The following is a 142,952-nucleotide window of genomic DNA, read 5'->3' on the forward strand; positions in this document are numbered from 1 at the left end:
AATCCAGCCCAGACTGCTGACCCACGGACTTAGGAGCTAAATAAACGGCGTTTTTAAACTACTGCACATTGGGTATTGTTACACAGCGGTGCTGGGATAACTGCTAGCAGCTACGTAAAGTGTGAGGAATGACCAGGTGCCTTCCTTTCCAGGGGAAAGCCAGGCAGCTATCATGAGATTCTGATCCCTTGTGGGAAGAGAGCAAACATAATAATAAAAAAAAGATTCCCCCAAGAAACCCCCAAATAACACAGATTCACATGTCTCTCTGCTCATATATATATATTTTTTTCTTTATATAGACACAATTCTTGAATAAACATTTACAAGATATTTAGGCAACACTGAAAAAAAAAAAAAAAAAGAGGGCACTTCACAGCCAGAACGACTCCCACACATTCAACTCCAGGACACACAGACACACGACCGGTAGAAGTCTCAATCCAAGCACAAGAAACCGAATAAATACGAGTCACCCCAAATCACAGCCACAGACACACTCAGGCACACTACGGGGGAAGGAGAAGAGGACTTGTGCTGTACTTTGAGACTAGTCTGTTAAAAAAATAAATAAGAGTCGGCAGGTCCGGGACCTGAGTCCTGCTAAAATAATGTCCTCTGTAGGGAACAGCTGAGCAGCAGAATATACTTTTATCTAACTGGCCTTTCTTGGTTTTCTCCCGTCTGGGGAGGCTGGGGAAGGAGCAGGGAGGTGTAACTCTCGCAATGGACACAGAGGCGGTCCTCCCCTTCCCTGTTGGCGGCTGGGCGGGAGGGCGACTGCAGCTTGAGTCTCCCAGGAGGCTCTGGGAAGCTCCCGCGGGCCCTGGTCCATTCTGCCCCTCTGTGGTGGGCTCAGAGGCGGGCAAGCAAGGATTCTCCCTGCCCCTCAGCTTGCGAAGGCGGGGAGGGGACCGTTCCTAGACCTGGCCCTGGTCCCAGATGCTCCCCAAGGAAAGCACACGCTAGCTCTGTCCTGGCCACATCGTCTAGTTTGCCTTCCTCTGTCCTGCGTGAGCGGGGTTGTACGTAGGAGAAAGGCTGCCTCCCGGCAGAGGGCTCCATCGATGCACAAAGCCTCTGCACACCAGACCCACTGTGTGCATGGGAAGGGAGTCTTCCCTTGGCTGTGGGGCTGGGTGTGGACTTTGCTCTGTTTTGGGGCCTCTGGGCAGGACCCTGAAGAGCCCTGGACGATCTCATGCCTAGCCATCACACTTGTGGGAAGGTGCTTTCCTTAAAAGAGGAAAATAAGTCTGTCCTGGTGTTGGACAGACGAGGGAAAATGAGGAAAAAAAAATAGAGAAACCTCAGCCTCCAAGAGAGAAGCGTGAAGGAGGCTCGTGTGCCTTTTCTAAGTGGGTGAGGCTTAGCAGAGCGTGGGGACACCCAGGTGCGCCCCTCCTCTAGGCCAGGCGCTCTCCAGAGGGGGCAGTCTCGCCTGCAGGGGGCGTCTGGCAATGTCTGAGGTGTCTTGGGTTTTCCTGACGGGGCGAGTGGGAGACGGTGGTATCTCGTGGGTGAGCGGCAAGGGCTCTGCCTGGAACCCTGCAAAGTACAGGGCAGTAAAGGACTTGCTGAGCCGTGCATGGGGGTGCACGCTTGTAATTCCAGTTCTTGTGAGGCTGAGACAGGAGGATCGCAGGGTCGAGGACAGCCTCAGCAAGTAGTGAGACTCTCATCAACCTAGCAAGACCCTCTTTCAAAATAAAACTGGGCTGGGGGTGTAGCTTGGAGGTAGAATACCCCTGGGTTCAATCCCCAATGCCACAAGGAAGAAAGAAGAAAGAAAGAAAGGAAGAGGGAAGGAGGGAGGGAGGGACGGACTTGCTGGTTTCAAAGTCAGTAATGCTGCGTGTGGGAGACACTGTTCTAAGCCAGTCTTCCAGTATGTTCTGGAACATCCCCAAAGGCCCTATTCAGGGGACACAGGGAGCCCCAGAAACCTCTCCAAGCCTCATCTGCAAAGATACAGAGGTAAAAGAGAGAAAGGAGGAAGAGAAGATGCTGGCTCCGTCCACGCACAGCCAGCTCCCCCACTGCATGGGATCCCAGACGCGGGCGATCTTTGGTCAATCAGGAAAACTAAGGCTGGACCGGAGGGGCGGCCCTCGCCCCGCAGCCTGGGCGCTCTCTGCGGGAGCCCACGCCCCGCGCTCTGGAGGCGGGAGGGTGGGCAGAAGGCGGCACAGGGCGCTGCGGGCGAGGCATTCACTTGTTTTCAATCAGAGTCTGCACTTTGTACACGAGGTCCCGGGCCAGCCTCAAGACTTGCTTGGTGTTGTGCCGTTCCGCCATTTCTGAAAGAGCAGAAGGCAGATCTCAGAAGACCCGGGAGACAGGGTGCAGCCATGCCAGCGAGGCCCTGTGAGCAGAGCCTGAGGAGGACCCGTCTCCTCCTCTCTACCGTGGGGACCACAACAGTGGCCACGGCACGAGGCTACCATGGAGATTAAACGAGGGGAATATTGATTCATGGCTTGTGTTGGAAAAATATTAGGTCTTTCCACCCCTCTCCTACAGAAAGGGCTGGGAACCTTTCAAAAAGCAATGTAAAGACGGGGTGGGGTGGTTAATGCCTGTCCTCCCAGTACTTGGGAGGCCGAGACAGGAGAATTGCAAGTTTGAGGCCAGCCTCAGCAACTCAGCGACTTAGGCCCCGTTTCAAAATAAATAATAAAACAGGGCTGGGGGGTGTGGCTCAGAGGTAGAATGCCCCTGGGTTCAATCCCCAATAATACACATGCAAATAAATTTAGAAAAATAAAAAAGCAACATCGGGCACATGATACATGCTTAAATATTCTATGGAAATGACTAGAGCAGCAGAGGGAGGGAGGAGGAGAAGAGAGAGAAGGGGAAAAGCGAAAAGGAAAGCAAAAGTAATTATTTTATCAAGAGCTACACAAATGGCCAGATCTTCAGGCCTCTTGATAAAGCAGGATAATCCTACATTTAGACACCGGTCATAAAGAAGCCATTTAGTGGAAAAAGCAAGGGCATTAACAGCATGGTTCCCAAACTTGGTGCCAAGGTACCCCAAGGGTTCCATGAGGAGCTCACGGGAGCACCATGGGGTCTTCACTAATTTGGAGGGAACCACAGAAGTACTCCACACAGGTTGAGCATGACATAAAAAAGTGCCATCTCGGGTGAGTTTGCAAACTGTATTAATTTCTATCAGCGCCTTTGTATCTTTGCAAAGCTAGGCTTTCAGTAGTTGCTGGGACACAAGGCAAGTGCTATGTGAGCATCATGGTGAACCCGGGCACGAAGGCGTGGTGTGCAGGGTCAGCGCAGTTGGAGACGCTGAGCACTGCCCAACCAGTGCAGAGATCCCGCAATAAGCACTGCATCTATTTAAGAATAAAATGAGGGCCGGGCGTGGTGGCGCACGCTTGTCATCCCCGCGCTCGGGAGGCGGAGACAGGAGGATCGCGCAGGTTCGAAGCCAGTCGCGCTGGCGTAAGAGACCCTGTTTCCAAAATATAAAATAGGTCTGGGAGTGTAGCCCGGAGGTAGAAGGGCTTCCAGAAACCCCAGTACCACACACACACACACAAAGAATAAAATAAAAACAACACTTCCTTTCAACTTATGTATATCTTTCTTTTTCAAATGGCTGTTAAATTGATAGTACACAAAAACTTCTTACGTGGTTTGGACCTAACTTACTAAGTGAAACTTGTGGCTTGGGATGCTGTGAAAATTTTAGACATTAGGAGTGTCATGAATGGAGTGTCTCAGAACCTCTGTACTAAGGTAGGAAAGGCTTCTGCTTTTCAGTGATATCTTATAACTGAAAACAACCTTGATGCCCAATGATAAGGGATAGTGTGGTGCATTACAGGACATTTGCTTGAGGTATAGTCTGCATTATTAAGACAGGATTATGTGGGAGACAATTTTTTAAGTATTAAGTAACAAAAAAAATCTAGATACAACTAGATTCTGTGATGGTAAGACTGGATGAATCTTTTTTTTTTTAAGGATACTAAATGCAGTATCACTTCTTACTTGGACCCTGGAGCAGAATAACATTGATGGTAAACCAGGTGAAATTCAAATAAAGTCTGTAGTTTGCTATATAGCAAGGTACCAATGTTAATTCGCAGTTTTGTCAGATGGACCAGAATCATATAAAATACCAAAAGCTCTGCCCAGTTATACCGTACCAAGAACTCTCCTATTATGGTTATTATTATTTGAATTAAAAATGTCCCTAAAACCTCATGTGTGGGCACTGCAACCAGGAGGCGGGACATGGCTGGAGGGGGTGGATCCTTGGTGATGTAGACAGGGACTGCATCTATATCTGGCTGCTTCCCGCCCCCCTCTCTAGTCTCTATGTCTCTCTCTCTGTCCATCATGAGTTGGCTTCAAACCTGTGATCCTACTGTTTCAACCTCGTGCCACCATGCCTGGATGCTTCCTGCTTGATGGATGAGGAGCAGCTGTTTAGAGACAGAGAAGTGCTTAGCCCATGGTTACTGAAGGTCAGTGACAGAGCCAAGCTTTGCCTGTGAGTCTGATTTCAACACTAACACTCCTGCTGCCAGAATCCTGAGAAATATGCACCTGTAGAATTACAGGATCTCAATTCTTCCTTTTTCTAGGTAATGGGGATTGAACCAAGGGGTATTATGCATCCAAAATACACCCCCAGTTCTATTTTATTTTTATTTTGAAACAGGTTCTTGCTATGTTGATGTGAGTCTCACTACTTGCTGAGACTGGCCTTAAACCTGCGATTTTCCTATATCAGCATGTGCCACCATGCCCGGCATGACCCAACCTTTTGAAAATAACCATAAGAAGTGAACAGAACTCCTTCCAACCCCTTCCCTGTGCACACAACTCAGTGCATCTCCATCCTCAGGAGGGACAGAAGCCCCAGCCCCAGGGGTACCATTGAAGAACTTGATGATGTCCGTGAAGTCCATGTTATTTTCCAGGATGATGTCACGGTAGACCTCCACCAGAGCCAGCGCAATGAACAGGACGTAGTGTGCAGAGGACACATGTTTGGCAGCCCAGATGGTCTCCCAGACAGAGAAGACATCATCGTAAACCAGTTCTAAGGAGACACAGACATGCACATTTTGGGGAAGAGAGGGTCAGCGCCAGCTCATGGTGCTATTCTCCCCTGTGAGGACCCCTGTGCCAGCTCATGGTTCTGTACTCCCCTGTGAGGAGCCCCGTGCCAGCTCATGGTGCTGTACTCCCCTGTGAGGAGCCCTGCGCCAGCTCATGGTGCTGTTCTCCCCTGTGAGGAGCCCTGCGCCAGCTCATGGTGCTGTACTCCTCTGTGAGGAGCCCTGCGCCAGCTCATGGTGCTGTACTCCCCTGTGAGGACCCCTGCGCCAGCTCATGGTGCTGTACTCCCCTGTGAGGAGCCCTGCGCCAGCTCATGGTGCTGTACTCCCCTGTGAGGAGCCCTGCGCCAGCTCATGGTGCTGTACTCCCCTGTGAGGAGCCCTGCGCCAGCTCATGGTGCTGTACTCCCCTGTGAGGAGCCCTGCATCAACTCATGGTGCTGTACTCCCCTGTGAGGAGCCCTGCATCAACTCATGGTGCTGTACTCCCCTGTGAGGGCCCCTGCGCCAGCTCATAGTGTTGTATTCTCCTATGAGGACACATCTGGGAAAATTCTAGGCAGCTGGGCTTCCTGCAGTGGACAATACCCTGCCCTTTGACTCCTGGAAGCCTCAGTTCTCCCCATCGGTGGAATGGGCCGGGTAAACAGTTCTAAGTTGTTCCCAACTCTAACATTCTGTCAGTGGAAGAAGTGAGGGTGTGAGACATGGATAAAACAACCCTTACTCCATGGGCTTTAGAATTCTTGGTCTCTGCTAAGCAGCCTAACAGAATGGAAAGGAACATGGCTCTGGAGGTAGAGAGATGAGCTCCTGGCTCCAGTAATCCTCACTCTGAATTGAATGTTTCTTGGCCTAAGTTTTTTCATCTGCAAAACAGAGATCTTTATAGCCCTGGCTGTGTCACTGTCATTATAAGATAAGACAGATGCACCCATAGCCAGGGCTCGATATCTGTGTGACTCTCCTCTGCTACCTTGCCACAGTACCTCACCTTCATGGTGTCTTCCCCCCTGAAGTCCTGCTACCAAGAGTGAGGGACGAGACCCCGATGTGAAGTCTATACCTCGCTTGAAATCCAGCAGGAACCAGCGGTAGCAAAAGTAGAAGTGAGTGTAGTCGCCATTCTGATGCATTAGCTCAAAGAGCTCTGAGTCCAGGATCTGCAAGAGGAAGCAAAGGGTGGCATCAGCCTCTGGGGAGAGGGCTGGGCCGGAGGGACGGCTGAGTCAATGCGGGCAGAAGCCCACACTGTGCGCCAGAGAGCCCTAAACAACCAGGTGGGTCAAAGGGCAGAGGCTACGCAAAGAAGGTCTGCAAACGGTGCTCAGCATCGTTAATCCGCAGGGAGATGCAAACCATGGTGAGGTACATTTCACACCTATGGAGATGGTGAAAACCAAAATGATATAATAACTAGTGTTGGTGAAGATGTGGAGACACCGGAACCCTTACACCCTGCTCCTCGGAGTGTAAGATGGTATAGCTACTATGGAAGTCACAGTTTCTCAAAAGGTTGAATTTCTTAAGAGCTGCCGTAAGATTCAGCAAGGCCACTCCCAGGTATATCCCCAAGAGAAACAAAAACTTATGTCTGTAAAATAAATCTATAGGTGAAATAGCACAGCACAGCTATTCAAAATAGCCAACAATTAGAAGCAGCCCGCATGTCCAACACCCAATGAGTGGATAAATAAAAAGTAGTGTGTCCATATGATGGGATATTACTTGGTTGCAGATACCAGCAGAAGCCACGCCCTCTCGGCATCTGCATTATTGCAGTCCATAGGCAGAATCTCAAAGTGAGAAATAAGCCCCGAGAGAAGGTGTGGTCGCTGGCCAAAAGCATTTTCCACTTTTAGATATTCTTGCATAACTATTATTCTTCTAGTATTCTTTTAACTCTCTATACGAATTGCTCCGGTGATGTGAGATCAGGACTATAAAAGAAATTGAGTCCGTGGAAATAAATTCCCTAAAAAATTTGTCTAAACGTCCTTGGCTCTGCTCAATAATAATGAAAAACTGGCCAGAACTCAGATGCTGTGATAAGCATTCCAGCTGCAGCAATCACAAATGGTCTCCGACCCTCATTCCTATCACTAACTTAGGTTAAGCCATTAACTCCGGTAAGGTAGCTCAGTTTAAGGTAACTCTGTTTACCCTTGAGATCCTGCCTAGAGACAGAGAAGATAAAACTTTGTGTGTGAGTTCGAAGCAATTTAGTTGATGAACAACTTAGTTGCCCAAATACAATAGAGCCAAGGAAAAAGATTGTTGACTTTTACGCCCAGAATGAGCATTCCCGGAGACAGAGAGACTGGCCGCATGGTTAGGAATGAATATGACAAAATAAAGGACAGACATTCTAAATATATATGTATGAAGGAAAGGAAATACCATAAGAGTAAGAAAAGCATTTTTGCATGGAGAAGAGCTTATCATAAGAACGTCCCAATTGGGAAAGAAAGGAATTAGAAGGCTAGAAGCAGGTTGCAGAGGGTTTGTGACAGGGAAATGGATTATTAAAGATGAATAGGCTTTTAATAGGCTTGTTGTCTAAAGAAGAGTGTTTAGCAGTTAAGGAAATACATCTGACAATTAAAACCAAGAACTTTGTAGTGTTGCTTGTGGTATTTTGTCTGCCAAACTGTGTTGTGAGTTTGCTTAAGCTTTCAGATTTAGAAGGTAAGATGCCAACACCTGAAGAAATCCTATCACATTCACCTGAATCACCACGTCTCCCCACACTTGCTATATGAACTGAGCCCAAAAGATGGAAAGTTCCAAGAAAGTTAAAGAAGATTCCCCGAGAAGCCTCCAAGCCTTGGGCGTGCCTGTCTCTTCTTGGAGGTCGCCCTTTGGAACTGCTTATCTGCAAGACCTGGGAAAGAATCCGGAGTTAATCTCTCGAAGGTCAACAGCCAGCTGAAGGACTAGTTTTATTACCTTTGTTTACATGTCATTCATTATTATTTCACAGTGATTGCATTTACTCCCTTTTCTCTTATTATTAACTTTACTGGTGAAGGGTATAAATTTTGGGGGGTTTTTGTAATAAAGTGTCATTGGCTCAAGAAGCCTTTGTCCATGTCAGATTCTTTCTAGAGAGCGCCGTCACTAGGAACTCTTAGCTCCTAGAAGGGAAAGAATCGCTGCAGATAAGAGGCTGCAGTACTTCACTCTAATCCTTCCCCATCTTTGCTGAGGTTTTCGACCGTGAGTGGACTCGCGCCCCAATTAGACTGAGCTGGTTTGCGACACTTGGTAATAAAAATTAAATAGGATTTGACATAGACACACTGTAATGTGGATGAAAACTTATAAACATTGGGTTGAGTGAAAGACATTAGTTACAAAAGGCCACATGTGATAAGTAATTAACTAGTTAATTTTTTTTTTCTGGTATTGTGGACGGAACCAGGGGCATTCTACCTTTGAGCTACACCCCAGCCCAATTTTTTTTTTATTCTTTATTTTGAAACAGAGTCTCATTAAGTTGCAAAAAGCCTCACTAAGTAGCTGAGGCTGGCTGCGAATCTGTGATCCTTCTGTTTCTGACTCTGAAGTACTGGGATTACAGATATGCCCATGATTCTGTTTATATAAAATGCTTATACAAGGCATATCTTAGAGAAACTAAAAGACAGAGGTTTCCAATTGCTGGGGAGTGGGAGGGACTGGGGAGTGGCTGCTAAATGGTACAGAGTTTCTCGATAGGGTGACGAAATTGTCCTGAGATCAGTAGTGGTTGCCTAAAGGTAAATATACTAAAAGCCACTAAACTGTACACTTTAAAAGGGTGGAGTTAACCAGGTGCAGTAGTGCAGGCCTGTAATCCAGTGCTTGGGAGGCTGAGATAGGAGGATTGCAGGTTCAAGGCCGGCTCTGGCAATTTAGCAAGACTTGTTGACAAATAAAAAAATAAAGTAGGGCTGGGATGTAGCTCAGTCATTGAATGTTCTTGGGTTCAATCCACAGCACCATAGATAGAGAGATAGATAGATAGATAGATAGATAGATGGAATTTATGATATTTAATTATATCTCAACAGAACAGTTAGAAAATTACAGGTAGTGGAAGAATACCTACAGCTATCAGATATGCTGTCAAGAGAGGAAAAAGCTGGTTTGAAACAGTATGCACAAAATGACAGGGAAATAGGTACAGTCTGATTCTAACTATGCATAAAATATGCATAATTTGCCTATAAGGAATGAAATGAGCAAACCGTAAGGAAGAGGTCACTCACAGACAGCAATCCGAATGTATCACAGACTCAAAAGAAAAGAGACTTAATTTCATTGTTAAAAAAATGCAATTAGAGCCAGGTGTGGTGGCGCACGCTTGTCATCCCAGCCTTCAGGAGGCTGAGACGGGAGGATCGCGGTTCGCGGACAGCCTCGGCTACTTAGCGAGGCCCTCTGCAGCTCAGTGAGACCCTGTTTCAAAATAAAGAATAAAAAGTAGGGCTGTGGGTGCAGCTCGGAGGTCGAATGCCCCTGGGTTCCATCCCCAGTACTGCAAAAAAAATGCAATTAATGCTGGGTGCTGTGGTGCACGCCCGATGTTCTAGTTCTTAGGAGGCAGAGGCAGGAGGATGGCAGATTTGAGGTCAGCCTCAACAACTAAGCAAGACCGTCAGTGATATAGCAAGATCTTGTTTCAAAAAAAGGGGAGAGCCGGGCGTGGTGGCGCACACTTGTCATCCCCGCGCTTGGGAGGCGGAGACAGGAGGATCGCGCAGCTTTGAAGCCAACCTTGCTGGCTTAAGAGACCCTGTTTCCAAATAAAAATATAAAATAGATCTGGGAGTGTAGCCCGGAAGTAGAAGGGTTTCCAGGAACCCCAGGACCACCAAAAAAGGGGAGAGGATTCTAGGGGTACAATTCAGAGGTGGATCCTGCGATCCTCCGCCTCAGCCTCCCAAGTCCTGGGATGGCAAGGGTGTGCACCGCGCCCGGTAGACTGTATTTCTGAAAGCTCCCAGGGGGTGCTGTTATTGACCTTGGACTGTGCCCGGCAGCGCCGTGCTTGGTGTTATAAACGCACTAGTGCGTTTCATTTCTATAACTGTAGTAATTCATTGGGAATCAGACACATGGGTGGAAATAACCCATTTTCCAGATGCGGAAACAGAAGCTCAGGAAATCAAAGCGTATCTTAGCCAGTTAGACAGGAGCGGAAACAGGGTCCAAGCCCGGGGCGGCCCCGCCCGCTCCATCCCCACTCCCTGTCCCCGCGGGTCGGGGCCGGAGGGTTCGCGGGGGCCATACCTGGATCAGCGACCGCATGTTGGCGAAGTGGGTGTCCATGGCGCCTCCGTGGGGGAAGTTCTGGCTCATCCTCTTCATGAGCTCCGTGAAGCAGCTGAAGGCCAGGGCCTCTGCGGAGGCAGCGGGGACCAAAGGTCAGCGAGCCAGTGTCCAGGGGCCCGGGGCCGCCGGGGTGGCCTGAGGCCAGAGCGGGCTCCAGTCCATGGCCAAGCGAAAAGAACGTGTACTGGGAACAGATTCTGGCCCACGGATGCCCTCCAGTCTGAAGGGCACTTTATTATTATTATTATTATTATTATTATTATTATTAATGATGCCCTCCAGTCTGAAGGGCACTTATTATTATTATTATTAATGATGCCCTCCAGTCTGAAGTGCACTTATTATTATTATTATTATTATTATTAATGCCCTCCAGTCTGAAGGGCACTTATTATTATTATTATTATTATTATTATTAATGCCCTCCAGTCTGAAGGGCACTTTATTATTATTATTATTATTATTATTATTATTATTAATGCCCTCCAGTCTGAAGGGCACTTTATTATTATTATTATTATTATTATTATTATTATTATTAATGCCCTCCAGTCTGAAGGGCACTTTTTTTTTTTTTTTGTGGGTCTGGGCATGGAACCCAGGGGCATTCAACCTCCAAGCTACACCCCCTGCCCTATTTTTTATTCTTTATTTTGAAACCAGGTCTCACTGAGTTGCAGAGGGCCTCACTAAGTAGCTGAGGCTGTCCGCGAACCGTGATCCTCCAGTCTCAGCCTCCCAAATGCTGGGATTACAAGCATGCGCCACCACGCCTGGCAGAAGGGCACTTTATTATTATTAATTATTATTATTATTATTATTATTATTATTATTATTAATGCCCTCCAGTCTGAAGGGCACTTATTATTATTATTATTATTATTAATGATGTCCTCCAGTCTGAAGGGCACTTTATTATTATTACTATTACTATTATTATTAATGATGCCCTCCAGTCTGAAGGGCACTTTATTATTATTATTATTATTATTATTATTATTATTAATGATGCCCTCCAGTCTGAAGGGCACTTATAATAATAATAATAATTATTATTATTAATGATGCCCTCCAGTCTAAAGGGCACTTATTATTATTATTATTATTATTACTATTATTATTAATGATGCCTTCCAGTCTGAAGGGCAATTATTATTATTATTATTATTATTATTATTAATGATGCCCTCCAGTCTGAAGGGCACGTATTATTATTATTATTATTATTATTATTATTATTATTAATGATGCCCTCCAGTCTGAAGGGCACGTATTATTATTATTATTACTATTACTATTATTACTGATGACGCCCTCCAGTGCTCACTTTAGAGGCCCATGCGCACCCCTTAGGCAGTGACGGCGAGGAGTCTCCCCCACCCATATGATTCCCAGTGACTTACTTCAGTTATAGAAATGAAACACACTAGTGGCTTTATAGCACCAAGGGCAGTGCCTGTCAGTGGCACAGAGCTTTTTCTTAAAGGCTGTGTGTGTGTGTGTGTGTGTACTAGGGAGGCTGAGACAGGAGGATTGAAGGCTCACGGCCAGCCCTCAGCCCCTTAGTAAGGCCCTACAAAACTCAGTGAGACCTTGTTTCAAAGTAAGGGATAAAAATTAGGGCTGGGGGTGTAGCTCGGAGGTAGAATGCCCCTGATCTTAATCCCTAGTGCATACCACAAAAACAAAAACAAAAACAAAAACAAAAAAAAAAAAAAAGAAAGAAATTCTCCGGTTCGTGAGAATCGCAAGTCTGGGAACCATGGTCCTTGAGTAGCGGTTGTTGACGGTAGAAAGGGTCTGCACAGGACATGCAGAGGTCAACTGCTTTGGTAAACGCTCCTTAGAATATCCCTGCATACATATACTAAGAGAGTAAAGGCTCTGAAAAGTCCGGAAACACAGAAGCCCATTTCCTGTTACCCGGTGTTCAGAACTTGTTTGAAAATGGTGTCATCGGTGGGCTTTCAGCAGATGCCATTGGTCAGGCTGCCTTCTCTTCTATTCCTAGTCTTTTGGGCGTCTTTATCATGAGAGGATTGTGTTGGATTTTGTCATATTTTTTCTGTGTCAGCTGAGATGGCCATACAGTTTTTGCCTGTTATTTCACTCATGTTGTGAATTACAGGGATTGATGGCTTTTGTATATCAAACCATCTTTTTTACCCACTTGGCCATCGAAAGCGATACTTTTTATATCTTGTTAGGATCAGTTTGTTGGTATTTTATTGTGTATTTCTGAATTTATATTCAGGGATAATGCTGATTGGTCTCTAGTGTTCTTGTGATGTCTTTATCAGGGTAACAGTAAATCTGTGTGTGTGTGTGTGTGTGTGTGTGTGTGTGTGTGTGTGTGTGTGTGTGTGTTGCACCGGGGATTGAATGCAAGAACATTCTAGGTAGCCCTTTTCATTTGTTTGTTTTGAAAGAGGGTCTTACTAGGTTGCTGACGGTCTCACTACATTGCTGAAGCTATCCTCAAGCCGGCAATCCTCTTGTCTCAACCTTCCGAGTACTGAGATTATAAGCAGGCACCACCGTGCTTGGCCTCAGCAATAAATTTTTATTTGAAGGTTGGCCTCTTAGACCAAGTTCAGAAACATCCCCCCACCTGTTTTTCATTTATTTATTTCGTGGGGCTGGGAATTGAACTCAGGGCCCCTTTCCTTTTCTTTTCTTCCTTTTTTAGGAAAAGTTTGTGAGGAACTGGTATTAAATCTTCCCGAAAAGTCTAGGCCCCCTAGCCTGGGTTTTTCCTTGTTACCCTTCTTTTTTTCTGCAGGACTAGGGTTGGAACCCAGGGGTATTATACCCCCGAGCTACACCCCCAGCCCTATGTTTTAGTATTTTTAGTTTTTGAAATAGGGTCTCACTGAGTTGCGAAGGGCCTCGCCAAGTAGCTGAGGCTGTCCGCGAACCGTGATCCTCTGGTCTTCACCTCCTGAATGCTGGGATGACAAGCGTGCGCCACCACGCCTGGCTTGTTACCTTCTTGATGGCACAATCAGTGGGGACCAGGGACTGGCCAGGTCTCAGCATTGGCCACTACGGCCCATGAGGACGTCTCATTCCACCAGGATCTCGCTGTGACCACCAACGATGTGTTCTGAGCACCTGTCCTGACTCACTGTAAGCGAGGCCGGCCCCCTCCTCTGCAGTGCACAGGGGACGGTCCCCGGCCTGGGGGCACGGCGACACACTCACCATCGTCCAGAATGACCAACAAGGGAGCCAGCAGGTCACACATGCCCTGGACGTAGCCGACCTCGATGTGCTGCCAGATGTAGCTACGAGAGAGAGAGGGAGAGAGAGAGACAGGCCGCTGAAGGCACCATCGGCCTCTTCCTCCCCCCCGCTTGGCTCCCTCCCTCGGCTCCACGCCTGTGGCCCTGGCCCCACTCCTGCCGTCTTCAGGAGTCCCAGGAGCAGCGACCAGGGACCAGGGCGGTGGAGCCGGCATGTTCTCCAAGGCCATCACACACCTAGGAGCTAACCCCAGCCCTCTTTATTTTTTTATTTGTAAACAAGGTCTCCTTGAATCAAGACATGCTGGCCTCAAATTTGCGATTCTTCTGTCTCTGCCTCCCAAGTACTGGGATGAGAGGTGGGTACCACCACATCCAGCGTTTGTTTGTTTGTTTGTTTATTTATTTATTTATTTACTTATTGGTGGTACTGGGGTTCCTGGAAGCCCTTCTACCTCCGGGCTACACTCCCAGACCTATTTTTACATTTTTATTTGGAGACAGGGTCTCCTAAGCCAGCGCGCGCGGCTGGCTTCGAACCTGCGTGATCCTCCTGTCTCTGTCTTCCAAGCGCGGGGATGACAAGCGTGAGGCCACCACGCCTGGCCACATCCAGCGTTTAACTTGGTTTCTTTAGTCTTTCATTTTGTCCAAGACTTTCTGGAAACTCGCCACCTCTGGGAGGCTTCCTATGATTTCTCCTTCTGCCCCTAACCAGGCACAAGTCAATGGGCTCATCTTTCTCTCCCACATTGTAATTTAAAATGTATCAGACCGTGTAATCCTTTAAAACACTACACACATAAATTGTATTATACGATTCCCATTCATATTGTCCAGTATACAGTAAACGACCAATTGGACATTACGTTAATCATGATATCCAGGGCTGTGGAGGGTGCTTGCTAAAATGTTAACAGCCAGAGGTCTAGGGAGTGGCACTGACAGACACAGAGGGAAGAGGCTCCTCTTTAACCTTAGAGACTTGGTTTCCTTAATTCATTTAGATTTTTAATATAAATCGGGCGTGGTGGCGCACGCTTGTAATCCCTGTGTTTGGGAGGCAGAGACAGGAGGATCGTGCAGGTTCAAAGCCAGCCTTGCTGGCTTAAGAGGCCCTGTTTCCAAATAAAAATATAAAATAGGTCTGGGAGGGTAGCCCGGAGGTAGAAGGGTTTCCAGGAACCCCAGTACCACCACCAAAAAAAAAATAAACAAAAAAAAAATAGATTTTTCCGGGCGTGGTGGCGCACGCTTGTAATCCCCGCGCTCGGGAGGCGGAGACAGGAGGATCGCGCAGGTTCGAAGCCAGCCGCGCGCGCTGGCTTAGGAGACCCTGTTTCCAAATAAAAATGTAAAAGTAGGTCTAGGAGTGTAGCCCAGAGGTAGAAGGGCTTCCAGGAACCCCAGTACCACCAAAAAAAAAAAAAATAGATTTTTAATATATATGGGTCCCTTTCAAATGTTATGAAATGCCAACAATAATTTTTTTGTGGTACTAGGGACTGAACGCAGGGGCATTCTACACCCTGGAAGTATGGCACTATTATCTTTTATTTTGAAATAGAGTTCCATTAAGTTTCAAGGGGAGGGGGAGGCTCCCTAAGTTGCTGAGGCTGCCCTCAAGGCTGTGGTCCTACTGTCTCAGCCTCCCAAGTCCTGGGATTACCAGGTCCAATAACAAACAAACAAACAATATATGTGTGTGTGGGGAGTGAATACAGGGGCATTCTACATCTGGGCTATACCCCAGTACTATTTTATTTTTTATTTTGAAACACGGTCTCACTAAGTTGCGGAGAGCCTCCCTAAGTAGCCGAGGCTGGCCGCGAGCGCCTGCGATCCTCCTGTCTCTGCCTCCCAAGTACTGGATTACAAGCGTGCGCCACCACGCCCAGCACCAATAATACTTTTTTAATTAACAGGAATAAGGAGTCGCAGATCTTGGCTTGAGGGGGTAAAATAGAAAGAAGGAAGGAAGGAAGGGAAGAAAGAAAAAAGGGAAGAGAAGAGGAGACAGAATTTAGAGTGGGAAACACTGATTTACTCAGAGCCTGCCCAGCTGGGACACCTGAGCCCGGTGCCCCCAGGTCCCCCTCTCTCCCCTTCACGGCCTTGCTTCAGAAGGAAACGAGCTGAATGTGGTGAGGAGCTCAGCGCAGGACGCTGGTAAACATCAAGCGCTCCATAAATGCTCGGCAACATTGTTATTATTGTTCTTGCTACTTAATTGGCAGAATGGGCTAAAGCCAGGCTCCTGGGCACAGTACGGCTTCAGAGGCTGCAGCGGGGCTGGCCCCCCGCGGCCCCCCGGCCAGCCCCGGCCCCGCTACCTGCACATGACGTTGCGCAGCTTCTCCAGGTTGGCGGGGGTGAAGTACCAGTAGTTGCGGTCGCACCTCTGCACGTCCTTCTCGATGCGGTGCAGGTTCACCGTGTACAGGTCCAGCAGCTCCGGCTGCGGGCGCGGGAGAGGGGAGAAAAGCGATCGCCAAGGTCCTCGGCGGAGGGGTGGAGGGATGGAGGGACGGAGGGACCAGCTCCTCTCCTCCTCCCGCCCCCCTCCGTGGACGGCCCAGACCAGCCAGGTATTTGATTTTGTGTGTTCGTTTATTCGTTTGGTACTGGGGATTGAAGCCAGGGGCGTTCTATCTCTAAACTACACCCCTATGGCTTTTTATTTTTTTTTAATTTTGAAACAGGGTGTTCTCCTGTACTCCTGACACTTGGGAGGCTGAGACAGGAGGATTGCAGGTTTGAGACCAGCCTCAGGAGTTTAGCAAGACTTTCAGCCACTTAATGAGACCCTGTTTCAAAAAAAAAAAAAAAAAAAAAGAAAGTTAAAAAAAGAGCTCTGGGTATAGCTGGGAGGTAGAATACCCTGGGTTCAATCCCCAGTACCAAAATAATAAATAAATAAATAAATACATACATACATACATACATAAACAAAATAAAATAAAAGAGGTTGTTCCTAAGCTACGCCACGCTGGCCTCTGACCCGCTACCCTCGTGTCCAGCATGCTGAGGACGGGGATTAGCAGGTGGCATCTTTTGACCCTGGTGTGTTTATTTATTTGTGTGTGTGTTTTTGAGAAAGCCTCTTTTAGGTTGTACGATGAACATACCTTTTATTCCCTTTTAAAATAAAGTGTCCTCATGATGTGCACGTGAACAGTACTTCCGTTTTATAGGCTTGGCGCTACTGTTCTATACAGAACTGAGGACTGTACCCAGGGAACGTTCTACTACGGAGCTGCCCAGCTACCCGTCTATCCGTCCGTCCGTCCATCCATCCACTTATTTTATTTTAAACAGGGTTGCATTAAGTTACCAGGCACTGGCCTCAAACCTTCCCAAGTCCTGGGATGACAAGCGTGCGCCATCATGCCTGGCTCCCATTTTGTACAAGAAACAGACTCTGCGTTCTCTACTAGAGGGGGCAGTGCTCCCCCATCCCGTGCTTAAAGTCAGACAGGAAGATAAATGAACAGAAACGAAATCCAGTTCTGGCTCTGTACCAGACCCGGCTCTTCACCAGTGAATCTGATAAAACCTGGCTCTGCCCGGGAAGCCCAGGCGCAGCGTTCCCGTCTGTCCTTGCCAGGGCCAGGCGTGTCCCAAGGGCCCCTCCCCAGTTAAGGGAGGGGCCCGAGAGCCACAGCTCCAGGGAGAGAAAACCAGGGAGACCCCACCAACAGTCCAGGGTCAGAACAGAACTGCTTGATAGCACCTTGAACAGAGGTGGCAAGTTAGGTATAAAAGATCTCTCTCTGGGTAATAAAAACCCATAAATGTATAGGTTTATAACCCAAATTCCCACTGCCCGGGTGGTCTGAAAGGTCAGAGAATTTAAAGTCATCTCAGAGCCGGGTGTGGTGGTCCAGGTCTGTAATCTCAGTACTCGGGAGGCTGAGACAGAAGTATCACAGGTTCGCAACCAGCCTCAATTACCTAGAGAGGCTCTCTGAAATTTAGAGAAGCCCTGTTTCAAAATAAAGAAAACAGCCAGGCATAGTGGCGCACGCCTGTAATCCCCGCACTTGGGAGGCGGAGACAGGAGGATCACGCAGGTTCGAAGCCAGCTGTGCTAGCTTAAGAGACCCTGTTTCCAAATAAAAATATAAAATAGGTCTGGGAGTGTAGCTCGGAGGTAGAAAGGTTTCCAGGAACCCCAGTACCACAAAAAGAAAGAAAGAAAGAAAGAAAGAAAGAAAGAAAGAAAGAAGGAAAGGAAGAAAGAAAGAAGGAAAATAAGCCTGGGGATGTAGCTTGGAGGTAGAATGCCCCTAGGTTCAATCCCCAGTATTGCAAAAGAAAAAAAAAAAAAAAAGAAGAAGAAGAAAAAGAAATCCCAGCCAGGCATGGTGGTACAAGCCTATAATCCCAGTGCTTGGGAGACTAAAACAGGAGGATTGCAGGTTTGAGGCCAGCCTCAGCAAGTAGTGAGACTCTCATCAACCTAGTGAGACCCTGTTTCAAAATTAAGAATAAAAAATAGGGCTGGGGGCATAGCTCAGAGGTAGAATGCCTTGGGTTCAATCCTCATTGTTGGAAAGAAAAAAAAAGAAAGAAATCCCTCTGTTGAAGGACTCAACCTTCCACAGACGCCTTAAACAGTGCATCAGATAAAATTCCATAAAATAGCTGGCTATGAGCCGGGCATGGTGGCGCACACTTGTCATCCCAGCATTTGGGAGGCTGAGACAGGAGGATCTGGGTTCGCGGACAGCCTCAGCTACAGCCTTTGCAACTCAGTGAGACCCTGTTTCAAAATAAAGAATAAAAAATAGGGCTGGGGGTGTAGCTCAGAGGTAGAATGCCCCTGGGTTCCACCCCCAGTACCACAAAAAAAAAAAAAAAAAGAAAAAGAAAAAGAAAAAGAAAGCTGGGTGTGGTGGTGCACGCTTGCAATCCCAGTACTTAAGAGGCTAAGACAGAAGGATCGCAGGTTCAGAGACAGCCTCAGCAACACAGTGAGACCCTGTTTCAAAACAAACAAACAAACAAATAAAACCAAATAGAAACAAAAGGTGGGGATATAGCTCAGAGGTAGAATACTCCTGGGTTCCATCTCTTGTAACTCACACCCGCTCGCTCTGTCTGTCTGTCACACACACACACACACACTCATAAAATCGTAACCTGGGGTCAAAAAAATATCAAAGAACGCTCAGAGGAAGGAGGATTCTGCATGACGGTATCTGCCTCGCAGGGGCCTCCGGTCAAGGGCCTTCATCCTCAGGGTCAGAATGGGGAGACCCTGCCTCAAAATCAGAACGGCCAAGGGCGTGAGCTCAGCTCAGGCTCGACCCCCAGGACGCAGAGACAGGGGAAGACAGGGCCGGGGGCGTCCGGCGACTCACGGAGTAGGTGACCCCGCTGGACGAGACCGGGGACGCCTCGCTGTTGGCGGCGGCGGTCACCACGAGGGACGCCAGGCCGGGGAAGAGGCTGTCCATCTCGGGCTCCTCCGACAGGTTGTCCTCGCTGCCCGCCTGGCTGCGCCTCTCGGCCGGGCCGCCCCGCCAGCCGTCCAGGGCCGCGTCCATGCTGCCCGGGACCGACATGAACTCGTCCAGGCTGTCGGTGGCCAGCAGGTCGCTCTCCAGGCTGTCCTGCACGGCCAGCGCCTGGCGCGGGGCCTCGCCGCCCTGCCCGCCGTCCCCCTGCCGCGGCGCGCCGCGCTGGGCGTCCAGCACGCTGTCTTCTGCGCTCAGGCTGGGCTCCGAGTGCTCGGACAGGCCGGACGAGAAGTTGTGGGAGGAGGGGTGCCCCGAGTCCGGGGAACAGGCGCCGTTGGCCATCTTGAGCGGCTTCTCTTCCGACTTGTCGTCCGTCTCCGCCTGCTCCGCCTCGTCCACCGACTCGAATACCTGGGGAGAAGGTGCGCAAAGACAGACGGCTGCGCTGCCGACCTGGGTACGGCCGCAACCTCAACGTCCGGCAAGGGGGCATCAGCTTCGGCGTGGAGCATGCACGCGGTGGAATACTATACACTCCGTTAAAAGAGGGACACGAGTCAGGCGTGGGGGCGCACGCTCGTCATCCCAGCACTCGAGAGGCTGAGACAGAGGATCCCGATTCGCAGCCAGCCCCGGCTACTTAGTGAGGCCCTCTGCAACCTGGAATCGGTTTCAAAGATAAAGAATAAAAATTTGGGCTGGGGGTGAAGCTCAGAGGTAGAATGTATGAGCAGATGAGGGCTATCCCAGACTGGCTAACCCAGGGGCGGGGCGTGGCAGGGGCGGGGCATGAAGGGAGGGCGGGGCTTGAGAGAGAGGAAAGACAAAGCGGGGGGCAAGGGAAGCTGGAGGCGGGGTGTGGGCGGGGCACAAAGAGGGCGGGCACGGGATGTTGGCGAGGCAAGAGGGCGGAGTATGAAGAGGTTGGGGCATTGACTTTGGGGGTGTAGGTGGGGCATGAGGGAGGGGCATGTGATGTCGGAGGCGGGGCATGGATGAGGAGAGCAGGGCATGTGGTGTTGGAGGCGGGGCATATGATGTAGGAGGCGGGGCATGTGACGTCAGAGGCAGGGCATGTGACGTCAGAGGCAGGGCATATGATGTAGGAGGCGGGGCATATGATGTAGGAGGCGGGGCATGTGACGTCAGAGGCGGGGCATTTGATGTAGGAGGCAGGGCATGGGTGGGGCCCAGGATGCTGTAGGTGGCGCATGGGCGGGGGCATGCGGTGGAGGCGGGGCGCGGGCGGGGCCTCGGGGGTCACCTGCGTGCTGCTGCTGGAGTCGCTCTGCAGGCGGAGATTCTGGCGGCCGGAGCTGCAGCTCTGGGAGGACTGAGCGAGAGAGGAGGCGCGGGTGAGGCTCTGCTCGGGACTGCGGCCTGAGCCAGGATGCCCCGTCCATCTCCTCCTGGCTGGGAGCTGCCTGGCGGTGCATGGACGGCGCGGCCCCTCCGGCTCCCCTGCCCACTCAGAGATGACTCGGGCCCCTGCCCAGGAGCCGGGCCCCCACGTCCCGTCCTCCGCACGCAGCGCAGCCCGCCTTTAACTGCTCTGCTAAACTGGAAACTTCTGGCTGGTATTTTAGTTCAAACCCAAATAATTGGCTGTACTAATGGCCCAGTTCCCCGTACACGTGCCTTCTACCCGGAAACCTCACGCTCCCTGTGCACTCCAACGCTAAGGCCCGGCCACCGGGATGGCTTCGGTCAGTCGACCTCGGCCACCTGCACAGGGCGGAGACCCACACACATGGGCGTGCGTCTCTGGTGGTGGTACCCAGGTGAGCTGGCGGATGAGCCACGTGGGCACAGCCCAGTCATCCAGAGGGCCCAGCTCAGACCACCAAACTTTAGGTGACGCGGGTGTCATTGTCCCCGCTGACTCACAGCAAAACCACTGAGCCGCTGTTGGAAGTCCAAGTCAGTGGCCTGGAGTGGCTGCTAGTTAGGCAGGGCTCCGTGGGGAGCCCTGATGACCGACACATCACTGGGGACCCGAGGGGCTTTTTCTCTGAGTTCCTGAGACATTCTGGACATTTCTGATAGCACCTGACATAGAGCAGGTTTTCAGTAAACTTTTATTTTGGGGGGTACTGGAGATTGAACCCAGGGGCATCCTATCTCTGAGCTATGCCCCTTCCCCTATTTGACTTTTTATTTGGAAGCAAGGCTTGCTAAGTTGCTGAGGCTGGCTTTAAACCTGAGATCCCTCTGCCTCAGCCTCACAAATCCTGGATTTACAAATATCTGATCCCAAAGTTACCCTCCCTCCAAAAGAAGCTGAGGGGGGCCCGTCCCCGTCCAGGGACTCAGCCTTCTCTGCCCGCTTCCCTGCGGAGGTCCCGGTGGCCCGGCCCGGCCCCGGCCCCGGCTCTTACCTCGTTGCTGATGGTGGAGTCCCTGTGCACGGCGCGGTGCAGCTGGCTGTCCAGGCTGGCCCCCGACGAGCACTTGGCCAGCGCGGCCGCATGCGACTCCCGCTCCCTCTGCCGCACGATCGCCTCGCAGCCCAGCCACTCGGACATGGTCTGCGCGTAGCAGGCGTGGGTCTGCTCGTCCACCTGCGAGGGCGGAGGCCAGGTGAGCCCAGGCGCGGCCCGGCCCGGGAGGGAGGCTGACCCACGCGTGCAGCTCAGCTCAGCCGGTACTGACCGAGCACCTGGTAGGCCGCCCGCAGCACCAGGCAGGCCCGGGGGCGCGCAGGGAGCGAGGCCCCTTCCCATGTTCGTCTCTTCCTTCCTGCTGTTTTTCCGTTCACTCACATATCAAGTCAATGAGCCATTGAGCACCTGCTATGTGCCAGTGAGCCTGCTAAGCTTTAAGGGTATCAAGGTAAGCAGACGGTTCCCTTCCTGTTTTACTGCCTTCTCTAATCCCGATTCATTAATTCATGCATTCGTTCACACACTGACTCCTTCATTTATTTTATCTTTTATTTTTGGAGGTACTGGGGATGGAACCCAGAGGCTTTCTACCTCCGGGCTATACTCCCAGACCTATTTTACACTTTATTTGGAAACAGGGTCTCACTAAGTTGCTGAGAGCCTCGCTAAGTAGCTGAGGCTGGCTTCAAACCCGTGCGATCCTCCTGTCTCAGCCTCCCGAGCGCGGGGATTACAAGCGTGCGCCACCATGCCTGGGTCCAGTGGATTAATTTTTATAGTTCTGTTAGTCAGCAGCGATGGTGACGTAGGTGCACACGGCAGTTAGCTCTGTCTAGGTGCACAGGCCCCCATGGAGGGAGGCCGGCCTTGCGACTCACGGTGCTGCAGCAATGGATACGTTAGAGCCCAGCATGAGCCCCGACCGGAGCGGCCCCTGTACACAAAAACGAACTCAAAGCCGGTCACTTAAAATATAATGTAAAACAATAAACCTTAAAAAATAGATCTTCAGGAAGTAGGGTTAGTTGAAAAGTTCTCAATCTTAACCCCAAAAACACAATGTATAAAAGGGAAAATGAACAAACAAAAAACAGAATCAAAATACAGAAAGGAAGCCAGGCGTGGTGGGCACATGCTTGTAATTACATGCTTGTAATCTTGGGACGTGGGAGGCTGAGACAGGAGGATCGCGGTTCACAGCCAGCCTCAGCTACTTAGTGAAGCCCTTTGCAACTTAGTAAGACCCTGTTTCAAAATAAAGAATAAAAAATAGGGCTGGGGTGAAGCTTGGAGGTAGAATGCCCCTGGGCTCTATCTGCAAGAAAAAAAATACAGAAAGGGCCTTGGGGTGCAGCTCTGTGGTAGAACCCTTGGCTGTCAAGAATGAGACCCTGGCACCACACATAAAAATAAAGACAAAGAATAAGTTTTAAAAATTAAAACTCTGGTTTTGCAAAAATGCTTTACGAAGAAGAAGAAAAGGCGATGGGCGAGGTGGCACACGCCTTTACTCCCAGCACTTGGGAGACTGAGACGGGAGGATGGCAGGTTCAAGGCCAGCCTTGGCAACTTAGGACAGCTCTCAACAACCTCGTGAGACTGTGTTTCTAAATAAAAAATAAAATCAAGCTGGGGGTTGTAGCTCCGAGGTACAATGCCTCTGGCTTCAATCCCAGGAATGAACACACACACACACACACACACACACACACACACACACACACACATACACACACGCTTTGTGAGAGAAGACCCGTGACAGCCAGGGGGGTGTGAAGAGGTGTTGAGCCCCCACAGCCATTTGGGGAGCGCACACTAGGACCACAAGGAAACGTCATTCCCGCACCACTGAGAGCAGCTGAAATAAAACGGCGACGCCCCCAAATGCTCCCGGAGACGCCGGCAGCCTGGCTGGCTCATTTGTTTCCAGTGGGAGAAGAAAACGGCAGGGCCGCTGTGCAAGGCTGGCGGCTTCTTGTACAAGTCAGCACGCACCACCCTCTTGCCCGTGTATCGCAGGAAATGGACGGCCCACGCTCACACGAAAGCTGAGCGGGAGCGTCGGTTTCCAGCTTTGCTCATGACAGCCCCAAACCCAGAAATAACACAGCTGCCCGCCAACGGGCAAAGGGTGGAGTGGTGGTAGACCCATACCGTGGAGAGAGGAGGGATCCATTATTATTTATTTATTTGCGGTGCCGGGGATGGAACCCAGGGGCATTCTACCTCCGAGATACACCGCCAGCCCTATTTTTTATTCTTTATTTGTAAACAGGATCTCGCTGAGTTGCAAAAGGCCTCACTAAGTAGTTGAGGCCGTCCTTGAACCGCTATCCTCCTGTCTCAGCCTCCTGAACGCTGCGATAACAAGCATGCCCACCACGCCCGGCTTAGGAATCAATTATTGAAATGACAACTTGGGTGAATCTGCAAAAGAGTTATGCTGCATAAAAACAAGCAATCTTGTTAGAAAAAAGGTTAGAGCCTACAAGGTTTCATTTATGTGACATTCGGGAAATGAGAAAAATAGAGACCAGATGAGCGGTTGTCAGAGATTAGGGATGGTAAGGGGGAAGAGGTGAATCTAAAAGGACAACAGAAATCGGGGCCTGGTGGTGCACGCCTCTAATCTCAGGATTTGGGAGGCTGAGACAGGAGGGTCGCAGGTTCAAGGACAGCCTCGGCAACTTAGTGAGACCCTGTTTCAAAATTAAAAATAAAATAGGGCTGGGGGTGTAGCTTGGAGGTAGAATAAAATAAAAAATAAATAAAGTAAAATAGGGCTGGGAGTGTAACTTGGAGGCCCTTGGATTCAATCTCCAGTATATCTATATATAAGTGTATAACGTGTGCATGTGTGAGTGCATGCATACACACACACACACACACACACACACACACACGCGCGCGCGCGTGTGCGCAACAACATGAGGGTCCTTAGTGCATTGGAAATGTTCTGTGTGTTGAGTGGGGTGGTGAACACAAATCTCCAAACATAACAGAATTGAAGAAAACTAAACATACACACACGTACACACATACACATACACACACACACAAATATATGTGAAATTGGAATCAAGACAGATATATTGTACCAATGTCAAAGTCTTGGCTGTGACACTGTGCTGTCAGTTTTGCGAGCCATGAGCTCTGTGGGAAACTGGGTACAGAATCCACAAGATCTCTGCTTTATCTCTCACAACTACCGGCCCACGTCCAATGATCTCAAAATAAACGTACTTAAAAACTCACGTGCGTGGCCGACGCTGTGGTCTGCTGGCGAGCGCCGCCTGAGAGCTGTCTCCCCAGGTCCCCCTGCCTACCGTGGTCCAGGGTGGACCCGCAGCTCCCCCAGCCCCGCAGCATCCTGCCGCGGGTCACCAACCTCCTTCCTGTCCATCTCGGTCATGCCGAACTGGTAGTGGCCGAGGAGGAAGGGCCACACGGCCTTGCGGATGTCGGGCTGGACGCCTCCATAGTAGACGAGGCGCAGAAGTTCCTGCTCCTCGTAACTCTGTGGAGGGCAGGGGGGGAAGCAGAGGTCAGTCAACAGAGAAGCAGGGTGGCCTGGTGGGTCGCGCTACTCCTCCTCGGCCCCAGAGATGCTGGTGTGAATGAGCTAAGCCCTAGGTACCTGGACAGTCAAGATGTCATCCTACGGGAGAGCCAAACCCGGGCAGCCTCTGGCTGACCACCAGTGGGGAGCGAGAATCTCTATGTGACATTTTAAAGGGTATGGCATTTATTTATTTAATTTTAGGTACTGGGAGTTGAGCCCAAGGGTGTTGGAAAGTTATAGGGTATGCCCTCAACCCTATCTCCCTCTCTATCTCCGTATCCCTCTATCCATCCCTCTTTCCATCCATCCATCCATCCATCCATCCATCCATCCATCCATCCCTCTATCCATCCATCCCTCTATCCATCCATCCATCCATCCATCCATCCATCCATCCATCCATCCACCCACCCATCCGCCCATCCATCCATCCATCCATCCATCCATCCATCCATGGTACCGGAGATTGAAACCAGGGGCATTCTACCTCTGAGCTACACCCCTAGCCCTATTTGTTCTTTCTTTCTTTCTTTCTTTCTTTCTTTCTTTCTTTCTTTCTTTCTTTTCTTTCTTTCTTTCTTTCTTTTCTTTCTTTCTTTCTTTCTTTCTTTCTTTCTTTCTTTCTTTCTATCTATCTATCTATCCTAAGGGTTGAACCCAGGGGCATTTTACCTCTGAGCTACATCCCAGTACTATTTCATTTTATCTGAATTAATTTATGATACTGGGGACGGAATCTGGGCTTTCTACCTCTGGGGCATGCCCCTAGACCTATTTTATTTTTTTTAATTTGAAAACAGGGGCTCTCAATCAGTTGCTGAGGATCCCACTAAGTTGCTGAGGCTGGCTTTGAACCCGTGATCCTCCTGTCTCAGCCTCCCAGGTACTGGGATTACAAGTGTGCACCACCACGCCCAGCTTATCTTTTATTTTGATAAAGGGTCTCACTGAGTTGCAGAGGGCCTTAGTAAGTAGCTGAGGATAGCTTTGAACCTGTGATCCTCCTGTCTCAGCTTCCCAAGTACTGAGATTACAAACGCATGCCATCACGCCCGGCTTACTTTTTATTTTGAAATAGGGTCTGAGTTGCAGAGGGCCTTAATAAGTTGCTGGGGCTGGCTGCTCACCTGCATTCCTCCTGTCTCAGCCTCCCAAATACTGGGATTACAAGTGTGCGCCACCACGCCTGGCTTAGTTTTTATTTTGAAACAGGATCTCACTAAGTTGCTGAGGGCCTCACTAAGCTGCTGATGTTGGCCTTGCGTATGTGATCCTCCTTTCTCAGCCTCCCAAGTTCGGGGATTACAGGCATGGGCCACCAGGGAAGGGTGTGACGTTTACGTGGCCTGCTGCCCTCGAGGCTTATTTCTTGCTCACTTGCCCATCCTGGGTGGGCATTTCTGGTGAGTGGGCACCTCTCCTCCCTGAGAGGTTTAGGCTTCTTCTGTCTTGTGCCCCCACAATGCTCTGGGGCATCATGGCCATCTGCCTCCATCCAGCAGAAGAAACAGACGTGGGGAGCTCCACACGGACTGTGTTCAATGTGTATTACGTGGTGGAAAAGCAAGGTTCAGAATATCTCTAGGGCGAACCCATTAGTGTAAAAGGAAAACATATAAAGGAGGCCTGTGGATAATGAGTTAATATTTCTTTTTTCTTTCTTTCTTTCTTTTTTTTTTTTTGGTGGTGCTGGGGGTGGAACCCAGAGGCTTTCTACTTCCGGGCTACACTCCCAGACCCATTTTATATTTTATTTGAAACAGGGTCTCACTAAGTTGCTGAGAGCCTCACTAAGTAGCTGAGGCTGGCTTCGAACCCGTGCGATCCTCCTGTCTCAGCCTCCCAAGCGCGGGGATTACAAGCGTGTGCCACCATGCCCAGCTATGAGTTAATATTTCTATTTATTTTTTAGTCAATGGTTCACATTGTGCTTATTTGGAAAAATATTATCTACGCATCTGCACACAGCTCTAAGAAAACTATCCTAAAGCCAATTAATGTTGGCTGTCTAGCTGGTTGCAGCGAGGCAGCCTATAATCCCTTGGGAGGCTGAGGTGGGAGGACTGTGGGTTCGAGGCCAGTGCCTGGTAACTTAATGAGAACCTGTTTTAAAAGTAATAAGAAAGCCGGGAGTGGTGTCGCACGCTTGTGATCCCAGCACTTGGGAGGCTGAGACAGGAGGACCACACAGGTTCGAAGCCAGCCTCAGCTACTTAGTGAGGCCCTTTGCAACTCAGTGAGACCCTGTTTCAAAAATAAAGAATAAAAAATAGGGCTGGGGGTGTAGCTCGGAGATAGAATGCCCCTGGGTTCCATCCCCAGTACTGAAAAAAAAAAAAAAGTAAATTAGGCTGCAGGTGTAGCTCAGTGGTAGAGTACCCCTGGGTTCCATCCCTAGTATCCCTTCCCCCCTAAAAGAAGCCTCAACCAGCTAGTCAAACAAAGGACGCACTTTCTCTTTTAGGGCTATCGCCAGATTTCATTTCCTAGCCTCCTTTGCAGTAAGGTGCGGCCACCTGACCAGATTCTGGCCAATGGGATGCCAGAGGAAGTGACGCAAGCCATTCTCAGGGCAAGGTCTGAAAGCAGCAGGTGGGCCCCTCGACTGCTTCCCCTTCTGCTGGCTGGAGGAGCCTGAACCCCGGTGGGTTGGAGATACCCTCTCGCCCGCACTGGCCATCCAGGACGGCCAGGTGGGCGAGCAGTAAAACCCCGTGCTGTCAGGCAGCGCCATTCGCGGGGCTAGTTGTCACTGGCGCTCAATCTACCCTGATACGGTGGTGCAACCCGAGGGTGAAAACGTGGCCGCAGGGATGGGAAGGCGTAGGAGGGCAAAGGTGCAGTGTTGCCCCATTTCGTGTTTCAACCACTGTGTCTCCAGATTGGTGCCTCCCAAACTGGGAGGATCCCCGGAGCGCACGGGCAGCCTTTCAACAGACAGACACGTGGGCTCCAAGTCCCGGAGATGCTAAATCAGCACGGCTGGCGTCCAGCCCAGAAGGCCATAAATCTTTTAAATTCCTCTGGAAGTATAAACACTCAGAGACGCCTGGGACCATGACCACTACGGCCTCTCGAGGAAGCGAGCCGGCTCGTCCTTTTAAATTTTAAACATCCATCAATCCGTTTTACTTCTAGGAATCTCTTGAGTTGAAAGCAGGAGTGCAAGCTGGGTGTGGTGGCGCATGCCTGCAATCCCAAGTGCTTGGGAGGCTGAGGCAGGATTGTAGGTTCGTGACCAGCCTCAGCAACTTAGTGGGGCCCTCTGCAACTTAGTGAGAGCCTGTTTCCAAAAAAAAAAAAAAAAAAAAAAAAAAAACTCGTTTGGCGGTATAGCTCGGAATTAGTATGACCCTGGGTTCCATCCCCAGTACCACGCACACTCACTCACACAACACCCCTCAATCTCCACCCTAAAGGCCACAAGGGAGCTGTGGGGGTCTCAGGCTTCTCAAGAAGCCGGGACCTTCCGTGTGTCTGCACAGAACCCACATGTGGCAACCCGAGGTCCCACAAGCAGGTGTGGCTACTTCTCAGGGGACATGAGAGGTTCTGCTACGGTCTTCCCACCCAGCCCGAGCCCCGCCAGTGCTTACCGTGCTGTCCTGAAGGTACTGCTCCCAGATCCTGGCCGTCAGCCCCTGCCCGGCATCACAGGGCGAGTCCGGAGACACGATCATGTGATTGACCAAGGCTGACAGGTGCGTCCTCACGGTGGACAGGTGTCTGCAGTAGGCAAGCCCTGTCGGGGAGGGAGGGGAAGGCTCACCGTCTGCCATCAATGCTCCCCAGCTGACAGGGCCTCAAATCCTCATCACCCCCTTTACCAGATGGAAGAGTGAGGCCACTTGCTGGCCTGAGTACGTAACCCTAGGGAGGTCCTGACGTCTTTCTCAGCCTTAGGGCCGCCATGCTGGGACCCCGTGCAGTTAACGACAGGGACTCTGGGCTCCGTGTGCCACTGCACCCCGGGCACCTGGTATAGATTGGCACCGAGCCTGGTGCACAGGAGATGTTTGGAAAGTGCCAGCCTGAGCCATGGTGCCCCGTCCTCCCGGCTCCAGCCATCGCATGCCTGATTCTGAGAGAACGTGGCACCTCCCAGAACCTGAAGGCTGGTCCCTGCGAGGGGAGAAGCATAAGGAAGCTGGCAGCAGCCAAAGAAGTAACACTTCCATCAGACACGCTCCTTGCTTGTGCAATCATATCTCAGCCCGGCCCTACAAAGCAGGTACTATTATTACCTTCATTCTACAGATGGGGAAACTGAGGCTCGGGCATCCTTCGCCCCTGCCACATTGCTAGGAAGGGTGGGGTCAGGATTTGGACCCAGGTCTCCTGGCTCCGGGGATCTGGGATCACCCACCACCGAGGATGTGACACGTTATCACCTGAAGGGATCGGTCCAGACCCATCCCCGCCCCACTCCTGCCCCCAGGAAGGCCTTCCACTCGGGTCTGATCAGTACCTGCCCAGGGCTGCGTGAGGCTCGGGAAGGACAGGGACAGAAGAGACAAGAGCCGCGTCCACCTGCCCCTCCAGGCTCGGGGGAGACGGCCGGAACTGCTACAGCCCCGTCCCGTGCAGGGCAGAGTAAGAATTCTCTAGAATCCCCGAAAAGGTGTGCTTTGTCTCTCTGACCTAGCCTATGAGGCTGTGGAAATAAAATCTCCTGATATAAGCAAAGGAAAACAAACACAACAAAAAGACAGCCTTTGGAGCCAGGCCGGCCAGGATCCACGCCCCAGCTCTGGGGCCCGTCCCCTGTGCGACCCTGGAAATCACTTAGCTTCTCTGTGGCTCGGCCTCCCAGGCGGGTACGTGGCAACTCTCAGAAGACCTGTCTTAGGAATTTCACGCTGAGGTCTGGGGCAGGCAGCTGACCTTTAGCACACCATGCTGGGGGCCAGCGACTGACCACGGCTCTCCTTCAGCCCTTAAGCACCCTCCGTGGCGGGGCCCGGGGAAGCTGTTGTGATCCTACCAAACTCCCAGGCCCAAGGCCCCAGGGGTAGGAAACGGAGGTGTACAAAGGTTAATGCCACGTCTCCGAAGCCAGATATCTAGGAGACAGTTTCCATTCCAGAGCCAGGCTTCATCCCCTGAGACTGCGGACAAACAGCAGGCGCTTAATAAGTGCTCCCCAGAGGTCACGCCGGCAAGGAAGAGCTGTACGTACACCCATAGAAGGCTCTGGAGAGGATCTGGTACTTCATATTGTCACAGAGCAGCTTCAGAGGAGCCCTGCAGGGGGAGAGAGGAGGCTGCGTGGGGGGGCATCCACAAGGGCGATCTTATGCGCAGACACGAACCGTGACTCTTAGGAATCCCAATGATTTGTGTAAGCAGAATTAATCAGAGACAAAAACCAAAAACCTCTAAAGGAAAAAGATGCACAAAGCCCAAGTTCTCTTTTCCTATATTTTTTTGGGGGGGAGGAAATTTCTCAGGGTTGAACCCAGGGGAGTTCTACCTCTGAGCTACACCCCAGCCCTTTTTTATGTTTAATTTTTAATTTTTTTGTGTGTGGGTCTGGGGATGGAGCCCAGGGGCATTCAACCTCTGAGCTACACCCCCTGCCCTATTTTTTTTTTTATTCTTTATTTTGAAACAGGGCCTCACGGAGTTACAGGGGGCCTCACTAAGTAGCTGAGGCAGTCCGTGAACCGCGATCCTCTGGTCTCAGCCTCCCGAATGCTGGGATTACAAGCGTGCGCCACCATGCCCGCCTTTTGATGTTTTATTTTGAAACAAGATCTCACTAAGTTGCTGAGGCTGGACTTGAACCCGTGATCCTCCTGTTTCAGCCTCCCAAGAACTTGGATTGTAGACGTGTTCCACCACAGCAAGCTCTAGCCGTGGTTTTCTGAGGAGAATCACAACTCCTTCTCTCTGGAGGGCAGATTTAAGTCAGCCAATCATGAAAGCTGCAGGGAGGGCTGCTATGAATGCAGAATCATCGCCCCTCCTCTGCTAGCATACCCCCACCATTTTCTTTTGAGAAATCACCCCTTCTCTAAATCCTCTCTGGAGTCAGAGTGATTGGCTCAGAGATGGTCATGTGATCTACCCCGGGCCAATGAGAATCTGCCCTGGAATTTTTGTTGCAGCTACCAGGAAATAAACACTCCCCCCGCCCCCGCCTGAATTTCTATATGGCTGCGGCCTGTAAGATCCGTCTTGTCATAGAGGGAAGGACTGCCTAAGAACAGAGATAGCATCATAGAGGCAAACAGAATCAATTTTCAAGAAGCGGATGGGGAGTCCTATTTTGAGCATCTGGATCCGGCCAGGCCTGAAGCCACCATGCCTCCGAACTTCTCAGTTACTCCAACACATTTTCTCTTCTTGAGTCAGTTTGAAGTGGGCATGTGACACTTGTAGAAATTGTTCTTAAAATGACCCAGTGGAACCAGAGTAAGCCACCCTTGGGGCCGGAGTCTGGCTGACTGCCAAGCAGGTGAGGCTCAGAGCTCCTCTTTGCAGGGAAACTTCTGGGCACTGTTTTGGCTGAAAGAGAATGGAGTAAGGCCCTCATACCGCTGGAAAAAGCAAGGACTGCCAAGGGAGCACTGTTGGTAAGGTCCAGACTCGCCCGGCATCACAGTGAAAACCACCCCACATAGTCCTGGTGCTCTGTGAGGTGGTGAGGTCCCCGCCAGTACAGGTATGTAAGGAGAGACCGTGAGAGTGGGCACTAGTAGGGGCAGCATTGCTCAATGACCCCGGGGGACGCTGGTCCAGCCCGGGTCGCCTGGGTCTTCTCTAGCATGGGCCCTGCTGTGCTTCCAATCAGGACCTCTAGGAGGCGGACCTGGAGCTGGGACGCTCCGCTGCCTCCCCTGAGTGACCGTATTGCTGATTAAAGCTTGAGAATCTCCACTTGATTCAGTGCTTCTCACACTTAAAAGTATGAACGTGGCCGTCAGGTGACTTTAAACACAGATTCTGATTCAGGAAACTTGGGACAAAAGATGGAGAACCTGCCCAGGTGATGCTTCGGGGCCACACACTGAAAAGCCAGAGGTTAGGTGACTAAATATCTGATGCCAGAGCCAGGAACGGTGGCATGTGCCTGGAATCCTAGTACTTGGGAGACTGAGACAGGGGCATCACAGGTTGGAGGCCAGCCTCAGCAACTTAGCGAGGCTCTGTAAAAAGCCACTGAGATTTCGGGACTCTTTGTTACTGCGGCATAACCCTGTTATCCTGACTGATACATGTATGTAAGCTCCAACATCCAGGACTGCATGAGATTTAATCTAGCTCTGGTTAATTCCAGAGCCCATGTTCACTCTGCCAAATTCAGTGCAGGGCAAAGAAGGGGCATCCACAAAGCTCCGGCCAGTACCTTCAGCCCCTTTCATCTGAAGCCACAAGCCCCTCCTACCTCTCGTGGTTGCAGCCATTGGTCGAGCTGCCGCTGGCTGAGCCACTCTGCGAACAGGATGAGCAGGAGGACTTCCGGGGGCTGGGTTGCCATAGAGATGGGAGGTTGTTCACGGAGACATCCATCAGATCCTGGGGGACTGTGGTGTGTGGAAGAAGGGACAGAAGGAGAGGGCTGATTACATCTACGTGGGTCACAGAGACCTCACCCGAAAGCAAGCAGCTCCCAGCCCAGGCTGGTGCAGGGACAGGAAAAGACCCTGATTTGACCACAGCGACCCCGATTATGGACTGACTGCGGTCCTTGAGCCCAGCTGATCCAACGAGGGCCGACACCGAGATCTGGAGGCTCCAGCAGATGGGCAGATGTGAAGGTGACCAAAAGGAGAGGAAGAGGAGAGGGCAAGAGGGGAAGAGAGGGAGAAACAGAGACTGAGACCGAGACCAAGACCAGAGCCAAGGAAACAGGCCCAGCCCCAGAGCAGGCGGTAAGCCATGTTGTCACTGAGTTTGTTCACAGGGTCATGGCAGGGAGGAGGGGAGCTGAGGGCCTTAGTGCCCAGGGATGGAGCTCCTGGTGCTGAGATGGGGGAAGCTGGTCTCTACAGACTACACAAAGCGCCTCCAGGGGGGAGACAATGAGGGAGGAGGTGGGGTGCTGTCCATGGTCCTGAACCACAAGGCTATTCCACCAAAGATTGGTGAGCCTCAGAATCATGTATGGGGCTCATGAAAAAGCCGTATGTCTGCCCTGTGTTCCTCGACTACTGAATTCAAACCTCCTGGTGACAAGGGCCTAAAATCTGTGGGTTGTATTTTTTTTGGGGGGGGTGTTTCTAGGAATTGAACCCCGGGGACAGTCTACCTCTGAGCTACATCTCAGCCCTATTTTATTTTAATTAATTAATTAATTTATTTATTTATTTTTGGTGGTACTGGGGTTCCTGGAAGCCCTTCTACCTCCGGGCTACACTCCCAGACATATTTTATATTTTTGAAACAGGGTCTCTTAAGCCAGCGCTGCTGGCTACGAACCTGCGTGATCCTCCTGTCTCCGCCTCCCAAGTGCGGGGATTACAAGTGTACGCCACCACGCCTGACCCTATTTTATTTTTTATTTTTGAAATAGGTTCTCGCTAAGTTACTGAAACTGGTCATGAACCTGAAATCTTCCCGTCTCAGTCCCCTAAGTACAGGCAGGCACCATCACGCCTGGTTCAAATCTGTAGTTTTTTAAAATAGTTTTGATACAGCAGCAACATTCGAGAGATTCTGGTCTCCTAACCCTTAGATCCTGGTGATTGTTGGTCAGATGCTACCAGGATGCAACTCTCAGTTTCCCTGGTTTTTTACTTTTATTTTCTAGCTTCAGGAAAAACAAACAAACAAACAAACAAACCTTAGTATCTGCAAAGCTGCAAAGGGGACACAATGGCCGCTTATGCGCTGTGAACGCTGGTCCATATGCGGGTCCATTGGCAGCTCCAGATGGGGCAAAAGTTTTATTTCCTCTATAATAAGGGTTGGTAAACTTTTTCTTTGAAAGGCCAGGCAGTAACTATTTCAGGTTTGTAGGCCATCAGGGCTCCTCAACAACACTCGACTCTGTTGCCGTGGCGTAAAAGTAGCCATACGTAAAACATAAAGGACGCTGGGTGTGGCGGCGCACGCTTGGAACCCTGGTACTTGGGAGGCTGTGACAGGAGGTTCTGGGTTCGTGGCCAGCCTCAGATACTTACTGAGGCCCTCTGTAACTTGGTGAGACCCTGTTTAAAAATAAAGAATAAGTTTTTTTAAAAAAAGGGCTGGGGGTATGCCCCTGGGTGGTTCCATCCCCAGTACCACAAAAATAGATAAATACATAAATAGATAAATAAATACATAAATACATAAATACATAAATAAGTAAATACATCAAGGACCAAGAGTGCGTCCCAATGTGGCACCGAGGGACAGCGGCGTGCGGACTCCCTCTTTTCACACGTTTCTAAATGTTATTCTTTGGATTTTTTTTCAATCACTTAAGAACATAAAAGCCATTCTCAGCTCCTGGTTGTAGGGAAGGATTCTAGGCCTGGCAGACGGGCCACAGTTTTCTTTTTCTTTTCTTTTCTTTTCTTTCTTTCTTTTTTTTTTTTTTTTGGTGGTACTTATACCTCCGGGCTACGCTCCCAGACCTATTTTATATTTTTTTGTTTGGAAACAGGGTCTCTCAAGCCAGCGCGGCTGGCTCTGAACCTGTGCGATCCTCCTGTCTCCGCCTCCCGAGCGCGGGAATGACAAGCGTGCGCCACCACGCCCGGCTACAGTTTTCTGATCTTTGCTCCAGGAAGCCTGACAGGTGGACTTGTTCCCCAGTGCCACGGCCCCTCAAGGGTGGCTGGCACCCCAACACCCCCTTGAGCTTCGAGGGGACGGGGAGTTGTGGACCTGGCCCCACTGGCCACTGGAGCTCGGAATTTGAGAGGAGGCCGCCCATGGGATGTGGTTCTTGTGGCCACTGAAAGTAGCTTGTTACACTCTCCCTCCCCATGTAGACTTGCCAAAAGCCAGTCAGGAAAGACCTGGGAGCCCCTAGAAAATATTCTAGAAGGACACCCCCGCCCTGTTCTTGGCCAGCCAGGAAGCACTGACCCACCTAGACCCGGTGAGGTACCTACACGCCTCCACCTCAGTCTCTCGTCCCTCTGGAGACATCACCAGTGGGTCCCCTCGGCTCTCCTCACGGTCCCCTGCAGGGTCAGGACGGCACAAGGACATCCGTCTGTCTCCTCCTCCCATCTCTCCTGAGACCAAGACTCCCATGACAACATGGCAGGGTTGGCTGGCACCCAGCCCCTGGGGCAGGGGGACCCAGACATTACGGGGGGGCTGCTCTGCCAGGCCGGGTGCGGGGAGGGCGGGAGCCCCTCTGGCGCGTGCCCACCGACTCCCCCTGGCCACCACCAGCATGGACCGGCCAGCAGGAAGCATCATCCAGGCCGGGCCCACAGGGATGGCGCAGGTGCTGCCCAGGTCGGGGGAAACTTGAGACACAGAAAACAAAGAACTGGTAAGACAGGGAGACCCAGAGATGGCTGGAAGGACCAGGCCCCGGCGGCCCAACTCCTCCGCTGCCTGTCCACACGGCCCGCACAGTAGGGTTCAAAAAGGAAGACAGAACGTGGTCATTTATAAAGCGCGCAGGTGCTGGACTTAGGGTCAGGGTTGGTCATATTCTCAGCACTGCTCTAAGAGATACTTTTCTTTCTTTTTTTGGTACCAGGGGTTGAACCCAGGAGCATTCTGAGTGACAACCCCCAGCCCTTTTTATTTATTTATTTTTATTTCGAAGCAGGGTCTTACTAAGTTGCTGAGGGCCTCGCTAAGTTGCTGAGGCTGGTCTTGAAGCTGCAATCCTCCCGTCTCAGCCTCCCAAGTGCTGGGATGATAGGTGTGCGCCATCGCACCCGGCTAGGGTGCATATATTTGTGTATTTTTCAGAAGAAACCGAGGTTCATAATGATTTACCAAACCTCTTTCCTCCACGGAGAGCCATCACCCACTGAGTGCGTTCGATCGTTACCCCCTTCCAGACTGTGAACACCAACCAGACATTAAGCAGTGGGGCTGAAATTCCAATCCAGGCGTCTTGACTCTGAGCTCATCCTCAGACTCCCTGATGTCTTCCCGGGGCTCCTCTCCCAGACCACTGGCTCTCGACTGGGGCGATTTTGGAGATGTTTGGAGACACTTTTTGATTGTCACACTTGGAATTAGCTTGATGGTGCTGGCAGCCCAGAGTTGGAGGCCAGGAACCCTGCAGAATATCCCGCTACATGCAAGACAGCCTCATGTAAAAACAATGACTCAGCCCAGCATGTCAGAAGCGCCGAGGCTGAGGAGTCCCGCTCTAGGCCAGCCCTGTCCAAGAGGGATGGGATGGAGCCACCGGCATAACTGAAATCGTCTAGCGCCGAACATGGTGGTGCATGCTTGACATCCCAGTTCTTGGGAGGCCGAGACAGGAGGATTGTGGTTCTGGGACAGCCTCAGCACACTTAGTGAGGCCCTCCACATCTTGGTCAGACTCTGTTTCAAAATAAAGAATAAAAATAGGGCTGGGGGTGTAGCTCGAAGGTGGAATGTCCTTGGGTTCAATCCCCAGTACGAGAGAGAGAGAGAGAGAGAGAGAGAGAGAGAGAGAGAGAGAGAGAGAAAGAGAGGAGGGGAGGGGAGGGGAGGGGGGGAGGGAGAGAGAGAGAGGGAGAGAGAGAGAGAGGGAGGGAGGGAGGGAGGGAGGGAGGGAGAGAGAGAGAGAGAGAGAGAGAGAGAGAGAGAGAGAGAGAGAGAGAGAAGAGAGAAGAGAATTGTCTAGTAGACACAGTAAAAAGAGCCCAGTACAGTGGTTCATGCCTGAAACTCCAGCTACTTTGAGGGCTGAGGCAGGAGGATTGCAAGTTTAAGGCTAGCCTGGGCAACTTAGACCCTGTCTCAAAATACATTTTAAAAACATCTTAAAATTGGGGGATGTGGTGGCGCACGCTTATAATCCCCATGCTTGGGAGGTGGAGACAGGAGGATCGTGCAGGTTCGAAGCCAGCTGCGTGTGCTGGCTTAGGAGACCCTGTTTCTAAATAAAAATGTAAAAATAGGTCTGGGAGTGTAGCCCGGAGGTAGAAGGGCTTCCAGGAACCCCAGTACCACCCCCAAAAAAATGGGGGGATGTAGCTTAGAGAATGCTTGCCTAGTATGTGTGAGGCCCTAGGTTCCATCTCAGTGTTGCCAAAAATAATATATATATATATATATATATATATACACACACAAAAACATACAAAAAAGGTAAACAAAACAAAACAGGTGAGCTAGGTATGGTAGTATAATCCCAGTAGTTGGGAAGGTGAGACAGGAAGACCACAGGTTCCAGGCCAGCCTTAGCAACGTACTGAGACCCTCAGCAACTTAGTGAGACCTTATTTAAAAATTAAAGAAAAGGGCTAGGGATATAGGTCAGGGGTCAGCCTTTGGGTTCAACTTCCAATACCAAAGCGGGGGGGAGAAAAAGAAAAAAGGGGGGAAATCAGTTCCAAAAAACACACTTTGTTTAACCCAATACATCCAAATGTTATCATTTTAACATATGATCAATATAAAATTATGAATGCTATAATGGGTCTCTTTTTTTCCATATATTCTAGTTTTTACAGTCCCAGCCCCGGAGGCGGAGATGCCCATGTCTGACCGCGACCCCACCTGCAGGCTGGAGAACCTGTCTTGGTCTCCTCCATGAGCAAGGGACAGGCGGAGACCCAGGCAGTGTAGACGGGGAGACAGGACACCAGAGGCGGCTCAGAATCCTCTACAGAGGACACGTCATCCCTCCTACATGGTAACATGTGTTCATGATGTAAAACATGTATCCGCAATGTTTTCTATAAAGAGAGAGACACCAGGTATTTTCGGCCTCGTGGGCTGGGCTACAGGACGGACGGCGGTCACGATTTCCGAGCTTTGCCTCTGTGGCCTGGAACACGGAAGCGAACGGAGGTGGTCGTGCGCCAATAAAAACTTCATTTGCCAAATCTAGCCCACGGGAAGGGGAGGGCTGACTTCTGATTTGGGCGCTTCTCCAGAAAGACTTCACACCTGTCACAGAATGAACGGCCCGTGGCGGTCTTGTTAAGCCGGTGTGGCTCAGGCCGCCGGGAGCGTCACCCAAGGACGGGGCCGCCACGGTGGGGCTGATTCTGACCTTGAGGGTGAAGTGGGTCAAGAACACAGCTCCCTCTCAGCCACCGAGACTGCGGCAGAGCGTGGTGGTCGGGGGCGCCGGCTCTGGCACCAGACAGCCTACGTCCACAGCTGTGTGTCCTCGGGGCAGCTGCCTAACCTTTCTGTGCCCGTTTTCTCCGTTTTCTGTGCCACCAGGGAAATGTATTAAGACCCAGAGAGGGTCTGGCACGCGGCACAGGATCCAGGATCCCCACGAGTGGGCGTGTGCCAAGCGCTGCCCACGCAGGGTGACCGGGTGTCTCACCAACCATCGCTCTGACCCTCAGACTAGGAGCGTGGCCGGGGCCGCGGTGATCCTCGCTCTCCATTCTCCCGTCCAGCACAGATCGCCCCCCGGGACTGAGGCCATTAGGACACCTCCGGGTCGCAGCGACAGTGCTAACACACCGCCCGGCTGGGGTTTCCTCAGGCAGCCGTGGACGCAGAGGCAGCCGATGGCTTAGGGGTGTTACTAAGGGCACTGGTGGCGAGGGGGGCAGCAGGGGGCTGGACAGGTCAGGAGCGAAGGGTGGGTTACCACGTAGCTTTGTGCTGAGTGAAACAGCATCATGTCTTGGGAAGTCTGGGGGCCGTGCAGGACACTCACGTCCTGGACTGCTCGCCCCGGGGGCGACGCTGGTTTCTGACACTTCCAACATGTCCCACTCATGAGGGCGTTGGCCAAGGGAGCTTTTAGGCAAAGAGATGCCAAGGCCGGAAGCTGGCGTGGAAAATGGACCCAGAGAGGGGAACGCTGAGCACCGTGGGCAGGCGCGGCTGCCTCTGAACTGGGTCCATCGGGGAAGTCCCCAGCGCCCGGCCTGGCCCCGCAGGAGCGTGCAAACGCTGGCCGGCTGGGAATCTGCAGACCGCCTTTCCCGGGAAGGCAGCTGAGGGGGGCTGGCTGGTCATCCTGGGGCGGGAGCCCAGGTTTGGAGAAACAGCCCGAATGCCAGCTCTGCATCCTGGAGGGTCTCACGCTCACAACGGGAGGCTCCTCAGCACTGGGGCTGGGCGGCCTTGGGGTGGGGCCAGGGCTCCCTGCGAGGCCGCCACTGGGCTGTGACAGACGGCTTCTAGAACTTCTTTTCTGATACTGGGGATTGAACCCAGGAGCATTCTACCTCTGAGCTGTACCCCCAGCTGCCGCCGTCATCACCATCATCATCATCATCATTATTTTTTTTTTTCGGGTCTGGGGATGGAACCCAGGGGCATTCAACCTCCGAGCTACACCCTCTGCCCTATTTTTTATTCTTTATTTTGAAACTGGGTCTCACTGAGTTGCAGAGGGCCTAAGTAGCTGAGGCTGTCCGCGAACCGGGATCCTCCCATCTCAGTCTCCTGAATGCTGGGATGACAAGTGTGTACCCCCACGCCCGGCTTCATCATCATAATTATTATTATTAATAAAATTAATAATTTTTGTGGTGCTAGGGACTGAACCCAGGGGCCTTCTACCTCTGAGCTATACCCGCAGCCCTTTATTATTGTTATTACTACTACTATTTTTCTTTTGTGGTGCTGGGGATTGAACCCAGGAGCATTCTACCTCTGAGCTACACCCCTGGCCGCTGCTGCTGCTGCTCCTCCTCCTCTTCCTCCTCCTACTTCTTCTTCTTCATTATTATTGTTGTTGTTGTTGTTGTTATTATTATTATTAGTGGTTATTATTATTATTATTATTATTATTAATCAGTGTTAGGAACCCAGGGGCTGCCTACCTCTGAGCTACACCCACAGTCCAATTTTTTATTCTTTTTATTTATTTATTTTGTGGTACTGGGGATGGAACCCAGAGGCATCCTATCTCCAAGCTACACCCCTAACCCTATTTTTTATTCTTTATTTTGAAACAGGGTCTCACTGAGTTGCAGGGATCCTCACTAAGAAGCTGAGGCTGTCCGCGAACCGCGATCCCCCTTTCTCAGCCTCCCGAATGCTGGGATCACAAGCATGTGCCACACACCCAGCTTATTCTTCATTTTGAAACAGGGTCTCACTAAGTTCCCAAAGGCCTCACTAAGTAGCTGAGGCTGGTCTTGAACCCGGATCCTCTTGTCTCAGCCTCCCAAGTACTAGGATGATAAGTGTGCACCATCATGCCCAGCTCCTTTTTATTATTTTTTGTTTTGACACAGGATTTGGCTAGGTTACTGAGAGTCTTGCTATTTTGCTGAGGCTGGCCTCGAACCCGTGACCCCCCTATCTCTGCCTTCTAAATCCTGGGATTACAGGCGTGCGCCACTGCGACTCTGAAACTCTTGGGTGACTCAAGAAAACGAGGTGTTGCTGCCAACTGGCCATGAAGGCCCATCATGGGTGAAAATACAGGCTAACCAAGAGGCCTGACAGCCACGCCTGGCCCAGAGCCCTGTATCGGCCTTGACCATGGACGAGGGCCAGGACTCAGGGGCCTGGATCCCCCAGCCGCCCTTGCAGGGAGACGCCTGCTTCCCAAAGCGCCCCTCGCTGCCCGGCATGCGGCATTTGAGCAGAGGGAGGCGAGGGGCCGCTGTCCGTCGAAGGCGACACCCGTGCCTCCAAGGGTGATACATGAGCCTATTGGGAAGAATCTGTACTTCAAGGCTGACTTAACAGTTGCCCCCGCAGTGCCAAGTAAATGCCAGGCCCCTCTGAGCCCACGCCTGTGGTCACGATGACCTTGGCCAGCTGCCACTAGCCGAGCGCCTATTTATGGCGGTCGCCGTGCAAGTTCCTGGCCTCTGTGGTCACCCCTGGGCTGGTGTCCCTGCCGCCCCTCCGCCTCTGCCTGCGGGGCCTCCCACGGGGAGCCCCTACACCCTGTGCTGAACTTGGTTCACCTGTCCTATTGAACCCTTGTGGTGCGTGCGTGTGCGTACGTGTGTGTGTGTGTGTGTGTGTGTGTAGTACTGAGGATGGACCTAAAAGTATGCTATCTCCGGTCCTTTTTTTTTTTTTTCTTTTTTTTTTTTGTGGAACTAGAGATGGAACCCAGGGGCATTCTACCTCTGAGCAACAATCCCAGCCGTATTTTTTTAAAATTCTTTATTTTTTATTATTTTATTATTATTTTTTAATTTTTTGTGGTACTGGGGTTCCTGGAAGCCCTTCTACCTCCGGGCTACACTCCCAGACCTATATTTTTTTATTTGGAAACCAGGGTCTCTTAAGCCAGTGTGGCCGGCTTCGAACCTGCGCGCTCCTCCTGTCTCCGCCTCCCAAGCGCGGGGATTACAGGCGTGCGCCACCACGCCTGGCTCATTTCTATTTTTTAATTTTTATTCCAAAAGAGGGTTTTGCTAGGTTGATGCAAGTCTCACTACTTGCTGAGACTGTCCTCAAACCTGCGATCCCCCGTCTCAGCCTCCCAAGTCCTGGGATTACAAGTGTGCACAACCATGCCCGACTTATTTATTTTTGTGTGTGAGGTACTTGGGGGTTGAACTCGGGCATTCTACCTCTGAGCTACACCCCTATCCCTATTTTATTTTTATTTTGAACAGGGTCTCAGTAGGTTGATGAGAGTCTCACTACTTGCCGAGGCTGTCCTCGGACCTCCGATCATCCTGTCTCGGCCTACTGGGATTACAAGGTTGCGCCACCATGCCCGGGTCTCACGGTTACTTGAAGGAAAATACTCGCAAGCAGAGCACAAGGCATCACTGTGCTGAGCCCCCCAGAGACCCCATAAAACAAATGTAACACACTTTCCTGATTCACGCATGTGGGAACCGAGGTTGGGGTGGGGGTGATGCGACTCACCCCCGTTCCTTTGGGATTCCAGAGCCCACGCCATGGTCCCTACCCCGTGCTGCCTGGTGGCATCTTTGCTAGCCAAGTAGACAGTGGTTACCTGTTCTCATTTGGGGAAACATGGAGGCCCCCAAGATACTTACTTCCTGACTCCACGCCCCCTGCCAGCCCAGAATGGAGCCTCTTGTCTTCTGGTTCCAGACGCCTGGGCGGTGTGCAGGCCCGGCTAGCGGGTGGCCGACCAGGGCCAGGGCGGCTTACCGAGTTCCGACTGCATGCCGGGGTAGATGATCCGGAACACGTAATCCGTGGCCTCGTCCTCCTCCTTGTCTGAGGATGTGGACTCGGAGGAGCCCTGGGGGCTTCGCTTGCGCAGTTTGGGAAACACCTTGCCCTGTAAGAAGGCGGCCGCTGTGAGGTCCCTGGGGCGCGCCTGTCCCCACCACCTGCCCAACCCCTGTCTCCCGGGGCGCGCAGACGTGGCCCCTGCTGGCCGGCCCCACTCACCTTCCCCCGCTGGGACCAGAGCGGCGGGTCCAGCTGCCCGTGGGGGAGCAGCCCATTCTCCAGGCACGAGAGGAACTGCAGGAGGTGCCCGCCCTTGGGGAAGCGGAAGGGCGGCCTCTGGATCCCGTCCTGGCTGACCAGCACCACCGTCCCGCCGCTGTCCACTGCCGGCCACAGAAGACCCAGCAGGACGTCACCAGGCGGCTTGGCCACAGCCTCCCCGTCTGCCCGCCCGCCCGCCCGCCATGCAGGCACAGCCCCAAGGCTGCACCGAGGCTCTGGGTAAGGCCTGGGCGGTGGACCTCCCTGGGGTCCCTCATCCCACCTGTCACACCGCTGACTGGGGACAGTAGGATGGATCAGAGCGGTGTGGTTGGCCTCCTGATGTCCCCAAACACCCAGGACTCCTCGAGACCCTCTGCACACCTGCCTGGGTTCTTTTGGTGCAGGGTTTTCAGACGTGTTCTTCTCACAACAGGAAATGAATCTGGCTAACATGGTGCGCACTTACTGTCTCCTCTCACACCCTCCAGGCCCCCAGGAAGTCTATCTACTAGTGTCTGTCCTACCAACAAAACCCGGGCTCTGAGGTTGAGTAACCTCCCAAGGTCACACAGCCTGGATCTGAGGCAGGGCCCGTTTCATGACAAAGGCTTAATTAACTCCGTGCTTCATGCCCTGGAGAGGCACAGACCGCTTCCTTTCTTTTTTATTTTATTTTTTTCAGTACTGGGGATGGAACCCAGGGGCGTTCTACCTCCAAGCTACAGCCCCAGCCCTATTTTTTATTCTTTATTTGGAAACCGGGTCTCACTGAGTTGCAAAGGGCCTAAGTAGTAACTGAGGCTGTCCTCGAACCATGATCCTCCTGCCTCAGCCTCCCAAATGCTGGGATTACAAGAGTGCATCACCATGCCCGGCTAGACTAGGCTACCCCTTCCTGTTTAAAGCAGGGCAGTGTCTGCTTGTCGGGACTGTCTCTCCCACTTAGCATTAAAGGACCGCCGCCATTGCAGATCCCTGACCGGCTAGTGCGGGCTTGGAACTCACAGAGACCTGTCTCGAGTCGGGGCCCTGGACCTCACAGGCTGTGTGATTTTTGGATCAAGCTGTTTCTTTGCTTCTAAAATGGGACCGATGACGCCCCTACTATCCCCGGGTCGCTATAACCATTAAATTATAGGCAATTCCAGTTTCCAAGCTCAGAGAGGCACGGCCACTGGCCTGAGGCTGCAGAGGCACCGGGGGCTGCCCACCACGTCCTTTCGGGATGGCGACAAGTAGACAGGGTGGGCGGGCAGGGGGTCCGAGAGGAGCACGTGGCCCGTCCTTCGCAGTTCTACCTTGTTGGTGGCAGTGCAGGTACACGATCTCCTCCAAGCGGATGGTCATGGCGTAGTCCCAGTAGACGCTGGGAGAGAGGCAGAGCTTGGCTTGTGCAAAGCTTGCAGCCTCACCATGTGGAGGGGACCGGGAGGCCGAGGACCGTTCCCAGGGTCCTCCACCTTCTCCTCGGGCTCCGCCTGGCCAACCATCTGGTCCCAGCCCGCCCAAACCTCTCCCCTTCTTTTGCTCCCGGCAGCCTCCCCTAGGAAGAGTATAACTTGGGAAGGAAATCTTTGTCTTTAGTTTAAAAACATGTGAATAGATAGTTGGGTGTGGTGGCACATGTTTGTAATCCCAGTACTTGGGAGGGTGAGACAGGAGGATTGCAGGTTTGAGGTTAGCCTCTGCTACTTAGTGAGGCCCTCCACAACCAATATTACTTGTCAGTGTTTCCTAGCTGGGCTTAGTGGTACGTGCCTGTCATCCCAGTACTTGGGAGGCTGAGACAGGAGGATCACAGGTTCAAGGCCAGTTTCAGCAACATCGTGAGGCCCTTAGCAACTTAGTGAAACCCTGTTTCAAAATTAAAAAAGAAAAAATAGGACTGGGGGTGTAGCTCAGAGGTAGAATGTCTCTGGGTTCAATCCCCAGTGTCACAAAAGAGAAAAAAATAAGTGTTTCATTTTTAGCTCAAAACCTACTGCTAGACTGAAAGAAATGTCTGCTCTACCAGCATGCCCTGGGGCGGGGGGCCCGGAACCTGGGCCTGGTGCAGCCCGGGACACGAGCTGCTCAGAGACCTCGCAGCAGGGCGCACAGCTGCCCAGGGCCACAGAGGCCGCCCCTCGCCACCGCTGGGCTTCCCAAGCCACTTCCGGTCAGGACAGAGGGGCGGGGACACTGGTCGGTCCGTCCTATGGAGAAGTTGCAGAGGGCCTCGCTATGTACCTGAGGTTAGCCTCAGACTTGCAACCCTCCTGTCTCGACCTCCCAAACACTGGGATTATAGGCATGTACCACCATGCCCAGGTTGGAAAGATCATCTTGCCCAGCTCCCTCGTTGGATAGAAAGGGGAAACTGAGGCCCAGGAGATAGAACGACATATCCTGCAAGGTGAGGGCTGTGCAGGACCTGGTCCCAGCAACGTATTTATGAATTTCCTTGATTATACGCTGTCATCCCCTGGACAGCGTGAGTCCTGACAAGGTAATTACCTTCCCTCTCCTTTTTTTATTTTTATTTTTTGCGGTACTGGGGATGAAACCCAGGAGCGTTCTACCTCTGAGTTACACCCCCAGCCCTATTTTTTATTCTTTATTTTAAAACAGGGTCTCACTGAGTTGCAACGGGTCTCACCAAGTAGTAGCTGAGGCTGTCCACAACCGCGATCCTCCTGTCTCAGCCTCCCGAATGCTGGGATTATAAGCGTGCGCCACCATGCCCGGTTATTTATTTTTATTTTGAAACGGGGTCTCACTAAATTGCTGAGACTGGCTTTGAACCTGCAATCCTGCTGTCTCAGCCTCCCAAGTACTGGGATTACAGAAGCATGCCAGCATACCTGGCTCCCTTTTCATTTTGAAACACGGTCTCACTGAGTTGCTGAGAATCTTGCTAAATTGCTGAGGCTGGCCTCGAATTTGCAATCCTCCTCCTGCCCTGGGGTCACAGCTGCAGGGTGGCTGGGTCAGGTAACCATAACAACCAGGTGGAGTGGCAGGCGGGGGCAGGGGCATGAGCCTCCCTCCCCGGGAGGCTCTCGGGGTGCACGGGAGACCCCGCACCCTACCTCTTCTCGTAGTCCAGCTCCCCCATGGACCCGTTCATCAGCTGGTTGGGGGTCCACTTCAGGGTCATAATATCAGCCGTCTGATGCAGGGACAGGTACCCGGGCACGGCCTCCATGTCGTCCCTCTGTAGAGAGAGGAAGATTCAGGCCACAGTGCCGGAGTCTCAGCAGACGCAGGCCCTGACCCTTCAAGTCAAACATCTAGAAGTGAGTCAGAAGTTAAAGCCTCGCTGGACGTGGTGGCGCACGCTTGTAATCTCAGCATTCGGGAGGCTGAGACAGGAGGATCGCGGTTCGAGGGCAGCCCCAGCTACTTAGTGAGGCCCTCTGCAACTCAGTGAGACCCTGTTTCCAAATAAAGAATCAAAAATAGGGCTGGGGGTGTAGCTCAGAGGTAGAATGCCCCTGGGTTCCATCCCCAGTACTGCAAAAAAAAAAAAAAAAAAAAAAGTGTGTGTGTGTGTGTGTGTGTGTGTGTGTGTGTGTGTGTGTTGCATACTGGGGATCAAACTCAGGGCATTCTATCTCCGAGCTACTCCCAGCCCTATTTTACTTTATTTTTTAAATTCTGAAACAGGGTCTCACTAAGTTGTGGAAGGCCTTCCTAGGTTCCTTGAGCCTGTGATCCTCCTGTCTCGGCCTCCCAAACATCAGGATGACAAGCGATTGCTACCGTGCCCTGTTTGGGTCAGTCTTAAGGGAAAGAGAGATGGCTGCTGAGTGCTATGGCCCGTCCCATGGACGTTACCCAGAAACTGCCCCAAATACCCCTGGCCGGGCCCTGCCCAACAGCTGGGCCCTCTGCCTTCCCAGAGGCTAGCTACAGGACTTCTTTTCTGCTCTCTCTTACCCCAAGTGGGTGTTGAGCCAGGCAGTGTCAACAACCCTCATATACAAAGCTGACACGGCCCCTCTACCAAATCCTCCTCCAGACGGATGAGCAGCATGTATTGGGCACCAAGTGTATACTGAGCACGGCTCAGCCATCACTGAACACACATCCCGGTGCCACACACCAGCTTGTATCCCTAAGAGAGAGCACCACCGCTGTTATTTCGTCTGTCTTAAGATGCACACTCCGTCTCCTTCACGTTCAGCGTGAGGTCACCCTCGGGGACACGTCGGCTGTGACGCAGCCGTCCCTGACTGCGCGCCCAGCTGCACGCGCTGGCGTCATTTTGACTGAGTTTGGGCACAGTTATTTCTCATGCGGAGGCTAAGTGCTATTTTAAGTGTCTTCAGGAAGATTAGCTTGTGATTCAGCTTTAAACTGAAAAGCTGCCGCGAGGCAGGCTGGGAACGGTGCAAGGGTGCCGAGGGTGACGATGGCACATTATTCACCCCGTGAGGACGCCCACAGTCCCAGCTTTTCTTGTAAAGCAGCAGCCTCGTGTGTTTATGGGATGTTGGACCCATCCCAGAGCCGAGCGCTTAGAAAACGTGCAGCTCTTCCTGGGCTCCTGGGAAAGGGGTCACACAACTTTCTGTGTCAAGAGACAGGGAGTAAGCTGGGCATGGTGGCACATGCCTGTAATCCCAGTATATGGGAGGCTGAGATAGGAGGGTCACAGGTTTGAGGCCAGCCTCTGCAACTTAGACCCTGTTTTAAAAAAAATAAAAGGGGTGGGGGTGTAGCTCAGGGGTAGAATGCTCTTGAGTTCTGTCCCCAGTACACAGTAGGAAGAAAGAAAGAGAATAAGAAAGAGAGAGACAGACAGAGAGACAGAATGATGGACACATGGAGCATTTTTGGCTTCGTGAGCCATACAGGGGTGGCTGCAACCACTGATTCTGTCTCTATAGCCTGAAAGTCTTTGTAGATAATACATAAACTAATGGTCATGGCCACATTTCAATAAAACTTTATTTATAAAAATAGGTGGAGGGCCACATTCAACCCACAGAGTATTGTTTGTTGACATTCTCTCTCTCTCTCCCTCCCTCCCTCACTCCCTCTGTCCCCCTTCTCTTTGTGGTACTGGGGACTGAACCCAGGGGCATTCTATTACTGAACCCTAACCCTAGCCCTATTTTATTTTTTTAGTTTGAAATAGGGTCTAAGTTGCTGAGGGCCTCACTAAATTGTTGAGCTGTCTTTGAACCTGTGATCCTCTTGTCTCAGTCTTCCAAATACTGGGATTACAGGTGTGTGCCTCCACGCCCAGCTGATCCCTTCTCTTGATAGAGAAAAAGAAACAATCAGGAGGTGGAAAGATGGAGACATGACCGACAAGAAGTGACCCGGGGCTTGACCTCCTCCGGGCTGGGAGGACGTTTTAGCAACATCTTAACTGATGTGCTCCAAGCTCTTTTCTGTGTGTAGTTAGAGTGATGGATGATTAGGAGAAACCAAATCTCTATGTCCAAGTCTCAAAAAGGATAAGGCAAAATTTTGCAAGTAAAAAAAAAAAAAGGATATGGAATCTAACAGCATGTGAAATTTCTTGCTGGTTATGTGAGAAGGGCGCCTCTCAAAATTGTGGCTTCTCAGACTTGAGGAAGCCCCGGCTCGCCTGCGCCCAGGGTGGCGAGGATACCATGGCCGATCGGGAGAAGCGGGGCACTCAGGGTCACCCAGGGGTTAACGCTGAGCCCACAGATATGGGGGTGCGCGCTCGGAGGTCTCCAAGCTTCCTCCCGTGGCCCTGGAGAGGGACAGCCCAAGGACAGGGTAGTCTGTGCCTTGCGCCCGCCTGTCCCCGGAGCCCAGCCAGGTGCCGAAGCTCAGAAGGTGACAGGTGGGTGACACTAACGGGTGCGCTCAAGTCACAGTCCTGCACCTCAACCCGCCTGCACGGGCCGATGGGTGACACTGTCCTGCTCCCACCTCCGAGGGGTTGGTGGTCTACATGAGTTAAGACAGTCCCGGGCACTGCACACCGTGAACCGCTCGGTGGACACAGGCACGCGGATGACTGGTGTCCAGCATCTGGCACACAGTGGCTGAGAGCCAATGTCGGCCCCAAGGCCCAAAACTAAAGTGAATAAATGAACCTGAGGCTGCGAGGGCGGGTGAGTGGAGAGAGGGAAAGTAACAAACAACGGGAGGAGTAGATGGATGGGTGGGTGGGTGAGTGGGTGGGTGGATGGATAGATGGATGAATGGATGGGTGGATGGATAGATGGGTGGGTGGGTGGGTGAGTGGGTGGGTGGATGGATGGATGATGGATGGATGGATGGATGATGAATGGATGGATGGATGGGTGGATGATGAATGGATGGATGGATGGGTGGATGGATGGATGATGAGTGGGTGGGTGGATGGATGGATAGATGGGTGGGTGGGTGGATGGATGGATGAATGATTGGCTGGATCTGTGGATAAATGGATATATAGATGGATGGATGGATGGATGAATCTGTGGGTAGATGAATGGATGGATAGATAAATGAATGGATGGATGGATGAGTGGATGGATGGATGGATGAGTGGATGGATGGATAAATGGATGGATGGATGGATGAGTGGGTGGGTGGATGGATAGATGGGTGGGTGGGTGGATGGATGGATGGATGGATGAATGACTGGCTGGATCTGTGGATAAATGGATATATAGATGGATGGATGGATGGATGAATCTGTGGGTAGATGAATGGATGGATGGATAAATGAATGGATGGATGGATGAGTGGATGGATGAGTGGGTGGATGGATAAATGGATGGATGGATGGATGAGTGGGTGGGTGGATGGATAGATGGGTGGGTGGGTGGATGGATGGATGGATGGATGAATGACTGGCTGGATCTGTGGATAAATGGATATATAGATGAATGGATGGATGAGTAGATGGATGGATGGATGGATGAGTGGATGGATGGGTGGATGAATAAATGGATAGATGGATGGATAGGTGGATGGATGAGTGGATGGATGGGTGGATGAATAAATGGATAGATGGATGGATGGGTGGATGGGTGGATGGATAGATGGATGGATGGGTGGATGGATGTATGGATGGATAGATGGATGGATGGGTGGATAGATGGATGGATGATGGCTGGGTGGACGGATGAGCAACCTGGAGCCAGAGGGCACTGTTCTTCTATAACCTGGGCCGGGTCTGCAGAGCCGGGCCTGGCCGGGTGACCACTCACCGGCTGGACCAGCACGTTGTTCTTGCCGTACAGCAGAGTGGCGCGGGAGTTCTGGTGCAGGGACTCCACGTAGTCGCGGGCGGAGAGCGATGGCCGGTCATCCATGCTGCCGCTCGAGTGCCTCTTCTGGATCTGGTGGTGGGATGAGGGGTCGGGGATGGCCCTGGAGTGACCCAGGGCCCCCACCTGGCCCCTGGCCCCAAGCCCATCCCTGCCCACCCCGCTCACACAGAGGGCTGGGCGCTTGGTGGGCGAGTCCTGCCGCAGGTGAGAGCTGTGGATACGGTGCCTCTGGACCAGCTCGTCGGCCGAGGGGTCGGTCCAGAAGTGGTCCGCGGTCTTCATCTTGGTGTACTCCAGGGCACAGGGCCCCACTGCGGAGCACATGGGGCTGGAATCTGTGGCCCGGGAGCTCCCTTCCCGGGATGCGCCCCCGTTTCACTAGCCCTCCCTCCAGCTGGTGGGATGCCCTAAAGCCCTGGGAAGAGGAGACCAGAGCAGGCCCCGGGAGCTAGAGACAGCACACAGGTGTGTGTGTGTGTGTGTGTGTGTGTGTGTGTGTGTGTGTGTGTGTGTGTGTTTACTGGGGATTGAATCCAGAAGCATCCTACACCCAAGCTACATGCCCAGCCCTTCCTTCCTTCCTTTCTTCCTTCCTTCCTTCCTTTCTTTCTTTCTTTCTTTCTTTCTTTCTTTCTTTCTTTCTTTCTTTCTTTCTTTCTTGATTGCAGTACTGGGGATGAAACCCAGGGGCATTCTACTTCCAAGCTACACCCCCAGCCCTACTTATTATTTTTTATTTTGAAGCAGGGTCTCACTAAGTGGCATAGGGCCTAAGTAGTAGCTGAGGCTATCCGTCAACCACCATCCTCCTGTCTCAGCCTCCCAAATGCTGGGATTACAAGCGTGTGTCACCACTCCTGGCTTATTTTTCCTTCTTTATTTTGAAACAGGGTCTTACCAAGTTGCAGAGGGCCTCACTAAGTAGCAGAGGCTGGCCATAAACATGCGATCCTCCTGTCTCAGCCTCCCAAGTACAAGCGTGTGTCACCACGCCTGGCTTATGTCTTTGTTTTTGAAACAGGGTCTCACTACGTTACTGGGGCTAATCTCAAACCTGTGATCCTCCTGTCCCAGCCTCCTAAGTACTAGGATTGCAGGCGTGCACCACCACACCCGGCTCAGTGCACAGCTTCGATGGGCGACGCTCACTGGGAGTGAGAGGAATCCTTACACAGTGCCCCGGGCTCAAGACCAGCTGTCCAGAGGGGGCTCGGCGCATCGGACCACTTACCCAGCAAGGACGCAAGGATGGGGCCGTCCACCGGGTCTACCAGCAGAGCCTCCTTCTCGTAGTACTTGCTGGCAAGAAGAAGGACATGCAGGTGGGGATGGAGACCAGGTGTGGCCCCACCCACCACTCAGAGCCTCCACTGCCCCACGTGTGATGCGGGGGCAGTGTTATGGGGCTGCTGGGCCAAACACCAGCAGAACGGCGCTCAGTGCAGTGTGCGCCTGCGCAACACGCAGGCACGCCAGGACCTCTGGGAGAGTCAGGATTAGGGACCAGACGGCTGCGGAGGCCGGGGGGTGTGGGGGTGTGTGTGGAGGGGAGATCTGCATCCCCCGGGCCTGCCCTGGAAGACAGGAAGCCACCGAGAGGCCCGGATGCTGCCTGCCCTTCTCCGCCGAGGCAATAAATGGCTGGTTAACTGCGCTGTGTCCTCAAAGGCTGTGCTATAGAAGTCTTTCCTGCCCTGATACCTAATGTTTGTTTGTTTGTTTATTTGTTTATTTTTGGTGGTACTAGGGGTGGAACCCAGAGGCTTTCTACCTCTGGGCTATACTCCCAGACCTATTTTATATTTTATTTGGAAACAGGGTCTCACTAAGTAGCCGAGGCTGGCTTCAAACCTGTGCGATCCTCCTGTCTCAGCCTCCCAAGCGCAGGGATTACAAGCCTGCGCCACCACGCCCGGCTCTAATGTTTATTAACATGGCGTGAGATGGTTCACAGAGGCCCCCTGAAACCGGACTCTGCAAAACATTACAGGGCTCCATCAACACGCTGTTCCTTCTGGGTGTTTCTAGATTCATTTGTGGGAGTGAGTTACAGTCCAATGGATCTTAATTCCTTGAAAACTCACGCAATCAAAATAAACAAACAGGATTCCCGGGCTGGAAAGGATTGTGCTCTGACCTCCCACGGCCCTCGGGCCCAGAGAGGGCAAGTGACTCGCTGGAGGTCACGCAGGTCGGGCTACAGCATCTGCAGCCGACGCGGGCTTGGGCTGCCTCCAGCCAGCTTGGTTCTTGCTCTCATGCCATTGGGGACGAAGGACACGGGGTGGCAGGTGGACACCTGAGCTCCGGTGTCCTCCCCGCTGGGAACTAGGAAGCCTGAGGGAATCCACCTGCACAGGTCAGCGCAGAATTCAGCAGTCACAGGCCTTAGGGCAGCAGCAGGAGCCTGGCACCAGGAAACCCTCGCTGGACACTATCAACTGAGCTGTAACCTAACCCCAAAGAAGCCTCGGGTCACCCGCGATGCTGGACGAGCCGCGTGCCCCCGACCTGCTCAGTATCAAGGTTACACTCATGGGGTTGAATCTGGACACAGTATCTCCAGACAGTTCCTATTCTGCTGTAATTTCATTTCCATTTTAAAAAAATCAGCACAGATATGGGATAATCGGCCCTGGAAATATTGACTTAAAAACAAATAACAGGCAGATCCGGGCGTGGTGGCGCACGCTTGTCATCCCCGCGCTTGGGAGGCGGAGACAGGAGGATCACGCAGGTTCCAAGCCGGCCGCGCTGGCTTAGGAGACCCTGTTTCCAAATAAAAAATATAAAATAGGTCTGGGAGTGTAGCCCGGAGGTAGAAAGGTTTCTAGGAACCCCAGTACCACCAAAAATAAAATAAAATAAAATAACAGGCAGGAGCCGGGTGTGGTGGTGCATACCTGTAATCTCAGGATTACAGGGAGGCTGAGACAGGAGGATTGCAGGTTCGAGGCCAGCCTCAGCTACTTAGTGAGGCCCTCTGTGACTGTTAAGTGTTTCAAAGTAAAAAATGAAAAGGGCTGGAGGTGGAGCTCGGAGGTAGAATGCCCCAGGACCAGAAATGAATAATATATATATAAATAAAATAATAGAACCTTATTCCAAACCAAAAAGAAGAAAAAAAAGCACACGTACAAAGTGATGAAATTCAAATAAAGTCTGTTACTAGTACCGCGTTCGTGTCGATTTCCCGGCTTTGACAAATGTACTATTGTTAAGGATCACTGTCATCTCGGGGCAGGTGACTAATAGACCACGGACTGACTCTGCAACTTCTATGCAGCCAGCCTTAGCTTCAAGGTTCAAAGTTTAGTGGGAAGAAAACGCAGGTGGGCACTGCTGCTCAGACACATTCCTAATTCCTTCAGGGCCATAGAGTTATAAACAGGAGTAATGCGCGGGAGAAGGAAGCAACCCAGGACCCCTACACCTGCCCCAAGTCAAAAGCCCCTACACTGATAACTGACACCGGAACCTCCCATCTCCCTGCATCTCTAAGCTAGCCTTGTTTAGGGCCAAACATCCAGGTGGCCTCTCTCTCTCTCTCTCTTTCTTTCTCTTTCTTTCTCTCTTTCTTTCTTTCTTTCTTTCTTTCTTTCTTTCTTTCTTTCTTTCTTTCTTTCGTTCGTTCTTTCTTTCTTTCTTCTTTCTTTCTTTCGCAGTACTGGGGCTTGAACCCGGTTCTACCATGGACCTATATGCCCCACCACTTTTTATTTTGTTTTGAGACAGTCTCACTAACTTTCCCAAACTGGTCTTGAACTTGCGATCCTCGTGCCTCAGCTTCCCGGGTAGCTGGGCTTACAGGCCTGCGCCACTGTTTTAAAGATCGCTGTGTCAAACCTAATGCAGTGGGGGGTGGGGTGGGTGGGGTGGGGGGAGCCACTTTGCACAGGCCGGTGCAGTTCTGAGAAAGGCCAGCAGGCGGAGGCAGAGCACACCGGTGTCTGGGTTCTCCTCTCTCTCACCTGCTGTTCTCCACGAGGTAATGTACAATTTTGTCCAGGACCTTCTCGAACAAGGCGGTGCGGATCCACAGGTGCTTGATGGCCAGCGGGGACAGGTTGGGCAGCTTGGGCGGCTTCCGCACATTCTCCTGCAGGCCCTGGATCTGGTTTCGCCTTGAAAAACCAAGAAGGAAGAACAGATACAGAACAGGAAATGCCCAGGGTCAACACGCAAACGTTAAGTGGGGAGGAAGGGAGGGGCCCGCAGGTGCTCGGCCAGAGCCCACGCCGCTCCCTGCTGATGGCCAGGTGAGTGTGAGGCCGTGGGCTGGCACGCCAGGCAAGCCCGCTGTGGCTGTGGCCCTCCCTCCCCGACCCCACCTTCTCCTGAGCAGGAAGAGTCTTGGGCTATAGATCCCTCCAGGGCTCCCTCTGCTGCTGGGAAGCAGACCCAGGGCGCTCCGTGACCCTGCCCCTACTCGTGCCTCCAGGAACCCCGCTACCCCCACCTCCCTGCACGCCCATCCAGCTGGGCAGAGCTGTGAGTCCCCAGGCTGCCGGGCCCCTGCTTCCCCTCCTCGCCCCATTCCCGGGCTGCCCATTCTCACGCCTGTGGTCTCAGCAAGGCCGTCTCCTCCTGCAGGAGGCCCTCCCAGGCCGGCCAAAGCTGCTCTGCGCTACCTCGGCTACCTCCTTGTTCAGTCTTCCTGCCCCTCTGTGATATGGAGGGTACGCACTGAGCCATTCAATTAAAAACACATTTACTTGCTGGTAATCCCAGCATTCGGGAGGCTGAGACAGGAGGATCGAGGTTCGCGGACAGCCTCAGCTGCTCAGTGAGGCCCTCCGCAACTCAGCGAGACCCCGTTATAAAATAAAGAATAAAAAGAAGTAGGGCTAGCCGGGCGTGGGGATGCACGCTTGTAATCCCCGCGCTTGGGAGGTGGAGACAGGAGGATCGCGCAGGTTCGAAGACAGGCTTAGCTGGCTTAAGAGACCCTGTTTCCAAATAAAATATAAAATAGGTCTGGAAGTGTAGCCTTCGAGGTTGAAGGCCCTGAGTTCCATCTCCAGTACCACCAAAAAAAAAAAACAAAAAAAAAAAACAACAACAAAAAAACAAAACCGAAGTAGGGCTGGGCGTATAGCTCGAAGGTTGAATGCCCCTGGGTTCCATCCCCAGTACTGGAAAAAAATTAAAAAAAAATTTACTGAGTGTCTACCGTGTGGCCAGTGTGGGACCCCCTTCATGTGTGTATCTCCAGGAGCCAGCCCCAGTCCTGGATAGAGGAGACACCAGTGAGCAGGTTCATGAATGACTGAACGAAGGGTTCTCCCTGACTAGCCAGCATGGGCGTCTAACCCCCTCACTAGGAAGTTGCTCCACACTGGACCAGATCCCCGGAAAGCCAGCCTTTTAAGAATTGACCTGAGGAGATGGGTGTGTTGGCACAGCCTGTAATCTCAGCATTTAGGAGGCTGAGCCAAGAGTAACACAGGTCCAGGGACAGCCTTAGCAACCTAGAGAGCCTCTCGGCAACCCAGCAAGACCCTGTTTCAAAACAAAATGAAACAAAATAAAAAATAATACTAAAGGGCTGGGAGCCGGGCGTCATGGCATGTGACTGTAATCCTGGTACTTGGGAGGCTGAGACAGGAGATCACAGGTTGGAGGCCAGCCTCAGCAACTTAGGGAGGCCCTCAGCAACTCAGAAGACCCTGTTTCAAACTATAAAATAAAAATGGCTGGGGGTGCGGCTTGGGGGCAGAGCACCTATGGGTTCAATCCCCAGTACCCAAAAAATAAAATGGTTGAAGGTATAGCTTGATAGCGTGGAGGCAGACATCCCTGGGCTCCATCTCCAGTACATATATAAAAAATAATAATGTTATCTGCACACACTTGAGAGTTTAGCAGATGAATTGGAAGACACCCAAAGATCAGGTTGCTGAGAAGTCACTGAAAGTGAGTAAAACACAGTCTGGCCAGCGGCCCTGGACACACAGGGCCTGAAGGGCAAGGCAAAAGGGGTGCTGTTTCTCAGCCGGTGGAGCAGCAGCCTTAGCAGAAATGGCAAACTTAACGGCTGCTACAGCGGGGTCCGGAAAGTCCCCCAAAGGCCCATGTGTAAGAGGCCAGGTCCTCAGCTCGGTGCTACTGCGGGGTGCTGCGACCTGTAAGAGGGACAGCCCAGTGGGAGGTTTTAGGTCACCCAGGCACGCCCGTGAAGGGGGTGATGAGGTGCTATCCCTCCTCTAATTTCACAGCCTGGCCGAGAGGTGGCCAGTCTACTTCGCCATGTTTCCCGGGCACAGTGCGTCGTCTCGCCACGGGGGGTGACTGCTCATGGATCGAAACCTCCAAAGCTGTGACTCACGATTGACCTCTTCTCTCTATAAGCTGCTTAGCTCAGGTACTTTGTTATAGCAAACAATGTGTCTCTTCCTTTCCCTTGCTCCTAGCAGACCATGGTCCATCAATCCACACACTTTTTCCCATGATGCCCAGTTGCAGCCTGAGAATCACTTGCAGCAAAGTCTTCTGGGAGCCACGAGCACGAACTGGACCTAGAACCGACCTGCAAGCCCTGACCAGCTCGAAGCTGGGGATTTGGCTGCGCACTTGGCAGTCCAGGGGGCGGTTATGGCCACAGGCACCCAGGGCCACACCCAGTGCACGCACCTCTCTCTGCACATGCAGCCAGCCACCAGGACGAGGAAGCAAGGCCATTGCCCCTCCTGGGGCTGAGTTTCAACTGCAGGCCCCGCATCTGGTCTACGTGGACAGGACCACGTTGGTCCTATGAGAACCCAGGCCATCCTGTGTTTAGAGCGGGGTGTGGCCCCCAGGCAGCGCTTATTCCCTCGGCAGTTGTCTCGTGGGCGTGCACCCGGTGTGAGACGCCATCCCGGGTGCTGAGGCCATTGGGAAGGATGGTCGTGAGGAAGAGCAAGCGGGTGAGCCTGGGGGAGGCAGAGCCTGTGCAAAGGCCCGGTGCTGGACAGCCTGGCAGGCCCGAGGAGGAGGGTGTGCGGAGGCATGGCCCTCTCGCAGGGCGGGGGACGTACGCCCGATCCCCGCCCCGGACACTCACGCGTTCTCCACCAGCTGCTCCAGGTCCTGGACCTTGCGGCTCAGCTCCTCGGCGGGCGGGAAGCTCTTGCCCACCTTCATGAAGAGGGCGGCAATCTTGTTGCTACGCAGGAAGCCCGCTGCCCTCCGCCGCAGCCCGTGCAGGACACAGGCCTCCACCGCCGCTGTGGGGGCACAGAGGTCAGTGGGTCTCGGGCTGCCCAGGCTCGCCGCACCCAGCCCGACTCAGAGCTGCTGCCAGACAGAGGTGTTACGGCCGTCGGGAGGCCCAGGACCATTAAGTTGAGGCCCGCAGCAGCATCGGGGTGACATGGTGGTACCCTCTGCCTGACATGCCCTGTACAGAGTGCAGGAGGGCTCAGGTTGCCCAGGGTCCTGGTCCGAGGGTGGACCAGCTGGGCTCCCATCCTCTGCCAGCACTAATGAGCTGTGTGGTCATGGGGCGCGACCTCCCTCTCTGTGGCTCGGACTCCTTATCTGTAAAGTGGGCGCAGAGTGGGCTCATGAGGAGAGGCGAAGACGCACGGGAACGGGCGCTCAGCAGAGCTGGGCACGCAGCGAGCGCATCAGGAACACCCACTGTCAGAGCCGGAGGCCTGACCACTGGCCGCCTGCTGGGCTTCCCGTGGGCTGCAGAGTCGCACGGTCCTCGTCACCACTGCGGTGACGGGGCCTCCGTGAGTCTCTGCCAAGGCCAGGAAAGAAGGATCGCTTCCTTGTCAAGATGTGAGCACTGCAGCCCTGAGAGGATAACCGGATTCTTAAGGCCGCCCAGCAAGTCAGCGATGGAGCCGGGACTGAAACCCAGGCCCCAGCCCTACGTGTGCGGGCCAGGGCTCCTGTGAAGGCTTGGAGGATGCTACCCATTTCTGGATGACGCCCGGACCCCCGTGTCGTGGCCTGGGCCCCACCACTAACTCGTGTGCGACCTGAACGGCTCACTTGCCGTCTCTGGGCTTATGTGAAGGCTTGGAGACGCTGGCTCCGCGCAGGCCATTCAGAGGAGCCCCGTCCCACGCCGGCCACCGCGCTATGTGAAGAGCTGCTCCTTATTGGTTACCTGATGTATGTCAGGAAACTGTCACAGTCTTCTTTACCTATTTCTTGTGGCAAAATCCATAAAGTGAGGCCCCTAGCTATAGCGGGCCAATGCGGGCTAAGCGCTTGCCTGGGTTATGTGGAAGGAGATAAAATACTGAGAAACTTGAGGCTAACTGCTGGTCTCTGACTTGGTTTTGAACGAGGTTCCGAATATCACCAACTCTCCCCGCGCATTTAAAGTATTCTGGGTGAGCCGGGTGTGGCGGCACACGCTTGTAATCCCCGCGCTTGGGAGGCGGAGACAGGAGGATCGCGCAGGTTCGAAGCCAGCCGCGCTGGCATAAGAGACCCTGTTTCAAAAATATAAAATAGGTCTGGGAGTGTAGCCCGGAGGTAGAAGGGCTTCCAGGAACCCCAGTACCACCAAAAAATAAATAAATAAATAAATAAAAAATAAAGTATTCTGGGTGAGCCAGGTGTGGCGGCCCATGTTGTCATCCCAGCATTCGGGAGTCTGACACAGAAGGACCACGGTTCACAGCCAGCCTTGGCTACTTAGTGAGGCCCTCCACAGCTTAGTGAGACCCTGTTTCCAAAATAAAGAATAAAAATAGGGCGGGGGTGTAGCTCGGAGGTCGAATGCCCCCGGGCTCCATCCCCAGATCGGCAAAAATAAATAAATAAATAAAAATAAATATACTGGGTGAGATGTTTGTAAAGCTCTTAATTTTAATGCATGTGCCAGGTTCGTTTCTGGCTTGTGTGAGGAGAAGTTGGTTTATGGCTTCTGCGGGCTTTGGGCTCATGTTCAGTTCTTTCCAACAGTTCCTCCTAAGAAATGACAAACTGAAGGGACTGTTTCGTTTACTGCCATCCATTTCTCCTAATAAGAAAAGACTTTGATCAGAATTGGAGAATTATTATAATTCTTCTTTTTTTGGGGGGGGGGAAACTGGGGTTCCTGGAAACCCTTCTACCTCCGGGCTATACTCCCAGACCTATTTTTATACTTTTTTATGTGGAAACAGGGTCTCTTAAGCCAGCGCGGCTGGCTTCGAACCTGCGCGATCTTCCTGTCTCCGCCTCCCAAGCGCGGGGATTACAAGCGTGCGCCACCACGCCCGGCTATTATTATAATTCTTTTCTAAATCATTTTCTATTCATCTAAGATTTTAATGGGTAAGTGTGTTAGAAAATCTTGACAAGAACATGTGTGTTACTTTATTTGCAAAAAAAAAAAATACTCAGGAGATGCCAAGCATGGTGATGCACGTCTGTAATCCTAGCATCTGGGAGGCTGAGACAGGAGGATCGCAAGTTGAAGGTTAGCCTCAGTAACTTAGTGAAACCCTCAGCAACTTAGACCCTGTTTCAAAATAAAAAAAAATAAGCTGAGCGGTGGCAGAGACTTGTAATCCCAGTACTTAGGAGGCTGAGACAGGAGGATCGCAGGTTCTTGGCCAGCCTCAGTTCCCCTCGCTATTCTGTCCTGCCCGATCCGCCCACAGAGTCCCACTGGGACCCAACATTAACCTGGGAGTCACAGAGCCAGACAGGGTGTGAGGACTCGGGATCCCCCAGACGTGCCTCCCCAAGGGAGCCCCCAGCGGGGACGCCAAGCCTCCGGGCCACGTGGCCGGCCGACTCACCACAGAAGGAGATAATATGGCTGCTGTCTTCGTGCACGAACTTGCGCGTGACGGCCTCTTCCATGATCTGCTTCACCTGGATGGAGACAGTCGCAAGGCCTCGTCCCCGCTCCTCCTCTCGGGCTCAGGTCGGGCGGAGGGACCAGAGTCCCGAATCGCCCACACAGTGTGTCCCTCCCTGCGGCCCATCCGTGCACCACCTGTCTGAGCGTGGTCCAGGCTCTCTCTGCCCCACATCTCTCCCCCTTCCTTCTGGGAATGAGTCCAGAACTTAGGGCATCCCTGGCCACGTTCTCCGGAGGGACACAGTGTACCCACGCCCCACTCCGCCATCAGCACCAGCCCTGTGAACAGCTCCCGACCTCCTGGCTCCGCGAGCTGGAGCCAAGCTCTGCTCGCAACATTTCAAAGTCTGGAAACCACCTAGCAAAGGCTCCCCGAATTGGCCCCACTTTACAGATGTGGACGCTGAGGCTCAGGGAGGGGAGGGGTCCACCCAGAGCCACACAGCGAGGAAGCGGCTGAGCTGGAATTCAAACTTAGAGCAGTTTCCCCACCCTAGCGGCTGCGAGCTGTGTTGCCTCGGGAAAGCCACATCACCGCACTCAACCTGCATTGCTTGGTAACGAGGGAATGGGAGGAGGCTGGCAACGGAGCACAAAACCTGGTGCACAGAGAGCCCGGAGCAGCTGCGGGCCGCACGCAGGTGGACGCCTCTGCCTGGGCGTCGTTATCCAGGGTTGGCCCTGGCTGGAATGTCAGCTGTTCAGGTCATGACATCCCTCAGGAGCATGCCCATGGCTGCACCATCACTCCCGTCAGACTCAGAGCCATCGGGCCGGTACCTCTCTTCCCTGCAGGCTCTGAACCCTATGACAACATCTACCCTGAGTTCCAGCACACAATAAATAGGCAAGAGACGGTGAACAAATAGCTTGAAGAGCCACCATGCGCTTCATCTTTTGGTAAAATACTTTAGTTAAAAAGAACTTTCTAGGCCAGGCGTTGTGGCGCACGCTTATAACCCCAGCATTTGGGAGACTGAGACGGGAGGATCGCCGTTAGAGGATGGCTTCAGCTACTTAGCGAGGCCCTGTGCAACTCAGCAAGACCTGCTTCAAAATAAAGAATAAAAAATAGGGCTGGGGGTTTAGCTCGGAGGTAGAATGCCCCTGGGCTCCATCCCCAGTACTGGAAAAAAAAATCCACTTAACTGCCATAGCAATGGGAAACTGTATCAATAGCACCATTACTGCTATTTGTTGGAGGGGGAAACAGAGGCCGAAAGAGGAGAGGTCACCCAGCTCGGTCACCCAGCTCGTCAGTGGTGTAGTGAGGCCCTGCCTCAGGTCTGCCTGACGCCAGAGGCCCTTTTGTGATATGTCATTATGGCTGCCTGACCTCTGAGCAACTGCCTGCCTTTCCCTCTCTCCAGGTGCCCACCTGATTCTTTGTTTCCCTGCAGCGGGGCACAGTGATGTTCTGAGAACCTGCCAGAAGACTGCCTGCATACAGGGCCGGGGGGGGGGGGGGCGAGCTCAGTTCCACAGAGGGGGCTGAGGCCCGCCAGGGAGGCACTGGGGGCAGAGGGCTCATGAGCGGCGTCAGGAGCACAGTTAGAGAAGCGGCTGGTTGATTGAGGACTGAGAATCTGGGGATGTGCAGACCTGGGTTCAAAGTCTGGGGTGGCCACTTGCTAGCCGTAGGGCCGGAGGCCTTTGTCTCCCTAAGTACCGGCGCTGACCGCTAGAGCCAGCATGGTCTGTTGGCTGGACCTGCAAAATCCAAGGATCTCCAACTCCTCCATCCCTGCCCCTGTGATCCACCTCACCATCGCCTTGAATAACTAGGAACGCAGGAAACTCAGCTTAATAAAGACCACGGATGAAAAGCCACAGCTACCACAAGGCTCAGTGGTAAAAGAAGGAAAGCCTCTCCCTCCAAGGTCAGGAATAAGGCAAGAATGCCAGTTATTACCTCTGCTATTTAGCATAATGCTGTAAGTCCTACACAGAACAACTAGGAAGGGGGGAGGAAGATGGATGGACAGAAGTTGGAAAGAAAGAAATAAAATGGTCTATTTGAATGTGATATGATATTCTTTGTAGAAAACAATATTCCACAACAAAAAATCTGGCAAAATAAACAATTTTATAAGAGTTGCTGAATATAAAATCAACATACAAACATAAATTGAGCTCTACAGACTAATAAGGAATGTTCTGAAAGGGATTTTAAAAGTTCATCTTATAAGCACTAAAAGGAATAAATTACTTAGGAATAAGTCAGGCATGGTGGGGCATGTTGGTAATCCTGGTACTTGGGAGGCTGAGACAGGAGAATTTGGGTTCGAGGACAGCCTTAGCTACTTAGGCCCTCCACAACTTAGTGAGACCCTGTTTCCAAATAAAGAATACAAAATTATGCTGGGGGTGTAGCTCAGAAGTAGAATGCCCCTGGGTTCAATCCCCATCACCACACACACACACACACACACACACACGCACGCACGCACGTGCGCACACACACGCACACACGCACACACACACACACACACTTAGGAATAAACCTTTGAAATCAAGGAGGTTAAAGACTTATAAACTGGAAGCTACAAAATATTGCTGAAAGAAATTAAAGACGACACAAGAAATAAAAAGACATCCCATGTTCATGGATTTGAAGACTCTGGATTGTTCAAAAGTTAATACTGCCAAAGTATGCTTCAGAGTCAATGAAATTCCTGTTTAAAATCCCAGTGGCATTTTTTGTTTTGCTTGTTTTGCAGAAATAGAAGAACCTATACTAAAAATTTATATGGAATTTCAAGGGACCCCCAAGCAGCCAAGACGATCTTGAAAATTACAAAAATACAGTAATCAAGATAATTTGATACTGGCATAAAGACAGACATAGACAAATGGTAAAAAAAAAAAATACAACTCAGAAATAAAGCCTCACATCAAGACTATTCAAGGAGGAGAGTCTTTTCTAATAAATAATGTTGGGAAAATTACTATCTACCTGTAAAAGACTGAAGTTGGAATCTTATTTTGTGCTATGTACAAACTTGTCTCAAAATGAATAAACCCCTACCCATATGAGATAAAACTATTAAAAATCCTGGAGGGAAACACAAGGAGGGAAAAATGACTTCTGGATATTGGATTTGTCAATAACTTCTTGAAAGCTGGGCATGGCGGCACACACTGTAATCCCAGTATTTGGGAGGGTGAGAGGGGAGGCTTACAGGTTCGAGGACAGCCTCGGCAACTTGAGGAGGCGCTTAGCAACTTAGCAAGACCGTTTCCAAATACAAATAATAAAAAAAATCTTGGCTCTGGCACCAAAGGGACCGGCACCAAACATAAAAAAAGATAAAATTGGGGCTACATCAAAATTCTAGACAGCCAACAGAATGAAAAGACCATCCATGGAATGGGAGAAAACAGTTACAAATCGTATATCTGATAAAAAAATTAATATCTAGATTCTATGAAGAACTTTTACAACGTGAACAGAGCAACCTGATCAAACCTGATCAAAGGACTTAAGCAGACGAGTCTCAGAATGAGATGTACAGATGGCCGGCAGCACGGGAAGAGGTGCTCAGCTCGTCCCGGGGGAAACACAAACCAAAACCACGCTGAGATGCGCGTCGGCCTTACTAGGGTGGCTACTAGAGAAAAACAGAATTCACCGGGCGTGGGCGAGGACGTCGCCAAACTGGAACCCTGGTGTGCCGCGGAGGGAGCAGGAGATGGTACAAATGCTACGTGGAATGGTTTCTCAGAAAAATTAAACACAGAATTACTATCTGACCCGGCGATTCCACCCCTGAGGATATACCAAAGAGAACCGAGAGCAGGATTTCCGAGTGATATTTGTACACTTGTTCACAGCAACATTAGTCACAACAGCTCCTGCCCCTCCCCCATTCGGCCAGTCTCCTTCTGGTACCTCCCTCCCACCCCTTCCCGAGTAAGGGAGTAAGGGTGGTGATGGCCCCTGATCCTCACTTAATCACCACGGGGGGTGGGGGGTGCCTAAAGGACTCCAGGGTCCTCCCCCACCCCAGTCGGCCTCTTTTATTAAATCTGCCTTCTGGTGCTCAGTTTGGGAACCATCTGTTGCCTAGCGCCGACTGTATACACACACCGGCTCAAGCCCAAGGCCTACAGCGTGGGGAAGCTGTCTGTTTATCGCTGCGATCTTGAGAATCAGGCCGAGCCCCTCTCCCTAGACAGCTCGGCTGGCTGCGGCTCTGCGCCCAGGACCTTCTGGCTGCAAGCCAATCCTGCGGGGATGGCGCTGGGGAGGGTGAGGGCGGAGGCAGGGTGCAGCTCCAAGGGTGGGTGGGTGCGAGGGAGGACCCCATGCCCCCTCCGCTGGCTCCCGGCTAGCTGCTCTCTCTCCCCAGAAGTTATAAAAGCTGAAGCCAGAGGCCAGGAGCAGAAATTACAAAGGCTGGTGGTCAGCACCGTGCTGACCCAGGAAGGTCACAGAAGATCTTGCAACCGAGGACGCTGTCTCCCAGCAGGAGAGAGAGGCTGCTGTCACTGAGGGGGAGGGGCCCACCGGGAAGGGACGCACCCGGGAGGGAGCCCTGCTGGTCAGCCCAACAAGGGTCACCCCTCTGGGTGCAGCGGGCTCCCTGGCTTTGCAGGGTGGTGGTTAGAGGGGCCGCGGAGGTGGCCTGGCATCTTGGCTCATTGTGACCTGGGGATCTGAGCCCTGCAGCCAGCTCAGGGAGCCCCGTGGGGGTCCCGAGCCAGGCAGACCCGCAGCCACCCGCAGTGCGGCTGCTCCGGTCCTGCGCCAGTACAGTCGGGCTGGTGATGCTGCTGCCGGCCTCAGAAGTGGGTCTGCATTAGATGCCCTATGGAACACAGCCGTGAGGCCTGAGCGCAGTAGGTGCTTTATGGTGGTGACACTCGCTGCTGTGTTTGACCCTGGGGCTGCCTGTGCCAGCCACAGCCCATGGGGCCTGCAGGAGCAGCTGGGCTACCTTACTCCTCCGGAGTTCCCCGGCTGGCCCACAGCAGCGGCCGGGCATTAGTGAAGGCCCTTCTGCACTACCCCATCCATCTAGTCCCGAGTGCCAGGCTCAGCCCTGCCACTCCACGCAGGCCTGCCGCACCTGCCCGCCCGCCTCCATCCTGAGACCAGTCCTGCCCTCCGGTCTCCACCTGCAAATATTTATTTATTTATTTATTTATTTATTTATTTATTTATTTTTTTAATTAATTTATTTTTTAAATTGGTGCATTGTAGTCATATATCAATCACATTGGAGTACAAGACTTGAGAGGATATACAAGCACACATCATCCAATTAGCCCTCCTCCAGCCCCCGTCCCATTCCCTCCCCCTCCCTCCATCCCACACTTCTTTGGTGATTTACTTTGATACATTTGTTTATGTACCTCCTGCATTTTAAAGAGGCTCCGTCCTCCAGTATTACATACCCTCTGATTGGTCACATTAGTTGCTTCACTATAGGGCCCTTTCTATAGCTCAACCTCTTCCTGTTGCCCTTTTCCTCCTAGTTATTGCTGATTAAGAGAAGCGTCTGATTTATATTTTCTGCGATATTTCTCTGTGCATGCTGCATTGCAAGTACCAATCCCACTCTTGATGGTCCCAGTAGTGGCCTGGCTACTCAGTGGACTGATCCAGACCTCGCTGGCTCACGCAGCGGCCTTGCCTCATGGGAGGACCCAGTTCTGGTCTCGCTGGCCCCTGAACCGGTCAAACCCCTAAGCTGGCTTTGGTCCCGACCTTGGAGGCCGCAGGAGTGAACTTGCCTCACGCCAGGCTCCGATGCTGGCCATTGGCCCCTGCACCGGTCTAACCCCTTGGCAGGATTCCAATCCTGGCCTCGGAGGCCCCAACACTGGTAATGCCTCACGGCAGGCTCCGATGCCGGCCTCACTGGCCCCAGCACCGGCCTAACCCCTTGACAGGCTCTTATCCTGGCCTCAGAGGCCCCAGTACCGGCCTTGCCTCACGGCAGGCTCCGATGCCGACCTCGCTGGCCCCAGCACCGGCCTAACCCCTCGGCAGGCTCTTATCCTGGCCTCGGAGGCCCCAGTACCAGCCTTGCCTCACGGCAGGTTCCGATGCCGGCCTCGCTGGCCCCAGCACCGGCCTAACCCCTCGGCATGCTCCGATCCCGGCCTCGGAGGCCCCAGCACTGGTCATGCCTCACGGCAGGCTCCGCTGCCGGCCTCGTTGGCCCCAGCACCGGCCTAACCTCTCGGCAAGCTCTTATCCTGGCCTCGGAGGCCCCAGTACCGGCCTTGCCTCACGGTAGGCTCCAATGCCGGCCTTGCTGGCCCCAGCACCGGCCTAACCCCTCGGCAGGCTCTTATCCTGGCCTCGAGGCCCCAGTACCGGCCTTGCCTCAAGGCAGGCTCCGATGCCGGCCTCGCTGGCCCCAGCACCGGCCTAACCCCTCGGCAGGCTCTTATCCTGGCCTCGGAGGCCCCAGTACTGGCCTTGCCTCACGGCAGGTTCCGATGCCGGCCTCGCTGGCCCCAGCACCGGCCTAACCCCTCGGCATGCTCCGATCCCGGCCTCGGAGGCCCCAGCACTGGTCATGCCTCACGGCAGGCTCCGCTGCCGGCCTCGTTGGCCCACCTGTAAATATTTAAACAGCATAAAAGGAGACTTGATGCCGGGAGTCTGGGCAGGCAGGAAGCCAGGCCAGCCTGAGAAGCCAAAAGCGGGGCTCCCCCCACGGCTGGCCCATCTCTTCCACCTCTCACGGGGCGGCACCCCTGGCCTGCCCTCAGCCCTGCCAGGTTCCAGCCAACTTGCTGGCCTTCTGCCCCCGGTGGGGCTGTGTCAGACCCTCTAGGCTCCAGGTGGGCCCTGGCTCCTGCACGCAAAACATACCAGCAGAGGCCCTCTGGCCGGCCCCGCACACAGCCGGCGCCCATTCGAGGGTGGCAGTCTAGGGACACGAGTGTGCATCCCACCCCAGGAGCTGCCGGGCAGGTCAGACTCCAGCTCCGCCATGCGTGGGTGACCTAAGGCCTCAGTTTCCTCGTTGTGACTGGGGACGCGTCCCCCACCCCTTTCCTCAGCGTCCCAGTCACCTCCTCCTCCTTGGGCCCCCATAGAGGCCTCAGGCCTGCCGTCTCCACCCCTTCACTCTCTCTGGCCCTGAGGGCCTACGGTGGCCTGGCCTTTGCACATCTCTGGGTTCATCTGTTTAATAGCTCTTTCCCATGAAGACCCGGAGCCCCTGGCACACAGTGGGCCCTCAGTACACAACAGTAACCACTCTGATCTATTAGGAACACGGACGCCAGTAGCTAGGAAGCTCTGTGGTGGGTGGCGTGCACGTGTTGCGCTGCTGGTCACCCTGGTGTGGCTAAGGTGGGGGGCAGGGGAGAGCTTTTCTATAATGTTTCAGGGTTTGGAGTAGGACTACCAGATAAAACACAAGATGGCCTGCTAATTCTAAATTCCAGGTACGTACAAGAGGATCATATTTTTAGTAAAAAGTGAGTGTCAGCGGGGCGTGGTGGTGCACGCTTGTAATCCCGGCATCTGAAAGGCTGAGACAGGAGGATCACGATTCATCAACAGCCTCAGCTACTTAGTGAGGCCCTTTGCGACTCAGACCCTGTTTCAAAATAAACAATAAAAACTAGGGCTGGGTGTGTAGGTTGGAGGTAGAATGCCCCTGGGTTCCATATACCACCACGCCCAGCTACATCCCCAATAGTTACTTGCGAGTCTGGCAGATTACTTTTATTTGCTAGAAAACCTACTCCCCAGCCATCTACAGTCCAGGTAGCACAGCTCCTTTGTTTTATGTTTATAACCCTTTAAAAGACATTCTGGTTCACGGGTGGACAGGGCAAGATGAACTGGCCGGGGGGGAGGAGGGGAAGTGCACAGCACCGGCAGAGTGGGCCTAAGACACAGTTACAGGCTGCCTTCAAGAGACTGAGACCCGCCCCAGGCCCCACCTGGGTCTCAGGTGGTCAGAGCTGGTGAGAGCAGAGGAGGAGGGATGGGCGAGGAGGGGGATGAGGGAGGAGGGGGATGGGTGAGGAGGGGGATGAGGGAGGAGGGGATGAGTGAGGAGGAGGGGGATGAGGGAGGAGGGGGATGAGTGAGGAGGAGGGGGATGGGTGAGGAGGGGGATGGGTGAGGAGGGGGATGGGTGAGGAGGGGGATGGGTGAGGAGGGGGATGAGGGAGGAGGGGGATGAAGGAGGAGGGGGATGAGGGAGGAGGAGGGGGATGAAGGAGGAGGGGGATGGGTGAGGAGGGGGATGGGTGAGGAGGGGGATGGGTGAGGAGGGGGATGGGTGAGGAGGGGGATGAGGGAGGAGGGGGATGAAGGAGGAGGGGGATGAGTGAGGAGGAGGGGGATGGGTGAGGAGGGGGATGGGTGAGGAGGAGGATGAGGGAGGAGGGGGATGAAGGAGGAGGGGGATGAGTGAGGAGGAGGGGGATGGGTGAGGAGGAGGAGGAGGGAGGAGGGGGATGAAGGAGGAGAGGGATAGGCGAGGAGGGAGATGGACAAGGAGGAGGATGAGTGAGGAGGAGGGGGATGAGGGAGGAGGGGGATGAGTGTGGCGGAGTGACTGAGCCTGTGTCTATTTGTGAACCGGAAGGCCCGTGCTCCGTGACTCTTACCTCCATAAGAAACTCAGAAGAGGGGATGGCTAAACCGGGCTCCTGGAGGGCTTGTGGGTGGCCTTAAAAATACCTCTCAGCCTGTGGGAGAAGTGGGGGCATGGGCGGCCTCTGGTCTCGGCCACCCTGGGGCAGGGGTGAGCAGCAGCAGGGAGGGCGGGCGCCCCCCCAGGCTCTCAGGACTGGGCAGGAGCCCCGCAGCGCAGCGCCAGCCGCCTGGGCCGGGGGCCTTGGAGCCGGGCTCCCTGGGTGGCTGGCGCCTCCGTGGGCTCCTGCCCTGACTCTGCCCTGGTCCCCTCCCTGCGAGCTCCAGCGCCCTAATGCAGCTCAGGCTTCAAGCTTCGGCCAAGGCATTTCTAGAAGCTTCCATCCCCGCGGTGGGGGCAGGTGTGCCCCCCGCCCCCATGGCTACTTCCTCCCGACACTTCTCATGTGAACCATGGGTATTTCTCCGTGTGTCCTGTGTGTCTACCAGATAGAAAGAGAAACTCAGCCTTGCACAGGAGTAAACAGAGACGAGGTTTGTTCTCTGCCACGGATTCTGGTTTTATGAGAACAAGGAACCAAGACCCCAGGCAAGACGGGCCCGGGAGTCGGGAGGGCTTCCTAGAGGTGGTGACGGACGCGGAGAAACTCCTTCTCAGGGCCAGAGCCTCCCCACAACCGCCCCCGGGCCGCGTGGAGCTGGGGACCAGATGGAAATGGCCGCGGCCCCAGCTCTTCCATCTGTCCTGGGAGGGGCTGCGGCAGGGCCGCAGGGTGGCGGGGACACAGAATTTGGGGAGCTGGAGGAGGAAGAGGAGGTTCCTCAGCTTCCCAGGCACCTGCTCCCCACACACCCTGCCCCTCCTGCGCCCTGAGCTCATCACTGGGCCGTCCCTCTAAGCACCCACAGCCCCTTCACTCTGTCACCACCCACTCCTAACTCTTGTCTCCAGCTCTGGAAAAATTCCCCAGGCCCCGGCCTGAGCCCCCAAAGCAAGCTGATGAGTGGTGCCATGGTCTTGCCTACGAATGCACCCAGACCCGGCTCCTGCACACGCCACCGCGGGCAATATGCCCTTGCTCTGGGCCTCAGCCTTCCCTGCTCTAGGAAGCCCTCCTGACTCCCGGGCCCTGTCTTGTCTGGTGTCTTGGTTTAGTTTCTGCCTCGCAGGTGTAAAGGAGCAGCGGGCCCTGCATACCCGAGGGGTCCGTCCCTGCAGCCAGAGATTGAAACCATTTGGAAAAACCATTTGGAAAAACCATCTACAGACATTTTTCTTCTCTTTGCTAATGTACTAAATTGTTATTCCTTTACAATATAGTACAGCAGCTGTTCCCATAGCATTTGTGTTGTGTCGGGTCTTATAAGTCATTCAGAGATGATTTAAACTCTATGGGGAGGCCAGGCGTGGTGGAGCCTGTCTGTAATCCCAGTACTTGGGAGTCTAAGACAGGAGGATTGCAGGTTCAAGGCCAGCCTCAGCGACTCAGTGGGACTGTTCCCAAATAAAACAAAAATAACTTGGGCCAGGGATGTGGTGCCGGTTAGGATAGCCCTGTGGTCGATGCCCAGCACCGGGGGGGGGGGGAGCATATCCTGGAAGACGTGCCCAGCTGTGTGCAGATGCCGCACCCCACGATATGGAGGGCCACCATACACCCCAAGCAGTCACGACACTGGCTGCTGCAGAGTGCTGTTAACACCTTTTTTTTAAGTAGCAACAACCAGCACGTATTTATTTTTGTGTGGTACTAGGGATTGAACTCAGGGGCGTTCTACCTCTGACCTCCACCCCAGCCCTATTTTATGCTGAAACAGGTCTCACTAAGTTGGAGGGGGGGTGTCTCAGTAGCTGAGGCTGGCTGCGAACTTGCGATCCTCCTGTCTCAGCTTCCCTAGTACAGGGCTTCCCACCACCCTCGTGGGCTAGATGAGATGGGTTCGGCCGCCTTTGACAGATGAGACTGAGTCTGTCTGGTTTAAAGACTTCTCATGAGGCACACAGTGTAGGGCGGCAGGGTGTGGATGCAAACCCATGACTACCTGTCCTGGGCTGAGCCCGGCACACAGTAGGTCTGTTCATCTGTTCATTCAAGAGACCCCAAAGACACGTGATCTAGGTGCCGCGCTGTCACCCCAGGTTCCCGAGAGGCTGGGGCCGGGCAGGATGAGGCCCATCAGGCCTGCGGGCCAGGTCTCCTGCTCCGGAGTCCAGGCGGCCTCGGAGGGGACCGGCAGCCCTGCTCCCAGAGTGCGGGGTCCCAGCCACCACGCCTTCCCAGAGCCGCACCCCACATCCCGCCCGGTGCTCAGGCTCAGCTGGCCCGCACCACCGGCACCTCCGCTCCCTCTACCGCCCCTGGGCGCCCCATGCTGAGCTGAGCAGCTCTCCCTCCGACACAGCCCGGGACTCCGTGAGGAAGCCCTTCTGAAGGGGCTTTCGACTGTACGCTCCAACTAGCTGTGGGGAAGGTAGATGCTCTCGTGGGGGAAACTGAGGCTGGGAAGGGCGGGATGTCAGGAGATGGCTGCACCTTCTGCTCAAGCATGCTGTGAATCTAACCTGCTCTCAGGAGTAACGTCCGTTTAAACAGAAGAAGCACCGCGCTTCCCTCTGCGCCCGGGAAGGCTGGGGCAGGGGTCAGAGCTTTGGGTTTGGGGTCACGGCTGGGTGGCTCTCTGGTGGTGGCGCGGTCACCTCCTCAGGGGGACATACCGGGGACACTCAGGGTCCCTGACCTGTCCCCACCTCTGTCCTCGTCCTGTGTCCCCAGACACCGTAGCTGCCTCTGGCCTCAGGGCCTCTGATCTGCTACTCACAGCCCCTTGGCACTGTTAACACATCAGCTCTGATGCCACTTCCGCCTGGATGCTCACCTGGACTGCCCCACAGCCCACCCTAGCGTCTCTCTCCCCGCTGCTGTTTCCTCAGCTCCGGGAGGGCAGGGACCTCCCTGGGCCATCTCCCTGCACCCAGCTGGTGAAAGGACTCTGCGTGGACCCCAGGCATGCATGCCCGCCTTCTGCCACGTCCCCCGCCGGGCTTCTGGCCCCATGGCACAGACATGGGAGTGAAGCAGCATGCAGGGAGGGGCTGCGGCCAGGATGAGAAGCGCTGGAGCTGGGGGCTGGGAGCACCGCGGTGGCCGCGGGATCTGCAAGGCGTTGGCGAAGTCCTTCCGGAGGTCGCCCATCCTGCACCTGCCCTGAACGCGCAGGTATAAGGAGAAGCCACGGCCCTGACTCAGCGCCGCAGCCGGGTTAATGGTTCACTGCTCTATAAATAGGCACAGACTGCTCAGGCCCTGCGCTGGCCGGAAGGGGTGCCGATGGCCCTGGACAGGCAGGCTCCTCCCCTCCCTGCCCCTTCCTGAGGCTCGCCTGCGGCCTAGGGCACCAGGTCCCTCAGGCAGGAGCCCCACGCAGTCACCCTGGAGACCCCGGGCCCCTCCGCACCCCAGAAACCAGCCAGCGAGCCCCACGTCCCTGCCACAGCCTGGGAATGCTGGCACACTGCGTGTGCCTGGGGTCACCTTAGGACGTGCAGACTCCAGAGGGGGCCTTTCCTGCCCGCCCTGGGGAAACGAATGACGTTCCCAGGTGCTTAAAACACACACAAGCGAACCAGGAAACGGCTAAGCACCCTTCCCAGCCTTCGAACACTGTGTCTACAGGCCGGCTTCAAATCTCTCTCTGCTCCTCGCCAGCTGTGCCTCCTTAGGCAAGTGACTGCACCTCTCTGGGCTTCCGTTTACTTGACTCTAAAATGTGACAGTAAACAGGACGTACCGCTCCGGCCGGTGAGCTTTTTGTTTGGCACTAAATATAGGAATGAGCCGGGCGTGGGGGCGCACGCTTGTAAGCCCAGCATTCCGGAGGCCGAGACAGGAGGGTCGCGGTTCGGGGACAGCCTCAGCTACTTAGTGATGCCCTTTGCAACTTGGTGAGGCCCTGTTTCAAAATAAAGAATAAAAAATAGAGCTGGGGGTGTATCTTGGAGGAAGGATGCCCCTGGGTTCCATCCCCAGTACTGCAACACACACACACACACACACACACACAGTAGAACATCTGGAACATTATAGAACTTTCTGGACATATTCTACACCTGTGCCATCCCTTCTGGTATTACCAGCCAAATGTGGCTACTGAGTGCTTGAACTGTGGCTGGCACCACAGGAACGAGGGCCAAGGACGCTCTCTCCGACAGCAGGCACCCGGGGTTTACACGATTTCAGGGGACTGGGCCCCCGGCACACAGTAGGGCCGCTGGCAGCACGTGGACCCTCGGCTGTGCGGGCAGGAGTGGGCACCTCCGCACAGGCTGGCACCACCCTGCGCTGGGGGGCATCTGTGGAGGCCTGGCTGCCTTTCCATCCCGGCCCAATCACCTTGACTCAGGTGGCCCCGCCCCTCCAGGCCTGGCCAATCGGAGGAGCCACCCACTGTGATTGACACAAAGAGACCTGCAGGGACCACTGGAAGGGAAGCGCTCCCTCTCCTGCGATGCCAAGCCGCCAGACCGTGCCCTTAAAGCTGCCGGGCGGCGTGCTGCGGGCCAACACACACTGGGGAGGCAGTGTAGACAGATGGACGCCAGCGCCCGCCAGGCGTCACTGGACCCCTGGGTGCAGCTGTACCTGAAGCTGGAGCCTCCTAGAACCCTGGAACCAGGAAATCCACTTTTTAGCCTTTCTTTTCATTTCTTTTATTTTTCTTTTGGTGGTGGTACTGGGGATCGCACCAAGGGGCATTCTACCTCCTAGAAACAGCTACCCCTACCCCAGGCCAGTTTTTATTTTTTGTTTTGAAACAGGGTCTCCCTAGGTTGATGAGAGTCTCACTACTGGCTGAGGCCGTCCTCAAACCTGTGATCCTCCTGTCTCAGCCTCCCAAGCTCGGGGCTCACAGGCGTCGCCAGCGCACCCGCTCTTTCTTTCCATTTCAAAGTCTGTTTGCATATTTATTAATGGCTCTAGCTAGTTTTATTGGGGATTTTCTGACTTGGAATGGATGGAAGATGGACCCCGCCCAGCTGTTTCTGACTGTGGCCTTCATTCAGTTTCCTGACCTCTCTGGGCTTCGGTCTCCTGGTCAGCATTGAGGAGCTTGCTTCTCCCTGCACGACCGGAGGACCACTGTGCGGACTCGGTGAGGGAGAACAGGCAGGATGCACGCTTGGTAACTGGAAGTGGCCGCGATTCTAATTTACGAATTAAGATAAGTTAGTAAATAATAATTCAAGGGCATGGAAAACATGCCCCAAGTATTGCTGAGTCTCTAGAAACCCAGGGCCTCTGCTACCGACTCCTCCTCCTCCTCCTCCTCTTCTTCCTCCTCTTCCTCCTTCTCTTCCTCCTCCTCCTCTTCCTCCTCCTTCTCCTCCTCCTCCTCCTTCTCTTCCTCCTCCTCCTCTTCCTTCTTTTGGCAATACTAAGGACTGAACCCAGGGCATTCTACCTCCGAGCTACATCCCTAGCCCCTTTTTTATTCTTTATTTTGAACCAGGGTCTCACTAAGTTGCAAAGGGCCTCACTAAGTAGCTGAGGCTGGACACAGAACCCGCGATCCTCCTGTCTCAGCCTCCCAAGTCCTGGGACTACAAGTGTGCACCACCACACCTGGCCTTTTTTCTTTTCTTGGTATGTGTCTTACTGGGGATTGAACCCAGGGGCCTTCTGCCTCTGAGCTCCACCCCCAGCCCTATTTTATATTTTTATTTTGAAACACGGTCTCACTAATTTGCCGAGGGCCTCCCTAACTTGCTGAGGCTGGTCTTGAACCTGTCTCAGCCTCCGAAGTCCTGGGATTATAGGTGTACCATCACGCCCAGCTCAGCTGCCTGATTTTTAAATGGGCCCTTACTGCGAAATCAATTTCCATGCCCTTAGTGACCACGATCTTAATTTCTACAATGCCATGCAAAGAAAAAACATAAAAACCCATTAATCTCCCACCTCCTCATCTCACCAAAAGAAAGAGAAATACAGTCACCCCGTCTAGGTTTGGCACTCTCGCCCAAAGAGGGAGAGCCAGCTGCCCACGCGGGCGATGCGGCAGTCTGCCAAGACTCGCCCTCCTGGGCGTGTCCCAAAGTCCCCTGTCCCCTACCTTCTACAGCGGGGCTCTGAGGACCAGGGCTTCCTGGGAGGGCAGGATGGGAGCTGAGTGTCTGCAAGTCCAGCTGTGGCCACAGGGGGCAGCACTGGGTTCCCCTGTGACCACCTGGTGTCCACAGGGCCGGAGCCCCGCCTCTCTGGGCATACCTGACCGCCCAGGGGCTCCTTGGTGTGGGGGACGATGCCCTCACCCTCTGACATGCAGGCAGCCCCTCACCAGAGAAGTTCACGAGCTATTTACCGGGCAAGAACAGGATTCAAACCCAGGGCAGTCAGATCCTAAAGTTGGGCCTCGCGCTGGACTCGCAGCCTGGCCAGCGCAGAGCCCTGTGGGCGCTGCTGGTCTACGCTGCACATGGACGCGGCGTGGAGTCTCCACCGCCGCAGGCAGCTACCCACCGCGTCTGTACCGGTTTCCTTACACCCAAGGGAAGGTGTTTCACGGGAGGCACTAGAAGCCACAGGAGGCTGTCCATCACAGGAGGCCGTCCCCGTCAAGGCCCAGTAGATGCTGCTTTTAAGTCCTTATTACTTGACAGCGGCTCCTGCCGAGCCCCGGTGTTCCTCGGGTAGAGCAGGGGTCCCCAGTGTCTTATCAGCTACGGCCACCGATAATTATGTCTTAAGGGCAGACTTGGCATATTCAGAGAAGAAAAAAGCAGGGGAAACTTGGCTCTCAGAAAGTAGCTCCGGCCAGATCAGACAAGCGGAGGCACGCAGACAGCTGCGGTTGTCCCATCTTGTCTGTGTAGAGAACAGGAAGAGAGCCAGGCACCGGGCACACGCCAGTAATCCCAGCTACCCGGGAAGCCGAGGCAGGAGGATTGCAAGTTCGAGGCCAGCCTGGGCAACTAGGCCAGACCCTGCCTCTAAATAAAAAATAAAAAGGGGCCAGGCAGGGTGGCACATGCCTGTAATCACAGTACTTGGGAGGCCGAGACAGGAGGACCGTGGGTCCATGGACAGCCTCGGCAACTTGGAGAGGCTCTCAGCCGCTCAGTGAGACCTTGTTTCCAAATAAAAAATAAAAATGAAATAGGCCTGGGGGTGTAGCTCAGAGGAAGAATATCTCTGGCTTCAATCTTCTATACTCAAAAAATTTAAAATAATAATAAAAACAGAGCTGGGCATGGTGGCACACGCTTATAATCCCAGTATTCAGGCGGCTGAGACAGGAGGATAGTGGTTCACAGCCAGTCTCAGCTATTCAGTGAGGTACTTTGCAACTTAGTGAGACCCTGTTTCAAAATAAATAAATAAATAAATAATAATAATAATAATAATAATAAAAAATAGGACTGGAGATGTAGCTCAGAGTTAGTTGCCCTGGGTTCCATCCCTAGTACCAAAAAAAAAAAAAAAAAAAAAAAAATAGAGCGCTGGGCGTGGTGGCGCACGCTTATAATCCCTGCGGTTGGGAGACTGAAACAGGAGGATCGCACGGGTTCAAAGCCAGCCTCAGCTACTTAGTGAGGCTTTCAGAAACTTAGTGAGACCCTTTTTCCAAATAAAATATAAAAAAGGTCTGGGAGTATAGCCCAGAGGTAGAAGGCCTCTGGGTTCCACCCCCAGTACCACCAAAAAAAAAAAAAAAAATAGAGCTAGGATTGTAGCTCAGTGGTAGAATGCCCCTGGGTTCAATCCCCAGTATGAGAGAGAGAGAGAGAGAGAGAGAGAGAGAGAGAGAGAGAGAGAGAGAGAGAGGAAGAAGGAGGAGGAGGAGGAGGAGGAGGGAGAAGAAGGGAGGAGGAGGAGGAAGAGGAGGAGATGAAAGGAGGCTGAGCAGGGACCTGCTGGGAGTCACACAGGTCGCTGGGCCGAGCTGGGACAAGGCCAGACGCCCCTCGGGGTTCTGTGTACCTGTTAGGTGAGTCCAAAGGCTGTGGCCCGCCTTTCAGTCCCGCTAAGCTGCGGGGCAGGCTCTTCCTGCTTCGTCTCCTTCCCCTACACATCCCTGACCCCATGGCCTGTCTGAAGCCCACAGTGCCCTCACACCGCCCTCTGCACACGGGGCCGCAAGATCCAGCCGAAGGCTGGTGAATCCCCAGCGCTCTGCGGACCGGCCGCGTACGCTTAGAGCAGGCGGCTTAACATCTCTGGGCTTCTGTTCCTCCTGTAGCACTTAAGGGTGCCGATGACCGGCCCTCCTGGAGAGCTGCGGTGGGGAGGGAAGGGGACGAGGCTTGGGCACGGTGCCCAGAGCAGAGGAACGCTTCCATGTGCCCAGAGGTGCCAGGCATGACCGAAGGCGCCGCAAAGTCCACCCTCCTCTCCTGCGGCCCCGAGTCCCAGGTGCCGGAGCTTAGAAGCCAAGACACAGTGCCACTGTCCCAAGCGGGCCGAAGTCAATTTAAAAGCGGCGAGAAGGCCGGGTGTGGTGGCGCACACTTGTAATCCCCGCGCTTGGGAGGCAGAGACAGGAGGATCGCGCAGGTTCGAAGCCAGCCACGCGCTGGCTTAGGAGACCCTGTTTCCAAATGAAAATGTAAAAATAGGTCTGGGAGGGTAGCCCGGAGGTAGAAGGGCTTCCAGGAACCCCAGTACCCCCCCCCCACACACAAAATAAATAAAATAAAATAAAAAATAAATACAAGCGGCGAGAAAGTGCGTGGTTCATGGTAGACGGGTTAGGGTGGGGAAGGGATGCGGTGGCGGCGGCTTCCTGGGCCTTAACTGCACAGGCGGGGCGCTCCTCACCCCCGAACCCCGAATCCCAAACTTCCAGAGTGGCCGGCAACGCGGAAGCGGGTGTGGCAGAGACATGGCTAAAAGTTACCTCTGGGCTGCAGGACCGAGGTGCACACGAAAACCAGAAAATAGCGCTTGTGAATCATGCGCAGACCCGGTCCTGACCCGAGACACCTCATGATGTAGGTGTAAATACTCCAAGACGGGAGGGAGCCCCAAAGGCTTCTGGACCCCACATTCTAGATAACGGTGGTACCGCCACGCTGGAAATTCCCCAGAGGCGAAGGCGGCAGGGGCGGGTGCCTCGAGCACAGTCCCCCAGACTCTTCCCCCGGGATGCCAGGAGCACCCCCGGCCCTGACAGCCCAGATGCTTCCTCTCCAGACGCGCCCTGGGCGAGGGCTGCCATAGTCAGCAATCCGATACTTGGTTTTCATACTCAAAACTCATTCATCGCTGGGCGTAGTGACACACGCCTGACACCCCCATCTTTGGGAGGCTGAGATGGGAGGATTGTGGGTTTCAGGCCAGCCTCAGCAACTTAGTGAGACCCTGTTTCAAAGTAAAAAAAAATAAAACAGGGCTGGCAGTATAGCTTGGAGGTAGGTAGAACATTCCTGGGTTCAATCCCTACTAACACCCCCCCCCAAAAAAAAAAACCTCTTTCAATGTTTGTCTAAAATTCACATTTAATGGGAATACCTGTATATTATCCAGGAACCCAATCTTGGGGGAGCAAAAAGGTTCCTCCTCCTTTTTTTTTGACGGTACTGGGGATGGAACCCAGGGGCATTCGACCTCTGAGCTACACCCTAACCCTATTTTTTATTCTTTAATTTGAAACCGGGTCTCACTGAGTTACAAAGGGTCTCACTAAGTAGCCGAGGCTGTGTGTGAACTGTGATCCTCCTGTCTCAGCCTCCCATGTACTAGGATTACAAGCATGTGCCGCCATGCCCGGCTCCCCCTCCTTCTTAAGGACTCCTGGTGTTCCCATGGCAACATCCATCATTTCCCTCATCTTCCTCCTATCTCATCTTCCCCACCCAGGGGCTGGGAGGATCCGTCCCCAAACACCCTGGGCTCAGCAGCTGTGGCGATGGCTTGCGGTGACATCTTTCCACCAGCCCCGGCTCACAGGGCCAAGGCGGCTCCCGCTCAGGACCGGCCTCGCCGCCCTGCCTCTTTCCCGGGGTCTCATCTACCACCACCAGCCTCCTGCCTTCTCTCTTCCAGTTAAGAGGCCTCCCAGGCCCAGGCGGAGGCAGGAAAACAAGGCAGTTAGTCACTTTGCTTCTGTTATCAGCCGGCATCACGTGGCCGGCTCCTCCAATGGCAGTCGTCATGGCAACGGGAAGCCAGGCCCTGCTCGCTCCGGGAACCAAAACAAAATTAAGGGGTGGCAGAGTGAGCCAGCCAGGGAGCCAGCCAGCCAGCGAGCCAGGAAGGAGCCAGGCCCCAGCTGGCTGGATTTAGCTGCAGGAGATTGGGCTGGAGGCCACCCTGTCCCCAGCTCGTGGGGAAGAGATAGACAGATAGACAGTCAGACAGACAGACATAACAGCCCTACCATGGAGCTCAGGAAACCGCGGCGGGTGTTTTCATTTGGTTCACCCTGCCAGGTGAGCCATTTTTATTCCCATTATGTATTTTTTTTAAGGTACTAGGGATGGAACCAGGGACTTTCTACCTCTGAGCTATACACCCAGCCCTATTTTTTTATTCTTTATTTTGAAACAGGGTCTCACTGAGTTGCAAAGGGCCTCACTAAGTAGCTGAGGTTGCCCATGAACCATGATCCTCCTATCTCAGCCTCCCTAATGCTGGGATTACAAGTGTGCGCCACGCCAGCTTCAGTTTGGTGTTGTATACACACATTTTCATACACACACACACACACACACACACACACACACACACACACACACACTATGTAAATAATGTAAATAGCCGGGCGTGGTGGCGCATGCTTGTAATCCCAGCATTTGGGAGGCTGAGACAGGAGCTGTAGACAGCCTCAGCTACTTAGTGAGGTGCTCTGCAACTCAGTGAGACCCTGTTTCAAAATAAAGAATAAAAAGAATAAAAGTAGGAATGGGGTGTAGCTCGGAGGTAGAATGCCCCTGGGTTCCATCCTCAGTACTGCAAAAAAAAAAAAAAATATGTATATATATATTTGCGGGGGCAGGGCTTGGATTTGAACCTGGCGCCTCGAGCCTGCGAGGCAAGCCCTGCACCACCGAGCCACGCCCGCAATCCCTATTTTGTGTTCCTGTCCTGCTAAGAGGTACCCTTTTACAATGTGTGCACCTGCTGCAATTATCTTTGTGATGATGCTTGAGTACACGCCAGGGTCTGTCTCCCACAGTAGGATGTCAACCCGAGGAGGCCCGGGGCAGCGGGCCTGTCCCGTCCGCTGTGGTACCCACAGAACCCCGCTCACAGTCGGACGGACACACAACCTTCAGTAAATGAACGCACCCAGGATTTGCGCCCAGCTCTGGCCGAGCCCAAAGATCCTTCAGGACCTGCCGCGTGGGTGCTGGGTCCTGACGGGTACCCAGGTCGGTAGTGGGTGGATCTTCCAGTCCTGGGGCCTCTGCTGGCCCCTTGGTGGCCATGGCTCAGGACACACTTGCAAAGCCACCTGGCTGTGGAGAGGAGCTGCTCGGACACACCTTCCAGAAAGACCGGCGAGGCTGTGACAGGCAGGACTTGGTGCTCAGATTTCTAGCCAGGGCTTAACTTTCTACTTCACTGGAGACCGGCTCTCTGACATTGGGGTGGGGGGTGGCGCCGCCAATGCCCCCAGGGAGGGGAGCAAAGGGAGCAGAGGAGAGGGAGGTTGGCTCTGGGGGCACAGGCTTACTGTTGAGCCCTTTGGGGTGCCCGCGCTCAACAGAGAGGTGGAGGATGGCACACTGGAGCCTGTCCCCCTGAACTGGTCTGTGCCCCGGAAACACTACCCCCTCTGGGGCATGGTATCCTCATCTGTCCAGTGGAAACTGTGCCCCCCACAGCCTGTCGGTGTAGCCCCGTGTAGCGTGGATGGGTATGTTTGTGGAGGGGGGTGGGGGCCAGAGCCTGGCTCCAATGTCAGACAGATCTGGGTTGGTCCTGACTCAGCCCCTTCTCGGCTGGGCGCTCCTGGGTGAGTCGCTCCTCCTCGGCGAGCCTTGTCTGTAACATCGGGACAAGCCAACCCCTCGCGAGGTTACTGCATTCGGGGCCCAGCGCACCCTATTCCCAGGGAACGGAAGCTCTGGTTCTTAGGACAACCGGCCCCAGAAAATGCAGAGTCCAGAGAAAGCCAGCAACGTGCAACTGTGAATCTCGCTTTCAGATTTCAGATCTGGTAGCCAGGCGTGGTGGCGCGCCCGTGTGACCCCAGCGCCCGGGAGGCGGAGGCAGGAGGATCGCGGGTTCTAGAACAGCCTCAGCAGGTAGTGAGGCTCGCATCAACCTAGCAAGACCATTTCAAAGTAAAAATAAGAGAGGGCTGCGGAAGTAGCTCAGAAGTAGAATGCCCCTGGGCTTAATCCCCTGTACCAAGTACCATCATAAAAGAATAAACAAATTCCTTCAAGAAAAGATTCCAGATCTGGAGTTCAACACACCTGCCCAACCTGGCGAGGCACTGGCCTTGCCCCTCCCAGGCACCAAGCAGGGTGACGAGAGGTCCTTTCGATCAGGATCTGGCCTCAGCCTCGGGCCAGGCAGGAAGCTCATCCCAGCCCCAGAACTGTCTGCCTCCAGAGGAGAGGCCCAGCCTCTGGCCACCAGGGTCAACGTGCGCCCCGCTTCCTGGCTTTACCTGAGCTATGCTGATAAAGACCGGACCTGGGACCTTGGGTCCAATGCAACCTTTTACAAATGGGGAAACTGAGTCCCAGACGGCGACAGGGGCTTGTGCAGGATTCCGAGGCTGCTGGTGGCCGATCTGGGCCCAGGAGCTCAGCCAGCACCCTCCCAGAGGCCCTGCCAATCCTTTCCTGCCTGCAGCTGCCCTCAACTGAGCCAACCAATGCTTTTCTTAAAAACAAGAGCTGAGGTGAAAACTTCCTGGGTCGTTCTGAGGGATTCCATATATCCTGCATGGCTCCCAACTCAGAAACACTAGAGTGTGCAACCAGCCCTAGGGCTGTTTAAACAGAAAGGGCACATCACACCCAGAGACACGTACACAGACGCACCCACGCTCCGGAGGAGGGCGCAGCAACAGGTCCCGGCCGTGCTGGGTGACCATCTGCTATCCTACAGAGGGGGCTCCTGAGGGCTGCCCTAAAACACACGCGCGCGCGCGCACACACACGTACAGGAAGCCAGGGACCGGGCTGGCCCGCCATGCCTTCAGTCATGCAAAGTCTCAGGTTGAGGACTTGCAAGACGCAGATACGGCAGCAAGGGGGTGCCAGGCTGAGGGGTGACGAAGGAGGCCCCCCACACCCTCACTCATCCACATACGCATTGTACACACAGACTGCTACCTACAAACGCAGGCACACAGTCTACATGTACATGCAGGTACATTCACAGCTACACGCGCATACCCAGAAAAACACACGCAGCACGTTTAGATGAACTTGGATATGACAACAGCAGCTCATGCGTGTACGCACATTACACACACACACACACACACACACACACACACACACACACACACACACTCCAGCCTCCCTCCGTCTACTCTCCCCACCCCCTTACTGGAAGGTCACTGACTATGAACCCTGAAAGGCTAGGCTGGACACGGCAAGACTGGCCAGGGAAAACGGGTCCATCCCCTTCGGCGAGTTCTCCGTGGGCACAATGGGGGTGAGGGGCTCCTCCTGCTACAAGGGCAGTCCACTGACTCCCAACCCAGGGAGGGGGTCCCCTGGCTTATGGGGGTGGCTCTATGCACCGAGAATTTGGGGACACGAGGGGGGGCCTTATGTTCCCAAAGGGAACCTCCCCCCATTTCCTGTAGCCTGCCCCCTAGTCCAGCGCAGCGCCCCCTCCCAGCAGGCCTGCCCACCCCCGCACCTCCTCTCTCCTCTAGGACCCCTCACTGAGACCCACGCCCTGCTGCTTCGCAATCGGGGTCCCACCCAGACACCTGCGGCCATGCCCCCCCTCACGAGGGTCCTGCGCCACATCCGCCCCCCCCCCCGCGCCCGAAGGCCCGCGGCCCGGCCAGGAACGCCCTCCAGAAGCTTCTGCGCCCCCCCCCCCCCCGGCCGCGGCCCCTCCCCGGGGCCCGCACCCACCTCCTTCTTCACGGTGCGCAGCAGCCTCTGCCGGGTCTCCGCCCCTGGGGGACAAGCGGGGACAGCGCGGGTGAGCGGGCGCCGGGGGCCCCCCGGGCTGCCCTCCCGCCGGCCCGCGCCCGCCTTACCCGCGGGGGCCGCAGCCATGGCTCCGGCGGCGTCCGGCCCGGTGCTCCGCTGCGAATCGCGATCGCCGCGGCCGCGCGGGGAGGGGAGGAGGGCGGGGCGAGGCCAGGGACCGCCCTCGTGACGTCACACCGCGGCCACGCCCCGCCACGCCCCCGGGCACCTGCTGCGGGCCGGCTTCATTGGGCGTCCGCTGCGAGCCAGGGACGCGCCTGGGACCGCCCCTCTCGTGACGTCACGATCAGGCCACGCCCCCGGCCACCTGCTGCGGGCCGGGTGCACTGGGCGCCAGCCAGTGATGGGTCCCTACCGCGCTCGCCATCCTCGGTTTTCCATCCTTAAAATGGGCTTAATAAGCCGGGCGTGGTGGCGCACGCTGGTAATCTCCGCGCTTGGGAAGTGGAGACAGGAGGATCGCGCAGGTTCGAAGCCAACCTCTCTGGCTTAGGAGACCCTGTTTCCAAATAAAAATATAAAAATAGGTCTGGGAGTGTAGCCCGGAGGTAGAAGGGTTTCCAGGAACCCAAGTGCCACCACCAAAAAAAAAAAAAAAGGGGGGGGGGTTTAATAACAACCGAGCATGGTGGCGCACACTTGTAATACTGAGGCCAGCCTCAGCTGCTTAGTGAGGCTCTCTGCAACTTCGTGAGATCCTGTTTCAAAATGAATAGCACATCGTGCTGGGAGGCCGGGCGTGGTGGTGCATGCTTGTAATGTCAGCATGCGGGAGGCTGAGATCGGAGGGTCGTGTTCGTGGATAGCCTCAGCTACTCAGCGAGGCCCTTTGCAACTCAGTGAGAAGCTGTTTCAAAAATAAAAAAAAAAAGACTAAAAAATAGGGCTGGGGGTATAGAGGTACAATGTCCCCGGGTTCCATCCCTAGTACTCGCAAAAAAAAAAAAAAAAAAAAAAAAAAAAAAAAAAATCGGGCTGGGAGTGGAGCTAGGAGGTAGGAATGCCTGTGGGTTCAATTCCCAGCTCCAATAATAAAATAAAATAAAGAATTAAAAAATAAGGCCAGGCGTGGTGGTGCAGGCTTGTACTCTCAGCATTCGGGAGGCTGAGACAAGATGATTACGGTTTGTGGCCAGCCTCAGCTACTTAGTGAGGCCCTTTACAACTTGGTGAGACCCTGTTTCAAAATAAAGAATAAAAAATAGGGCTAGAGATGTAGTTCAGAGATAGAATGTACCTGGGTTCAACTCCCAGCACCAAGAATAAAATAAAGAATTAAAAAAATAGGACTGGGGGTGTAGTCAAAGGTAGACTGCCCCTGGGTTCAGTCTCCAGTTACACACACACACACACACACACACACACACACACACACACACTGGGTATGATACCATACAAAATGGGTACAGTAGGTCTCAGAAGGATCTGAGACTTAGTAAGATACTGGGTGTAGCACTTAAGACAGAGTCAGAAAAGAAAAAATAAATAAAAGGCCAGCAGCCATAAAAGACAGCTGCTACCTTCACCATCCTCACTGCTGGTACTATTATTATATTTTGTGTGGCATTGCAGGTTGGACCTGTCACCGCATTCTTCAATCTTACAGGACCCAGAAGCATTCTACCTCTGAGCTACATTCCTTTTTAATTTTTCATTTTATTTTTGAAAACAGGTTCTCGCTAGGTTGCTGAGAGTCTAAGTTGCCGAGTCTGTCCTTGAACCTGCGGCCCTCCTGTCTCACAGTTAGTATTATTACTGAGAGCCCGCTAGCCAGGAGCGGCCAGGACTTAGTGGCTCCCTGTGCCACACGTAGGTCACCTGGGGAGTCTGCCCAGGCGACTCCCCTGTCTGCCCACTCCTGGGGTCTCCACAAGTCACTGAAGCCACCGTAAGCAAAAAAGAATAAACTGGAACGCTATGGAAAGTCTCAGCCCAGATGCCCCCACACAGGGAGAACGTGCGAGTCTCCCAGGAGACTGGGGAATGGCTGCTGGACAGCGACAGATAAATTATATTAGCTCTATACTGAGGTCCTAGTATGTGCCAGGCACTGTGCTAGGGGCAGGTCTCATGGGCCAATGGAGCCCACTCTCCCCTGGAGGAAGCCACGCCCACGGAGGGTTATTATTATTTTTTTCTTCCTTCAAGTTCATACACTTCCAACCAGCAGCCCAAATTCTGACCTCAGGCCCCAGCGACTGATGGGTGAATTTCTTCCTTAGCGGTACCCCTAATTTACCGGGAATGCTTAGAGACGCCGAGTGTCTACGCCTTACTCCTGGGAAGGAAAGTTTTTCCAAACGCAGGCTTTCCCTTTGGGCCGGGGGCAGCTGACTCGCGCGGGCCTTCCTCCATCACCTGGGACTGTTCCTCCGGGGTGGACGAATTGATGGCGTTTGGTTCTCTAACAACGGGACGGCGGGCAAAGGTGGGACCTGGCGCTTCACCCCGAGGGCGCCATCACCTGAGACCAGTTGGGGAGGTGTTGGGAAAAGTCGGGAAAAGTTACCCGGAGCCCAAAGGCTCCGCCGGGGTCTGAGGATCCGGGTGTGTGATCCCTGCTACCCAGCGCCCCCAACCCAGGCCGAAGCAGGAGGCGCGGGCTTCCTCCCACGGCGCTCCTTCGGCGCCCTCTGCTGGGGAATCTCAGCGTCGAAAGCCCAGCCGGCTGCACAGATACTCAAGAACTAACTGGCCGGAGCTTGGCTCTGAACCCGGTAATGGAATCGTGGTGAGGACAGCCAGGGGGTGGACGCTGGGCAAGCACGCTGTACGCACGTCCTATTTAATCCGCCCAACCCCAGGATGTCGGCTCCTCCCGTTGTCTGCCTTGTCTAGCGGAGGCCCAGAGAGTTCAGACGACTTGACTAAAGACACGAAGCTAGGTGGCTGCAGAGCAAGGCACCCTTCGCCAATTAGTTATTATACAGAGGAATCTGATTTAGCATTCTGGGCGTCCTCTGTGCAGCAGATGCTCCTGGCGTTGTGATAGTTAATTGTCCCCGTCATCTGGATGACGGAGCATTGGGCTATGTGCCTCTTCTTGCCTTTATCTCCTCCTCCTCCTCCTCCTCCTCCTCTTCCTCCTCCTCCTCCTCCTCCTCCTCTTCCTCCTCCTCCTCCTCCTCCTCCTCCTCCTCCTCCTCCTCCTCCTTCTTCTTTTTGGGTGGTACTGGGGTTCCTGGAAACCCTCCTACCTCCAGGCTACACTCCCAGACCTATTTTATATTTTTATTTGGAAACAGGGTCTCTTAAGCCAGCTGAGGCTGGCTTCGAACCTGCGCGATCCTCCTGTCTCCGCCTCCCAAGCGCGGGGATGACGAGCGTGCGCCACCACGCCCGGTTCTCTTTCTTCCTTTAAAGCCACCAGGATCCAGTGATGGCGCTACCCTTGTGCCTTTAATCCTCGTCATCCCCCAAGTCCTCCCCCCTTTTCCGTCTTGGGGGTTGAGCCCAAGGGCATCCTACCTCTGAGATGTTCCTCCAACTCCCCTCTAAAGCATTTTGCTGGAAACAGCCTTTCCTTAGATTGTTAAGGATCTCGCCGAGTTGCTGAGTCTGGCCCCAAACGTGCGTTCCTCCCGTCTCGGCTAATCTGACTGGCATTAGAGGCCTGGGCCACCAACCCCGGCCCAAAGGCCCTGTCTTTAAATACCATAGTCAGAATAAGTTTCCACTCCCGGAATGCCTCTCGGTGGGGATTAAATGCCAACACATGCCGGGCGTGGTGGCGCACGCTTGTCATCCCCGCGCTTGGGAGGCGGAGACAGGAGGATCGCGCTGGTTCGGAGCCAGCCGTGCTGGCTTAGGAGACCCTGTTTCCAAATAAAAAAATATAAAATAGGTCTGGGAGTGTAGCCCGGAGGTAGAAGGGCTTCCAGGAACCCCAGTACCACCAAAAAAAAAAAAAAAAAAAAAGCTAACACATAAAATACTGAGGGCTGCTAGATACAAACTGCCGCATAGAACTAGGAGAGGGGGTTCTGGGTACATGGCAATTCTGCTTACCATCCTGAAGAACTTCTCTATTATTTTCTGTGAGTTCTGCACCATTTTGCACTCCTGGCAGCCTGATATGAGGGTTTCCATCTCTTTCCATCCTTCCTCAAGCTTATTTATTTATTTATTTATTTTTTCCAAATTATAGTCACCCTAGTGGGTATAAAGTGGCATTTCCGTGTGGTTTTGATTTGCATTTCCCTAATGACTAACCATGTTGAGTGTCTTTTCATATACTTATGAGCCATTTGTAGATTTCCCCTGGAAACACATCTATGCAATATTTGCTCATTTTTAAATTGGATTTTTTTGTCCTTCAGCTGTACAAATTCTTTGTGGGTTCTGGACACTAGACTCTTACGCCACATATAACATTTGCAAGTACGTTATTTCTCCCCCTTTTTTTTAAATTGGATTTTTTGTCCTTCAGCTGTACAAATTCTTTGTGGGTTCTGGACACTAGACTCTTACGCCACATATAACATTTGCAAGTACGTTATTTCTCCCCCCCCTTTTTTTTTTGGTGGTACTGGGGTTCCTGGAAGCCCATCTACCTTCGGGCTACACTCCCAGGCCTATTTTATATTTTTATTTGGAAACAGGGTCTCCTAAACCAGCGCACGCAGCTGGCTTCGCACGATCCTCCTGTCTCCGCCTCCCAAGCGCAGGGATTACAAGCGTGCGCCACCACGCCCGGCTGTTTCTCCCCCTTTTGATAGTGCACGTGGCTGACGACCCCTTCAGAAAGTGGATAGAGATCGCGGGGCGCCAAGCCCTCACCAGAGACCGCATCGTTAGTGGAGGGTGTTTGGCGCCGGGCCCACAGGAGAGCAAAGCACGTATCAGGCAGGAAAGTCTAAGAACTCAAAGACGACACCCCACTCGTCAGGTCTTCTTTCATCTCTTTCAGCAACATTTTACAGTTTTCAGAATTACACAAGCCTCGCATCTCCTTGGTTACGTTTATTTCTATGTTTAGACGCCCCTCACCTGGGTTACATCCCAATCAATGCATTGCAAGTTGAGAGCAAAAGAAAGAGGCCCTGGCTACCTTGAGCAGAAAAGGACTTCTTTGGGAGGCTACCAGAAGGAAGGCCAGAGAATCGGCTTCAGAAAAAGATGGCATTTTAGGGGGGCACCTGTATGTATCATGAAGATGGTTTCTTGCACCAATGAACGTAATCTTTTTTCCCCCTTCACTCTGTGTTAATTCAGTCTGCTATATTGATTGAATTTGTCTGAAGCACTCTTGCATCTCTGTGATAAGTCACTCTTAATTGTGATTCCAATAGTAAGTTTAATGGATAGTGTATTTTAATCATCCTTTGGAGTGTGTTTCGCTAGTATTTTCTTGAGAATATTTATTAAGGGCAACGGTCTAGTTTTCTCGTGGTCTGTCTCTCTTTCATGTAGGGTAATACTGGACTAATAAAATGCGTTAGATGGTGCTCCCTCTTCAATTTGTTGTAAGAGTTAAGAAGGGATGGTGCAAAAACAGCAAAGGGTCTTTTGTCAGCCGGGCGCGGTGGCGCACGCTCGTCATCCCAGCATTCGGGAGGCGGAGACAGGAGGATCGCGGTTCGCGGCCAGCCTCACCTACTTAGTGAGGCCCTCTGCAACTCAGTGAGACCCTGTTTCCAAATAAAGAATAAAAAATAGGGCTGGGAGTGTAGCTTGGAGGCAGAATGCCTCTGGGTTCCATCCCTAGTACTGCCAGAAAAGGGTGTTTTGTTGATCTTGGGAGTTGTTTGTGTGGTACTGGTTATTAAATTCAGGGGTATTCTACTTCTGACCTACACCTTCCCTATTTTATTTATTTTCTAATTTTGAAGCAGGATCTCACTAAGTTGGAGAGGGCCTAGCTAAGTTGCTGAGGCTGACCGAGAACCCGTGACTCTCGTGTCCCAGCCTCCCGAGCAATGGCAGAGGGGAGGAGGGAGAGTCCCAGGGAGCACCATCTCGTGGCCTGGGCACCGGATTCTGCACCCTGCAGAAATCGAGTCGAAACAGACAAGAGACCTGGGGTTCGCAAGGTGACCAGCTCTGCAGAAGTCTCCATGGGGAGCAAACCCCGGGCACAGCAACAGGACGGATGCGTCCCAAGGACAGGAGAGCGGCCATCGGGAGAGGGAGGCGGCGACTCCCGCCCAGCTGTGGTTGGAGAACCCGCAGTGACGTCAGGGAGATAAAACTTGAATTTGGCGGGACTTAATAATGCGGGCTCATCAAGCCCCAAGTTCACCGGAGAGTAACCTCTGGCAATTTACCATGGCATTATCATATTTAAATTGTGATTTTGACAACGGTTTCTCTCCTGTAAGTTTCACTTGGGCACGGATGGGAAACTTTCCAACAAGGCAAAGTTATCACAGGCGCATTAAATTGTGGAAGAAAACGTAACAGTAACCGCCCCAAACTCGTAAGACATGGGCGGGGCGGGGGTGTCTCCACACTGAATATAAAACTTGCCACGTAGGAGACCGCAGGGAGGAGCGCATGCCGGCCCTTCTAACAAAACCTGCTCTCCGGAAGCCGTCCAGTCTCTTGGCTAAGTAAACTCTTCCTGCTTACCCTAAATCTGAGACCCTCCTCTCCAGATGACTAAGCCCCAAAGCCCAGGACACCGCGGCCGCCGCTAGGGGGGCGTCTGCGCTCCCCAGGAGCGCCCTCTGCTGCCCGCACTTGCTGCGCTGGAAGGCAAAGGCCCCGGTGTTTTTCTTTCCCCAGGACACCCGGGGAATCCTAGAATCGAGGTTCTTAATTCTTTTTTTTTTTTTTTTTTTTTTTTGGTGGTACTGGGGTTCCTGGAAGCTCTTATACCAGTGGGCTACACTCTCAGACCTATTTTATATTTTGAAACAGGGTCTCTTAAGCCACGCGGCTAGCTTTGAACCTGCTCGATCCTCCTGTCTCCACCTCCCAAGCGCGGGGATTACAAGCGTGTGCCATCACGCCCGGCTAGGTTCTTAATTCTTAATCCTAGAATTAAGGTTCTAGCGCAGCCTTAAGGTTAGTTCATCCCCAGGGGTGGGGGAGGAGAGTCTTCGATACAAACCCACTAAGAGGTCTATGCCAGCCGGCCGTGGTGGCGCACACCTGCAATCCTAGCACTTGGGAGGCTGAGACAGGAGGACCACGGGTTTTCTCAGCCAGCCTTATCAACTTGTGAGGACTGAAAGGATGGAAAATTATATTCCAAACAAATTGACTCTGAAGCAAGCAGAAAGAAGTCACTTTACTTATATCTAACATGAACCAGAATATTTGCCAGGGCCATCAGAGCGTGTTAAAGGACTGCCAGCCAGCTTCGTAGAGGTAGAGGAGGAGGAGAACTAGGTGTCTGGCCCCAAGCTGGAATCAGAGTTTTTACTGTCAGGGGAGTTCGCCATGTACCCAAGCGACAGCTCAGAGCCGCATCCTGGTGTGGGGAAGAGAGAAGACATCAGAAAAAATACACTTTCTATGTTCAGTCGATGAGCACAAAGTTCCATCCGGCTCCTAAAAGTCCTGTCTCCCCGTGCTGTCTATTCCCCGGGCTCTGGGAAGCTATGGTGGCCGTTGGGGTTTCTGAGCGGTCTTATTTCTCAGCAAGTGCAGGGTTAATTTATGACACGGCTACACCGAGGGTTGAGGGTCTGGAGTAGAGACGTCTTACAGCTGTGGAGTGTCCTCCATACTTGGTCACCGTGGCACCCCATTAACTGGTGTTGCGATGGGTTCGTTTGAGAAAATAGGCAGCGGATCTGAGCAAATGAAAAAAGAGACTCAAAACGTTCACGGTGACCTCAGGCAACCACACATTTCAAAGCTATCAACCTTCCGCTGCCGCTGATTGGGTCAGCTTCCAGCCCTGGGCGGGGAGACTCTTGCTTGGACTCCTGCCTACAAAATTCAAATCCCCTGGCAAAGAGTTGCCGGAGCAAATCGGGATGGTCTCATCCTACGTGCAAGTGGCTACATACGTAATGATTAAGCAGCACCTGGATCAGGGCATGGACGGGACTATGGCTCTGCCTGCCGCTGCAGCAGGGATTCCGCCATTTTTAACCACTGAGAAAACTCTTAGGAGACTGGGAGCTGGTTCGAGTTTCGCGGTGCGATACGACCTGCGTGAAACCACGCGCATTCCCAAGCCTAGCTTCTGCAGCGCTGTATTGGAGGAGGCGTGAAAGTGCCACAACGGCAGCTTTCAAGGCACCTGTGATTCAGCCCGGACCTAGTTCAACAGAACCTCTTCTTCTTTGGGCTAGGGAGAGGGGGGTAGTGAGATCTGGGACTGGAGGTGAGACGAGCCCTAACGTTAAGAGCATCTTGAAGCTTGTCGAGTTACTGGTTCTGCAAATGATAGATGAACCAGTGCTTAGGCCGGACGTGGTGGCGCACGCTTGTGATCCCCGCGCTTGGGAGGCGGAGACAGGAGGATCGTGCAGGTTCGAAGCCAGCCGCGCTGGCTTAAGAGACCCTGTTTCCAAATAAAAATATGAAATAGGTCTGGGAGTGTAGCCTGGAAGTAGAAGGGCTTCCAGGAACCCCAGTACCACCAAAAAAAAAAAATAAATAAATAAAAATAAATAAATAAATAAAATAGTTCTTAAGCCAAAATAAGAAGTGAGGGGGGGGTGCTGTGGATTGAACCGAGGGGTCCTTTTACCTCCAAACTATGCCCTAGCCCTACTTTATTTTTTATTTGGAAACAGGGTCTCGCCAAATTGCCGAGCACCTTGCTAAGTTGCTGAAGTTGGCCTCAAACTTGTGATCCTCCTCCCTCAGCCTCCTAAGTGCTGGTGTTATAGGTGTGCACCACCACACCTGCTTTGAGCACCCAGTTTTTATAAAAAATGACATAAAGGGAACGGTGGGTCCCAATTCAGTTACACGGTCAGTAAGTACCCTGCGCCCATCAATAGATAGGTCATCCCTATGAAAAAGGAACATCAAAGTTGAATTGCACCATAAATCAAATGGACTTAACCATCTACAGAATGTCCATCCAAAACTCTGCAGAATACAATTCATTCTTTTCATCAGCACAGGGGACTTTTTCCAGCATAGATTATATTGAAGCAAGTATTAACACATCTAAAAAAAAACCGAAACGATTTCTTGCGTCTTATCAGATCACAGTGGAATGAGGCCACTTACTGAACATCCCAAAGGCTTGTAGATAAGAACTTTATGCTGTACAGTAGCACAGTGTCTGAGCTGCACTGTAGGGAGTAGGGTTCGGGGACCGTCAAAGGTCTGTCGGGAATGTGTTTGGTCTATGTAGCAATACTTAAGACGTATTAATAACTTAATTATTAATTATTAAGTATGATAACTTAAGAAAAATGGGTTTCCCAACTCTGGCAATAGTGACTAAGTCCTATGCAGTTGGCTTCCAGGTCTGTGATTCCTGCATCTGTGGTGCAACTGACCTCAGACTGAAAATATTTGAGGGAAAAAAATCGAGTCCTTACTCTGTACCAAACATGTACACATTTTCTTGTCATTTTTTCCTAAGAAATCCAGTATGACCATTGTCTGTATGGCATCTACATTGCTTTTGGTGTTATGTGTCAAATGGAGATGATTTAAAGTGTATGAGAATCAGGCGCAGTGGCCCACGCACGTGATCCCAGTCTTGGGAGGCTGAGACAGGAGGCTCGCAGGATCACAGGGTTGAGGGCAGCCTCAGCAACCTTGGGAGAACTGCTTCAAAATAAATAAATAAATAAATAAATAAATAAATAAATAAATAAATAAATAAAAAGGGCTTGGGGGGCCGGACGTGATGGCGCACGCTTGTAATCCCCGCGCTTGGGAGGCGGAGACAGGAGGATCGCGCTGGTTTGAAGCCAGCCTCGCTGGTTTAAGAGACCCTGTTTCCAAATAAAAAATATATAAAAATAGGTCTGGGAGTATAACCCGGAGGTAGAAGGGTTTCCAGGAACCCCAGTACCACCAAAAATAAATAAATAAATAAATAAATAAATAAATAAAAATAAAAAAGGCTTGGGAGTTAGCTTGGAGGCATAATGTTTCTGAGTTCAATCCCCAATTTAAAAAAAATAAAGCAAAAATAAAGCAAATGGGAAGATGGCATAAGATTTATGCAAATATACTACTTTGTATAAGAGGCAGAGCAGTTGCAAATCTCTGTGTCCTCAGAGGGCCCGGAACCAACGCCCCCAAGAGATACGGATGACCGTGTAGAATCAGGTCTCTGCCTGAGTACTGCTCAAAATGCTGGGCCCAACATGAGGAGAGCGTGTTAAGTAGCATCAGAAAGATGGCAAAGACGAAAGCTGTCCCAATGTCTAGCAGAAGGAAATAAAAAAATATGACTCTAGTATTTTTTTTTGAGATGCATTTTTTTTTAATTTCTGCTTTTAAAAATCACACTAAAGAAAGATTCTCCATTGTGAAGAGTTCATCTGAGCCACGGGACTTGAAAAATCTCGACCTTCCTTTCTTTGCTTTTCCCTGGGCATCCAGTTTTCTGTCCCACTGAGTCCTAGACAGGAAGGCCGCGGGTGCCGTGGAACCTTCATACCCCAGCCTATTTCCTCGTCCCTCATTTCGGCATATGCTGGACAACTCCCCAGGCCCCGCATCCAATCAACCACTTTCCCATGAAACATAAGAGGTGGCTGGCCATGGACATATTTGGTGGGCACGTCTTTCTAACGTAGCATCCAGTGTTCCTAAAAAAATCCTACTGCATGTTTTGTTCCTATTGTCAAAGAAAAAAATCTACAGAGAAAGAAAAATGTTATTTCAATGACCGTGTCAGGAGTGCCAATACTAACCTACCAACACTGGCTACCAGATTTCCATTTTACACCTCAGCTTTGATGAGAAACGAATCTCCCACAGCCCCAAAGACCAAGATGATATGATTTCTACATTAAATTTTTATTCCTGGGAACTAAGTCATTGGTGAGAATTTTTTCCCCTCTTTCTTTTGTTTTAGGTTCAATTTTCCCTTCATGAAGCTCTTGTTCATGAAGGCATAGGGGATTTCAAAGAAGGACAGGCAGAGGAAGAAGATGCTCCACTGAATACACAGTTGGGGCAGGGGACAGAGTTCCTCCCTTCGATACAGAGACTGGAGGATGGATGGCCACTGTGTCATTTTGACAATTTTAAGATGCACGTAAACCTGAAATTGAGCCATTTTGAAGCATCCCGTTCAGGGGTATTAACAGTACCCATGTCATTGGGCAATCATGCTTTTTCATTTCCTCAAATCTCTCCAAGTCGGGACACGTAAATGGCAGTCTCGGAGATTCACCACCGAGAGCCTTCATAATATTCAGTATGTGTTCCCTGGAAGGCACATTGCTGGTTACTATAGAATACCCATGTGACACACCAAGTTTACAGCGGAAGGTGGACACCGGCTTCCCCCCTCTGGAATTCTGGGCCTTCTTTTCCCCAGTGAAAAGAGGTCAGAGTGAAGGAAATGGTCCTACAGCAGAACAGACTTTATTGAGATAAAAACCTGCCCAGGAGGGGGGGTCTCCAGGGAAGGATAGAGCCTGCCTCTGCTTACAGGCCGAGAGGTTCTACAGGTTAATCAGGAGAGAAATCCAAATTCTGTGGGTGCGTGAGCTGGGGGGGCTGGTGGGGGAGGACGGTCCTTGAAGCAGGACAGGAGTTATCTAAAGGTCTCTTGCAGTCTGTGCCAAGCAAGGTAGGGGGGAGGGGGAATCTCAAGTTAGTGAGATAGGGGGCCTTTTCCAGTAAGAGTGGTAGAGAGACTTTTCCAGTTAAAAGATTTCACAAAATGGAGTTGCTTTTGCTCTGGCTTGCCGCCTAACACGTTCCAGTCCTCCTTTTAATAGAGAAGCGTTGTTGTGAGCTCAGGTTGGGTAAAGGAGCGGTGTTCTCTTTCTCCTGTAGCTGTTTCCTGCAGTGCAGTTTCATCCGGCTCAGCAGGGTTGGGCTGATGAAGAGGGCACGGAGCTGTTGGTGTCAGGAGGGAGGCCGGGCGAGGAGCCACGTGCCCGGGCAGGCTGTGGGAGGAGGGGATCGTCATGGTTTGAGTAAGTTTGTGAGCTTCAGATTGAAGGACGGCAGTGACCCCGAGGACCTTCAGGCCAAAGGGCCGTTCTTGGATGATGGTGAAGGCATGGAAAGAGTCACCATAGGCTTGACCCAGAACTCCGAGTCTGAGGTCCTGGGTGGCAGAGACATAGAAGAGGAAGGGTTTGGGAGAGCTGGGGAGTCTCAAAGCAGGCACAGAAAGGAGCGCCTTCTTCGGCTTCATAAATGGGGTGGAGATTGGGAGAGGTGGGCCTAGGGGCTCCTCTAGGGGCCCTCTGGATGGCATATATAGGGGTTTTGCCAAAAGTCTGAAATTGGAAACGTAGGGTCTAAAATGTCCTGCTAAGCTGAGGACAGAGAGAGCATCCCTTTTTGTGTTGGGCCCGGGAGTGGAGCTACTGAATTTCCTTCTTTGCTGGGTGATGGAGAGAGGTGACGATGTTTGGGGCACTTGTGCCTTTGAGGGAGTTTTCCAGTATCTTGTAATAACCAGGCACTTTAAGAGTTGCGTGAGCAGGAGGAGGTCTAAAGAAGGGCTGCAGAGGAGTCAGTCATCCACATATTGCAGCACAGTACTGGGGGTCAGGACTAGGGTCTCTAGTTCTGAGGTTGGGGCCTGTCCAAAGAAACAAGGGCTGAACCTGAACACTTTAGAGGAGGACTGTCCAGGTGAGTTGGGAAGAGGTGCGAGAGTCATGGTCTCTCTACCCAAAGGCAAAAGGTCTTGGCAGGTTGGGGCAAGGGGGATAGGGAAAAATGTATCTTTGAGGTCAAGGAGTAGAGAGTGGAGTGAGGAGCAGGGAACAGGAGAGGGAAGCGTATAGGGGTCAAGGACTGCAGGGTACGTAGGAATATCAGCTTGGGTGCCAAGCACGGTGGAGCACGCTTGTAATGACAGCACTCGGGAGGCTTGAGACAGGAGGATCACGGTTCGCAGCCAGCCTCAGCTACTTAGTGAAGCCCTTTGCAACTCAGCGAGACTCTGTTTCAAAAAATTAAAGGATAAAAAATAGGGCTGGGAGGGTGTAGCTTGGAGGTAGAATGCCCCTGGGTTCCATCCCTAGTACTGCAAAAACAACAACAACAACAAACAAACAAAAACACAGCTTGATTGACTATCCAGAGATCCTGAACCAGCTGGTATCAAAAAGGTCAGCCTTTTTGATTACTAGGATGGAGGCCTTGGAAGGGGGATGGGTTGTTCAAAGGGTCTTTGCCTGATGAAGGCAAGTGAAAGTGAGTTTGAGGCCTTGTGGTCCTGCTGGGCTGGGAGTTATTGGGCTCGGTTAGGAAAAACAGTCGTTTTTTTTTTTTTTTTTTTTTTTCCGGTGGTACTGGGGTTCCTGGAAACCCTTCTACCTCCTGGCTATACTCCCAGACCTTTATTATACTTTTTTATTTTTGGAAACAGGGTCTCCTAAGCCAGCGCGTGCGGCTGGCTTCGAACCTGCGCGATCCTCCTGTCTCCGCCTCCCAAGCGTGGGGATTAGAAGCGTGTGCCGCCACGCCCGGCCAGTTGGGTTTTATAGGTGGCCCTTAATGGGAGTGTGGTGGCAGTGATGGAGGGGTGAGAGGTCTCCTAGACTTGGGGGCTTATAAGGGGGAAGAGGGGAGAAGGGAGGGAGGAGCTGCATCTGGATGGGAAACCTATATTAAGGGTCCTGAGGAAGGTGAGGTGGGTCGTAGGGAGGCCTAGAACATGGAGGTCTCACCCTATAGGTGTGGAAAAATGATGAATGGCTAAAAGCAAGTGGGAAAATTGGGTGTCAAAGAAGTCACAGAAAGGGGAGGACTCCCCTTGTGTGCGCAAGGGGTGCCCTGTACTCCCACAATAGAGATAGAGGGGTTTGGGGGAAGTCTGGCTTTCCCAGGTAAAACAGAATAAGAAGCCCCCCATACCCAATAGAAAAGAGATCGGCTTACCTGAGCCGGTTGGTCCCGGTCACCCACGGCGTAAGCTGGGAGGTGATGGTGGCAGGCCTTGGAGCCTGGCTCCCCTTGGTCCTCCATGGCCAGAAGTAAGCTAGCAGATCTGAGTGCAGCTGGGGACTGCTGGGTCGGAGGCCGCGCCCTGTCTAGCTCTTCTATCTCACAGTGCACAGTCCGAACTCCAGCATTCCTTTTTTTCCGCTCAGAGGGCATGGCTTAGGAGGAGGGGGCCATGGGCCAGGGCAGGTGCTTGCCACATCTAAAACATGGCCCAGGAGGGCCGGCCCTTCTGTGGGATGAAGTGCCCCCTGCCAGTAACCCCCCAGATATTCACCACCAGCATCTGGTATCTGGCTTTTTGTATTTTTTGTTCCTCCTCTCTATTGGTCAAGACCTTAGAGGGCTGTTTTAACGAGCTTCCTGTAGGGAGGAGGGGGTCTGGACACCATTCTCCAAATTTTGTAGCTTGTTGTGAACGTCAGGGGAAGATCTGAAATGAAGTGTATGTGGAGGAAGGAATGGCCATTGTTTGTTTCAAGGGTCAAGGGGGACGCACTCAAGGATAGTCTCTCTGGGAGGCAGGACATGAACAGGGCTGGGTTTTCATCGAGGTCTTGAATAAATTTCCTTAATCTTATAATCTACTACCCTGAAGGAGGATCTTTTTCAGGCCTTCCAAAAGGCAGAAGATCATGCGTCCTCTGCGTCAGGTTGATAATCCCACTCGGGGTCTGGCCGCAGGATGGCAGCAGTGCCGATAGGGTCATGTGCGGGACCCTGAATGTGGACAGCGTCTGTGTCGGCCTGAGCTGCCACCCACGCGTGCTCCTTCTCCCCACATGTAAGGGTGGAGAAAAGAATGATGTAAATACCTGGCCAGGCCGGGTCAGAGAAATGGGTGAAAACGTGGAATTCTTGAGGTCACCGGGTCAGAGGAGAAAAGAATTTCTTTTGGATCTGGGAGAGGTTGGCAGGGGGGGGGGATGGGTCGTGCTACTTTGTGGAGAGGGAGGATGTGGGAAGGGGCTTGGGTACTTGGGTGGGAGAGAGGACATGGGGGAGTGTGTGCTGTGGGGCGGTGGATGTGGCTGCGAAGGGTGAGGAGGGGGAGGAACCGTGGGCTAGGCGAGGAGAGGGAAAGAGGTTCCTCCTGGAACCTACTGCTGAAGTCTGAGACTGTGCTGAATTTGGAAGTCCAAAGTGCTATCTTCTGGCCATTGGCTGTCACTGCAGGAGTCGGTATCGAGGCAAAACTGTACTGCAGAAGAATACCAGGCTTTTGGGGCAAACGACAGGCCCAGGGTGCTCAGGTTGCGAAGGAGGCTATGGAGTGCTATGTCCTTGGGGGCCTGGAGGAGTGCGTCCCACCGTGGGGGGTCCTGGGCCCTTGGAGATGTCCCTGGGAAAGTTTTGGTTTTTTAAATTTAAATTTTATTTTTTTATTGGTGCATGATAGTCATACATCTTAATGGGACACAAGAAGGTAGAGCCGCGCACGCGAGGGTGCGTGCGTAAACACACACACACACACACACACACATCATTTAGCCGCTCCTGGGAGGATTTTACACCCTGAAGTGAGGGGGGCCCATGGGAGGATCCTGGACCACTGGAGATCTGTGGGAAGGTCCGAGCCTTTGGGAAGTCCAAAACCAATTCCTGATACGGTTAGGACCCTCAGAGGTTAAGTCAGAGGGAGAAGGTGTCACCCAACCATCTAATAACCTCAGATGGAGGACCAAACAGGCCCCGGGTGTCCTTGTCCCCAAGAGACTGAGGGTCCGCGTCCCTGGATTGCCAGGTGGTTGCTCTCACCCGCCACTGGGATCTTTGGTGACCGCCTCTGAAGTGACAAAGGGGGTCCTGGACCCGCTGAGAGAGCCAGAATGGGAAGGGAAGATATGGGGGGGCAAGAGGGACTAGGTCAGCGGCAGATCCTCTCTCCCCACCCTGAAAGGTTCAGCGCTGAGGGTGCCGGGGGCGTCGGGGGAGGGAGGAGAAAGCAGAGGAGGGGGCTCTACAGCAAAACAGGCTTTGCTGGGATAAAACCTGCGGAGGGGGGTTCTCCAGGAAAGGATGGAGCTGTCTCCACTGAAAGGCTGAGGGGTTATCTAGATCAGGAGGGAAATTCAAATTCTGGTGGGTAGCGCCTAAGGCGGGAAGCAGGGGTCCCGGAGGCAGGACAAGACTTATCCAAAGGCTCCTTGTCACCTATGGGAGAGTCTCAGTTAGCGAGACAGACTTTTCTGGTAAGTGAGAAACCTCTGTAAAACGTAGTGGCCAGAATTCTGACACCCGCCCCAGCCGAGCACTCAGGTCCTCCGGCTCACACGCAAGGGAAACCATTGGAGCCTTCACAGAAGGGGAAGAGAACCCACAAGACAACTGGGATGCGCCGGGGTCTGCGAAAGAGGCGAAACAAAACGATTGTAAAACTCTGAGGATGCGCTGGGGGTGCTGGCACAGGCTTGCAATCCCAGGGCCTGGGAGGTGGAGACGAGAACACCGCAGGTTCGAGGCCAGCCTCGGCAACTCAGTGAGACCCTGTCTGTCTCCAAATTAAAAAACAAAAAACAAAAAACAAAAACGAGCTGAGGGTGTAGTTTGGAGGTAGAACACCCCTGGGTTCCATCCCCAGTACAGAACAATAAACAAACTGAGGGGACATCAGTGAGTGGAGTTCTTGAGATGTAACGAAGGAAACACCCAAGCCACAGAAGAGGGATGTCCCTGCCTTCACTGGTTCAAATACTGCCCTCAGAGCCAAGGTGTCTGCCTGCAGAGACAGGCGGCCTATCTCCTGGAATCCTTTCGGCGGTATCTGTCCAAATTCGGGCAGAAGAGAATTCCAAGTGCAAATCGAGCCTTGGTTTCTGGAATCGGATTGTCTTTGGCCCGAGAACAGGATTGTCGACTCCTCGCCTGGGGGCGCCGGTGCGGGCACCGCCGGCTTCCTCATCGGCTTGCCCTTTGGGCACACCTCTGGGTCCCTGTCTTGGCACGCCGTCCCATCTTGCCATAGATCTAGACAATTTCAATGAAGCACGAGGGACTTAGGTCAAAAGAGTAGAGACAGCCCGTGGTTGGGGACAGTGAGCTCCCAGCGTGTTTGTGATGGAAGCGGACCTCGGCCAGGGGCGCAGGCACCGCAGCGATGGACCCCGAGTGGGGTCAGACACTGAGAGCCTTCCTGGCATGCTGGGTCTCTACAAAGGCCCCCGTGTTCCCTGCCTACTTTTCTCCTGGCCTGTGACCCTTCAGGGTCCCAACCACAGTCCGTGGGACTCAGTAGGGCTCGTGCTCTGTGGCTGACCCAGGACTGCCCCAGGCTGGTTTGCAAAAGCTGCTGGGCTTCTTTTCCTCTCTGCAGTCTCTCAAAGTCCACGAATGTTGCTCGGGGAAGCTGACCTCCGCTGCCAGGCCTACTCTCATCCTGGGTTTCCCGCTCCTCCGTCAGGCCCTTCTGGGGCGTTATGGGCTTGTGGGAAATGGGAATTTTATTGCAGGCTCCATGCTGTGCCCAGTATTTCCCGTGCCCCAGCGAAAGCCAGGGCCTGCAGACCTGCTCGGCCCTCTTCTGAAGCTGCTGTCCCCTTCGGGGCCCCGGGGACTCAGGTTTTGCATCCTTCTGCCCCAGCCCAAGGCAGAGGCTGCTGTGGTCTCACTGTCTTTTTATCTCCCTTAACTCTAAGGACAGGGACAATACCCTGGTCCTGTGTCCTTGCCGCCTTTCAACCCACCCCCTGCACTGCTCCGCTGCAGGAAGCTTCTGCCGCAGGATCACTGGGGTGCCGGGGACAACCGTATGAGCCTCTGCCCCCTCTTTAGTGTTTTCACCCCATTTCTGAGAGCTCTACCAATTTTAAGCGTGACCACGCATCCAACTGAAACTCTTTGGATCAGAATCATGAGTAAAATAGCTCAAGGCTGCACAGTAAAGCCAACTCTCTAGACCCCTGCCCGGTGCTGCCCACACTATGGAAGGAATCGGCCTTCATAACGGAGCTGGGCAAGAAGGGAGGTTTTTCCAGCTGCAGCTTCTGGAAAACCATGCCCGACTGACATGGTATGTTGCTGGCACAGAGTTCCGCATTTCTCTTTATCTTGCCTCTTTGTGGCAGGGGACAGGAGTGACCCATGGTGTCATGGACTGTCCCATGGTAAACTTCACAAGGTCAGCTTCACCATCTCTTGGAAGGGACCTTCCTATGGTCATGGCATGAGCCGCTGGCTGAGAATCAGGTCTCCCCATGGTAGAAATGGACAGAAAATCATGCCCTGCGTCACCGCCAAGTGTCGGGTTGCAACAAGTTGACTGGGCCTGGTTCCCCGCTGTACCGGGCACCTCCAGGTCCTTCTGTCTACTCCTTGACTTATTTATCTATGAGTAGAAACGTTAGCATAGGCAGGGGGCTTCACCTAGGTGGTGTCGGGAAAAATCACAACATCATGAAATCGGCACAGGTGCACTAAACGGGCAGAAAACGAATGTAACTGCCTCAAATGGAAAATTCGTAGGGAGGGAGGATCCCATAAACACCCACCACCTGGATGGCGAGAGCCTGGCCCCCTCTCTTGGTCCAGCCAGCCCCACGTCTGCTGGAGCGGACTTTCACTTTTCTAACAGGCTGCGCCTCTCTGGGGCAGCCACGACGCAGCCTCTCCAGGGCACGTCCCTCTTGGCTTGTTAAGTGAACCTGCTGTGCTTTCTTACTCTGCCTCCCCTGGCTGAAATTTTTCTTTCGGGAAAGCACGAACCAAGGTCCCCCCCCACCACACACTCTCAAATAGAAATACAGGGCTATAAGGAAGGGCCAGGAGCTGGTCTTGTCCGTCCCCACTGGGAGGCTTCCATTCTGTCCTCTCATGTGACCGTCAGCGTGTGCATCGAGGGGAAGGCTGGAGAGGACCTTCCAATCACGGCCTTCAGACCCTGGCAGGAGGAAAGTCACAAATCCCCGGGGGCTGCCGGATAACCGGTGCTTCTTTCCCTTCTTGGTGCTGAGAGAGAGGGAGACCTGAGGAGGTGGAGCGGCAGAGGTGGCTGGCAGAAGCAGAGGAGAAATTGAAATTGGCCGCTGAAAAAACAACTACAAGTGAGTTCAGACTGGAGAGCAGCCGCCAGGGAAGTCCCCGACGTGTGTTTTGTTCTTGGGCGATCTTTGGCTCAATAAACAGAGAAATAGGAACAGATGATCAGAAGACAGGTTCATGGAGGGGATTTGCACAAGATTAGACAGAGTACGTTGTGTTTACCAGTGTGAACTGCTCCATGTTTCTTGGCTCCAGCGCTGAGCAGACTGGGTGGAGATGGGTCACACAAACATTTCTGGGAGGGATGCAGACTGTTGCCATCTTTAGGAAAGCAGTTTGGTGTGAGATGAGGGAAACCCATGAAAAGAGACCGTGCCGTTATGAAACCCCAGCGGCCAGTGCCCTGTGGGATGTGTTGAGGATCTGCCCGCAGGAATGGCAGAGCTCTGTGGTAAAAGATGCTCGATGCGGCATCAACGGGGCGCATACTCAGAATGGGAAAGGGAGTGGGGTGGACCCAGACTGTTGCCGCGTGAAGCGATAGCTGCAGCAGCCACTCAGCAGCAACGTAGGTCCTACCGGGCTTTTATCATCACGCACAATTCCTTCTACAGACGATCAAGTGTGTGTCAGTCACGAGGTTACCCGAAACAACAGTAATTTGTTGAAAATCTTCTCTGGATTGTGCTTTATCTGATGAAAGCGATTCTAAACCACGGGCAAAAGATTGAAGAAATGGGGAACCGGTGGCAGCGAGCCAGTGCAGGGTAGCCTGCGCTCTGTGGCCGGCACGGATCCTTCAGCGCCTCTGCTGAGGGTCACGGTGCCCCAGGAGTTAGTTGCTGAGCCCATGGGTGTATTGCCGTTCTGGGGGTGAAGGCTGAAGACAGCGGGCTGGGAGTCTGCTTCCTTGGATTCCTGTTCTGCAGCCCGGCTGTGGGTTCTCTGCGCCTACAGTTCCGGGTCTGTGGAGGGAAGCTGGTTGGCCACCCCGTTGGACCAGGTGTGGATCCACAAGGAACCTTTGTAAGGGTGTTTCTGAGGTTAAAATGAAGCCACAGAGTATCTGGTAAAAGACTTGCTGTTCTATGACTTATTCAACTCATTATTTATCTTCGCATTTGGACACAATAAAAACAGAGGCTGACTCAGACATCCCAGGGAGGAGGAGAGGATGCCAGCCCAGAGAGGACCAGGCAGGGAGCACCGTCTGAGGAGAGATAGGAGGCTGCTTTGAAGCAGGCAGCTTCTTTCTGCTGCCAGATCCATCCGTGCACTCTGCTTCTTGTTTGGGGTGGTTTTTCTGTTTTGTTTTTTTTGTGTGTGTGGTTAGTTTCTCCCCTTTTTATATTTCAGCAGCTCATCCATCACGGTTGCCCCAAACCGGGTGGTTTTTCTCAGGGGAGAACCGAAGGGGCACTTCCTAACGTGAGCGTCTCTGCCATTCCTGACCTGCAAGTGCTCAGCATCCCGACCTTAAGAGGCCAAAGTGGCTGTGTGTGCAGCAGCAAAGGCTCCGGGGGCTGCTTTTTAACCACAGATCCCACAAAGAGCAACTGAATGGCCAGGAGGTCGGATTTGACAGACATATGGGGCTATGGGGAGAAAGCTGAAGTCCAACACTTGCACAGAAGCTTCTGGGTGACTTGTGACTCTGGTTTAAGACTCTGTGACGCTCTCCAGGGGTGGGTTTCAAGTAGACGGAGCGCCATAGGAAAGGAAACTAGACCGTTGACACTCCCCCCCTACCCCCCAGCATTGGCCGGAGAAAAACAAAGTCTCCTTGCAGGATAATGACACCTTTGACATTAGCGTTGCCCTAACAGTCATTATACGCAATATATAGTGCTCGACCCCAAATAACCAGACCCAAGAAGGCAAAACCAAGCGAAACCAGGAACAATAGAAATGGCTGGGTGGTGCCGCACACTTATAATCCCAGCTGCTAGGAAGGATGAGGTGGGAAGATGGCAAGTTCAAGACCGGCCTGGGCAATTTTGAGAGGCCATGTCTTAAGATAAAACTTAAAAAAAATATTTTTAAAAGGGTTGGAGTTTAGCTCAGAGTTAGAGTGCTCCTGAGTACAGTCTCCAGAACCACCCCCCACCCCCCCCCAAAAAAAAAACCCCAAAAGCACACATACACACACACTAGAAATGGAACCAGAGGGACTATAGTTATGTAGTTATCATACAGAATACTCCAGGAGGCAAACTTAAAAACAGTCTCGAGAGTAGATAGTAGGGAGGAACTGTCTCGGACGGAAGGTGTAAGACTGAGAAGTGGTATCTGAAACAAGCAGCTTAAAAGATGAGAGATACCACATACCTGACACAGCTAAAGAGAGACCTGATGACATGGAAGACAGGTTGGAAGGAAATATCCACCACTAAGCAGTGAGGTGAAGCTATGGGAAATGAAGACTGTAGAAAGAGAGGGAATGTCTGGTTTTCTTCGTTTATAGAAAGTAGCTGGAGAGAGTTGCCCCCACTTTGAGAATATACAGGATAGGCTGACAGTCATATATTTTTTGAAACTCATAATAGAGCCTAGAGGCCCTGAGGACTAACCCCTTTATGCCTTAGTTATAAAGTCTGTTAGTGGCTTCCCACCGTGTCTTTCTTGCTCAAGAACCCATCTCCACCCTTAGGATCCATTGTGGGCTTGCCCACTGTGTAAAGTTCCTCGAGGGAGGGTCTGACTACATCCTCCATCGGTCTCCACCATCCGTACCATCAGCCCAAAGAGAAAAACCCACTGAGGCTTCTACACGAGCAGAGGATTATTAGTTGGGTCTGAGGAAGGGTTGTGGGACTGCTACAGTTTGGATGCGGGTTCATGTGTTAACATTTAATCCCCACTACAATGTCTTAAAAGCAGACACAGTCTAACTGTGGTGTTTATAGGAGGTGACTGGGGTTGGAGGTCATCAGGATAGGGCCCCCATGATTGAATCCCAGTAGGTTAATGAGATGAGAGACCGGAATGCGCGCGCGCGCACACACACACACCTGTGCTTCCTGCCTCTTGCCACATGTGATACCCCCACTGTGCCACCTTGGGACTGTTCCAGAAAAAAAGGGCATTGCAGATGTGGGTCCTTGGACCTCCATAACCGTAAGCTAAATAAACCTCTTTTCTTTATAATGTTACCCAGCCTCAATTATTTTACTATAGCAATACAAATTGGACAGATATGGGGGCCGCTTCCCTATAAGGCCAGCCTCGGCCATTTAGCAAGACCCTGTCTCAAAATAGAAAGTGAGAAGGGCCGCTTATGCAGCTCAGTGGTGGTAGAGCGCTTGCCTACCATGGGTGAGGCCCTGGGTTCAATCCTCAGCACCACTAAACAAACAAGTGTAGTATAGTACAATGCACGGTTATCAGTTGGTGGAATGGTAGTTGCCAGGGTCTGGGGGCGGGGGATAGAGAATTATTCTTTAATGTTAAAATGAAGAAGTTCTAGAGATCAGCTGCACAACATTGTACCTGTAACTAACAACCTTTTAAAGAGGGTAGAGCTCATGCCAAGTGTTTTAATCTAAAAACCACGAGGCTATTTTTGGAGCTGATGGATGTATTTAGTATCTTGTTGTGGTAATTTTATTTAATTTTAATTTTTTTTGTGGTACTGGGGTTCCTGGAAGCCCTTCTACCCCCGGGCTACATTCCCAGACCTATTTTATACTTTTTTTTATTTTTTGGAAACAGGGTGTCTTAAGCCAGCGCGTCTGGCTTCGAACCTGCACTGCCCTCCTGTCTCCGCCTCCCAAGCGCGGGGATTACAAACGTGCGCCACCACGCCGGGCTTGTTGTGATTTTATAACAGGGGAACACATAGGTCCAAACTCATCGATATGGATATATTAAATGTATGCAGTTTTCAGTATATCAATTGCACTGCATAAAGTTGAAAATATAAACAAATGGAGAAAAACACGTGTTCCTAGGTCAGAGTGCTCTGCTGAGCCGCGAGGCCGTGCTAACCAATTTACACTTTCAACCAATTCCCATGGAAGTTCAGATTGTCTTTATTGCAGAAAGCGTCATGCTCCTAGAGCTGTTAGGGAAATGCAAAGGACCAAAGAGGGGAAAAATTATTGAGAAATACAAGGTTGGAGAGTGCACGGTTTCCAAGCTTAAAAGCTTACTACAAAACTACAGTATTAGCTGTCACGCGGCACTGGCATAAGGACAGACGTGCGGCTCAATGGAGCGGGATTGAGAGTCCGGACATAAGCGCTCATGTTTACGTTCTATGGGTTTTCTGTAAGGGTGGCCAAGCCCTTCGGCGAGGAAAGAGGGGTCTTTTCAACAAGCGGCACCACGGCAAGTGGGTATCTGCATGCAAAGAATGAGACTGGGCCTCTGCCCCGCACTAAATCCAAAGTTAATTAAAAATGGGTCAAAGGCTTCAGTGTAAGACCTAACTCTCAAAATCTTACAAGTAAAAAAAAAGAAAAGAAAGAAAGGCAAATATTTGCAATCTTAGATTTGGCAATAGATTCTTTAAGATATCGTACCAAAGGCACAGAGCACAAAAGACAAACAATAAAATAAGATTTTACCGCGGACACTTGTGGCCCCCAAAAGTACCATCCGGATGTACACTAAATGCAACCCACAAAATGGAGAAAAATATTGTCAAATATATATCCGATGGAGTCGAATGTCTTTTCTCAGGGACACCTCCAGCTTTTTAAAATTTTATTTTGAGACAGGCTCTCATTAAGTTGCCCGGACTGGCCTCCTGCTTGCCATCCTCCTGCCTCAGACTCCCAGGTAGCTGTCGGTATAGGCATGCGCCACTGCCCCCAGCTAAAATCTTAATGAACACTGATAATCATAAAATGTCTAATAACCAATTTTTTTTTAGTGAAGAAAGACTTCCATAGGTATTGCTTCAAAGAAGATATGCTAATTGTCCATAAGCTCATAAAAGCATGCCTGGAATTACTAGTCATTAGGGAACTGCAAATCAAAGCCACAGTGAGATACCATTTTATGCCCTGGAGTGGCTCTAGTGGGAGAGAGAGAAAATTATATTCCACTATAGTGGAAGAGAGAGAGATTGCTGGCAAAGATGTGGACAGATATATTCTTGGTACAAATATAGAGAAGATGGCCATTTTGGAAATTTTTCAAAAGTTCCAGATTTACTAAATAAATAGTACAGGAATCCTACTCCTAGTATCCAGTAGAATTTTGAGAAAAAAAAAAAAAACCCGCCGTGTGCATGAATGTTCATAGCAGCTACATAGTCACAATAATAGCCCCAAAGTGGAAACAGCCCCACGACCCATCAACCAGTAAACGCAGGGCCATGTTATATCCACATGATGAATATTACTCAGTCAGGAACAGGGAGAAGTCCTGTCGCATCCTCAACACGGATGAATCTTGAAAGTGCTTTGCTAATGGAGTCAGGCACGAAAGGCGACACATTGTATGATTCTCCTTATATAAAATGACTGGATTAGGAAAATCCGTAGAGACAGAAAGTGGATTGGGAGCTTCCAGGATGAGGGCGGGCGAGGAGAGAGAGAGGCTGACTGGTACTAACTAAGTGTGGGGCTTCTTTTCAGGACGATGAGCCTGAAGATATTGACAGCGATGCCGATTACAGAACCTGCCTGTGTTCTGGCGCTCGCTAAGCTGGACGCGTTCTCAAAAGCAAATCTCGTGGGGTGTGAATTATGTCTCAAGAGCAGAACATGCCTCCGACTCTGGGGCACAGAATAAACTACAATTATTCCCCTCCGGTCAGCTGAGCTGGGTTTTCACGTAACTAAGGGAGGGACACTTGAGGGTCACCGTGTCATTTGCCCGCGGTTCCTTTCGATGCTGCTGAGAGAGGGCTGGGGACGGGAGGACGTGCCCTTCGCCGGGGGTCGACCCCACGAGCAAGCTTTGTTCTGCTCTGGGATTCTCTTTTATTCTCTTTCCTCTTCTACAGCGAGGCCCTGGGAAGTGCAGCCACAGAGAGAGGGGGAGAGAGCAGGGATCATTTCTCCCCAGGTCAGCCCTAAAGCTTTTTATCATCGCTGCCTGGGAAGCCGCCCTGGGCAGCTCGGGGAGCTGGATCGTGCTTTCAGGCACCCAGTAGACTGCTTGTGTGGGCTCGCCGCCTGTTTAGAAGAGGCGGTGTAGAAGAGGTGGTGTAGAAGAGGTGGTGTAGGAAGCCGTGTGGCTCAGGGATCGGGGGCACCGGTGCCACACCTGATGGCCTGAAATCAAAGCCAGGTGTTCCTGGGAGTGTCGCCTACTCATCTGTGTCTCAGTTCTCTGTTCTGTGAAGGAGAAATGTCAGCAGCGCTGCTGAAAAGTATGTTTACGATGAGGCCAACATAGGTAGATACAGACAAAACCTGAAGAAAAATCCCTGGTACCCCTCAGAGCTGCCCCGAGAGGGTTCAGTGACCCCGTGTGTGGAAGGACAGACAGGACCTGGCGTGCCGATGATGTCCTCCAGAGAGGGCGCAGGGCAAGTCGGGTGCTGCCCCGCTTTTGCTCTCCCGCGATGCTCCGGGCTCACAGGGAATCTGTTTCCCCATGTGATGCAGACAGGCAGAACAGGGGCTGGGGTTCCTCATTTACGGCTCTGGGCACTGAAGTTCAGAGACAAGGGAACTTGTCATGGAGATGTACTGAATCACAGGCAGGGACAGTAGTCATTCCCCTAGAGATTTCCAAACACCCGAGACCACTAGATCATGCCCTGGACACTGAACCAGGGACTTGCCTCCCTCCATTTCCCGTATCTTCCTGCCCCAAGGAGATGGTTGCTCCCTGGGAGAAGGTGTCTGTCCCCAGTGCCTGCCCCGATCCTTAAATTGGCTCTTGACTCTGTTTCAGTCTCTGAGTGAGAGGCAATGCCTCCCCCAGATGCCCAGGGTTCCAAGTCCCTGCCCCCAGCACGGCCCCCTGTGGTCAGGTGACCACCCCGAGGGACCAGTGGTCTGCCTAACTGCCAACTTTCCAAACCAACTGCCCAGCTGACAGTTGCATATATAATTAGCTGGGCCTTAACTGACCACGCCCGGTGCTGAGCAGTTCAGATTGGTAAACGAGGATGCTGGCCTCCTGGGCTGGTGCCCAGATGGGCTGAAAACGCGTCCAGGCTTCCCAAATCTGTGATGGAAGATCTGACCAGCTGACTGGGCAGCCTGGATGGAGGGCTGGCTGACTGTGGGCAGCAGCCGCAGCTGCTCTGATGTGCGCCTTCCTGCTCAGGACCCTCCTCGCCCAGACCCGGTCCCCGCCGTGCGAGCTGCGGTCATTGCTGGCGCAAATACTGCAGGCTCCCTGTGCAGCGCCTCGGTGGGCACTTGGAGGGAGTTCAAGGCTGACCCCGGGCGTGGAGTACAAAGCCGACCCCGGGTGTTTGGCCAGATGCCCATTTTGATGCTCCTGAACCTCTGCTGGGCACGGCCAGTGGGTGTCCTGGACCCCTCCAGGATTATTTTCTGATATATCTGATGTTTTATGATATTTTCTTGTACACTTGAACCCCGATCCTAGAAAATACATTGAAAACAGGGGCTTTCTGTTTGGTGGCAGAGGCCATGGGAAAGTGTCAATATATTTTTTCCCAGGTCCTAACTCTCTTGTCCCCGAAAACCCCTCAGGGAAAGATGACTCAAGTCAGGTTAGGGAGAAGGACCTCAGAGTGTGGTGTGAACTTAAAGTGCCCCAAAGGCTGAGCGTGGGCACAGAGCCCTGGACAGGAGGCAGGACAGCGGCCGAGAGCCGGGCCGGGGCCAGGGCTGGGGCCTGGGCTGAGGGCCCACTTAGAAGCCCTGCAAGCCTGGGAAAGGGATTTGCCCTCTATGTTCAGCTCCCTGTTCTGTGGCACAGTTATGTTGAGAGGCTGCCTTGTCTGGAAGCTTAACGTAAGCGGGTCAGATAAAACCTCAGCACAAATGGCTGCTGCCGGCAGGGTGCGTGCTGTTCAGTATCGAGTGTGTGGAGGGGTACAGCCAGTCCCGGGGGCGCCTATAGTGAGGAGATTGGAGGAGCCGCACGTCACGGAGGGTGGAGGGGACTTCCCAGCCTTCACGTGGGGAGCTGCTTCCTCATGCAGGAAAGTGCCGCCGCCATGCCTGTGATCCCCAGATCAGCCCTGCGGGGTGGTCCTGTCCCCCTCGACCCCTGGGACATCCCACCCAGGAATCCCAGTTTTTAAGACTTTCAGTATCTCTACTGCTAATGGCTAGAGTGGGATTCCTTAGGAGCATGTACTCTGATCTTTCTTTTTCTGTCCAGTCTGTGGCTGGGTGGCCCAGGAGCCTCCTCGTGTGAGGCAGAACCTGGCGGTGCGCCCTCCACGCCGTGGAAAGGCTTAAGGACTTTTCTCTCTCAGATTCTCATAATGGGTCCTATAGAGGCAACAAAAATCAACACCAGCTTCAACAAAATATGGTGAATGGTGGAGGGACAGTCAGGAGCCTTTTCCCAGCACAGTGTCAGTTCTCACATGACTTTTCAGGAACGGGATGACTCGCACTGACGCGGTGGGGTTGAAACAAAGATCTTACTGTAGCACTATTCAGAGGGTGAGTGGACAGAGGGCACCTCCTGGTGGACCCAGCTTCAAAGGGCCCCAAGTGAGTCAGTCTGCTCTGTTGACCCATTTGGAGGACTCTGTAAAACTGGTGGGGAAGCAACCCAGTGACACAGACAGGCGTTGCCTGGGGGCAGAGGTCAAGCAGAGTTACCAGGATCTGGACTGAAAGGAACCCAGCGTATCCGGCTCGTCTGTCTCAGGAAACACCCCACCGTGTGCACGTAGTGGGCGGGGTGGTAGAGAAGGCCCCCAGCTCCCTGACAAGGGGTTCCCAGCAGTGGCAGTCCCCAAAACTGTTGGCGAGGCCCAGCAATTAAATCAGAGAATAGAGAATTGCAAGGGTCAGTGTGACTAAGATGAAAACCTGGACACAGGTTGGGATGTTTCTGCAGGATTTGTGTGAAGCAAGGGCGTCTCTTCCACCTGAAGGTCGTGTGGGGGTAGAAATTGTGTCTGGGGAACGTCTTAGCTGCTGGGGTTACAAAATAGAAAGAAAGAAGGGAAGCTTCAAGCCTGAATAGGAGTCACTAAGAATTCCTCGGGCTCACACAGAGCAGAACAGAAGCTTGGCCGCACGCGTTTGCAGATTGACTTCACTGCCCAACCCCCGTGTGTGGAGTGTAGACTGGAGGTGATGACAGGCTCCTGTGAGCCCCTCCCAGTGCAGCTGGGGGACCGGCTATGTTACTAGAGACTTTGCATCGAAGGGATTACTAACTTCCTGAGAGACACTAAAACTGACCCTTAAACTGGAGGACATAAAGTCTTCTTGGAGCCTGACATGCCCATAATGTCTTAGCTGATGCCAGAGAAATGCTCTGATGTGGGCGAGTCCCAGAAGATTCCCAGCTGGCGGTCGGGGGCCCCCTGTGGGTGTGGGCAGGAACGGGCATGCGCTCAGGTTCTCTACTCAGCCTGTCAGAAGTGCAGCTGACCTCTGAAGTACAGCCCAACCTGGGAAGTTACTCCAGTACAGCCCAACCTGGGAAGTTACTCCAGTACAGCCCAACCCGGGACGTTACCCCAGTACAGCCCCAACCTGGCTGTACTAGCGAGTTGAAAATGTATTTTGGACCCAAAGATGACGACAGTTCCTGTGAGTTCATGCTTGTCACTGTTCCAGGATTTGCGTGATTCCCTGGCTCGCGCTGGTCAGCTGTGGAACACACGGACACCCCTTTTCTCCCTGTGGGTTTCCACTTTTGGGGCAAGATGCTGAGGAATATCTCCAGCATGGACGGAATTTCCCTTCCTACTGCCTCCAAACTGTCAAGGTCTCCAGGCAGCCCGAACGCCTACATCTTGTCTGTGTTCCCTGGGCACCCTCCAGCGTGGCTGAAACAGATGCAGGAAATAAATGAAAAATACAGAAAATGCAACCAGACCCCCCTGGGCTGCAGTGGGCATGAGGGTGGGCACTTGCCTGGGAGACCCCTGGGCAGCATGTTCCCAAGATGAATACAACGGTCTCTGGTCCTCAAAGTTCCTCTGGTGGAGAGATGCCTGTGGGTTCCTTGGAGGAAGCTGGCAGGAATATGCACTGCAGAAGGACTCTCTCCCTTCAAACGCTGCAGCTCACATGCCTCATTAGCAGAGTGTGAACAAATTCCGCAGCTCTCAGCAACTTCAGCTACATCTCCTTGGGGAGCGGGGTCCTCAGGTGGACGGCCCGGTACAGTGGAATCTCGCAGGGTAGAGGAAGCCGCACGCAGAGGGCTCCTGATTTCCCTGAGTGGGGAGGGAGGGGAGCGGCTCGCCCCAGCCTGGGGCTCGGGACTGGAAGGGGCCTGGGAGGACCTGTGTGCTAGGTTCCGGGGATATGTTTTGTGTTTGTTTTTGTTTCAGCCTTGGGGACGATTACAGTTTGAGATAATTCATGGAGTTATGCAGTTATGAAGGGAGAGATCTAGAGACACTTCTGTGCGACATGTATATATAAACCTTTCACATGAAAATCTCAGCAGCGATATGTGGTTGTACTTGAGTGCTCAGCCACAGTCCCCAGGTCACATGACTCTACCCAAGCACAGAGGGGGGGACATCAAGACCTTAACAGGAACGGTCTTCACAGCACCAAAGGCCCCGTTTTGTGCAGGAGCATCCCAACACGCACAGGATTCCGCCCAGCGCCGGCCCTGGGTCATTGCTCAAGGATATTAGGGTAATCTCCCAGCTCACAAGGTGCAAGCCTAAGGACTTAAAATACAGACCGGGTCCTGTTTCTTTGTGAGCTCTCCGTATCACCTGTTGTACTTTAATTTGCATGAGTTTATGCACACAAACTGCACCGTGAAGGAATTGTCAGGTGTTGAGAACGCTCGGCCTCACCTGCGGGTGGTGATGACTGCGCTGCTGACCCTGCTCCCCTCCCCCTCCCCCTTAAGAGGAAGGCCCTAATTTTACTTTAGGAGCGCTGTGTGCTCATCTGAGAGGCTCGCCGGCCTAGGGCTCAGCTTGGTAAGAGCCATGGTTAATTTAGTCTGCTTGTGACATTAAGAGAAAATGATTATTCTCTTCTATGTAAACATTCAACTATGAGTAGACATATGCTTTTACAGAATGCATGTTCATTTCACTGTATTTTATTTTTTTGAAGATTTAAAGAAGTTTATTAAAAGCTAGAAATACAGAAAATAGAAATACAGCCCCATGCCCACATGGCATGAGGGCGTGACTCGAAATGAATACCCCCCATTTCATTGTATTTTAGAAACAACATAAATGAAAGGAAGCAAACAGTATTGGAACCAATTGTCTATGAGACCCAGATAACCAGAGAGGACGGAGCCTGTGCGTTTTCAGATCATTAGAAAGTCCCCTTTACCTGTGTATCCCATTGCCTATCCACGAGCGATCCAAGGGCTTGACAGACTGCAGTTGTTAGAGTCATATAATATGTTAACATTACTACAAATTCTTCTAATGGAATAACATGGCCCAAAAATCAGACTACCAAAAATGGACAAAAACTCTTAGAGTGGGCGGTGGCTCCGTGGTAGCGTGTGTGCTTAGCATGTTCAAGGACTTGGGTTTGGTCCCCAACTCACTAGCACGTGTGCACATACACACATGGACTAGAAGTGAAGAAGACCTTAACAATTAATTTAATTAGTGAGACCAGAATATCACAGGTGGATGTACCTCCCAGGGGGCTGACGGAGGGGCAGCGGAGGCCCAGGGGGGAGGGAGGCCCTGCCGAGTGGCCAGCCCCTGGGGAGCCGGTTCCAGCCTTGCCCTGTGACAGTAGACCAGCCCCTCCACCTCTGCGCAGCGGCTCCTGGGCATGCTGGGGCCCTGCGGGATTGTGGGAAAGCAGGGGTATGCGGCAGGTGCTCATAAATGTCCAGTCATTGCCTCCTCTCAGAGTGGCTTCCACGATGGAGACAGGCCCAGAGCGAGGCCGGCTGGTCCGGGGTCACAGGGCCTGCACCTTGCTGGTTCCGGCTGTGGCCCTGGCCCTGGTCCCTGTCTGACCCATCAAGGCCAGCGGGCGGGGCCTCACTGGGCCAGGCAGGGGAAGACGGGGAGGAGGCCAGCAGGGACCCCGCTGTGCTGGGAGCTGGCGCCTGGCGCCTTACTGGCTTCTCCTTACCTCTGCTTGTACACGTGGGGAAATGGAGGCTCAGGGAGGGGAGCCGCCGCTCTTTAAAGCAGGTAATGGTGGGAGGCGGCTTCCCCCCCCCTCCCCCGCACCAACTCTGTGGTTTCGCAGCATCTGATTCCCGAGGGAGACGCGGCTGTTTGTTATTCCCATTTTACTGAAAGGAAACTGATATTTTAAATGGACGAGGGTAGAGGAAGTGGGGCTCCCCAGGCCTGTCTCAGCCCCCTGGGCCCCTTTTGCATCACCCATGAAAACATCCCTGGGAGACATCTCTGGTGGGCGGCTTCACCATGACATGAAGCTTTCAAACAGCACAAAGGAGGCCCCCCTCGCAGAAGTCCTGCAGGGACCCCGATTTGGGAGTGAAGGACAGAAGCATAGCTGTGGGTCACGTGGGAGCAGGTGGTGTGGAGATTTGAGGGGAGAGCGCCCTGGGTAGAGGCAGGAGGCCGTGCAAAGGCCCTGAGGTGCCGCAGACCCTCTGCCTTCTGCTGGTCTCTAGGCCTGCAGTGAAGCAGGAGGAGAGCTGGCCAGGGTGGGGCAGGACACAGACGGCAGAGCCTCTGGGCCATGGCTGGGAGGCTGGGCCTGGGTGCTGGGGCCCAGGGAGCCTCGGGGGGCTGCAGACCCCATGGGCAGTGGTCTTGCTGTGCTCTAGAGCCTTGCTGTCCAATGTGCTAGCCACAAGCCCAGTGCTTAATCTGAGTAAGTTGAAGTCCAGTTCCTCAGTCACACACGCCTTATTTCAAGTGCTCGCCAGCTACTTGGGGCCGCCTTACTGCAGACACAGGACACTTACACCACCAGGGAACAGTCCCCAGACAGTGCTGGGCTAGAGAGAGCGCTCAGCATCTGGGTGCTGGCCCGCGCCTAGCATGGTGCCTGGAACACAGTGGTATCCACAGAGATGGCAGCCTTCTCTAAGGTGGCCCAGCAACCCGCCTGCCAAGAGCCGCAGCCTTAGGCCGTGGCCTTCCTCCCTGGGGGTCAGTGGCACGTGGTGGGGGGACGGGGAGGCTCACGGGGCCTTCCCTGGTCTCTGGGGCCAGCCCCCAGGGCGGCTTAGATGAGTGGTGCCAGGTCCTCCTGTGCTCAGTGCTGACAGGCTTCTCAGGCCGTTCTCACCACTCTTCACGCTTCATGAGTAGGAGACATCTTTAGTTTCTCAAGGTTTCCTTCTGACCCACACTGTTTAACTGTCATTCACTCCCACGACACTGGGGTTTCCCAGCTCCTCCTCTGCTGTTTTGTCTCAGCTCATTTTGTGCACTGTGTTGACTTGTTGAGTTGCGGTTGTTGTTTTCATTCTTCACGCAGACAGTGCTCTGTCGTGGTGAACGTCCCCTGTGGGCCTGAGTTGCTGAATGGGGCAGCTCTGTGTCCACCGAGCCGGGCTGGGGGTGCTCACTGCGCTGCGTTCATAACTCCTTTCCTGTCGGCCGTGTCCATCAAGGGCTGAGGGGGCGCGTTCAGCTCCCGGCTCTGACGGGCTTGTCGATGTCTCTGCAGCACCATGAGTGTTTCTCTCACCTGTCTTGATGCTCTCCTGTTAGGCGTGTAGCTGATAAAAATAGTTATGACTTCTTAGAAAACTGACCCTTTAACCTGCAGTGCCCCCATCCCACATTCGAATGTCTGCTCTGTCTGAATCGATACAGCTGCTTCCTTTTTTAAATTGGGGCTAGTATGGCAGGCATATCCTTATCCATCCTTTACCTTTATTTTATATTAGAAGTCAATTTTTTGTTTTGATGGTATACTCAGTTCTGTTGTTTCTTGTGTTATTTAATCTATTCAGACAGTCTCTGCCTTTTAATTGTTGTATGTATTTCATTCATATTTAGAGGGACCATAGGGGAGAACACACCCTGGTCCTAGGATGCAGAAGGCACCTCCCACTTCAGAGTTGGCCCTAGGTGGCTTTAGACATAGACATGGGGGTAGGGGGGCTGCCTGCTGCGGCTGGAGGAGCAGGCCACACAGGAGTGTGGGCCACACCCAGTAGGTGAGCGCGAGGTGGCCCCACAGGCACCCACAGCATCTCAATATAACAGCCAGGGAGCACTGGGCCCAGCACCCAGGGGCTTCTGTGGCATGAGCTTCTGTTTCTTCGCTTGCCTGCAGTGACTTTAACCACAAGCTCACCTCCTTGTCAGGCCAGGCTCACAGGCAGCAGTGGCCACTGCAGGGCTCTCCTGGGATTCACCTGTCCTCTAACGTGTTAGCAGTAAGCAGTGAAGGAGGGAACATGCACACTTACTGCCTCCCCTCCCACTGTCCCCACACTCACCTTCTATCCTGTTCCTCCTCTCCTGCTTACTTCCTGTTTCCCCTTCCAATTCCAGAACAAGACTGATTCAGTCAGACTTGTGTTGTTGGGCTGTGGATGGAGCTCAGTGGCAGACCTCTTCCTAAGCAGGCACGAATCTTGTCTTCATTCACAGCACTGGGATAGAAAGAAAAACATGAAAGAAGGAAACAGAAAAGGGAGGAAAGTTCCTCTTCCTGGTCCTCATCTCATTTGACTTCCCTGTTTTGGTTTTTCACCCAGGACTTGGTTTCTTGATTTACACCCTTGTTGGCATCTGGAAATGTAGCTCAGTGGTAGGGCTTTCTCCTAGCATCACAGGAATCAGCATTGCAGAAAAGAAGGAAGGAAGAAAGGAGGAAAAAAGGAAGGAAGGGTGTGTAAGTGGATAGGTGGGGGGAGGGGAAGGAAAATTCCTGTTGGGGAAACATCTTTTTTTAATGGGGTAATCTTGACAAATGAAAGAGAAATTGTGCAGGTCCAGAGCCACCAGACAGGAGAAGCCCTGTTCTGGGTGCTGAATGGAGCCAGAGTTCCCTGGGGTCTGTGTAGTAATGATGGGACCCAGCTGATAGACCCCACCCATCTCTGTTTGGCCACGCAGGATTGCTCAGCATGAACTCACGGGGTAGAGAGGGTCAGAAACCAGAGCAAATCAAGCAGGAAGGTGAGGAGGGTGGCAGAGAAACTTAACGGGCATGCAAGATCCTAGGAGCTCAAGTATGTGGATGAGTCCAGGACCTTTGGAAAAGTGGTAGAAATGAGAAAGCGCTACAAAGAGTTTACAGATCAGAAATGGTAAAGACAGAGGCATAAATAGGAAATTAATTGCTGCAGCTTGCTGTACCTTTGCCTTATTCCTCAGCATCTGAGCAGGAAGCTTCTGCATGCACGAGGGCAACGATGGTAATTTTGGTGCTTCCTTGGAAAACAAGGACAGAGTTGACAGTCAGGCGGGACTCACCCCTGCCACTCCTGGGATTTCACAGACCAAATCAGCACCCAGTTCTTCCTCATCCCTCTGTGCCTGTCTCAGGGCCTCCGCCCCTCACCTCTGCAGTGAGCAATGGCTCCAGTGTCTCCAGGGCTCTTTCCCAACCAAACCCCACCACTGGGCTGGGTGTGAATGCCTGTGTCATCCTATGTTTAACAAGCACAGCACACTCGTGTATGCACAAGTGTGCGTGTGCACGTGCACACACACACACACACACACACACACACAGAAATAGGTTTCAACAGAATGTTCAAAGCCAATAGACTCCCTATGCTGTTATTCCTACTCAGTAAAATATTACAAGAAGCACCTTGTGTGGTGGCACACTCTTGTAATCCCGGGACTTGAGAGGCTGAGACAGATAGATTACAGAACCAGGCAAGCCTCAGCCACTTATGAGACCCTGTTTCCAAATAAAAAATGAAATAGGGCTGGGGGTGTAGCTCAGAGGTAGAATGCCCCTGGGTTCACAGTAACAGACAAAAAATATTTTATTAAAAAATATAAAACACACACTTATGAAAAGCACACAAATTTGCTTTTCTATTTCATATACCATCTCAGCCTCTAACAAGCTGCCCCCCACCTCCCCCATCCCCAGAAAACCTCCAGTTGGTGTCCACTCGAGGTGTATCCCTTACCTGCAAATACTTCCTCCTCACTACTTAACTCTTGTGTTGACAGTCTCATCTGCAGAGACCCAAACATGAGCACCACGGCCATTTGAGAGAGGTCTCACCCATTTATGCTACACCAGTTGAAGTCACGGTGGACGCCATGGTTTGCGTGTGGGCTGTCCTCCAAATGACTGTTTGTTGGAGGCTTGGTCCTCAGTGTGTCGAGGTTGAAAAGGTGAGGGAGCCTTTCCAAGCCTGAACAGCATCGGAGGCCAAGGTGGAATATCCTGCCCACTGATGGGCAGTAGGATCTTCAGTACCAGGCCAGAACTCAGGGAAGAGGAGGAGGAGGAAGGGCATAGCGTAAGAATTCAGTGCCCGTTCAAAGAGGAGGGCTTGCCGATGAGAAGACTGTCAAGAATGAAGTCCCTGACCCATCATTTCATGCGCAGACACAGAGGCCTAGTGCAGGTGACATTCAGCATTCAACAAAATTGCTATTAGAACATTACTGGGGATTAAGAAGCACAGCTTTGCTACTTTACAGCCCTGTGGACACTCTCCTGGGGTTTGATGGGCTGTTCCCCTGATAATTGAGGTACACATGGCATGGCAGGAACTGCAGACATATAAAGTTTATAATTTGAACATATCTCTACTCATGTTCTTGGTTGTAAACACTCAGGCAGGCAACTAGAGGAATTTATATATTGAGAAACAATAACCCCCCCACAGGCACACTCACAGTATCCCTTCAAGGATGCATATCTAGGCATACCTGAGCCTACGGATCCATCCTCCCATCTCCCAAAGAACACAGTTGCTTCCAAACACTAGAGAGAATGGCCAAAGTGCTTTTTCTGAAAAACTGGGTTCCACATCCTCAATCATCTTCAGCAGCAGGAAGCTGGAGTCCTGGTGCTTTGCACATGACACTCACAAAGCTGGCCCACCCTTTTAGTCACCTGCAGCATCCATCGGTGAGGCAGGCATTCCAGTGCTGGAACCATCTCCAGCCGCACTGGCACCTGCCTGGAAGTAGAGAAAAGGAGTCACTGTGAGGATCAGAGCATGCTGTGACCTGTGTGCACGAGTCCCTTGTTCACATGGTGACATTAGACGCCACATGGGAAGACAGGGTCAAGGGAACTAATATCTAGAGCAGAGTGGACCCACTCCTGTCTGAGGACATGGGGAGGGGGCTCCGCGGGAGATGGGCCTCCTCTTATCAGATTGGCTGATAAGTACAAGAGTCTTTCACAAGGAGAAAAAAGTCATGAGGAGGAGATAGCTTGCTACATCTCAGTAACAAACTCTCCTTTCAAATTCCCCCATCAAGAAAATTACATATGTCACAGATAGAATAACTGTCAAAATTATATTAATTCAATAGAAAGGAATAGAAATTGGAACACTCCTTTTTCCATCAAAAACAAAAGGAGCGAACTTACCTAGGGGCATAACAGGTCTTCCTGATCCTTCCCGTCCTCAGGAAGCGACTCTGCCAGGAGTTCCAGGGCAGCTATTGGATAGGGGATGACAGTCACAACACTGCTGGTGTTGCTCATGAATTATGCAGGAGCATTAAAGTCAGGCAAAGGGGAGAAGCAAGAGAATGAAGAGAAGCACCATGTGTGTTCTCAACTCTGGTCACTCTGATCAGTATCAAGTCATCAAGTAAAACTAGGCACATTCTTTTGGGTAGATCCCCAGAAGAGATATTGCTGGACCATATGGTAAGTTTGTCCCATTCTTCTGAGGATCCTCCATACTGTTTGCCAAAGTGGTTGCATGGTTTTTCAATCCCACCAACAATGTATTAGAGTTCCCACTTCTCCACGTCCTCACCACAAGTAATGCTCCCCAGACCCACTCACAGATACCTCCCCACTCTCATGCACACAGACCACACCACCAGAGGGACAGTGGATGCAGGGAGTGCAACAGGTGGTCACAACTCTTCCCTGAAATTTCAGTGTCTCCCACCACATCCCAGGCCTCATTTCCAGCTGGATCTTGAACCAGCATGGCATTCTATGCACAAATAACCAAGAGAAACCAGCGTTGTTGTTTTTTTTCGTAACATGGGGGTGACTTGAGGATACGTACAGTTTTCAGTCTTTGTGCAGTCCACCTATGGGTACAGAAAGGAAGACAACGTGAGAAGCAGACCATGATGAATCCTGTTTTCACGGGTCTCTTGTACCTTGTGGTGGTGTTAAAAAGCTGGACGGGAAACAGTGATGGAGGAAATGTCCCAACAAAGCCTAAGTGGCACTTGTAGAAGACAAGAGCTGTCAGTCAAAAGTTTCTCACATCCATTTTGCTTTGCACACAGTCTTTGCAACCAGGAAAAAATGTTACGGAGATCCTGCTCACTACCGCACAGTTGGTAACTGGTGCTTCATACACAGACACCATCTTGAATCAAACATCAGTGGCCATAGAGCCAAAGTAGGCATTCCTCCATGTACGAAAGGCATTGTGCATGTCTTCTATAGGATTATGTCCAGGGTGAATGAAAAGATAGGAAACCAATAAAACAAATTTATACCTCATACGAAGAAAAGCAAACTCACTTTTGGCATGGATATGTCCTTGTCCTCTGCCTCATCGCAGGGAACCACCTCCATGAGGACCTGCACTGACTCTAGGAGGAAACAGAGTAACTCGTCAGTAGGGTGTGTTGCTGCTGAAGATCTCCTGAGGGGCTTTCTTGGTGTGGTGGTGCGGATGTGAGGCCAGGGTGGGTGGAGGTGGCTGACTAGCAGCCCTGACACAGCTGAAGCTGGGATGTGATCCTCAGTGGATGAAACAAAGGAATGAAACAGGAAAGAAAATGGATGGAGCCACAATGAGCAAAGCACTCAACTACTATTATGTAGACTATTTCAAAGCCCCTATGACCATGTTGGCAGCCATCTGGAGGGAGATAAGGACAGTTATCTTTGAACACCACAGCTCTGTTATGGGTCACATTATGTCATCTAAAATACTTGTCAAAGTCCTAATCACTGTACCTCAAATTTTCACCTTATATGAAAATAAGAGTATGTTAGAAACACACAGGGGGGCGTCATGTGGAAGCGGTGTGGTCCCTCGTCCCACGTGACTGCTGTGCTCAAAAGGTACGAGGTAGATACCTGAGGATAAATGTCAGGACACGCTGTGTCCACCGAGCCGGGCTGGGGGTGCTCACTGCGCTGCGTTCATAACTCCTTTCCTGTCGGCCGTGTCCATCAAGGGCTGAGGGGGCACTCTCAGCTCCCGGCTCTGACTGGCTTGTCGATGTCTCTGCAGCACCATGAGTTTTTCTCTCACCTGTCTTGATGTTCTCCTGTTAGGTGTGTAGCTGATAAAAATAGTTATGACTTCTTAGAAAACTGACCCTTTAACCTGCAGTGCCCCCATCCCACATTTGAATGTCTGCTTTGATTCAATACAGCTGCTCCCCTTTTTAAATTTGGGCTAGTATGGCAGGTATATCCTTATCCATCCTTCATTTTTATTTTATATTGGAAGTCAATATTTTGTTTTGGTAGTATACTAAGTTCTGTTGGATCTTGTGTTATTTAATCTATTCAGACAGTCTCTGCCTTTTAATTGTTGTATGTATTTCATTCATATTTAGAGGGATCATTGGGGAGAACACACCCCAACTTGGTCCTGTATATTACACTCATCAGAATCCATGGCCCAATTGTTAGCTATGTCTCCCTGTAAGTCTGTTCACAGATGCTGATGACAGGGCTTAAAGCCAAGGGATGATGACCACTCGAGGATGCATGCTTTAAGCCCAGGTGTGAAGATGCTCATGACATTTTATTGATGGGTGAACCTCAGAATCTAAGGACTTCTTGTGAGAACAGGAGTGATGGCCTCCGCACTCCAGGGGTCTGGACCACGCACTGCAAGTCTTCTAGCCTTGTCTCCTCTTCTCAAGCTATTCCTAGCAAAGGGCAGAGATGTACTCAAGGGTGCCCTTCTTCTTTAAAGCAAGAGGGCACATGCCACTCAAGACGTCCCATCCTGGAATGAGCGTTTTTCTTGGTCTCAGGGCAGAAGTGAGTTTTCTTTCCTTGTTCTTCCTGGCCTGTGCTCTCTGGGTGAGATGTACAATGTCAGTGATTGGCTGAGACTCATAAAAGCAAAAGAATCAGAACAGAAATCGCACCATTAAGGAAGACAAACCACGCAGGGGTGGCCAGTGAAGCCCGTTCCAGGTCCCACAGGTCGCGCCTAGAGCCATAGAAGAGCTGAGTCTCCCTTCCCCAGGGGCACTGGTCCTGGCCACCTTCCCCTGAACTCAAAACACTAATGATTTGCTGGTGTCTGTCGTGTGCTCGTGGAGCACTGCTGCTGACCACGCCCCATCAGTGGGCCACAGACTTCCCTCAGCAGGCGGGTCTGGCCATCCTTGTTGCTATACACACAAAACAATTCTCCTCAGCTTGGGATCTGGAGAGAGACACACAAGAGGAGGAAGGGGACAGTAGGGGGCTTTTCTCTGTTACAGGGCGGACAGTGTTAAAGGGGTGGGGACAGGGAGTCCACTGTTGGAAGCAGGGATGTCCTGCCTGCTCCAGGACTAGCAGCGAATTGGCTAATGAATGCCCTCCATCCACCCACGGGGACCAGCCAGTAGAACTGGACAAACGGCAGCTCTGATGCCCCACCTGTGTGGGCTCAGCTGCCAGGAGTTTGAGGGAATGGGATCCTGTGGCCCTAGACTCCAGCCCGTCCAGGGATCACGAGGCTGGGCTAGACTGTGGTTCACAATAAAATGGGGCTCCCATGAGGTTCTCCTGGGAGGGAGTGGGTGTTTTCTCAGGCGGCATTCACCACTCCACCCCAAAGGCGTGGGTCCCGACCCGGAGAGGGATGGCAGAGTGGATGGCCCAGCGGACCTGTGTCCAGCAGAGCCAGGACAGCTGGTGAAGGGGCCCTAAAGCCAGGCCCCGCTCACTGTGCCCACCCACGAAGCAGGATGCCGGGGCTGGAGGCCCGCATGGACTTGCTCCTGGAGGCAGCCTTGCTCAGTGGGGCTTGCCCTCAACAGAAATAGGGGGTTTATGCGTGGTGGGGCCACCAGGATGGGACTGAATGTAGAGACCCTTGCTTCCAAACACTGGACTCTTATTGTTTTTAGCTCTGAGTCCCACAGTCTCTGTGCAGGACCCTGATGAGGAGAGCCGTAGAAGCTCAGGCCCCAGCGCCCCCTAAGGAGTATGTAGTGCCCCAAACCCTCTCCTTCTGAGGATACGGACGGTGACTCAAAGGCAGTGTGAGGTCCGCTGCCCACGTGCTCCCTCCGAAGCCCATTGGTGTTGCTGGAATGTCAGCCTCGAGGGGGCCGGCTTAAGCTGGCACATGTCAGGCATTGATGCCAACTGTGTGGTCAAATATGGGTGGATTCCTCGCATATGGGCGGATCCCAGCCTCAGAGGCCCAAGTTTTGGATGAACCAAGGGGATGTCCAGCTGGGGTGGCAGCAAAGGCCAACGGGGCATTGGCACAGGTGTCCAAGGTGGGATTCGTGGGAACAGAGCCCTCGTGCACTGCCAGGTCCCACAGGAGAGTCAGGCGTGGGGAGGGAGGTCAGCTGGGGCAGCAGAGGATGTCCTACCCCCAAGGGCTCCAGGGAGATGGGTCATTTTGGGGGTCCTACTAGAGGCCCCTTGTTTGGGCTGGATGGTGGCTCCAGCACTGATGGGATGTTTTAAACCTGCTGTGAGGAGGTAGATTCTGAAGCCCTGCAGGCTGGAGGCTGTGCTGACACTGGGGGGATCAGAGCCTTTCAGTGGGAAGGTTCCCACTGGAGCCTGTGGGGATGCGGAGGAGAGGCTGGGAAGGGGAGTGGTGCCGGTGGGAAAGTCCTCAGAATGAGATATTGGCTGTGGAAACCAGCTGAGGGGCTGGAACCGAGGGCGCAGCCAGCAGGTGGCAATCTGGGGAAGAGTGGGGTGCTAGGGTCCGCAGAGGGAGGGGGCTCTGGGAGCAGACAGGAAAGTCCATACACATCAGAAATGGGACTCCACCAAGGATGCAGAACTGGCTCATGCTGCAGCCCCGGCTGGGTCCTAGGATGCAGAAGGCTCCTCCCACTTCAGAGTTGGCCCCAGGTGGCTTTAGACATGGGGGGGTGTTAGGGGGCTGCCTGCTGCAGCTGGAGGAGCAAGCCACCCAGGAGTGGGTCCTAGGATGCAGAAGACTCCTCCCACTTCAGAGTTGGCCCCAGGTGGCTTTACACATGGGGGGGTTTAGGGGGTTGCCTGCTGCAGCTGGAGGAATAGGCCGCACAGGAGTGGGTCCTAGGACGCCTTGGATGGGAGCAGACTCAGCAAGGCACATGAGCCTCAGCGGGGAGTGTGAAGGAGGCCTGGAAGGGGCTCTGAGGAGGAGCAGGGAGACAGGGAAGTGGCACTTCCTGCCAGACACGGGTGTCCAGAGGCACTGCTGGGGATTCCAGGAGCATCCCTGCTGGGCATTCCTTCCAGGCACTGGGACAGTGGGAGGAGGAGCAGTCCCTGAGGCCGGCAGGGGAGACAGCAGGAAGGCTTGGGGCGCTGCAGTCCCAGAGGGCCTGGGCCTCACCCCTCAACTCACTGTTGATGTGCTGGAAGGTCGTTTCCTTCTGACTCAGGTCTTGGGCACTGATATGAAAACCCAGTTCTGGAGGTGGAGGAGTGGCAGCTGCAGATGGCCCTCTCCTGCCTGGTAGCCCAGGAATCTAGCTCTGGGCACCTTGAGTTGTCAGTTGATGGGGCACAAATCTTTGAGGTTCCCATCTGCCCAGCTCTTGTGTCTACCTCCTTTCCACACCAGGTCCTCCTCTGGGAAACCTCTTAAGCCAAAGAAGGCACCTAGGAACCCTCTCACTCATTCTCCTGGCCCTGCAGGGCAGCCCACAGTGGTGAGGTTGGGCCCTCTTCTGCAGTGGAGGACTCCTCAGTGGGGCAGTGTGAGGTCCAGTGGATTTCCTCATGGGCAGGAGTGCATACACAGGCCTGCATTTTCATGTTGGATCTGGCTTTAGAGTGAGCCCCAGGCCCACTCTGGGCCACCAGGGACATAAATGTAGAATGTGCACCCCTAGTGCTTCCTGCAGGCTCCGGCTTCTCCAATAAGTTGGGGTGTATCCTCTCTCAGCTGTCCCTTTCTTGCTCTCTCTCAGGGCTGTGAACACAACCCTTGCAGAAATTTTGCGCCCACCAGTTGCTGCAGGTGCCAAGGGGTGACTCTGCTCCTGGACAGAGTTCACTTGCTCAGTGCACTGGCTGACCTGCAGGACACCCTCAAATTGCCAGCGCTGAGCACCACACTCTAGTGATGGGGAGGGTTGCAGATGGAGTTGGACACCACAAAATGGCACAAAGGGCCTGCGGGCAATATCTTAGACAGCCTTTGGTAAGCCCAGGCAAATTCTCCGGATACCTGTAGCATGGTCTTCAAGTTGACCCCTGGCCAGGGGCAGCTGTGTGACCCCCACTAGCCCAGGGAACAGGGCGGGTTGGTGAGAAGGCTCCAAGCAGTTGGATTTCTCTGGCAAGTGCTAGTTTCCAGGGCCACAGGCAGGGGTGAGGGACGAGGGTTTTCTAGGTTAATTGCCCTCAGGGGCACATCAGGAAGGTTCCAGAGCTAAGCTTGGAGTCTTCTCCTTCCAAGGCCAGTTCAGCATCACGGAAGAGCGCACTCTTAGGCCTGCCTGGTGGTCTGCATCTTCCAATCAAGTGAGCAAAGAAGGGGTGTGTGTGCAAAGGGTATGTGTGCACAAAATACAGACAAGACTCCAAGACATCACACAGAGGCTGGAGCGTGAGGGGCCAGAGACTGCACAGAGCAGGAGGCTGCACGGGCCACCAGCTTCAGATGCTCTGGGACATCATCTTATCTTCTGCTCCAGGAGCACTTGTGCATGAAGGAGGCCCGGACTTGAATCTCCTCCGCCAGAAAGAGGGAAAAAAAGTCAAAAGTCATACTCTGACATAAATCAGTAACTTTTAGGACTTTACTAATTCTGAAAGGACAAGGTTATAAAGATTGTGCCTTTTAAATATAGTTTGGCCAGTTTTACATGCTTTTTACTTTTCAGATTCGAAGATAAAGAGTAACCTGTAATCATTCCCTCTTAATGTAGCATGAGTTATGAAGATATTACACTTTCAAAGAGTAACCTGTAATCATTCCCTCTTAATGTAGCATGAGTTATGAAGATATTACACTTTCTTCAAATTTGATATACAGAAAAAAAGGAATCCACTCCCTCACCTTAAGAAGTGGTGCTATGGGGAACATCCCATCACTGACCTCATTTTGTTTCGCTATGTCGATTTTGTGGTCATGGTCAGTTCATGCTGACTCTCCACCCTATTCTGAGAATTGAAGGTACACTCCAATTTCAGAAACACCTCCCATGATTTTTCCCCGAGATGAACTTTAAACCACTACTTTGGCTTCTGTGCCATGCTCCCCTACCCCCCCCCCCTTTTTCTAATGTGAAACAGGACTTGGTTTTTGCCATTAAACAGCTGCCCACAACTGTAACGGCTCTGTGAGTTCTTGAGTTCTTTGGGACATTAGTCCATTTGTGGTCGCCAGCTTTTGCAATTAAAATGTCCTAATCTGATCTCTCCGAGTGTGATTGCTCCTGTTATCTTGTTCTCGCCCTTACAACACTTGGAGGCCCTGGCGAGATAACTTTGAGTCCTTTGGACACGTGGGTCACTTTCTCCACTGGCAGACAGCTTGTCTTTGGTGGTGCTTTATTTTCTTCCTCCAGGCCCTGAAGCAGGACATCTGGCTTCATTCCTCCTAGGGGACTGTTGATGCTCTTATTGCATGGATTACCGACCTTTATCTTCAGGGCTCATTAAGAGACTTCACTCTGAGATTGAACTCTTTTTATTCCTTTTTTGTCATTTGTATGTTTAGATAAACGTCCTGTAGACTTCTAACCTTTTCCCTTACAGGACCTGGTACACTGACATCTCCACTGGACAAACCGCTACAGTCTTCTTCCATTGTTTCTCTCTCCCACTACGTTGTGTGTTTCACTATGGGGGGAGGCCAAAGTTCTCAACATACCCCACTCCATTCCACTTCTTTGAATATTATATCAATTCAAAGAAGGATTCTCCAATGATTATGGAGTAAAACTCTATTTTTTTATTGTAAAAATAAATGGCCCACCTTTGGAGTTAACTGAAAAAGTCAAGATTCCCAGGATCCAAACTTTAGTCGTGCTGTTTGGTCTATAGTTGTTGGGGTCTGCTCAACCACCTAACAAAACTTACGATGAATCAGCTACATGTAGCGCCGAGTGAGTTGGGGTCTGCACAACCTCCTGAACTTCCAATGAATCTGCAACATGTAGCGCCGAGCGGATATGGAGGGTGTAACTACTGTCTTTGTCCCCGCTAGCCCAATTTGGTAAAGCTGAGCCTTATTGGCTCATATAATGCTTCTGTGCTGGTGAACCCCTCATGCATTGCATAATTATTGGCTACAAGTTATGTGCTTTGCGCATGCAAGAGTGACCTTTAGCATGATAGGTTAGAATATTTTCCTTTTGGTAATCCCTCTGTGGTTATTTGCTTTAAATTGGTTTGCCTGAGAAAAATAAACGAATTCCTGCTTGACATGGCTCCTGGCTCCGTGTTCTTCTGTTCAGGGCCGTCGGCACTCACCATCTTCCTCAGCCCCACCGCTGTCGTCTGGCCCCAACAGTCTGGTGCCCCGTGTGAGGACTTTTTCTTCGACAAGATGATGACAGGCCAATCAGTCTGCAGGTGATTGTCCCCTCATAAGATATGGGAAGTCCAGTTCTAAACCTGACCCTGCTCTAGAATCCCTTCGACTCTTTCTCAAGATCTGAGGACTTAATCTCACTGATAACCAAGCCACCCAGGACTGGGAGTACCTTTTAAAATTTTCCCCATGGCTCCCCAAAAGTAATCTTTGTCATTGGGACACCTGGGATCACATTGAGAGACTGGTTAGGTGAGTCCAGACAAAGCAAGGGGAGATCCCACAACCCCGGAGGTTCTCCCCACCATCTCTGCGCTTAAAATTTGTTTTCCCCCATGAAGAACTTGCTGAACGTGGCCCCAAGCCAGCAGAAAAAGGGCCACCAAGTACACAACCTCCTCTGGTCCGGAAGCCCCTAAGAACCCTCCCAATCCCTCCCTTGATCCCTTTGGGGACGCTCCATTGAAGGGCTTCCCCCAGCCCCTTTCCCCGGCCAATTTCTTCTCCATACGCTCAACTCTGCCGCCATACGCGGGCAAAGAGGGAGCCGCAAAAACTGTGGGCCTCTTTCCCGTCAACGTCAACCTGGGAGGAAACCGCCCTGTGGCCTCGTACCCCTGGGAACCACCAGACCTAAAAGAACTTAAAAAGGTTGTGGCAGAGGACGGGCCTAGCTCACATTGGGCAGACACCCTTATAGAAGGATTAGCCCACCAGGAGCTTGTCCCGCGTGGCTGGAGAGACCTCACTAAGGCTGTGCTCCCTGGGGCTCTTTTTCTTAAGTGGACAGTGTATTTTCAGGAGTATAAAATCCAGGGTGAACAGAATCAAGCTGCTCAGCCTGTTATACCTCTAAATTATGGCATGCTCTCTGATACAGGCAATCAGTTCACCATTGGCTCCAATAGGCAGCCTTACTCCCCCCCGACCAAGACCAGGTATGCACAGCCACCCTGACAGTGTGGAGGAAATTAGATGAAGGGCCTACTGAAGTCCCTATTGCTGGGGTAACCCAAAAAGAAAAAATAGAAAAGTCAATTAAGGAGACATCCTTAAAGCGATTTAATCCCACGCTTCCTTTAATTTTATATGTTTTCATGGGAAGCACCCTATGCTTGACTCTTTTGGCCCAGATGGGAAAGCCCATTCATTGGATACATCTTGCTATAGGAGGGGCACCCAGGGTCTATACAATAATTGACCAAATTGCTGATTGCATAATTAAAGGAAGGGACATTGCAAATCGTCTGTTTGGTGCCGCAAACCGGCTCAGTTGAGTAGGGGTAATCCCACTCGCGATCAAAAATCTCAGAAAAGATGGGGGAAGATAGGGTGTCGTACTGGAGCCACTTATCTGCAGCGATTCTTTCCCTTCTAGGAAATAAATTTCTTTAAGTTCCTATTCACAGCGCCTCTGGAAAGAATCTGACATGGACAAGAGCTTCTTGAGCTAATGACACTTTATTACAAGAACCCAGAAAAATTTATACCCTTCACCAGTAAAGTTAATAATAAGAGAAAAAGAGGTGAATGCAATCACTGTAAAACAATAGTGAATAACATGTAAACAAAGGTAAAAAAAAAAAAAAAACTAGTCTGGCTTTCGGCTTTCAAGAGATTAGCTCCAGATCTTCTCCCAGATCTTGCAGATAGGCAGTTCCAAAGGGCAACTTCCAGAAGAAACAGGCACGCCCAGGGCTTGGAGGCCTCTCAGGGTATCTTCTTTAACTTTTTTGGAACTTTCCATCTTTAGGGCTCAGTCCATATGGCAGGCATGGGGAGATGTGGCGATTCAGGTGGATGTAATTAAATTCTCCCAGGTCTCGCTCGCCTTGCCTTCTAAAATCTGAAAGCTTAAGCAAACTCACAACACAGTTTGGCAGACAAACACCAAAAATACCATGTAGTTTTTAGATTTAGTTGTTAGATATACGTCCTTAGCTGCAGAACACTTTTCCTCAAATGATAGGCCTATTAGAAACCTATTCACTTTATAAATAATCCATATTCCTGCCCCAGACCCTTTGCAATATCCTTTCCTTAGCCACGTGGCGCCTCCCCCATCTCGGGCAGGGCTCATACTGGGTGTAAAGGTCAAGAATCTTCCTAGCCTTCAGCTCCATTGTATTGGGCAGTGTTAGCTGCTCATAAACTAGGTTGCTTTGATGTCACAACCAACGTTTGTCTTCCTGTATCTGGGCAGGATCACAAAGAGAGGTAAATAGAGGCATCGGGTTGCCTCCCCCTCTAGGGCCTTTTTTGTTGTAAGTTAGTGATTAGGTTGAAGGTCAAAGATAGAGGGGAAATCTGCATTTGTAATTACTGACTGGAATGCTGCCACTGCATCTAAATTCCAACTAGATTTTATTACCATTTGAACAAAGCCGATGATGTTTAGAGGCTTAGACAAATTACCAGAAAGTTTGTTTTCCATGGACTCAGTTTCTCTCACAGTCCTGATCTTACACCACCGGAGCAATTCGTGTGGAGAGTTAAAAGAATCATCACCAAAAGAATAATAGTTATGAAAGAATATCTAAAAGTGGAGGAGTTTTTGGCCAGAGACAACGCCCTCTCTCGGGGCTAATCGCCAATTTGACTACATGTCACACACACGCAGATGCCGAGAGGAAGTAGGCGGTCTCGGCAGTTTGGAATAGACCCTCATGAAATAATCCCATTCCGGCTGTCAGATTTCACTAGGCTACAAAGAAATAATGCAAGGAGAGTGATTGCTCTAGAGGGGTTTCTTGGCAACCTGGATTGCCACCATGGTCCTTATAGGTGGATGAGCTCCTACATACGATTAGAATGGAGACCCCCCAAATTATTTTTTTTAACTCCTAATCCAAGTTTCTATTCAATTTTCACTGATGGGGGTCATGTGGGGGCCTCAGTAATTGTCTACCCCCCTTCATTAGTGGTGATGATCCTCAACCTATACACACAATATCTCATCCAATAAAGGGTTCACCCCAGTTTAAAGACCTTTTTGCCATGACTTTGGCTTTACAAAAATAAAAGAACGTATAAATTTATTTTCAGATAGCCTATGTGTAGTCAACCTGTTACCTCTTTTGATGGAAGCTTACATTAAATTGAATGCCAATCCCATTACCCCCCTAATGATACAAACGCAATGCTTACTTAAACAAAGGAGTAACCCAGTCTTCGTTCAACACCTCCGTGGCCATCAAAATTTACCTTTCCAGCTGGGCGTGGTGGTGCACGCTTGTAATCCCCGCGCTTGGGAGGCAGAGAAAGGAGGATTGCACAGGTTCGTAGCCAGCCGTTCTGGCGTAAGAGACCCTGTTTCAAAAATATAAAATAGGTCTGGGAGTGTAGCCCGGAGGTAAAGGACTTCCAGGAACCCCAGTACCACCAAAAAAAAAAAAAAAAAAATTTACCTTTCCAAAGGAAATCAGGTTGCTGATAAATTTGCTTCCTCTATCTTTACCCTACTGGAAGGCACTTTTTTTTTATCAGCTTACTCATACAAACTGGAAGGGGTTAAAACACAAATATCCACACATACCAATAACAGATCTAAAATAAATCGTGCGGACCTGTCGATCCTGCCAACCCTTCCTTCAAATACCCCTCCTACAAATCTCGGGCAGCAACCCTCGAGGATTGAGCCCAAACAATCTTTGGCAAATTGATGTAACTCATTATTCCCCCTTTGGTAAATTAAAATACATTTTTGTATCAGTCGATACCTACTCCTGAGCATGCTGGGCCTCGGCCCACATGGGAGAAAAGACCAAACATGCTATTAGTCACATGCTACAATGTTTTGCCACCCTCGGGTTGCCCAACCAGATAAAAACAGATAATGGACCATGTTTTATGGGCAAGGCCTTTCCTGTTTTTCTCCAAACCTGGAATATCTCCCATACTATGGGCAACCCATATAATCCTAGATGACAGGTCATTATAGAAAGATTTAATCATACCTTAAAGGTTAAATTACAAAAACAAAGGGGGGACTCATTACCCCCACATGAGCAGCTTAGAATATTAAATTTTTCAGCCCAGAACTTTCACCATTCCAGAAACATTGGTCATCCTCGATCACATATACATCTGTCTTGGTGAAATGGAAACACCCACTCACAAGCATGTGGAGAGGGCCAGACCCATTGATTACGGCTGGAAGGGGATTTGGATGCGTCTTCCCTCCAGACGAAAAAAGACCCCTGTGAGTCCCAGCAAGGGACATTAAATATCTTCCACCATGCACTAATAATTGTGATTCCAGGGAAAAAGAGATTCCCTGAGATTAGCTCTCTCTTCTTACTTGCAAAAAGAGAGATACAAACTAGAGATGAAAATCCTCATCGGTCTGATCCAATTAGCCCAAGTAAGGTAGTGTATACAAGGATTTGGAGACCCAGGTAAGGCAGGAGAGATCCTTAATAAAAGGATGGGGCGGCCCTGTGATTGTGGAGGGGGCACCTCCCAGTACTCCCCGTAGATGGACAGGCTGTCCAGAGTAATCCATTTTACAAGGCGCCTGTAGACTCCCTTGCAGATGTAGTGTTACAAAACCGGAAAGGATTAGACTTGTTAACGGCTGAAAAGGGAGGCATATGCTTGTTTTTACAGGGAAAACGCCTGCAAGACCTACAAGACAACCCATTATGGACAACCTTCAGTGGGCTTTTGCCTTATTTTTTTTCTATTGGGCCCCCTTGTGTCTCTTCTGATTGTTTGTACCCTGAGCCCCTGTATCCTCAATAGATTAGTTCAGTTTGTAGGCAGTTAAAATACATCAAGTAGAGAGCCAATATCATGAATGGTGTTCTGACTATGAACATCCCTCCTCTGCTCCCCATGTACCCAATGATGGGTAAGATCCTCAGAGGAGGACAACCTAAGACAGGGGTGGGGGTGGCTTAGGAGCAGCTATCAAGCATGAGTACCCATTGATGGGTAAGATCCTCAAAAGAGAACAACCTGAGACAGGGACCATGCATTTCGCCCTCATATATAAAAAGGGGGAGATGTCGGGGTCTGCTCAACCACCTGACAAAACTTCCGATGAATCAGCTACATGTAGCACCGAGCACACCTGGGGTCTGCACAACCTCCTGAACTTCCGATGAATCTGCAACATGTAGCGCCGAGCGGGTATGGAGGGTGTAACTACTCCCCTTGCCCCCGCTAGCCCAATTTGGTAAAGCTGAGCCTTACTGGCTCATATAATGCTTCCGTGCTGGTGAACCCCTCGTGCATTCCATAATGAATGGCTACAAGTTATATGCTTTGCGCATGCAAGAGTGACCTTTAGCATGATAGGTTAGAATAGTTTCCTGTTGGAAATCCCCCCTGTGGTTATTTGCTTTAAATTGGGTTGCCTGAGAAAAATAAACGAGTTCCTGCTTGATACGGCTTCCGGCTCCGTGTTCTATTTGGGGCCGTCGGCACTCACCATCCTGATCAGCCCCACTGCTGTCGGGCTGGCCCTGACATATAGTGATGTGGGATCCTGGGCACCCTAATATCCTTACATTGACTGGAGGAGTATTTTAGCAGAAAGTCCTCTGCCTGGTTAAAGGGCTGTGCACTGTGCTCAGGAGATCGGCTTATGTCATCCTTTCCTTCAATTGACAGATTAAAGAGAAAGTCCTCCAGTCGTCCCCCCCTCAAGACAGTGATCTTTCCTTCATAACCCTCGTCTACACCCTTGCAACCCAAATGACAAAGATGGGCTCCATTCTCTCAATTCACCATATACCCAGAGTCAAAGCAAAGGAGAGGATTCCCCCGAGGTTCTCCAACCAAATCCCATTCCGTGCCTGAGACAGGCACCTCCAGCTAATGTATGTTCCATTTTTCTCTAGTCATCTATATAATTGGAAAACTCAAAATCCTCCCTTCTTTGAAAAGCCTCGGGTCCTTATATGGCTGTCGGAGTCTGTCAGTCACACCAAGGCCCCACCTGGGATGATCGCCAACAGCTCTTGATCCCCCTCTTCAACTCAGAGCAAAGAGAAAGAATAAGGCTGAGGCCCGAAAAGCTGCCCTTGGGCCCGCAGGGGCTTCACGAGAGGAAAATCATGACCTCAAAGGAGTTTTTCCTTCCATCCATCTCAAGTGAGATCCCGGCACTGCAGGGGAAGTGTCTCATTCTATCACCATGTTCTGCTCGCAGGAATAAAAGGGGCTGCAAAGAATCACATGAACTTACCCCAAACCACTGAACTAATAAAGGGACCCCAGGAGTGTCCTACGGCCCTCATAAGAGCACTTCCAAGAGGCCTTTAGGGTTTACACACCTACAGACCCAGAAGCCCCAGAAAATGCTGGGGCAATCAACTTGACTTTGTTGTGACTCTGTCTGCCTCTGATATGAGAAAAAAGTTACAGAAATTAGAAGATTTTCCCAGAATGAACCTCTCCCAGCTGTTATAGCCCAGAAGGTATTTAACAGTAGAAAGACTGGCTTGGGCATTGGTAGCGGCCGTCCAGGAAACAGATAATAAAACCAGTAAAAGAGTAATTGCTGGCCCAAATTAGGTAAAAATCAGTGTAACTATTGTAAAGAAGGACACTGGAAAAATGAGTGCCCCAAAGAAAGACAAAGCCAGGCCTCCAGCCCTGAACTTTCAGGAGGACTCCTCCAGTATCTATGAGAAAAGTCGTCAGGAGCCCAAAGTCACCCTCAAGATCGTGGCCAACCCAGTAGACATTCTCATAGATACTGGAGCCTTTTTTGTGTTTTAACCTTTCCAGAGGGACCTATAACTTCCAAAAGAATACCTATTCAAGGGGTAGTAGGGAATTGCAACACTGACCCTAGACTTCTGAAAGAATTATAAACCTACGGACAAAGAAAAAAGAGATAGTTAATCTTTCCTAGCAGTCCCAAACCGTTTCTACCTTTTGCTCGGGTGAGATCTCCTCAGGTAAATGCAATCCACCACTTCCTTTAAAGAAGTGTTTAATGTAAAAACTGACCCTTCCTCAATAGCCTCCCCCCCAGAGTTTGGATTTTTCTAACCTGTCCCTTGTTGGAAGAATATCTACTGCAGGAAGGCAGTGCTCCAACTAAATAACTAGACTCAAATCTCCAAGAATTACAATGATTTCTTTTTGTTTGGGTTGAAACCAACTCTCCAGAACTAGCACACCACCAGGTGCCTGTGGTAGTCCACACGACTGCAGTGCAACACCTGAATGGATAATACAACACTCTATGACCTCTGAAGCAAGAAAGATTATTACTCTTCACATTTCTAGACTTACTGCAGCAGATATCATGGGGCCCTGCAAATTTCCCCGGAACACCTCTGTACTATCGGTTCAAAAGCCAGGGACAAAAGACTGTCAACCAGTCCAGGACTTGAGGGAGGTAAACAAAAGGATTAAAACTCTTTGTCTAAGAATACCAAGCCCTTATATATCACTAACCTTACTCTCTAGAATATCTAAAAGATGGATCTAAAAGATGATTTTTTTTAGTTTTCCTCTTGCCAACCCATCTTCACCTTCGAGGGACTGACCCTAAAAAGGGGATTTCTAGCCAGTTTACCTGGACCCAGTTGCCTCAAGGACTAAAAAACTTTCTCACCTTGCTTGACAATGCTTTAAATCAAGATCTGATGGGATTCTGGAAAAACACCCCAATCTCTCCCGCTGCAGTGTGTGGCTGGTTACTGCTGCTACTGAGATGGAGGTGCAATCCCAGGCCACCTCTCAGGGCCTTCCAAAGACTCTCTGGACCTTGGATAGCGTGCCTCTACAGAAAAGGCTCAAGTGTGCGCTGCCTCATCTACTGAGGATGCCGTCTGCCGCAAGGTCAGCAGGCTCTCCAAGCTGTATTGAGACGATCAAGCCAAGGAAAAAGTACAGATTGGAAAATACTAAAGTTCTGCCATTGAAAACGACCCTCCTAATCAGGAGTTATTGAGCCTTCTCCTCCTCTGAGTGGCTTGTGTCTCTACCAGGCCAGCACTGCCCAGCTTACAGAAGCCTGAAGCGGGGTGCTCAGCATGTGGTGAGGGGGGTGATTGGACCCAGCTGCACAGGAGATTTGTAACAAGGAGGGGCATTAGGCAAGCAACCAAAGATAATTTGAGTTCTTCTCTGTCACTGCCCCTTTAGTGTGTGTGCTCATGAATCTGAGCATTTTCAAGGTACTTGGTGATCAGTTAAAAACACAGTAAAATGCCAAGAGTGAGGGGTGAGGAGGGGTTTCAGCACTGGCAGGTGCTGACCTTCACTGTCCCACAAGGAGACTCGTACCACTCAGAATCAGCCAGCTGTGCAGAACCCTTCAAGCTCCATGTATCTGGCATGAACAACAGTGCCAAATTCTGCTCTCAGAGGCGCCAGTTGCTGTCCCAGATTTTTTTTTTTTTGGTGGTACTGGGGTTCCTGGACGACCTTTTACCTTTGGTCTACACTCCCAGACCTATATTTTATTTTTGGAAGCAGGGTCTCTTACACCAGCACAGCTGGCTTCGAACCTGCGCGATCCTCCTGTCTCCCCTCCCAAGTGCTGGGATTACAAGTGTGCGCCACCATGCCCGGCTCTGTCCCAGGTTATGTAACCAGGGAGGCCACCTTACAAGGATGGATTATGATTGGGATCTCTGTAGGCTGTAGTCCCCCAAGGAGTATACAAATAAGCTCCCTCAGCCTTCACCATGGTGGAATCAGAAGTTTAGTTAGGGATTCCCACTCCCTGGGTGGAGGTGGTCGGGAGCTGATGATCTAGGATCCTGATTCTGTAGGTGGAAGAGGCGTATGGGTACAGGAGTGGCCCGGGGCTGATGCCGTGGGCCACTGTATGCGTCATTCAGCCAGGTGCCCTTGGCAGGCCATGTCCATATGCAACAGGGGCCACTGCAGGGCTCTCCCAGGGTTTGCTGGGTCTCCTAAAATAAGGACAAAAAGTGATTTCAGGAGGCTGTGGAGAACGTGCACACTTCCTGTGTTCTCCTCCCCCCCTCTCCGTGCTCAGAGCTCGGCTCCCTCCTCTTCCTCTCCTTTGACTTCCTTGATCCCTACTTTTGCATGCAGGACAGGTTTCCTTACCCAGGAGAACTGAAAAGGGAGAGTCAAACCACACACACAAGGTCATCCATACCCACTCATGAGCTGGGTGCCCACCATCCTCCTGGAGAAGATACGGAGGGCAGGACTGGGTCCTGCAGGCCCGGGGCATTGGCCCACCTCAAGGACACTTTGCATAGACAACAGTGTGAGCTACGCCCATTAGGTAAATGTGTGGTGGCCCCACAGGCACCCACAGCATCTCAATATAACAGTCAGGGAGGACTTGGCCCAGCACCCAGAGGCTTCTGTGGCATGAGTTTCTGTTTCTTTGCTTGCCTGCAGTGACTTTAACCACAGCTCACCTCTTTCTCAGGCCAGGCTCACAGGCAGCAGTGGCCACTGCAGGGCTCTCCTGGGATTCACCTGTCCTCTAACGTGTTAGCAGTAAAGCAGTGAAGGCGAGAACATGCACACTTACTGCCTCCCCTCCCACTGTCCCCACACTCACCTTCTATCCTGTTCCTCCTCTCCTGCTTACTTCCTGTTCCCAGTTCCAATTCCAGAACAAGACTGACAGTCAGACCTGTGTTGTTGGTCTGTGGATGGAGCTCAGTGTCAGACCTCTTCCTAAGCAGGCACAAGGCCTGGTCTTCATTCACAGCACTGGGATAGAAAGAAAAACATGAAGAAAGGAAACAGAAAAGGGAGGGGGGTTGAAAGCTTCTCTTCCTGTTCCTCATCTCATTTGACTTCCTGTTTTTGGTTTTTCACCCTGGACTTAGTTTCTTGATTTACACCCTTGTTATCATCTGGGAAATGTAGCTCAGAGGTAGGGCTTTTTCCTATTATCATAGGAACCAGTACTGCGAAAGGAAGGAAGGAAGGAAGGAAGGAAGGAAGGAAGAAGGAAGGAAGGGTAAGTGGGTAGGTGGGAGAGGGGAAGGGTAATTCATGTTGGAAAAAAATTTTTTTAATGGGGTAATCTTGACAAATGAAAAAGAGAAATTGTGCAGGTCCAGAGCCACCAGACAGGAGAAGCCCTGTTCTGGGTGCTGAACAGAGCCAGAGTTCCCTGGGGTCTGTGTAGTAATGATGGGACCCAGCTGATAGACCCCACCCATCTCTGTTTGGCCACGCAGGATTGCTCAGCATGAATTCACGGTGTAGAGAGGGTCAGAAACCAGAGCACATCAAGCAGGAAGGTGAGGAGGGTGGCAGAGAAACTTAACGGACATGCAAGATCCTAGGAGCTCAAGTATGTGGATGAGTCCAGGACCTTTGGAAAAGTGGTAGAAATGAGAAGGCGCTACAAAGAGTTTACAGATCAGAAATGGTAAAGACAGAGGCATAAATAGGAAATTAATTGCTGCAGTTTGCTGTACCTTTGCCTTATTCCTCATCATCTGAGCAGGAAGCTTCCGCGTGCACGAGGGCAGTGATGGTGATTTTGTTGCTTCCTTGGAAAACAAGGACAGAGTTGACAGTCAGGCCGGACTCACCCCTGCCACTCCTGGGATTTCACAGACCAAATCAGCACCCAGTTCTTCCTCATCCCTCTGTGCCTGTCTCAGGGCCTCCGCCCCTCACCTCTGCAGTGAGCAATGGCTCCAGTGTCTCCAGGGCTCTTTCCCAACCAAACCCCACCACTGGGCTGGGTGTGAATGCCTGTGTCATCCTATGTTTAACAAGCACAGCACACTCGTGTATGCACAAGTGTGCGTGTGCACGTGCACACACACATACACACACATACACACACACAGAAAGAGAGAGAGAGAGAGAGAGAGAGAGAGAGAGAGAGAGAGAGAAATATGTTTCAACAGAATGTTCAAACCGATAGACTTCCTATGCTGTTATTCCTACTCAGTAAAATAGTACAAGAAGCACATTGTGTGGTGGCGCACTCTTGTAATCCCGGGACTTGAGAGGCTGAGACAGATAGATTACAGAACCAGGCAAGCCTCAGCCACTTATGAGACCCTGTTTCCAAATAAAACATGAAATAGGGCTGGGGGTGTAGCTCAGAGGTAGAATGCCCCTGGGTTTAATACTTTAATCACAGTAACAGACAAAAATATTTTATTAAAAAATATAAAACACACACTTATGAAAAGAACATAAATTTCCTTTTCTATTTCATACACCATCTCAGCCTCTAACAAGCTGGCCCCCACCTCCCCCATCCCCAGAAAACCTCCAGTTGGTGTCCACTCGAGGTGTATCCCTTACCTGCAAATACTTCCTCCTCACTACTTAACTCTTGTGTTGACAGTCTCATCTGCAGAGACCCAAACATGAGCACCACGGCCATTTGAGAGAGGTCTCACCCATTTATTCTACACCAGTTGAAGTCATGGTGGACGCCATGGTTTGCGTGTGGACTGTCCTCCAAATGATTGTTTGTTGGAGGCTTGGTCCTGAGTGTGTCGAGGTTGAAAAGGTGAGGGAGCCTTTCCAAGCCTGAACAGCATCAGAGGCCAAGGTGGAATATCCTGCCCACTGATGGGCAGAAGGATCTTCAGTACCAGGCCAGAACTCAGGGAAGAGGAGGAGCAGGAAGGGCATAGCATAAGAATTCAGTGACCGTTCAAGGAGGAGGGCTTGCAGATGAGAAGACTGTCAAGAATGAAGTCCCTGACCCATCATTTCATGCGCAGACACAGAGGCCTAGTGGCAGGCGACATTCGGCATTCAACAAAATTGCTATAGAACTTTCCTGGGGATTCAGAAGCACAGCTTTGCCCCCCTAGAGCCCTGTGTTCAATCTCCTGGGGTTTGATGGGCTGTTCCCATGATAATTGAGGTACACATGGCATGATAGGAACTGCAAACATATAAAGTTTATAATTTGAACACATCTCTACTCATGTTCTTGGTTGTAAACACCCAGGCAGGCAACTAGAGGAATTTATATATTGAGAAACAATAACCCCCGCACAGGCACACTCACAGTATCCCTTCAAGGATGCATATCTAGGCATACCTGAGCCCACGGATCCAACCTCCCACCTCCCAAAGAACACAGTTGCTTCCAAACACTAGAGAGAATGGCCAAAGTGCTTTTTCTGAAAAACTGGGTTCCAGCACCAAATCCCCAATGATCATCAGCAGCAGGAAGCTGGAGTCCTGGTGCTTTGCACATGACACTCACAAAGCTGGCCCACCCTTTTAGTCACCTGCAGCATCCATCGGTGAGGCAGGCATTCCAGTGCTGGAACCATCTCCAGCCGCACTTGCACCTGCCTGGAAGTAGAGAAAAGGAGTCACTGTGAGGATCAGAGCATGCTGTGACCTGTGTTTACGAGTCTCTTGTTCACATGGTGACATTAGACGCCACATGGGAAGACAAGTCAAGGGAACCAAGATCCAGAGCAGAGTGGACCCACTCCTATCTGAGGACATGGGGAGGGATCTCCACGGGAGAAGGGCCTCCTCTTATCAGATTGGCTGGTAAGTACAAGATTCTTTCACAAGGAGAAAAAGTTATGAGGAGGAGGTAGCTTGCTACATCTTAGTAACAAACTCTCCTTTCAAATTCCCCCATCAAGAAAATTATATATGTCACAGATAGAATAACTGTTAAAATTATATTAATTCAATAGAAAGAAATAGAAATGGGAATACTCAATTTTCCATCAAAAACAAAAAGAGTGTGCTTTGCACACAGTCTTTGCAACCAGGAAAAAATGTTACAGAGATCCTGCTCACTACCACACAGGTGGCAACTGGTGCTTCATACACAGACACCATCTTGAATCAAACATCAGTGGCCATAGAGCCAAAGTAGGCATTCCTCCATGTACGAAAGGCATTGTGCATGTCTTCTATAGGATTATGTCCAGGGTGAATGAAAAGATAGGAAACCAGTAAAACAAATTTATACCTCATATGAAGAAAAGCAAACTCACTTTTGGCATGGATTGGTCCTTGTCCTCTGCCTCATCGCAGGGAACCACCTCCATTAGGACCTGCACTGATTCTAGGAGGAAACAGAGTAACTCGTCAGTAGGGTGTTGTTGCTGAAGATCCCCTGAGGGGCTTTCTTGGTGTGGTGGTGCGGATGTAAGGCCAGGGTGGGTGGAGGTGGCTGACTAGCAGCCCTGACACAGTTGAAGCTGGGATGTGATTCTTAGTGGATGAAACAAAGGAATGAAACAGGAAAGAAAATGGATGGAGCCACAATGAGCAAAGCACTAAACTACTATTATGTAGACTATTTCAAAGCCCCTATGATTATGTTGACAGCCATCTGGAGGGAGATAAGGACAGTTATCTTTGAACACCACAGCTCTGTTATGGGTCACATTATGTCATCTAAAATACTTGTCAAAGTCCTAATCGCTGTACCTCAAATTTTCACCTTATATGAAAATAAGAATATGTTAGAAACACACAGGGAGGCGTCATGTGGAAGCGATGTGGTCCCTCGTCCAACATGATTGTGGTGCTCAAGGTAGGAGGCAGATCCCTGAGGATAAATGTCCTGCGATGAGAAACGTGGAGCTCAGGGCTGTAGCTGCCGCCAAGGTGGCCAGGGACGCCAAAGAACAAGCAGAGGCTATCAACCGGCAGGGAGAGATTCCTCCCCACACATTTCAGAAACACCACGGTCTTGCTTACATCTCAACTGGGGACATTTGGCTTTCAGAAGACTGAGACAATCAAGTTTGTTATTGCAGGGCAACTTACCTGACACTCGGCTGTGGTGCCCCTGAGAAATAATCAAAGCATGACCAATCATGGCATGGTCCATGACTGGGTTAGTGTCATCCTGATGACACTTGTACAGGACTTCATTCAACAGTGAGAAAATACTCTTCTCAAAGTCACCTGAGACATTCTGCATGATAGATTACACTGCTGGCCGTAAAACAGACCTTCAGATAGTTGCAAGTATGGAAGTCATACAAAATTTGTGCTCAGACAAATATGTAATTACATGAGAATTCAACACGAGAAAGAATACTGGAAATCACCCAGCTATTTGGAGATTAAACAGGACAATCTACACAATGAATGAAGAAAATCCTTTACAAATAATAATTTTCAGATTTTAAACCAAATGGAATAAAAATATAACTTTTTAATTTGTGGGATGCTGCAAAAACAGTACTCAGAGGTAAATTTATAGCATTCCATGCACTATTAAAATTATATCAATAGATGATTTGAAAAGAATTATAGTAATATGTGTTTTCACGTAAACTGTATTAATTAGTTCTCTTATATATGCTGATTTAAAAGAAATTCATTCAGTAGTCTAAAATAACCTAAGCTTCCACCTTGGGAAGCTACAGGAAATAAGAGCAGCGCCACGTGCAAAACACATAAAACAAGGGACATTGGTGCAGAGACCAGTGCAATGACACGTGGGAAACGAACAGCCAGAAATGTACTTCTCTGAAGTGACCGACACACTTGATAGAGCTCTAGCAAGGCCAACTAACAAAGAAAGGAGAAGAGATGAGGGAGCAATACTATAAATGAAAAACTAGTACTGATTTCATGGACATGACATGGTAATACAAACAGAATTTGAACAACTCTCCAGTCCCATACTTGGCAGCATGGAGGAATTAATTCAGTTCTGTCAGAGGCAGAAACTGCCAAAATTTACCCGAGGAGAAAGACAATCATAACCAATCAGTACCCATGTAAAAATCAAACCAATGATGAATTACATATCAAAAAAGCAGCAGGAAGCAAAGGCTTCATGATTGGTGTCAACTAACTTCTTAGAAGGGAACTGAGAGAGATGAGGGGGGAAGAGGGAATGCCTCAGTGGACAGGGCGTACACACACAGACTTTCAGAGTGATCACTGTGCGGAACACAGGGAAGGGGGAGGGAGGGGACACGTGAGGAACGGGAGAGGGCTCAGTGAGTGCTATGTGCAAGTGTGCCTCTGTCACCCTTAACCTCATCACGATGTGGAATGACAGTGTACCAGAATAAAAGAGTATTCACTACTGGAAAAAAGAAAGAATGAGTGGAAACTCATTTTCCCATATAAACAAGTGATCCGAATCCTAGGTGTGTACCCAGTAAAACTTGTGTCTACACCAAAGCCTGCACAGGGATGTCTCTGGCAGACTCACTCATGGTCACCTGAACTGGAAGCAACCAAGGCCTCCATCAGTAGGTGAATGTACCAAACAGTGACATTGAGCTCTGAAACTAAAGACAAGCATCTAAAATATCAACTTTATACTGTGTGATTCTAACTATATGAAATTCTGGGCTAGAAAGACTTCAGAGACAGTGAAAGTGCATTGTTTTGAGATTCTGGCAAAAATAGATATTAAAATATTAAGGAGAGAGAATGTGGAGGACAGTAAACTATTGGATAATGATGATAAATGACATTATGAATCTGTCAGACACAGAACCGTGCAACACTGAGTGAACCTAAACTCAAACAACTGACTGTAGTCAATAAAACCCATCAATATGGGGTCAGCCTCTGTAGCAAACACACCATACACACGTAAGTTGTTATTTTAAATAGGAAATTAGTCTGAGCAGAAGAAGCAGATTTGGTCACTTTCTGTATTATCTATTTAAATTTGCTGTTGATCTAAAATTTTTCTAAATAATGTCTATTTCTTTTCTGGCATTGCTTTTGCAGAAAGAGATCATAATCTGCTAATGCTTAAAAACGGGAAAAATGTGTAATCATTCTTGTGAGATGTTGTTTTCTATTTAAAGTGTACAAAACTATAGGGTTTATAGAGAGCAAATCTCTACTGGTCATTAAAAAATTTAAGTTTGTACACACCAAATAATAGAAGGCATGACATGTTTAAGTTTTCCTTTTTTTTTGTTCCTACCAAAAGGCATTCTACCTCCAGGATGCACCCCTCCA

At 51.8% G+C, this 142,952-nt stretch overlaps 1 protein-coding gene and 1 pseudogene across 2 annotated transcripts in view; one reads left to right on the plus strand and one right to left on the minus strand.

The window, feature by feature from the left end:
• Positions 1 to 2,211: 2,211 nt before the first annotated feature.
• On the minus strand, positions 2,212 to 82,316 carry SGSM1 (small G protein signaling modulator 1; the record flags this gene model as incomplete). The annotated part of the gene is made up of 25 exons (XM_080717806.1): positions 2,212 to 2,300; positions 4,910 to 5,077; positions 6,163 to 6,259; positions 10,374 to 10,483; positions 13,620 to 13,702; positions 15,994 to 16,118; positions 19,027 to 19,536; positions 20,390 to 20,458; positions 21,504 to 21,686; positions 24,898 to 25,026; positions 28,668 to 28,813; positions 30,251 to 30,315; positions 32,462 to 32,600; positions 35,325 to 35,486; positions 42,214 to 42,346; positions 42,460 to 42,623; positions 43,803 to 43,870; positions 45,576 to 45,700; positions 49,674 to 49,805; positions 49,902 to 50,047; positions 50,968 to 51,035; positions 53,708 to 53,860; positions 56,782 to 56,944; positions 59,471 to 59,546; positions 82,170 to 82,316. The coding sequence occupies 25 exons, from the start codon at positions 82,314 to 82,316 to the stop codon at positions 2,212 to 2,214; spliced, it is 3,450 nt and encodes a 1,149-aa protein (XP_080573932.1).
• Positions 82,317 to 140,493: 58,177 nt separating this feature from the next.
• Positions 140,494 to 142,952, plus strand: part of LOC308278177 (mRNA turnover protein 4 homolog) — a 9,241-nt pseudogene continuing 6,782 nt past the window's right edge. Inside the window, exon 1 of the transcript in view lies at positions 140,494 to 140,541. The product of the transcript in view is annotated as an mRNA turnover protein 4 homolog (transcript). The remainder of the gene's footprint in view (positions 140,542 to 142,952) is intronic.

This window comes from Muscardinus avellanarius (assembly GCF_963383645.1).
Source record: "Muscardinus avellanarius genome assembly, chromosome: 21".
Taxonomy (NCBI): Eukaryota; Metazoa; Chordata; class Mammalia; order Rodentia; family Gliridae; genus Muscardinus; species Muscardinus avellanarius.